The sequence below is a fragment of the Sminthopsis crassicaudata genome, chromosome 4 (genome assembly GCF_048593235.1).
Source record: "Sminthopsis crassicaudata isolate SCR6 chromosome 4, ASM4859323v1, whole genome shotgun sequence".
In the NCBI taxonomy this organism is placed as follows: domain Eukaryota; kingdom Metazoa; phylum Chordata; class Mammalia; order Dasyuromorphia; family Dasyuridae; genus Sminthopsis; species Sminthopsis crassicaudata.
The window spans coordinates 186,432,277-186,576,455 of NC_133620.1; the positions used below are offsets into that span (position 1 = coordinate 186,432,277).

General features: G+C 33.3%; 1 protein-coding gene and 1 pseudogene across 1 annotated transcript; one reads left to right on the forward strand and one right to left on the reverse strand.

Annotated features, from left to right (window-relative positions):
* The first annotated feature begins 887 nt into the window (after positions 1-887).
* Positions 888-121,119, forward strand: FRK (fyn related Src family tyrosine kinase). The gene is made up of 8 exons (XM_074310053.1): positions 888-1,798; positions 70,272-70,393; positions 100,841-101,004; positions 102,909-103,077; positions 108,889-109,047; positions 116,983-117,164; positions 119,605-119,770; positions 120,332-121,119. The coding sequence occupies exons 1-8, from the start codon at positions 1,425-1,427 to the stop codon at positions 120,547-120,549; spliced, it is 1,554 nt and encodes a 517-aa protein (XP_074166154.1). The 5' UTR covers positions 888-1,424; the 3' UTR covers positions 120,550-121,119.
* LOC141566048 (phospholipid hydroperoxide glutathione peroxidase pseudogene) lies at positions 44,280-44,938 on the reverse strand (annotated as a pseudogene).
* Positions 121,120-144,179: the final 23,060 nt, after the last annotated feature.

Here is a 144,179-nt window from a genome sequence, read left to right on the forward strand (position 1 = left end):
TCCAGAAGAGAGAAGCATGGACCACAGGCAGTGAACGTGTGCTGAGAAGGGAAATGGAATGCTACATGAATAGCAATAGGCTAGTGGAGCAGGATTGTAAAAGATGTCAAGAGTAAAATGAAATGTGAAAGATGAGGAGTCAAGTCGTGGAGAACTTTAAATGCCAAATGCAGAATTTCATATTTGCTCTTAGAAGTAATAGGCGATTCCTGGAGTTTGCTGAGAAGGTGTGTGTGTGAGAAAGATGATTAGACTCACAGAAATGGTCTTTGTGAGCTGCAGAAATGATGCTTGGAGGTAGGAAATAAAATACCTCTGGATGGATATATTTCTGCTTCAACATCTGTAAATGGGGAAGTTGAGTTGAACTAGATGATTTTATAATTTTACAATTCATCGAAAGAGGTAGCAGCCCTTCAGTTTCAGAATGATACTATGCTGTTCCAGGTGGAGATTTTTATTTTCAGACACTGAAAAGAAGAAGAGGTTAAAGTACTTCCTTCCCATTTTGCCTTTTTCTCCAGGAATAAATGTCAAATCAATTTTAAATCTCTAGTTTTCCTCTGTGACAGATACCATTGTCTCTGACTTTTTTTGGTGGGGTGGGGGTTGGGGGAGAAACATCATGGCACTCAGCAGAGTTTCCATACTGGCATCCAAGGTGGCGAAGTAGAAATCATGTACGGCTGGGAATGAAGTGAGATTACTCTTTGGCCGGAACAGCCCGAGCAGGTCAACTCCCTGGTGAGGACTGGGAGAAGGGAGGGCTGAAGAGAATGGGAAACCCTTTCAGGAGGAAGACAAAAGCAAACCAGGAAGTAAAGAGAAATTATTTCAGTCTGTACATAGCTCAGGATGTTAAAGGCAACCAGCTCAGAAGGCTGGTTATTCATTAGCAAAGAGGAAGAAGCTGCGGGGGGTCAGGGCTGGTCAAGCTCCAGAAGCCGACTTGAAACTTAGGGAGGAGATTCTGGCTATACCAGGGCCCTAAGAAGACCTAGGAAGATTTACCTGGAGTTGCCTTTCCCGCTGCTTAACTTTTCTTTAGGATGAAAGCAAGATGACTCTCTTCAGATGCTGGCATTTGCCTAACTAAGATCTTATTGCCTTCCTGGACCCAGAAGAAAAAAGCCATTCCCTCAGGGAGGAGAGAGGGATTGCCCGTCTCTTGCTTCCCATACTGGGGTAGCCAGCAGCTGCTATTACAGAAAAGCAGAGTTTCTCTGGGGAAAGTTTCTACCGGCCAGCCAGAAGTTGTGTTAGGGAAACCTAACCAAGCATGGAAAGCTGGTGTTGATTTTCACTGTGCCTGGCGTGGGCAGGGAAAGTGGATCAGAGAGATTTGAGAGGGGGAGGAAAATCTCTCCCCCCTGGCCCTTATCCCCAGTGGGGGAACAAAAAAGCAAGGCAACAGGTTCCAAATCATGGGGAATTTATGTCTGAAATACTGCACTTATTTGGAGCCCTGCCTTCCCTGTTTATTCCAGGAAGTGGATAAACCTGTTGTGATTGAAAATCCACATGCCGTCTCCTCATCCACCCCTCCATGCCAGAGACAGACCCCCGAGTCAGAAAGGGGTCATGGCCGCTATTTTGTGGCCCTGTTTGATTATCAGGCTCGGACTGCAGAAGATCTGAGCTTCCGAGCTGGAGACAAACTTCAGGTCCTGGATTCTTCTCACGAGGGCTGGTGGTTTGCCAGGCATTTGGAGAAGAGGGTAGATGGCCCTGGGCAGCAACTCCAGGGTTATATTCCTTCCAACTATGTGGCTGAGGATCAGAGCATCCAGGCTGAGCCGTAAGTAGCACAAAACTTCATCTAGTTTCTCCACACTTTTCTCCTACCTCCTTTTCTGCTCTCTCTCTCCATTCACCCCCCTCCCCTTTTCCCCCAATCACCTGCTTAGAAAGTATGAGGAAGTGCAGGCAGGACTGGAATAACTGAAAGCCACAATCCTCCCCCAGCAAAACCATCATAAGAGTGAAACCGGTCAATTATTTATTTTGAAATGTGTTCAATTTTGGGGTTCATTTTTTTTTTACTAAGGAATAGCCCAAGACTGTTGTGAAATAGCTTTTATTTCAGTTGTGAAATAACTTTTATTTAGTTTATGTGAGCACCAATCTGTTGCAGGGAAAAGAGTGCTAGATCTGGAGTCAGAGCACCCAGGTTCCAAATTTGGTGCTTACTTACTGCCTGCATGACTTTGGACAAATCAATTAACTTTTCTAGGCCTCCATCTTCTCATCTCTAAAATGAAGATTGCATGGTAACCTTTAGAGTTCTTTACAACTTTAAATGCTTGTATGTAGGACATTACCATTAATATATTACATATTACATAATAATTATGTTAATAAATAATTACATAATAATTTAGGATTTGCAAAGCAACTTTTAATACATTATTTCATTTAATTCTTACAACACATGATACAACCGTATTATGATCTCCATTATATAGATGAAGAAACTCAGACTCAGTGAGGTCAATTGACTTGTTCATTCATGGTCATACAGCTACTAAATATTAAGGCCAGGATTTAATAGTAGGTCTTTCTCATTAATCCTTTATGGACATTCTTCCTACCATGCCCAGCCTCCTTTTAAAAGTTGTAGGTAGGATTGATCTTTGCATGTTATCTTACAGGATTCTGTTGCTAGAACTTCCTAGAACCCTCATAAATCCCAGCTTCAATGTCAATGATTTTAATAGATCTCTCACAGTCTTTCTGGGTAAATAAACAAATCCCAAATCTGACAATCACTTTCTGCAGTGTTAGGCCAGGCAATTGTAGAAAATTACATTTGGGGGAGGTGTGTAGGATTCATATTTTTGGGGGAAATTACTAGATTCAGTCAAAAAAAAGTTTCAGGAACTTAGTTACTTAGTATTGTATTTTTCTGTACTTTTATTATCCTCTTTGAAAACCAGCCTTTAGTTACGATAGTGGGTTTCCAACAAACAGATTCACTACTTCCCTAAAGGAAAAAAGAAGCTGGATGGGGCTCCCCATGAAACCACTGAGTTTTGTTTAGAAGAGAAAGAGACAGTGGCACTGGGAGGGAAATGGAATACAAGGAGGGCAGTGCACTATTCTTTCCAATGTAGCTGCTCTGCTCTCTATTCACAGCAGCTTATGAGTTGAAGCCTATTGCTTAGGGCCCACTAACTACATAGATTCATACAAAATGTCAATTTAGTAGAAGTCATGGGGGTCTATTTATGTTATGAAGAAAATTGTGTAGCTGTAGTAAGAAAGCAACATCATCTTTCTATTGGGAAACTGGAATAAGATAAAGAAGAGCAAAGGGTGAGACTTGCACTTTCTTGACTGACTAATTTAAATTTGGATTTGACTTACATGATTTTTAAGGTCCTTTGCATCTTTAAGAATACATAATTTAAATTAGTTTTATTTCTGTACCAAAATGAAATTAAGTGAGTGAATATAATTAGTTATTTTTCAAAGTAGAAATTCAGCTATTAGATTTTAGAACAAAGGATGGAAGAAACTGCATTTATGTGTAGGGAAGAATTGAAGTTAATCAGCAAGCCAGTCATCATCACCTTAGATATTGGGGAATATAAAGGAAAAGGGCAAAATTGAATGTCTACCTTCAAGGAGCTTATGTTTTATCAGCAAAGACAGATACATATAAGTATTTTCAAAAGATATGCATAATAAATACCAGGTAATGGATGAGGGAACTGGTAAGTGTCAGGAAAGGCCTAGGGGGTGGAACTTTAACAAAAATTTGAAGGAAGCTAGGGTTCTTGAGAAATGGAATTGAGAAGATTTTGAGAGAGGAGATAATATTTGATCCAAGAGTAAAATGGAACCATTGGAGTTTGATGAGCAAGGATAAGATATGCTCAGTCTTATTTATTTATTTATTTATTTATTTTTAGGAAAATCATTCTGGCAGCTGTTTGTAAAACAGACTGGAGGGGAGAGAACAATTAGGAAGCAATTGCAATAGTCTAGGTGAGATGTGATAAGAACCAAGGGGGTGACTGTATGAACAAACAAAAAAGGCATTAATGAGAGATGTGGAGGTGGAATTAACCAGGTTTGGCAAATGATTGGATATGCCAGGTGAGGAACAGCAAGAAGTCAGAGATAACTGTGTTTTGTGAGCCTACCTATTGAGAAAGATGGTGGCACTCTTGACTGAATTAGGAAGGAGGTTTCTGGAGTAAGATAATGAATTCTGTTTGGATGGGGGGAATTTGAGATACTTTTGAGAAATCCAGTTTGAAATATCCAATAAGCAATTAGTGATAAAGGATTAGAACACAGGAGAATTGGGGTAGGTATACACACATTTATCTAGTGTTGTTTGAGCTTTGCTTTGTTTTTTTTTTTTATTATTATAGATTTTTATTTACAAGACATATGCATGGGGAATTTTACAGCACTGACAATTGCAAAACCTTTTGTTCCAATTTTTCCCCTCATTCTCTCCACCCCCCCTCCCCCAGGTGGCAGGTAGACCAATACATGTTAAATATGTTAAAGTATATGTTAAATACAATATATGTATACATATCCACAGTTATTTTTTTGAGCTTTGTTTTTGAAGAGGACTAATGACATCATATTTTCTCAATAGTATTCTATTTTTCAATATACATGCAAAGATAGTTTTCGATATTTATTTATTTTTTAAGGTTAAGGTTTTATGTTCCAAATTTTTCCTCTCTTCTTCCTGTACCTCTCCCCTTCCAAGACAGTAAGCAATCTGATATAGATGATAAATGTACAATACTTTTAAACATATCTCCATATTTGTCATATTATGCAAGAAAAATCAGACCAAAAAAAGAAGAAAAAAAAACATCAGAAAGAAAAAGCAAACATAGAAACAAACAAGAAGGTGAAAATACTGTGCTTTGATCCACATTCAGTTATTATAGTTCTCTTCCTGGATGTGGATGGTATTTTCCATCCCAAGTTTATTGGAATAATGATATCATGTTGTGATGTCTTGATGAATTGGATTTCAGTAACACAGAGTTACATAAAGTCTTCAGCTCCACTCTTTATGTGTCATCAAAATCCAGTGGCAAGACAAAAGTTTGGAGGGCTGATGATGGTCTAAGATATGGTAGATGATGGTGTCTTTGATGTCTGACCAAGCTCTAAGCTCTCCATTGTACCTGCTTCAGCTGCCTTTGGAGCTATTGGAGTAAATTGTTCTCCAGGGGAAATCTTCACATTTAGGGTAGACATCCCTATAACTCATTGATGGACTTGAAGCCTGTTGGTTATCCTTAATCTGGTGTAACTCATCTAATGAAAAGGTTTAACAGTGTGTGGCTGCTACACATGCTACAGTTTCTTAGAACCCCGGGGGAAAGTTAAGAGACAAGTAGACACCAAAGGTAGATGAACAATTCTGAAAAGGATAAAGCAAGCCCTCACACCAGAGGTGCTAGTCCTCCCTGAATACCACATACACCTCCACTTCTCCTTTTAAGTGCAGTAAAACTCAAAGACAAATGTTAATGGAATCAGGTGATGGAAACAAGATTCAATCCAGAAAGAGTAATAATATGTAAGGTAAAATACCCAGTAGGAATGACTTTTAGCCTGGTGATTCAGACTCTATTTGCAACTAAAAAATGAAATTGAGGATATGAATGCATCTGTAGTTATTTTTTGATTCTCAGGAGGCCTCTGTAGTCCAGAAAGTTTATTTTCCATCTGTCTATCGCTATTGACCTTTCCTCTCTGAACTAATTCTTGATAAAATTCCCATGCCTTTTGATCACTAGTCTGGATTGTTCAAGTATGCTCCCTTTAGGATTTTTCCTGAAAACCTATTGGTAACTAACAACTTAAAAAAATATAAAATGATTGGGTTTTTTGGTTGTTTTTGTTTTACATGAGCTACTTGTTTTCTTCTAACATACTGTCTTCATCTTTGAGCATGAACTCAGATTAGCTTTCTCATAAGTACTAAATTAAGAATATTTTATTTTCCATAAAAGGCTCCATATCATAGAAATTCTTTTAGTTTTGAGCTGATATAATTTTATTTTGTTAGCCTTTAGGTTTCCCAAAAGTCATTCATGACTGACTAAGAAACTAATCAACCACTCATTTTAATATTTATTTTTATAAGATTTAAATTTGAGGTATCTCATAGTGATCTGGAGAAAGTTAATACTGATAAAAGACACTAAATTCAGATTATTGCTAATATTAACTTACATGGGATAATGACCAAAACAACTTTTGACTCTTCAAGTGAATGAACATTGAGTCCTAATAGGGCCACTCTTTTTTAATTAAAAAAGGAAATTATTTTATATCATTTAAAATTGATAACTAAGAAATTATAAATTAAACACATTTCTTAAACAAACATTGTACTAAAGACATTTATGATAATGGCTGGCATAATTTCAACAACTCATTTTAAATTTCTTTGTATTTTGGGATTAAAGATATTTTGAATTTCCTTCTTTCCTACATAACAGACTCCAAAAATTCTTGTAGTATTTTATTCCCCTCAACTTTCTCATTTATTTTATTTTGTTTTTATATGTCACTTTTCCTTGGTTAAGGTTGTTTTAACAGAAAATCACCAAAATGTCACCAAGATACTAATCCTTTTCTATGTGTGTGAAATGTTCATTTTCAGTTTAATAGAATACAAGGAGATTAGTACCATTTCTTTGGCTAAGACTATTTCAATTGGAGGATTAAAATACATATTTTCAATGACACAATCTGTAATATCACTAATAATCCTGCTAAACTTTCTAGTGTAGAGGATTCAGATGTAATACCTTTGAAGTGTTTCTGGAATGTGAGATGGTACTTTTGCTAAGCTAACAAATATACATTTTATGTTCATCAATTTCATCTTACTTTATTTTCATACATTTACTGTAATTCCTTCCTATGTTGCTATTGGGTATATATTTGTCAAATTTGACTAAAGAATAGCACCTGTTTCATTAGTCATTAGCATGTTACCATGTATTAAATTACAATGTGCCATTCATTTTGGATTTAAGGACACACATAAATAAAAAATCAAATAGTTCTTGTTCTTAAGGAGCATAAAATTCTAGATATACCTTCTGTTGTTGGATACAGTATGCATAGATGGAAGAACATTAATTTTACAAATAAAATTTACAAAAGCAAGTATGAGCTAATTTTGGAGGTAAGGCAGTAATAGCTTACAGTTGAACTTAGAATGAAGCTAGGGAATTTCAGGAGTGGTAGAAAGGGAACAAATTATTCTGAGGGATAACTTGTACAAATGAATAAAGATGAAAGATTCTATGTGAGGAACAGCAAGAAGGATAATTTGGTTGACTTAAAAAGGGAATGAAAGAGAATAATGTATTATAAAGACTGAAATATAGCTTGAAGATAGATTATAAAAGTTGTAAATGCTAAATAGAGAAGTTTGTATTTGATCCTAGAGGCATTAAGAAGCTAATGAAGCTTCTTGAATGCTATGGAAATATCACTGACAATATTATAGAGAAACTGGATGAAGGGAGATCAGTTAGGGAATTATTGTAAAAGTGTAGGGAAGTGGACTTACATGAACTAATACAACGTGAAATGAGAAGAACTAGTAGAACATTGTATACAGTGACAACAATTTTGTATAATGAACAACTGTGAATCATTTAACTATTCTCAGAAATATAGTGATCTAAGATGATCTCAAAGGGTTCAAGATGAAAAAATGCTAAGTGTCTGATAAAAGAAACTGATGTTGGAATACATACTGAAAGATTATTTTCACCCTTCCCCTCCACCCTGTCTCTTCCTCTCTCTCCTTCCTTCCTTCCTTCCTTCATTTTGTTTGAAATTTTTTGTATAAAGTAACTAATATGGAAATGTTATACTTGATTGTGCATATATATCCTATATCAGATTGCTTACCATTTCAGGGATAGGAGGTGAAAAGGAGAGATGAAATTTAAAGTTGAAAACTTAAAAAAAAAACAAATAATAAAAATATTTTAAAATGTTATTGGGGAAAAATAAAATATTATTTTAAAAGCAGATTCAACAATTAAACAACAATTAACAATTAAAAAAAGACAAGAGGTCGTGAGAGTTTGAACTGGAGTGCTGGGTATGTGAATGGAGAGAAGGAGATGTATGGATAAGGCCTGACAATGATTTAGTTAAGTGAAGTGAGAAAGAGTGAAAAGTCAAGGATAATTGTAAAGTCAAAAATGGGTGACTGTAAAGATGGAGAGATCATTTTAAAAGTAACTTACTTTCAGTTTTATTCATCTTGCATCAAAATTATTTTTTTTTCTTGGCCATTATGTCTATTTTTGAGCAAATAATGCTTTTTAGTGATTGTTCAAGGTTTTAGCTTCTTTTAAATTAACAGTATAATCTGGGGCTCAAACTCTTTTGCATATAACTCTCCTATTGGTAGAGAATGATTATGCTTTCTATTTGTATAATCAGGAATAAGTTGGTAAGAACTAAAAAGAAAGGTATATATACATATATATATATATACATATATATTTTTTACATATATATATATATATATATATATATATATTTTTTTTTTTTTTTTTCTTTTGGCTTTCAATTTGGAAAATTGACTTCAGGAAGTGGTCCCTGGAGGGAGAGAGAGACTTTGGAAAGAAAACCTTTCTAGAGGTTCTGATTCTTCTACATATTGTCTTCTTTCCAACTTTTTCCCTCCCTCTAGAAATCTTTCCTGAAAATAGACTGTTACTTTTGAGTATCTACTCTCAAAGCTGGAAGCTAGAAGACCATAAGTATCTAGCCTCTCCCAAATTCCCACATATGAGGTTAGAGTTATGCATATGAGGTTGAGTCCAGGGTTACAATAGAAGAATCATGAATATAAATTTTGACTTATAAATTTATACCAATTTTATGAATCTTTCCAGTCCCTTTAAACTACTTTTCTTTTTCTGAACAACTCTCATCAAAAAATCTAACAAAATAGATTTGAAGTCAGAAGATTTGGATTCATATAGTGATTCTATAGTTTGTTGGTTGTGTGACCTTGGTTCCTCATCTATAGAACAATATATTAACATTTGTACTATCCACTTCATAAGCTTGTCATGAAGAAAACATTCTGTAAATTATAAAATATTATATACCACTTTTGTGAATAATAATAATAATAATGAGGATAAGGATAAATTTATTTAGCATATATCAGGAGCAGTTATCCATTTACTATTCCATGCTTGAAAAAAATACATGTATGGAGTTTTTAATTATTATTCTTCCTCTTTCAAGTATAGTATTGCTTATTGCTTAAATTTAGATTTATTGCTTCATTTTTTTTAACTTTATAAAATAATCCCCCCTTTTCCCATCCTCAGCACTCTTAGCCCATCCTGACTTTCCCCACTCTATCTTCTAGTTTCATCAAATCTGAAAGGTTCATTGCCAAGATTTGGCTAGGCAATATACATCAAACTTTCATTCTTAGTATTGTTAGGGTGTGGTCAAAGGTTACAAATCTAGTAATAGGACCCAGTAATTACAAATCAAGAACCAAGAATAATGATCTTTAGTCTTTTGCTTTTATTAAAAGCAAATTCAAGTAACAGCTAGCCTGTCATAAATCAATATGAACATTAATAGTGTCATATAAGCAGAGCACTTCTTGGCTGAGAAATTAGAAAAAAAAATCAAGTAATCTATTGTCAAGTCATATCCCTTTTTATACAGATATTGAGATTGAATCTATATGTATCTATATGATAGAAGGAGAATCATAACAGAAATAAAAAGCTTGTTGAGTCCAGTGCCTAGGTTTTGGGTGCCTATGATTGTGATGGTATCAATATTTGCCTTACCATTCATTGCAGAAGCCATGGAGATCTGTACTTGGAGTTGACCCAAATAGATTATAACTCCTGGAAGGAAGGAACTTTTCCCCCTTTTTGTTCTTTGTATCCTCAGGGTTTAGTCTGGTGCCTGAGGAGCTCACTAAATGCTTGTTAATTGACTGTCCTCATAATCCAGTCAACCTATTTTGTCTGTTCACTTTCTGTGGAATCTCATTAATGCTCTTATGAAACACACTTGCTTACCTGAAGATAAGATATCTTCAGGTTCTACCTATTTATTCCAAGACATACATTTAGATGCCATAAAAATTCCAGTGTCAAGAATTATCCTACAGTAAACTTTGTATTTGATTATTTTTATGAGCTTTATGAGATTATTTTATGAGCTTAACTCCTCTGAGTCATGAACAACATTTGATTTGCATATGTTCTTACTTTTAAATCAATAAAAAAGAACATATTACGTGCCCACTCTGTGTTCAGAATTATACCTAGTGAATGTCTTCCAGACATCAAAACAAGGAAATGAGAGTAGGTTTGGTTTTTTATACATAAAGAAGTCACTCATTTCCTCATTTACCTTATATTTTTGCATTTTATACTTAGAGCAAAGAATTCATCTTCTGAAGTAAAGGAGTCCAATTAAAGCTCATTGTCTGAGCTTCAGAGCTCATTCACTTCTGTATCTAAAGAGAGAAAAAAGATAAGCTACTTTTACTTAGGAACCAAGACTTCTTTGTGTCTTTTGTTGGGAATGTAGTGGGAGAAGTCAAATTGTGGGAAGGTTTTCTGTTTTTTTAGCAGTTTTTCTGTCCTTCGTTTTTTCATTTTTCCTTCTATTCTAGTTATGTTTTAAGCTAAATACTGATAAATCCTAAATCAGAGTTAAAAATAAAGATTTTTCACCTGTACACGTTTATGGTTCAGACTCTTACTATGATTTATTTATATAATTTTTAAACTATACTTCCATTTACCCTTTCAATATTGGATTTTGTGAAAAAACAAATGTCTTAGAACTATATTTTTTTTCACAGTGTACACAATTTTCCCAAATTTCCTATTTATGATAGCCAGAAAAATCCAGTATATATTTTCTATTTCAACTAAAAACAAAACAAAAGATATAGGCTCTAGGAATTCATCTAATTTAAGTCCTGAAACAAGGGTAGTCACTGATCCTGAATGAAGTTCCTTTTAAAACCAGTGTTATATTTGGATTTAAAAAGTAAACAAAATAAAGAGTAGCATTGAGGTTTCATTAGTTGATAATTCTTCCCACCATTTGTGAATTTAATATTCATCAGGAAGTAGCCATGCCCAATGTGTCTAGCTTTTTTCATTGATGTTATCAGTACATTCCTTTCTCAATATATTCAATTTCCCCAAAGTACTTTTGGACTTAGAGTGATTCTCATTAAAAGAGTGGAGTTGTAAACATAGGAGTCAGGACATTGGGGGTAAATAAGATAAGTTATTTCAAATCAGATTTTATCACCTTGTAAACAACTTGAGATCACTAAGAAATTACCTCTGGTTGTTACTGACATATTTGTTATGGATTCATATCTCTTTAGACCTGACCTTTGTACTAGTTTTCAAAGAATACTAAGTGAATCTAAATTCAAAGCAAAACCAAAGACCAAATAAGCCTTTAAAATATGGGAGGATCACATTCATAAAATAGCTCAATGCTAAATGAAAATACTTTTTAAATATTTTTTTTCTGAATATAATTTAAATTCTTGTGGACTAAATCCAAGAATTTGAATTTGTAGACTAAAAGAAAAATGCAAATCAGCTGAAAACATCTAGATTCCAGGACATTAACTACTTATATTTATTATTTAAATTACTTAAAGAACAATGAAATATTACTATAAACATGTACTGCTTATTATTACTATGTGTTATTTAGCCTGAAATGAAAGTGATAATTGTTACAAATGCCTGAAGTGATTCTGAAAGAATGATCTTATCAAAAAAGCCTGTCCTCACAATGAATTATGCCATAGTGATAGAACCATATAGCTTTTGTACCCTGTATCTCTCAGCTTTTGACATTAAATTTAGTAAAGTGAAATTACTGTTAAGACTTGTTGTCATCATTTATTAAGCAATAATTATAATTAACTGCCTAATGGATAAGAGCACTGAAATTAAGTTTTATTAAAATAATGACAAGTTATAAAAATGATGAGTGGAGGGGCTATTTGAAACTTATTTAAAAGATACAGATGCAAAAGTTCAGAGTTTAATTAAAGGTAGTTTAATAATTGTTTAAAATTTGATTGTCTATATCTCAAATCATGAACCATCCCAACACACAACCTGAAATGAAACCATGTAATACAAAGTAATTACACGTGATCATTTTTAACCCATTCCAGGAACAAGTTTTTATATATAAAAACTTTATATATTTATATTTATATATATATATATATATTTATATATAAGTTTTTAGGTATTACTGATAATGGTTAAATTACAGTGTAGCATATTCTCTCCAGCAAGGGCTACAGTATTGATCAATTTCTTTCTGTCAAGTGATCATCAAAAGTGAGCAAAGAAGGGGAAATCACTTTCCTTCAAAATCAACCAAAATAGAGCATAAGAACAGATTAATTTATAAGAAGGTTATATACTTTGTCAAAGTAGTTGATTCAGCCAATGAATCTCCTGATTGTCAGATAATGGTCTGAGTTTTATTTTCCTTTCTACATGAAGGTTGTTTTTAAAAATGTCAACATGACCCAAATTGACAATTGAATAGTGAAAACTAGTCATGCAAATTATTTAAAGGTATGTAACCCAAAGAGGCTCAATATGACTAAGTTCATCCTTTCCTCCCTTAATTTTTACTGATGTCAGGTTGGTTTGTCTGAACGGATCTGTTATGCAACAGAACTGACCAAATTAATTGGTATTGTAATAATTGAGAAGGGATAAGTATTATTTTGATTAAAAGTGAGTACATCTTAAAATGTCCCAGAAGAGACAATTCACCAATTTGAAGAACAAAAGAAGATGCAGGTCTTTATATCAAATTCTAATTTTTGTCATTCTTGCAATATATACATATGCATATATATGCTTACTTTCATAAATACTTGCATATGTCTATATTATATATTTGTTCTCCACTCCTTTATACTATTAAAATTATTAAGGACCCCAAGAGCTTTTGTTTATGTGAGTTTTATTTATTGATATTTAGTTATATTAGAAATCATAATGGATAAATTTTGAAATATTAGTTCATTTAAATAATAATAAACCTATTACATGTTAACATAAAAAATATATTTTGATGGAAGATAACTATATTTCCAAGAAAAAACTTAGCAAAAAGAATGGTATTATTTTTCACAGTTTTGCAAATCTTTTTAATGAGTGCCTTAATATAAAAAAACTGAATTCTAATAACTGCTTCTCTATTTAGGCTGTTACAATATGTTGTTTTGGTTGAAAAACAAACCCAAAACATCTGGCCTCACACAGGTATACAGTTGGAAAAGCAAAGAGATTTTAATAAACAAAGTGTGTCATAGTATTATTTTGAAAATAATTTTGATCTTTTGGACCTCCTGAAAGGAAATGGGGAAATCCTGGGGTGCGGCACTTTTCAGAACCATTGATCTAATTCAGCTCTTCCTTGAATAGTAATGCTTCTTGTTTTGAAATAAAATTTATTTTTAATTTTTAATTCTAAATTCTCTCTCCCATATATTGAGAAGATGACATTTTTAAAAAGCAAGAAAATGAAAAAAGGAAAAATAATTTCTTAATACTGAGTCCATCAGCTCTCTTCCTGGAGGTAGATAACACATTTTATGTCATAAGTCCTTTTGAGTTGTGGTAGATCATTGTACTTATCAGTGTACTATATGCTTGAGGGCAGCTTGGTGGCACAGTGAATACCTAGGCTAGGATTCAGGAAGACTGCTCTTCCTGATTTCAAATCTGGCCTCAGATATTTACTAGCTATGGGACTGCAGACAAGTCAAGTCACTTAACCCTTTTGGTCTCAGTTTCTCATCTGTAAAATGAGCTGGAGAAGGTAATGGCAAACCTTTCCACTCTTCTTGTCCAGAAAATCCCAAATGGACTCACAGAAACTTGGACAAGAATTAAAAATAATTAAACAACAACAATAAAGCTTTCTAACATTTTTCTAAAATGCCATAATACTAGTGTGGTCTGGCCAGGGCAGGATTATCTCCTTTCTTATTTTAGACACAATGCCTTTTTTGACATGTTCTAGGATTGTATTATTTTTTTTTTTTTTGTCTTCCAAGCAACAATATTGATTCATACTGAGTTTTTAGTCCATTAAAATGATTTTCGGTCATGATTCCCACCCATCAAGTTTCATTATTTTCTTTAAGGTCAAATTTTCCTGGCTCATGGAAAAAAAATCACAGAATTTTGCAGCTGAAACCAAACATCTAAAGATTTCATATTCAAAAATGTCCCCCATCAATCATTCCATGAATAAGCAAATGTTAAGTGCTTTTTCTGTACCATGCACCATGCTAGGTACTAAGGATACAAGACTAAAAGCAAGACAGAATTTATATCTTGTTGGGAAGATCACATTTTATAAGATATCCAGCAAATGGCACCTCCAATCTTTCCTCTGAGACCTCCAGTGAAGGAGATCACATGTGGTGGAAGCCCCATTTCATTTACAGATAGATATAAATCATAATTAAGTTTTTCAGAAAACAGTCTAAATATATCTCTTTGCAGTTTTTATCCATCTTTCCTGTTATGGGGCTTTTTTTAAGGGTCAAACAGAGCCTCTGTTCTTATGATAGCACTGCAAAAAACCTGAATACATCTCTCATATCTCCCCCTGAGACTTTTCTTCTTTCTGCTATACATCTTCATTCTTCACTTGATCCTCATATGATATGGATTTGTACAATCTTAAAGTTAGACCTGGAAGGGACCTTAAGGATCATCAAGTTTGACTCCCTCATTTTACAGCTGAGGAAAACTGAAGCACAGAGAGGATACCCAGAGTCACAAACTATTGAGTGTCTGAAGTAGAATTTAAATCTAGGCCTTTTGACTTCAAAGGACCTTCTGGAAGGGTAAACATTTTCCTTTCTCTGAACCATCTCTACCTTGTCAATGTTCTTTCTAAATACTGTAATGATCAAAATTGAAAACAGTGCTCCAAATTTGATCTGAGTGCAGAGAAACTAGCACCTCCTTTATTCTTGGAAGTGTGAGCTTCTCAACACAGGTCAAGATTGTATTTACTTTTATTTTAGCTGTGATATAATACTTCTGACCCATTCTCTTCATTATTTTTTCTTTTTGTGCCCAAATATCTGAGGCTGGAGGTTTATTGTTTGCTTGCTTTGTGAACTATTATCTCCTATGAATTACTGGTCTTTTCTTTTACTTTTCTTTGGATATACTCATATTTTTCTGAGTGGTTTGGGTACTTGATGTGGAGAAATTTTTTTCCCTTCTCCCTTTTCAGTTTTAAGCATTATATTTTATTTGGTAACACACTGGATAAAATTCAGGTTCTGGAGTCAGAGGACCTGAGTTCAAATTCAAATTCAGACACAGTATCTGTGAGATGCTGGGCAAGTCACAATGCTGATTGCCTCAAAAAATGTAACTGGAAAGGATGACAACTTTTTTAAAAGTGGGATTTCATGATGATCAATTGATAAGGTAATTAACAAACATTAAAAACCCATTCTATGCTGCTTATTGTCCTAGGCTGGATATAACAAAGACAAATATAAAATAATTCTTGCATTCAAGATAGACCTGTCTATCTGTCTGTGTGTCTGTCTGTCTATCTATCTCTATCCACCAACCCACATATATATCCATATGTGTACACATACATATATCTGTATATATATACATACATATATAAATATATCTAAAACATATAGAAATGAATATAAGGTAATGGGCACAAAGGAAATCATAAATAACTGGGGAGGTATTAGGAAAGGTTTAAAGAAGAGTTGAAGGGAATGAGATTCTAAGAGGTAGAGATAGTAAAGAATGTATTCCAGGCGTGAAGAACAATTTTAACAAAGGGATAGGGTTGTGAGATAAGAGTATTGTTTGTAAGGAAGAAGTAGGCTGTATGAAAAAATATGTGAGGAGCAATAATACATAAGAAAGGTAGTTTGGTGACAAGTTGTAAAATATGAATATTATCTAATTGTTATGGGGTCATTTACCATGTCACTGATTACATCTTGTATACTGAGATAATGTTGTCAGGGCAGCACACCATTAAATGTGCTTAGAAACTGATTAAAATGGATATGATGAACTGCTAAAAATGAGGAAGAGAAACTCCAAAAAAGCATAATTATGCTTGTCAGATCAGAAGGCCTATTTCACCTTTTTAACCCATGGGTTGTTTGGGAGGTCAGTGGCTGATTGTTTGCCAGTAAACTTTAGTTTTAGTTTAGCTTTTTAAAGCACCAGTGAGAGAGTCACCTTCTACCTTTTAATCCTTTCATTCATGGCCTGATATGCAGGGCTAGATAGGAGAGTTGTTCCAAATTGCAGCCATTGAGTGCATTTGCAAACTTAGGACCATCTTGATGTTTAGTTAGACAGGTAAACATTGTAGCAATTGGCAGGTACCCAGAAAACTGTTCTGAGCTATCTCCCACACCTTAAGAAAATAATGAAGGTTTGGTTGGAAGATTTTGTCTTTAAAAAATTGCTGATATCACCAGCAATTTGTTTGTTATTACATTGCCTTAAATTTCCTCCATATTTCTCTCCCTTTCTCATTCCAGATTACCCTACAATGTAAGGTTTTTTTAAAAGAAAGTAAAAAGAGGAAGAAACTAAGCAAATCTGATCAAAACTGTATAAGAATATGTGCAATATTTTGCCCCTGTGGACTTCCAGCTTGTAAAAGAGTAAGGGATTGTGTATCTTTTTATCTTAGCCAAACTTTATCTTAACTTTATTTTAACCTCAGCACTTCATCTAGAATGCTGCACCTAGCAGATGTTTAATAAATATTTGTTGAATTTGTTGAAAGCTATAGCACAGAACAATCCCAGCATTTTCCTTGTAAAGCAAAATGGGACTGGAATCTCATATCCAGGTGCAAATTCTAAAATGCATTTAAAATGCTTTATGTATGTCACTTTTAAAAATCACATGGAAGCTTCCCAAAGCATGGTAATTACCAGTCTGAAGTAAAAGAATTATCAGCCTGAGCTTTTAAAGTGACAGCAAAACAAAGTGCAATCTATAAAATTCATTTTATAGAATCAGTTCCCAACTGGCAGTTTTTAATACCTTAATTTAAATCTTAGGACTCTCCATAGATGGTTTCAACTTCTTCTGAGAGTAAATGTTTTTCAACTTATTCACTTTGAAAGCTAGGATCTTTACTGAATGCAAATTATTATTTTCTATATTGAGATTTAGAAAAAATTACCAAGCAAATAATTGTTTACTTGATTAGAACTGTTACGAGTTGTCTGTTAATGTCTCTGAGGTGTACTTTTATTCCCATTTGTTAATAGTTCTCTGCTATCTACTAGAATCACTTAAGTCAATTCCCTTGTGGAAAGCAATTCTGTAGATTAATAGAGATCTTCCTCTTAATTTCAGGGGACAGCTAGCTGAATCCTATACTTTTAGCTCTTAGTTTACCCAAAGGTTCCTCATCATTGTCTGTACCCTATCACCATTGTGTCACCTTTCTACTAGGAGGATATATTGGAATGAGGGATGAATTTGAAATCACGAAATATGAATTAGAATTCCAGTTCTATCACTTGAAGAATGGGCTTAAGTCACTTGACTTCTTCACAATTCATTTTTTCTCATCTGTAAAAAATAGTTGTTGGACTAGAATATTTCATGCCCTTTTTAACTCTAAATTACTATTCTGATTCTATGACTTACTCTTCTTGATCTGTTAACCTCTTGATTTAAGCTTTACCCCTTTACCTCCTTAAATATATCACACTTACTCCCTGTTTCCCTCAACTTATTGACTTTTATGCTTCCTTGGGAACCTTTGGGTTTTCAGGAGATTTCCAGGAATACATACAAATAATTTCTGTATTAATTCTAGGGGTATATGAGATAAATAGCCACATAGAATATCATGAAATGCAATGGAATACACTTTTTAAAATGGCTTTTTTGTATATTTATATAGTTTAAATTCTAGAAAATTCCTTCCTCCACAGTATGTTTATATTGTAGTAGTTATCATGTTAATAGAACATGAGGCCTCCAATGAAAAATAAACTCACCAAGACACTCTTTTCAAATCTTGCTTAGGGCATTCAAGATATTGTCTTAACTTTATCCTTTCATTTTCATATGAGAAATGCTTATTACTCATTTAATTCCTTTGAGTTTGGATTTCTTTACCTTGCGTAGGTGCAGTGACCACTTACAGACCTGTTCCTATCATTGATCCTCTAGGGGTAGTTTTGACCTGATCCATTTCAGACCTCTTTGGTTGGCAATCATTAATATCTTTAGTCATTTCTAGATTTTGTGGGATAGTTCATTATTCCAGTACATCCACAGACTCCTCCAAGTTGGCATGTAGATGGTAAACAACTAGGAAAAAATAAAAATTTATATTTGGAAAAGACCTTATAGTCCATCTAATTCAAACTCTTCATTTTATAAATCAGGACACTGAGGCCTAGACACTTGAAGTCATATAGATGGTAAATAATTAGAGCAAGATTTGAACATAGACTTTCAGGTTCCTAATAATGCTTCCTTTTCATTATATTATCTTCCTAAGGAGACAGATGGATAGACACTTTAATGAGAATTAAAAAGAATATACAGCAGAGAACAAAAGAAAACCCACAAGGAAGCAAAGAAAAGATGGACAGTTATGGACATAATGTCTTTTATATGCTTTCTAGAAATGCAAATTTATTGTTAATATTTTGAATCCTCTTTCATATTTTGCTGGGCACATGATGATTTTTTCTGCTTTTCTTTTTCTTATTTTGCATTTAAATTTTAAAAATGGATTTATTTACTTAAAACTTAAATGTGAAATAAGAAAAAAAACAAAATGAAAAAGAAAAAAGAAATTAATTGTTATTTCTGTATTGTTTAAATTAACAAATACATTTAAAAAATTAAGAGAAGAATCCACAAAAAGTTTAAATATGAACAATTAGGAAAAATTAGAGAAGGGATCAGTTTAGGATTAGCTTCAGAGAATGAGAAAGTTTTGTGAGAAAAGGGAAGAATGATATCTAAGAAAAAATGATGGAAAATTAGCTATAGTAGGTAAGGAGTTAAACTGAATATATGAGAGGTAACAAGTTGCAAGGAAATAAACTGATTATAAATCATGAAGAATATGTGTGAGTTTGTAATTAATAGAGATTAGTGAATTGCCTTCTTTAGTGAATCACCATTGTTTTCTGAACAAAGTTCAGAGTCCTTTCCCTGGTCTTCAAGGTCATCCATAGCAACTGTATTTCAGATTATACCCCTCCACACTTTAAACTCCATTTAAATTACTCTGTTCTTCAAGCATGCCATGTGCTTTATCATCTGTATTTCCTTTGCTCAGGTTGATTCTTCTAATTGAGAAGGCCTTCCTTCCCCCCCTTTGCCTTTTGAGTGCCTTTGTATGATTTAAAGCTTGTTCAAAATCCACTTTTACTATGAGCTTTTCCTTGATGGCACCATCCTCACTGATACACTTAACATATTATGTGGGTCATAGCTATTTACCTCTGTTCTCTTGCTTCTCCATTAGGAATGAGACCCAATTCTTATCTCAATTTTGTATTACCCAAACAAGAATTAAGTGCTTTGCACACTACTTGTTCCTAAATAACTGAAGTCATAGGTGAAAGGACAGGGTGAAGAGATGGTGAGTAGGGAAATAAGAAAAGATGAGTGGTGAGAAAAGATGGGTTCTGGAATGAGAAAATGTTTTTATTTATATTGTTAAGTCTTGTGCTTGATGTTATATTTGACTTTTAAATTCATTTTCTAGTGTTGTCTTTAATGATTATTAACATTAATATCTTGCCATCTCCCTTCTTGCACAAAATACCCATTGATAGGCTCAACCCTCCCATTGATCCCATGGGTACTTTGACCTGTTCCATTTCTGCTTTGGACCAATTATTTTTCTTCTAACACAGCCTAGTGGCATAATTTGAGTATTTTTTCATGAGTGAAAGATAACAATACAATTTTATAATATAATATTACATTTAAGGACAATACCAACCAACCATACCATGTTGATTCCCCATAAATTCATAGATTTAGAATGCAAAGTCTTTTATTGTTTAAAGAGGGCAATAGAGTCCAACTCTTCTCCCCCATTATATAGATGAGAAGGCTGAAGATTGAAGTGTAAAGTTATTAGCCCAAAGACATATAGGTAGTCTTAGGAGAATTGGGATTTTAATAAAGACTTCTGGTACCACAATTCAAAAAAGATTCTATTTGTTCTAAGATTTCAGATAAATCATTAACACTTTTGGGTATAACCAACTCATTTTATGAGGATAAGTTTGAAATGATTTAATGATTAAAGAAATGTGATTTTCATTGTAAATATAAAGCCCACATACCCATAATAGCCCTCAAAAGGAGTTAAAAAGTTAAATAGAAGATCTAGATGCTAAGAGAGAAAAACAGAGAAATAAGCTTCTGCATATTTCAAATGCTGAATTTTCATTGAAAGGACAAGGCATACTAATTTGAAGAATTTATCTGTGAATCTTAATTTCTAGTTAGACAATTTGATATTTATCTCACAAAGCCATCTCTTACTTAACTGATGATAAAAAGACTGTCTTGCTTTCTCCTAAGAATATTATCTTCTTATTAGCTTATTTATAAGCTTATTGCTTTATTAGCAAATAAATCTATTTGACAGAAGTTAATTCATTAATATAAAGAAAACATTTCTCCCCCACTTTGGTCACAGATTTACCTCCCAGCAGATTTTTAATCCAACCAACATTGATAGAAAAGACAAATAGTAATCAAATTATAGTATTGAAGGTAAGGAGTTTGTGTATGGGGGTGGAGTGAGGGAAAAATCCAATTCATAAAGGATGTGTATACGAGTGAGTGTGTGGTGTGTGTGTGTGTGTGTGTGTGTGTGTGTGTGTGTGTGTGTGCGCGCCCGAGCATGCACGCATGAGTATGGGCTAGAGCTTCCAGGAGATGAGGTGGGAGTCCATATCCAAAAGTTATGTCCTTTTGATCAAAAAAAAAAAAAATCTACATTATATTAAAGTTCATTTCAAAGAGTGTGTACATAGACAAAATAGACAAAACTTGTGTCATACATAAAAGAGTTTGTTGTCCTCAGGATTAAGTATATCATCACAATTTATTTGAAAGGATAGATATTGTGGTATATTATATAAAGAGCCTTCTTACTGCCCATGATAAATTTAGTTTTAAGTTCATTCCTGAAATATTCTGGACACATGATCTTATGGAAATGAATTAATCTCTTAGTGTCCCTGGAAAATTTCGAAGATTTACAAATTGTAAAGCAGGTGCCTGAATTCAAATTCAGCTTTTGATGTTTGCTAGTTGTTATGAACAAGTAATTTAACCTCTGCCTCTTTTTTCCTCAATCACAAAATGAAAATAATAATAGCATCTACCTCACAGGGTGGTTGTAAAATTAATAGTGCCTGAAAAAATGGAGACACTTAATAAATACTTGTTTCTTCCCCTCCAAATTTATCTTTGTTATAAAGGTAAAAGCATCTCCCTGAGAATTCCTCATGGAAACAAAATCACAGGTCACTCCCTCATCCCCCACCCAATTATGCCATTAGTTAACTGACTCTTGTTAATATCTATAACTCTAGGAAATAAATGCTTTTGGCTTAGAAATTAAGACTGACATCTAAAAACATAAACCAGTTTTAACAACAATATTGAAAGCAACTGTAAACGCCCTAATTAATTCAGGAAGAAGTTAAGAATGTGTACTGATTAACTGGATTCCTTTTGCTTACTTTACCTAAATTACATTCCCAGGTCAGGGAGGGAGAGAGAGAGACAGACATTCTGGCAGATTCTACACAGATGGGGGTGGGGTGGAGGGGTGAGGTGTGTGAGGGGGTGGGAGAGGGAGAAGGAAAAGGGGGAAAAGAGAGAAAGGGAGAGAGACAGAAATACAGAGAGTCAGAGAGGAAGTGAAAGAGGAGATTGAGATAAAAAGTCAGAGAGGAAGTGAGAGAGAAAGGGAGGGAGGAAAGAAAGAAGAGAGAGAGAGAGAGAGAGAGAGAGAGAGAGAGAGAGAGAGAGAGAGAGAGAGAGAGAGAGAGAGAGAGAGAGAGACAAAGACAGAGACAGACAGAAACAGAGAGCTAGAGCCAGTCAAAGAAATAGAGAGAGAACTAAACTGTGTAAGCAAAATCCTTTGCTTTTTTCTCCTGGATTTTTGATCTATTAAGAAAAAACATTTATTCATATAACCCATATTAAACAATATCCACAAATTTTTTCTACTTATTTGCCTTAACACTTTTGCTAGAAGGGCAAACTGAAACAGAATCATATTCATTAAAAATGTTGAGGTTAAAGGAAAGGCATAGAGTGGATGATGGGGTGCTGGGGTAAAGATAAGAAAATAAACCTGGATTCACACATTTCTAAGAAAATTTATTATTAAGAGATCCTTGTTGACTAGTATTTTATACTTTAAACACAAACCATAAAAAGGCAAATTCACTTGCTTTATATTTATTTTTCACTAGTTGTTAGAATATAAAAATTGAGGGACCAGTTAGCTAAGTTGAAAGACATTACAGAATGACCCAAAAATGACTTGATAACAAACTTGGTAAAAAGGTTGAATTGAAAAGTCACCATTAAAAAACAAAAAACAAAAAAAAAACATTTGTTTATGAGCTACATGATGTCCTTCTCTACCTTTGCCTTTTTAGATTTGGAATTTATTGCATTTTGTTCAGAATTTGATAGCAATTAATTATGGTATAATAGAGGGAGCAAAGGGTTCTTCTTTGTTGTTGTTTCAATCTCGTCAGACTCTTTATGATCCTATTTGGAATTTCTTGGCAAAGATACTGAAATGGCTTGCCATTTCCTTCTCCATTTTATTTTGCAGATAAGAAACTGAAGCAAACAGGGTAAAGTGACTTGCCCAGGATTACCTAGTTAATTTGTTTGAGGCCAGATTTGAATGTAGGAAGATAGGAGAGAAGTGGGGAGAGGGGAGAGAAAGAGAGAGAGAGAGAAAGAGAGAGACAGAGAGAGAGACAGAGAGAGACAGAGAGAGAGACAGACACAGAGACAGAGATAGAGACAGACAGACCAAGACAGAGGATAGGGGAGGGGGGAGCGTGGTACTCTATCCACCCTATGACTTACTTGTGCCAAAGGATCCTTTGGTAGTTAATAATTTATAACATTTAAAGAGTATTTGTAATTGATATTATTATGTAATTTGATTTCTAAAACCACATTTTGCATAGATAATTTATGTTTCTTGGTAGGTAGAAGTAGAGAGCAGTTACAGCTATTATTATAGTTATTATTATTAAAATAGAAAAAAAAGACAAGTCTTAAATTTTTTAACATAAGGAGTGAACTGAACTTGAATCTATTAGAATTACATTTTGAACAAAAGAGAATGAATAGATCCTTTAGTATTTCCTACTTAGCAACATTTTAACTACTTGTTGCTGAGAAACAGTTTAAAAAATTTCAAAATTTATACCGTCAAAGGTAAATAGAGTAAGCTCACTTGTCAAACAGCAGCCAGATTACATAATTAATAAAACAAACAAAAAATCTTAACTACAAACCACTATATGTTATTTTAGTACTTCTAGTATGTAAGCAAAGAAAGAGGGATATTATTTAAGGTTTATTCAGAACATTCTAATTGGTTAGGTTAAATTGCTTCGACTCCCCACAGTGAAATCACAGTGATTAGAGCATAAAGCTTAGAGCTAGGAGGTCTCATGCTCACTTCCCATTTCTAACACATGCTGGATATTGTGACTTTGGGCAAGTGACTTAACCTTTTAATGCTTTAGATATCATTCTAAGATTCTAAGATGTAAGAGCTATATTTATAGGGAGCTCCCTATACTAATGAAGTCATTGATCAAGAGCATATTAATTTTTTTTGGTGGCAGAAAGAATCTGTATGTGTGCATGTATAATATAGCTATATATATGAACATATGTGTATATATATATATAGGTACATATGCATATATATAAGATGTCATCATTATCATTGTCATATGCATATATGTGATATAGAAAGGCATGCTATAAGTTGTGTTATGTATATGCATGTACACATAAACACAGGTATTTGTGCAATATGTGTATTATAATCATCTATCTATCCATTGAGAATTTTCCAAAAGTTTTACTAGCTTTAGGCTTTAAAGCTTAAAAGTACAAATAGCTTAAGCTTAGATAGCTTTAAACTTTTAAAATATTAAAGTATTACTTGAATCATGTTGCTTGATTAGGAAATATCATTTTTGATTAGTGGCTTCTTCTTACCTCTTTAATTGAGGGTTTCTAGTAAGCATTAATAGCTTAAAAGTATACTAACTCTTTTGGATTACTCTGCATATAATCTCTCTATAAATATATTTTATGAGTGGTCATTGAAAATAGCAAATTTTACAATGTCAATTTTTTTGGGAAGAATTATTCTTGCCAGTTGGGTATCTAGATTAAAATATATATATATATATATATATATATATATATATATATATATATATATATATATATATATATATATATATATATATATATATATATATATATATATATAACTTAATTAGCTTCTGCTGATTCTTTTTTTTGGGGGGGTGGTGGTCCAGAATTATGAGCTAATTCATTAATGAGATACCTCATATATTTATGTTTTGAGTTTTGAGTTTTAAGGTGTGATAAGGTCTTGTATAGGAATTTGGAGGGTTGAAAAAGAAACCAAATCTTTTTTGATTACATTGACATTTCTTTTTGGTTTGATCATAGGATTATTCTCTTCTGCAGGAACAACTAGCCCTAAACTAAATCAGACTAATATAGTCTCTTAAATCTAGATTTCCTATAGATTAAGTGAGCAGGTAGATTGAGAAGACTTTAAACTTAATAGATAATTTAGGAGAATAACATAATTATAAGATCATAAAGTTTTTCAAAAGTCTGAATCCCCCTTTCTAGCTGAAAGGGGAGGTTGATGAAAGGCTAAGTAGAAAGCAAGATTGACCAGAGGCTAAATTCCCTTTTCTGCCATCTGGAAAAAGATTAGTCAGAGGTTAAATTAAGTCCCTTTTCTTTTTCTTTAACTAGAGTCTAAATTGAATAATGGCCTCTACAAAGGGAAGATGAGGGTTGACTGGTAACCACTGATTATAAATTTTTTTCCCAATGCACTTTCTGGTTATGAAAAGTATTATCTGAAGAAAGGAAATCTGTCATAAGATTAAAAACAAAAAACAAAAAACAAAAACGTTTGGGAGAAGCTAACTAGTCAGGTTACTTGTCTTATCCAATTGAATTATGTTGAAAACAAATTTCTATAATTTTGCCAGTTTCTCTTTTTTCGTTATAAAAATCATCTTTGTAAAACACTCCTGGTTTCTGATCTGATACAAAATGCAAATGCTAGCTAACTTTGCAGATTAAATCCTAGATAGCATAGCAGTTTTGGCCTCAGTTTCCTTTTTGTTTCAGATAATGCATTTTAATAGAGTTCAACTGGGGAAGACTGTACTAGTTCAATATATTTTTGGCATATTCCACAAAAAATGGTCATCAGGTTTCTAGCATATTTTCTTGTGATTCTTCACAAATCACAGGGAATGGAAATCTAAAAAGTGATCATTCTGCATTTTTATCTGTCAGGTTCTTTTTTTTTTTTTTTTCTGGCATGATTAGCCAAGCAGTTAATGTCATATTTTGTAAAGCAATGTATTAAAAAAGAATAGCTAAATACCTACCAATAATATGCAAATTAAAAGACTGCCTTAAACCTAAAAATGGGTAATAGCAGTTTTCTATACATGTCCAACAGCTTCTCTGAAAAAAAAATTACTTCCCTCCTTGTAGTTTTATTTCTATGCCCAGAAGAAATTGAATTCTACATCAACAGCAAATGACTGTATGGTTGATATATTTGTTGTTTGACATTTTAGATGTAATTAACAGGACTCATAACCGACAACATTAATTAATGCTTATATAATGCTTCGAACATGCATTGCAATGGATATGCTAAGTATTATTATACATATCAATTATAGCAGCTTATCATTATGTTTTTTTACCCATCAAATGCTTTACTACATTTTTAAGGTTCCTATTTTATTTGATTTAAAAATTTAACATTCAATTAAAAAAAATTGATTTCTAAATCTTCTCCCTCCGAGGACCTCTTTTATTATTAAGAAGTCAAGTAATTAAGAAGGCAAAACATACTTCTATAATAATCATGTTGCAGAAAAATGAAGTTTAAAATGCTTTAATTTGACATCAGAATCTATCAGTTCTCTCTCAGAATTCACTTTGAGGCGGATAAGTCTTTTAGTATTATTCTAGATTATTGATTTGATCAGAGTAGCTATCTTTATAATGATAATCAATTACAATATTGCTTTTACTATGTCCAATGTTCTCCATCAATTCATTTAAATCTTTCCAAGTTTTTCCTGAAACCAGTGCCTTCATTGATAGGACATTAATGCTCCATCACATTCATACATAGCTTGTTCAGCCCTTCCTCAATTGATGGGCATCTCATCAATTTCCAATTCTTTGCCAATACAAAAAGAGCTGTTATAAATATTTTTGTACACCTGGGTCCTTGTCCTTTGTCTTTGATCTCTTTGTGATATAGACCCGGTACTGTTATTGATGGATCAAAAGATATGCAGTTTCATAGCCTTTGAATATAAAAGGTGAATCATCATTGAGAATATGATGATATTTATTTTTCCATTGTCCTTTGAGTTACATTGAATAATGTTCCATGGATGACAGCCATCTTGACAATAATAATATAACAGCTCCTATTTATATAGCATTTTAAGTTTACAAAATGCTTTACAAATATCTCATTTAGTCCTTTAAACAAACCTGGGAAAGAGGATTCTGGGAAGATGGTAGAGTAGCTTAGAAAGTTTCAAGCTATCCAGATTTCCCCCATAAAAGAGACAAACTGGAATTACCTTAAAGCAGTAGAAATAAACAAGAGTTGGGGCAGAACAGTGCTCCTCTTGGGACAATTATTGAAGACATGAAGACAAACAGAGGTTTGGCCTATGTGAAATGTAAAACACTTGCAGCCTAGTTCTATTGATAAAGAAAGTAGATAATCTTGGAACAAGCTGGGTTGGAACTACCCCCAGCCTTAGCCTCAGGAATTTTCATCTAGCAGACAGTGTGAATAGTCAGATGAAGAGTTGGGAAAGATTGAGAGAACCTTTGCTGATTAGGGACCTCAGGCCCTTGAGAAAGAACCAGCACAGGCTGAATGAATGTAGAAGCAGTGGAGATAGGGATGTTGCTGACTGTGAGCACTTACAGGAGAGCAGAATTCTTAGTTGTGGTGCCAGGTCAGAGGGGAAAACTGAAGGAGTACCTGATTCTGGAGGCACCATACTGTATACCCTAGAACTAGAGTTGATTATATTAAAAAAAAACAAAAAAAAAAAAAAAAAAAACTGCTACCAATTTAAAAAAAAATGAACAAAAGAAAAAGAAGCTGAAAGTTACAATTGAAATAGAGAAGATTGAGACTCAGAGGAGAATACTGAAGCAAAATAAAGCCTTTTTTACACAAAGAGTAATGTCAAATGGTCACTTGCCTCAAAATAATTCATAGAAGAACTCAAAAGAGAGTTTAAAAATCAAATGAGAGAGATTGAAGGGAAAAATAATCCAAGAAGAATAAGAAGATTATGAAAAGAAAGTCAACCAACTAGAAAAGAAGAACCAGAATCTTAAGGAAAGAAAATGACTCCTTGAAAACTAGAATTGAGTAAGGGGAAACCAGGAAAATTTTAAGAGACCAAGAAATAAAACTTATTATAAAGAATGAAAAATTATAAAAGTATATGAAACATTAAGAAAAATAAGAGATCTAGAGAACAGATCAAGAACAAAAACCATAAAGATAGTTGGGCTTACTGAAAGCTACAATATAAAAAAGAATTTTGATACATCAATATAAGAAATTATTAAAATTGTTCCAAAGTATTAGAAGAAGAGAGGAAAGCAGAAATAGAAAAAACCCACCAATCACTACCTGAAAGAGATATTATGAAGAAAACCTACAGGAACATCTTAGTCAAATTCTTAAATTCTTAGGTCAAGGAGAAAATATTATGAGCAACAAGGAAAAAAAAAAACAACAATTCAAATATGTTGGAACAAAATGTGCAAAAATTGGAGTTGCAGCTGAAAAGATCATACCTATCAAAGTTAAGCATAATCCTGAATGATGAAAAAATGGATATTCAATGAATCACCAGAATTTTGTTGCAGAAAGACCTGAACTTTATAGAAAAATTGTCATGCAATATCCAAAGAAATATAGGATAAACATCAAAGATTAATTTCAAGGAATTCAATAGTGACAAACAGTTTATGTTTTATAGGTGGAAATGTAAAACGCTTATCTAAAATTATCATTACTAATTGAGTAGTTCAAAAGAAAGATTTGAATACATCTGAGTATGAGTATATTCTAAAAAGCAAAATCACGTAGGAAAGGTAAAAAAAATAAGTAAGTTTATGAATGAGTGTGTGTATCTATTTAGAAGAATATAAAAGTATTCTAAATTTATAAAGAAATAAGAGAGTGAAGGAATAGGATAAGAGGGGCAGTAGATTAATAGGAATGGGATAAGGTAAATATATTGAATAGAAAGTAACAAAGAGGGAGAGAAAAAGCGGAAGAAAAGGATGAGGGAGGGATGTTTGTTGGGTAGGTTAGGCTAAATAATTACAAGGCAATATAGGAGGAAGAAGTAATATAGAGGGATCAGGAGGTATAGGAAATAGATACACACATACATGATAAAAAAGATCCTGAGTAGAATTTATTAGGTTAAAAAAAAAGGAGGGGTAGTACTTATTGATCTCACAAAAAGTTAAAGCTAAAATAGATTTAATCAAAAGAGAAAGAAACAAACTGCACTATATGTCAGCCAATTAATTAATATTGTTTTAGATTTTTAAAAATAACTAGACAGTATAAGGTTGGAATATTACTATGGAGTAGGAAATGCTGAACTTATTTGGATTTAGATTTAGAAAAATATAGAAAGACTTGGATTCATGAAGGAAGATATGATCCACTTTCAGAGGAACTGGAACAAGGATGCATAGTACAGTCTTACTTAGATGTGCATGACATATATGTGTGTATGATTATAGATATCTATCTTTATATGTTCATATATATACATATATATGCAAATATCACCATGCTTAATTATAGTTTACATATATGTATACACACACACACACACACACATATATATATATATATATATATATAGTCTATAATATATAGTCTATAGTGGAGGAATGCATAAAAGGGGAAAAATAAAGTAAAAAGTACACAGTAGAGAACAAAAGAAAACTTACAAGGAAGTAAAGAAAAGATGATCATCTCTAAATACAATGTATATATTTATTATATAGACTTTCTTGAAATGGAAATTTATTGTTCTGTATTTTGAATCCTCTCTTATGTTCTGCTGTGAACATGACCATTTTTTTCCTTTTAAATTTTGAATAAATAAAAAACAAACAAACGATTTTAGTGATGAGAATATGGAAGCAAATAGAGTTCAAGTTTAAAGATCATTAAGGATTTAAAGTGCCAGTCTTTCTGGCTCTTGTTCAACTCTATCCACTGTACCACTTAGTTTCTTCACTATGATTATTATGAGAATTATTTTGGTATTTGAAAAGATGAGTTTTTGCAGTAAGGAGCAGCTTTTGGGATCATCAAAAGCACCATGTATTTTACTAAATGTAATATATCATAGCTTCTTCTGTACACTTCTAGATATAATTGTCAGTATGTGATATTTAACTCATGCTTATTCTCTATCTGTCTCTTTCTCTCCTCCTCCCTCAGTCTCTCTTTCTGTCTGTCTCTGTGTTTCTCTCTCATCTACTGATTGTTGTATTGACCCAAAAGGTTGCTCATCCATCTGCATGTCATATTCTGGGCAATAATCCTTTTCCTTCACATAATTTTTTTTTCTGTGTACTTTGGCAGGATAATATTCTTTTCTGTGGCTATAGTTATACCTGTGACATTGTAGGTCTTTATGTATTTAACATTGTGTTAACCCCAACAGAGAAATCTTTTGAATATAAGCATATATGAATAATACTTCTATTTAACTTATGCAATGATATGGTGTAGTAGAAAGCATAATGGACTTATTTGTATTCTACTTTAGCATTTTTTTCTAGCTGAATAACCTCAGGCAAGTAACTCAATTCCTCAAGTCATTTAACCTCTTCTGTGGCCTTGGAATCCTCATTTAGACAATGTTCACACTGGACCATGTGATCCCCAAATTCCTTTCCAGCTTTAAAATTTATAATTTTAAAATCCAAAAGTACATTGCTACCCACCTATAGGTGCTGTGCACAATACAATGCACACATGCATATGTGCATATATATATATATATACACATACATATATCTATATTTACATACACTTATGTATACATCTATATATAAGTAGAGAGAAACAGATGATGGAGAGAGTTGGGGAGGGAGGAAGGTCATAAACTTAAAGATACAGTGAATGTAGGTACACATCACAGAAGGAAATGCTATTGTCTGAGGCTTTTGTCTTTTAGGTCTCCTTTATTGGTTTAGTAGGAGACATCTATTTCCCAAATACTTTTTGGAAGCAGACATGACAATCTTTCAGGACTTTATGATGGAATCCTGTTGCTAGCATACTCTATAGAATGAATTTTGGGTAGAAAGAGGGAATATCTTCTCCCCTCCCCAGTTAAAATACATCATTTTGGTGGAATGTTGGAAACCATTGATTTATAGAGTTTGACAAAATGGAAAAATTACTGAACACAGAGTGGATTTAATACCTGACAATATTTGCTAATTGAATGGCCTTATATAATTCCAGTAGTTATTATTATTGTTAAGCAAAACTGATAACTTGTAATATGTTTCTACCACATAGATGCTATATGGTCAAATAAAAAATGTGTCAATTCTCACTAGATTCACTAACCAATAAAATTATTGTTCTCCACAAAAGATTTCTCCCTGCTATGAATTCTCTTAGGCTCAATAAGGTCTTGAAGTCAGGATTGCCCATGTTCAAATAAGTTTTACTGAAGTAGAAATTATTTTATGTATGCAGTGAGGTGTATACTTCAGTAAAGGAGCCCTTTAACTCCTGGAATCTTAGTTTCCTCATTTATAAAATGAAAATAACAATATTTCTATAATTTACCTCATGTGATTAATGTGAGGAGCAAATTAGATTCTTTATGTAAAATACTTTGCAAACCTTTAATTGTTGTATGTAAAATATTAAAGACAATGTATAACATTTTGCTTGTTTTAGCTTAACAAAACAGCATTAAATATATTGCAAATTACTATTATTACTAATTACCTTCATCACTCTTATACCAGAGTTATAGACACTTTTTAGCTGTGTATATCAAATAACATAAGATGCAGTCTTATTTTATAATCTAGTAGTTCAAATTAAAGGTCTTATGAATCCATTTCATGACAAAAAAAATCCCTTGTCACTCCTCTTTTTGGCATGAGTGAGACTCTTGCTTCTTGAAAGCTAGGGATTACAAACCCTGGCAGTCCCACCAAGCTGGCAAGCTCTTGACCAGATGATGATTTGAATTCATGTGCAAAGACCAGTCTAGTTAATTTCAGTTCGTCACCATTTTGGTCTCAAAATGAAGACTTTTTTTTCCTGCAGCAATTTTTAAAGACCTAATGTTTGTTTTGAACCTGTATTCATGGAAAGGATTCACATTACTGAAGCCATTGATTCTTAAAGAATTAATAAAATTCAGGTTTTCAAAATAGACACTTAGTTGAGGACATCCATTAATTAACATCAAAAGGAAAGCTGCATCAATTGATGAAATTATTTCATTGTTATTTTATTTTGAAATAAAATGATTTGTACTTATTATAATTTCCTTTAACAAAGCAAACTGTAGTGCATCAATTGATGTACCTTGGCTCTTTAAGTTATTCTTAAATTTTAGCTCTCTTCAACAGATTCTTGTTGAGTATCTTGATATTTTTGTACTTCTTTTATGCATGTATCATGCTTTCTTTTGTATTATAGTTACTTTGGCATCTTTCATCTTCTATTAGGCAATGAGTTTTTTGAGGCCAAGAAACCATATGGCTGCATTCATTTCTGAATTATTTTCAACTACCGCTTATTAAGTAATTAATGTGCAAGGCATAGTGCTCCATGCTGTTATTTAATCTTTTCCAATCATGCCTGAATTTTTGTGACTTTATTTGAGGTTTTCTTCACAAAGACACTGGAGTGGTTGGCCATTTCTTTCTCTAATCCATTTTACAGATGAGAAAATTGATGCAAATAGGGCTAGGTGACATACCTGGGATGGCAAAGCTAGTAAATGTCTCTGACCTGATTTGAACTGAAGAAGATGAGGTTTTCTGGCTCCAAACCTGGATTTCTTATCCCTTATGCCACTTAGCTCCTCCTGCTGTGTACTAAGGTTGAAGAAATAAAACCTAAAAAGTCTCTGCCATTTGATATCTGTTTCAGGATGTTGGAAGTCAATCAACAATTATTGTGCCAGTCACTCTCCTATAGGGAAAGGCAAAAACATGGCCCCTACTCCCAAGGAACTCATAGTCTATTGGGTGGAAATAACATGGAAAAATTTCCCACATAAGATACAAAAGGTGTTTGCAAAAGGAAGGGACTGGGGAGGGGAGGGGCTCATAGATTATCATTTTAGAGCATAGGAGTGCAGAAACCTTGGGAGTACTTGAGTCTCAGGGACCTAAACTATGACAAAGAATAGAAAGAGGAGATAGCCCAGAGAAGTCAGTGTGGTACAGTGGAAAAGGGTAGCTAGAGGCAGCTGATGGGCACAGTGGTTAGAACATTGCACTTGCAATTTAAAATGTTGAGAGAATTTGGAGCACAGGTTATTATTTTGTTATCAGATTATTTATGGAAAAAAGATGACAAAAGATTAAGGGAAATTAACTTTCTGGGCAATGACATGACAAAGTTTGCATTCCCAAGACATAATCATATTACCTTGGGTAAAAGGTGTACATTGGTCTTTCATCACTCTGAACTTTTAGATATTTTAAACCACATATCCATAACTTCAAAGTCTTGTTTTGAAAGAGGGCTTTTTGTGTTCAAACTTATGATCCTTACATATAGATTGGTGGTGATTTCTTTGGGAAGCAAGTTAAGGAGGTTACTAAATGGTTTAGTTTCTTTCAACCAAAATTCGTGAAACATTGCCTGCTATGTACAAGAAACTGGGGTTACAATGATATAAATAATGTAGTCTAAGTGAGAGTTAATGAGGGCCTGATCTAGAGTATAAACATAAGGGATATTCCAAAATTGCAATCTTGAAGACTTTCTTGCCTTTAGGTATATTATTTATTATATGATATATATATCACATTATAAATATAACATATATACTACCGTGTTTCCCCGATAATAAGACCTATCCTGAAAATAAGACACCCACATACTCTTTAATATTCCGCTAAAATAAGCCCTCCCCCGAAAATAAGCCCTATCGAACTTACTATGAAAACGGTCATCATGGTGATCCCCTGCGCTATATGCTGCGTAGCGGTACCTTCAGTAAGCAGCGCCGCCCTCCCCTCCCGGGTGAAACGCACGTCGCGCTCCGAGCTGCATCCAATCAGAGCTGCAGCAGTGAGCGCGTCATCCTCTTCTTCCCTGGTGATTTGCTTGCTGGCGCTACTGAGAGCAGCGCGGAGTAGAGCTGAGACAGGACCATCTAAAAACTCGGTAAGTTCAGTAAGCGATGGAGAATAAAATAAGCACTCAGGGGGCATGATGGAGGCTAAAAGGGGCATGATGGAGGCTAAAATGGGCATGATGGAGGATAAAAGGGGCATGATGGAGGATAAAATAAGCCCTCCCCTGAAAATAAGCCCTCTGGTGTTTTTTAGTCCCAAAAAAATAATAAGACAGTGTCTTATTATCGGGGAAACACGGTATATGTGTGTATGTAGGAGGGGGAGAAAAGGGGAGAGAGATAGAGATAGAGAAAGAGACAGAGAGAGACACACAGCGAGAGAAAGAGACAGAGAAAGACAGACAGGAAGAGAGAGAAAGATAGACAGACAGAGAAGAGAGACAGATGGAGAGATAGAGAGAAGAGAGACAGAGAGACAGTCATAGAGATAGAGACAGAGAGACAAGAGAGAAACAGAAACAGAGATAGAGTGACAGAGGGAGAAAAAGAGTGAGCACATATGACTTAACTCTAATGTTAGCATTCTTATAATTCAGGTTTGATTTTGGGCTGAAATAAACTTCAAATCATTGAACATTTAATGGGAAGAGGGTGATTATTGTATTTTAACACAGCAAGAATAAGCAACAAGAATATAGTGGAAATTAGCTTCTCTAGATATAGCTCCATTTGTCTCCATATGGAAACCCATTAGGTCATTGGATTATAATGGCTGGAAAGGTCTTAGGCATCCAACAAGTTTGAGAGGTACAGATTCTACCTGCTGGGACTTTTTATACCCCTAGAGGACCAGGAAGCTTTTGTCAAGGAGACTGGGGCCAATCAGGTCCTAGGGGTACCTTTGTTTGGGGCCTACCCTATCTATTGTTGTTTTGTGTGTGTGCAGGGGAAGGAAGTGGAAACTGAATCAGGAAAGCTGAGACCAGTGTGAGGGAAAGGATAACTTTGTCATTTTAAAATAAAACTACTGTATTAAGTTGGGCAAAAGGAAAAAAAAGTTGCATTAGGGAATAGCATAGCAAGCATATTTATTCACTAAAAGGATCAAAGATTTAGAGCTAGAAAGAAATTTCTTAAATTTTTTGTTCTTGGAACCCCTTTATACACAAAAATTATTGAGAAGTTTCCTCAAAGAGCTTTTCTTTATGTGGATGATGAGGATCTATTAATATTTAATATATTGGAAATTTTAATGTCAATATTATTACTAAATAATTTTGACCTCTTAGATCCACAAACTATACTTTCAGTGTAGTACTGATCTCATCTAACTCCTTCACTTTAGCAGATAAAGAAATCTAGTCTTATAGCTAGGGATTATATGACCTGGAGCTAGAAGGGACCCTTGGAGTCATCAGGTCCAATACTGATATTATATAGAGAAGGATACTGAGAAATTATAATTCTTGATCTAAGTCACACAGGCTGAGTACCAGAGAGGACGTTCAAACACAGTTCCTTTGACTACTTTCTCATTATACCATGCTGCCTCTCCCTTTAACAGTATCCTTTCCTCTCCTACCCCATGTCATATCCTTCCAGTATCTCTCATCAAAACAAACATTAAGCACCCCCATAAGTAAAATATTACATTGTGATCTTAGAATTCTTTCAGTATCCTCTCTATAATATCTGGCATATAGTAGGCATTTAATAAATGCTTATTGTTCCTACCCTTCTTAACAGCATATACTAAGCGTGGTGTAGAATAAAACATAATAAATGCATGAGAGATATATAATACTACATACAGTAATAGGAATGAAAGATATTATTCAACTAGGGCTAATTAGTGGAGGCTTCCAGGATGAGCTGACATTTTTTTTTGATAAGGCAGCTGGGGTAAGTGACTTATCCAAGGTCACACAGCTAATACGTACTAAGTGTCTGAGGCTGGATTTGAACTCAGGTCCTCCTAGATTCAGGACCAGTGCTCTATCCACTACACCATCTAGCTGCCCCATGATCTAGCATTTTTACTAGTTTCTTTAAGGATAATTAACATTTCAGAAATTGAAAATATGAAAGGGACATTCTATGAATTAAAAGTGGTCTAAAATGAACATAATAATAATAACACTAGCATGATATGACACTTTAAGCTTTGGGAAGCATTTTACAAATATCTCATTTTATGTTCTCAGTAATTCTAAAAATTAAATACTACTATTGTTCCCATTTTACATAAAAAGAAACAAATTCAATAGTTTAAGTAAATTGTCCAGGTTCATAGAACTAGTAATTGAGGAAAGATTTGAACTCATGTTTTCATGACCTCTGGCAAGGTCATTTAGTGGATAAAGTATTAGTCCTGGAGTTAGAAAGATTCCTCTTCCCGATTTAAAATCTGGTCTCAGATATTTAGCAGTTATGGGAAGCTGTGTGAATTGCTTTATCCGTTTTTACCTCATTTTCCTCATCTGTAGAACAAGCTGGAGAAGGTCATGGAAAGCCACTCTTTGCCAAGAAAAGCTCAAATGGGGTCATGAAGAGTTGGACATGACTTGAAAATAACTGAAAAATAATAAATTACTATATCACCTAGTTGCTTTTCTCACACAAATGCATTCACAGGCCCATGATTAATAAGGGAAATTTTGTATTTTGTATAATTTCCAAGTCTTAATGTTTTCTTTATGAACAATAGCACTTCAAAAACATTGTGAAATAGCATTGTGAAATTCTGAGTTAAGGTATGCTTTTGGCAAGGTCAGGAGGAGAAATATTACCAAGTTAACTCTTCTTCAATAAGTAAATGCTTCATATAGAATGTTTCCTGAAGTTGATGTTCTTTTATTTGGTCTCAGACTAAAGTAGAAGCATGTTTATAAATAGATTGCTTGGATCTAGTATTGAATTTATTCTCCTGTATGTCTATACTTTCTTTTTCTGTTGTTGTTCTCTGGGGATTTTGAATATGCACATAGGTTAAGTTGGCAGCGTTCTACGTGTTGCAATTCATAGGGTTCCAAATGTATCTACTAGTCTCAAAATTCAACACCCAGTGGTCTACCATGGGATGTGAAAAGAATTCATTTAGAGATTTGGAATCGGAAAACCTGAATTTGATTGTCTGCTCTATTATTTACTAGCTGTGTGACTTGCATAAGTCACAGTTTCTTTGAAACTTAGTTTTATCTTTTGTGAAATGAGGAGATCAGGCTAGATCGTAAGTAGGAATTGGTTTGTAGATAAACTTCAAGACTTTGGAAGGGAAAAAATTTCATTTTTATTTTCACTTACATTCACCTGAAATTTGCTTTTCTTTGATTATGAAAATGGACCATTTGGATCCCTTTCAGTTCTAAATTTGTTAACCTTTTGAAGTTACAACTAATAGATTTTTTGGTGTAGGGATAAAAGGTTTGTGAGGGAGGTGGTAAATGCATTATCTCTAGAAGATTACTTTAATACATAAATCTATTCTTCTGAAAGAGCAACACATTCACATGCCTAAAGAGTTATAAATCAGTGCAGATTAATTTATCAGTTTACTATCAGAGAGTAAGTTCCCAATGGGAACTTTATAAGGTTAGGATGAAGAAAAAAAATTGGGGCACAAGACACTTGGAACTTGGGATGTCTAGAAATTAGAGGCAGGGGGAGATAGGCTAAGGCAAACAGATGTTCTGATGATCAATCCTGATTAGGATTTCTGAATCCTGTAAAGAAAACTTGAGTGATCATACTGATTGGCATTATGTAGTTGAAAAAAAATAGACACTTTAAATAAAGGCCACTGCTTAATAAATTAACATTGAGCATATTCTGACAACCCATTTATTCTATATCAACAAGGGATTTGCTAAGTGACATGTACAGTGCTGCAGATTCAATTTCAGTTGATTGCATGTGCTGGGTATGAAGATTATAAAATGTATATAGAAATTATGAAGAAGAAAAATCTCCACATTTGTCAAACCAACCTTCTATAAATAAAACTTTTAACTACCTTTTTTAAAAATAGAAATAATAGTAACAAATTTCAGAGAATTACAACCAATGAAGACCTTTCTTTCTAGAAACTCTGCCATACATTGTACCATAAGAGCTGAATTTTGCTGCAGACTTGGGAGTTATACATAAACACAATATAAAAAATATTGACCAATTACAAAATATTTTCTAATGATCCATTTAAAAATAATTCTCCATTTGACCCAGAAATGAATATTTGGGTGATCAAATTTCTGGTTTAGAAAACAACAACTTGTAGCATGTTTTCCTGAAATGAAACGAAAATTTTTTTAATAGCTTTTTTTTTTTTTTTTTACCAGATATATGCATAGGGAATTTTACAGCACTGACAATTGCCAAACCCCTGTCCCATATGGTAGGTTGACCAATACATGTTATATATGTTAAAGTATAAATTAAATACAATATATATATATATATATATATATATATATATATATATATATACATGTCCAAACAGTTATTTTGTTGTACAAAAAGAATTGGACTTTGAAATAGTGTACAATTAGCCTGTGAAGGAAATAAAAAATGCAGGTGAACAAAAATAGAGGGATTGGGAATTCTATGTAGTGGTTCATCATCATCTCCCAGAGTTCTTTTGCTGGGCATAACTAATTCAGTTCATTACTGCTCTATTGGAACTGATTTGGTTCATCTCATTGTTGAAGAGGGTCAGATTCATCAGAATTGATCATCATATAGTGTTGTTGTTGAAGTATATAATGATCTCCTGGTCCTGCTCATTTTACTCAGCATCAGTTCATGTAAGTCTCTCCAGGCCTTTCTGAAATCATCCTGCTGGTCATTTCTTACAGAACAATAATGTTCCATAACATTCATATACCACAATTTATTCAGCTATCCTCCAATTGATGGGCATCCACTCAGTTTCCAGTTTCTAGCCACTACAAAGAGGGCTGCCACAAACATTCTTTCTTGCACATACAGGTTCCTTTCCCTTCTTTAAGATCTCTAGGATATAAGTAACACTGCTGGGTCAAAGGGTATGCACAGTTGGATAACTTTTTGAGCATAGTTTCAAATTGCTTTCCAGAATGGCTGGATGTATTCACAATTCCACCAACAATGTATCAGTGTCCCAGTTTTCCCACATCCCCTGCAACATTCTGTATTATCTTTCCCTATCATTCTAGCCAATCTTTCAGGTGTGTAGTGGTATTTCAGAGTTGTCTTAATTTGCATTTCTCTGATTAATAATGACTTGGAACATCTTTTCATATGGCTAGACATAGTTTCAATTTCTTCATCTGAGAATTGTCTGTTCATATCCTTTGACCATTTATCAATTGGAGAATGGTTTGATTTCTTATAGAGTCAATTCTCTCTATATTTTGGAAATGAGGCCTTTATCAAAACCTTTGACTGTAAAAATGTTTCCCAATTTGTTACTTCCCTTCTAATCTTATCTGCATTAGTTTTGTTTGTACAAAACCTTTTCAATTTGATGTAATCAAAATTTTCTATTTTGTGATCAATAATGATCTCTAGTTCTTCTTTGGACATAAATTCATTCCTTTTCCACATGATCTTTCTATTTTTAACATTTTGCCCTGGTTTTAATTCTAAGGAAGAATTAATTTCTAAGTAGCCATCGATGCTATAATGAAATCATTGAAATGTTATTAGTATTTTTATTCAGTCCAATTCTCTAATCTGAATACTGAAAGTTATACTATCATATCCTCATGGTTGCAGGCCAAGGTAATGGGAAATCCACCTCAAGAAATCCTCTATTACATTCAAAGATAAGAACAAATGTCACTTTCTACAAAGAGATTTTTCTTGATACCCTGATCCTCCAGTAATTAGCACTTTATCCTTCAATTACTTTGCATTTTTTGATCAGTGGTTTCAATCATGCGAGATTCTCTGCAATGTCTTTATGTCTTTTGGGTTTGGGTTTGAGTTTTCTTTTCTTTTCTTTTTCTTTCTTTCTTTTTTTTTTGTTGTTGTTGAGGGCAAAGATACAGGAACACTTTGCCATTTATTTCTTCAGCTCATTTTGCAGATAAGGAAATTAGAGCACATAGGATAAAATGACTTGCTTAGAGTCACATTAAGTGTCTAAAGCAGGACTTGAACTCAGGAAGATGAGTTTTCCTGATTCCAGGCCCATTTTGTATCTACTGTGCCACCTAGTTGCCCAGTATGTATTTTCTTGGTATGTATTGTGCATTTACTGCTCTCCTTTTGTGGGGTTTTCTCCTGTAGAATACTACATTAAGTTCCTTAAGAGGAAGGATTATTTTGTTCTTTTTTCTTTGTTTTCTCTATGCCTGGTCTCCAGTGCTTGTTGAATTGAATTGAATTATATGTATCTATCTATCTATCTATCTATCTATCTATCTATCTATCTATCTATTCATCTATCTATATCTATATATACATGGATAGATATATATTCCCCCTCTATTTTAACAGAATTGAAAAGGGAGAGAACACTCAAACTAATTTAATCTAACTAGCAATTGATTAACTGGTGAGTCTATTAAATGCCCATTTTACACCCCTTTCACTAGTCTTATTAAGTCATGGTGTGAAAGTGACTGACTTTCTGAAGACTATCTGAGTTGCACAGTCTTTCTTAATGTCAAATTCAAAAATATCAGCCTGGATATCCTCAAGGATAGTAAACTCACTATTAAGAGTTTTGCCTGCAAGTAGCCTACTTCCTTATTTATCATGGACTTTTCTTCCATTAGTTTATCTAAATATTTACTGAACCCATTTCTGATTTTAGTCTATATAGCATTTCAGCACTCTCCAATTTTCTCCCTATTCTATAAATTAGGGTTTTCTTTTTAAAATTTATTCAGATTTACCTCTTTCAAGTTCGAGGGAATGTTGCCTACATCTAATATATCTGAATTTATTGAGCAAAAGTCTATATTTACTCTTTCCCTTCATTGATTTCAAGGCTTTAATCATATATTTCAGTTTGAACTGAGAAGTCTTACTTTGTGTGCGTGTGTGCACGTGTGTGTATGTTCATGTGTATGTGTGTTTCCAACCTATGCAACCATGAAGAAATCACTTCATCTTGTCTCAGTTTCTCCCTTTCTAAAATGAATGGAGTTGGACTAAATGATTTCTGAGGTTCCTTCCAGTTCTAAATCTGTGATCTTAATAATTCTCATAAGACAGATTTTTATGCCTTTGAATATTTTAGCAGTAGCTCTTTAAACCTCTTGCTTTATGTTTCACACTACTCTAGTTCCTACAAGTATAGCTTAGTTTATTTCTTCCTTAGTAGACTATCTTACTCTTTCCCAACAATATTCTAGTATCTCAGAGTTTTAGTGTCAGGTACAAATTTGGAACAAAACCTCATAAATCATACTCTCTGTAGGTGGAACAGTGGATAGATTCAGGTCCTACAGTCAGGAAGACCTGAATTCAAAATTGGCCTCAGACTCTTTCTAGCTGTGTGACCCTGGGCAAGTAACTTCCTCCTGTTTGTCTCAGTTTCCTTATCTGTAAAATGAGTTGGAGAAGAAAATGGCAAAGTACTCTGGGATCTTTGCCAAGAAAACCCCAAATAGAGTCACAAAGTACCACACAAATGAGTTGAATGAACAACAAGAGCAACAACATTCAAAATTTGGAATTAGACAACAGTGTTTCTTAGCAAACTCTTTTTTCTTCAACTATATATATATATATATATATATGTATATATATATATATATGTATGTATAAATACAAATCTGATCCAAGTTGAGGGGGGATGAATTGGATGAAGTAGAGAGGAAAACAAACCCTGATTATCACCAATTTACTTTGAGCTATCTCTTCTTTCTGCAAGTATTTTCTTCATGTCCAAAAGAAGGGGAGGAAAAGACTATTAACTTGATTTCCAAATAGTTTGTCCTGACAGAAGCATTCACATTTTTAAAAAGTTTAGTGGAACCTTTGTAGCAAAATACTGAAAAAATATTTTAATATCTCCAGGTAATGATGCCAAAGGATCCAGGGAATATTTTGGACAATTTTATCTTTTCATATCATTGTTATTGTATACTTAACATCACAAATACATTTTTAGTGAGAAAGATGTGATTATTTGCTATTAGTAGCTGTTTTAGTTTGGAGCAATCTTTGTTATTGTAATTTATAAGTGAATTATAAATAGTATTTTTCAACAGTGGCATGTAGGAGATAAAAAGGCTGAATGGAATATTAAAAGACATATAGTATCCACAAAGAGACACAGAATAGCCCCACTGAACTCTGCCTTAGTCAAGTCAAGACATTTATAAAGTGCTTACTTGAGTGTCAGGAAGCATGAAATGTACTGAGAAAACAAATAAAAGCAAAAATCAGTCTAATTCCTGTTCTCAAGGAGTTTATATTCAAATTGAGGAAGCATTGCATAAAATAAAACTCAAAAGATAGGAGTTGGTGGGGAAAGAAGATACTTACACCTTAACCACTACGGTACTTCATTACCAAGTGATAGTGAAATTTAGGAAATCACGAACAGATTTAGGAGAAGAGTGAAGGAAAGCATGTTTTTGCCTTAACAATAACATCTTAACAATTAACAAAGACATCTAGAATAATATATTCATTTCTAGGCATCATATTTAAAGAACATTGATAAATATTTTTTCTCTTCTCAACAGCATTTTACTTTTTCCAATTATTTGTAAAGATAGTTTTCAACAATCATTTTTGTAAGATTTTGAGTTCCAAATTTTTTCTCCCTCCCTTAACTCTCCCTTTCCTACAGGTTATAAATGTACATTCATTTAAAATATATTTCCATATTAGTCATATTGTGAAAGAAAAATCAGAAAAAAGGGAAAAAGATGAGAAAGAAAAAGTAAATAAAAATGTGAAAATTGTATGTTTTAATCTGCATTCAGTCTTCGTAGTTCTTTCTCTGGATGTGGACATATTTTTCATACAAAGTACATTGGAATTGTCTTGGCTCACTTTATTGCTGAGAAGAGCTCAATCTATTATAATTGGTCATCACACAATCTTGCAATTACTGTGTACAATATTTTTCTGGTTCTGCTCACTTTACTCAGCATCAGTTCATGTAAGTCTTTCTAGCTTTTTTTGAAATCAGCTTGCTCATAATTTCTTATATAACAATAATATTTCATTACATTCATATACCATAACTTATTCAGCCATTCCCTAGTTGATGGGCATCAACTCAGTTTTCAATTACTCACCCCCACAAAAAGAAATACTAAAAACACTTTTGCATATGTGGATCCTTTTCCATCTTTTATGATCTCTTTGGGAGACGGATCCAGAAGTGACATAGTTCCAAATTTCTTTCCAGAATAGCTGCATCAGTTCACAAAACCACCAATAATGCAGTAGTTTCCCAGCTTTTCTACATCCCTTTCAGCATTTATCATTATCTTTTCCTACCTTTTTTAACCAATCTGATAGGTATGAAGAGGTACCTTCGATAAAAAACAACTTTTCAATCATATGACTTGTTAAATGAATCTATGGTATTTTCCACTGGCTCAATATGAACATTGTATATGATTGATAGGTACTAACACAAAAGAATTTATTGTAGGGATCTCTTCTCTTACAATTTTATTTCTTTGTAAAATCCTCTGAACTCTCTTTGTGAGATTCAGTATTCATGGAAAAGTTTATTTCCCCCAGTTCCATGGAAACCCTCTCCCCTAAACTAGAAGCATAGTGCCTGACACATAGGAAATTTGACAAATTCTTATTGATCAAGTATCTAGAACAATGTTTCTCAGCAGGTTCTTTTAGAGATTCCATGAGTTTATAACTATTATCATAATAAAACTAAGATTTTTAATTTCTAATAGTTAATCAATAGATGTAGCCTGTATAAACAAAATCTCTTTTGGAAGTTAACATTAATTGTTGAGTATTTCAGAATTGCTGATCTAGAAGATCTCTTCTAGATTTCATATTCTATGATTCAAGTAAGCTTTTCAGGCATCCTAAAGCTCCTTAAATTATCAGTTTACTTCTAAATGACATGTTAATGACAATTGATTAGACCTGGCCCTCTCCTCCTCCCCCATTCTGTGTCTCTCTCCCCAAATCCTACCCTATATTGGAAATAACAATAAGATTGACTGCTAGCAGACCTGATCATTTTTTTGCCAGCAGGATTCAGACCTGGGCTGGGTTTGCCCCTCATTATGTTGCCCAGCACTTCTTCCTACTTCCCCATTTTCCACATGAATGCTCTAATTTTTGTACACTAATCAGCTTTAACTCTAAAGCAGTTCAGAATTTTTTTTTTAAGTTTTATTTTTAACTTTTTACTTTTTATTTCACTAAATGAGCCAGGGGCTCAAGGCTGCAGGCTGCCCCCATGGGTCCCCCAGGTCTTCCTCCTGCTGAGATGCATGCCAGGTTGTCAGGTCTACCTCACCAGGGAACTGGTTTGAAGGCAGACCATCATTGATGCCGGGTGAAAGACTGAGGGTCACGGGGAGACAGGTGCAGGAAGGGAAGGGGAACTAGAGATAGCAGGGCAGGTCCTTCTCAATCATCAGGGGCTCTTCCATAGGATCTCTTCACCACCCAGCTGTCTTTGTCAATAAGGAACTTGGTGAAGTTCCATTTTATTGCATTGCCCAAGATGCCCTTCCCTCTGGGTTGGATTTTCATCCACTTCCACAGGGGGTGAGCATCATCACCATTGACACATATTTTGCTGTATACATCAAACTTGACATTGTAGCCAGCAGTGAATCTCGGATTTCTGCATTACTCCCTGGCTCCTGCCTCCCAAATTGGTTGCAGGGGAAAGCTAAAATCCATAAACCAAGCTCAGCATATCTGAAGTGCCGGTTGACAAGCTGAGTGTAGTTTACATCTGTCTTATCTCATTGTGAGGCTACATTGGTGACGATGCAAACACAGCCCCTGTATTTATCCAGGGACACCATGAGACCATCAATGTCCTTAGCACAGAAATCGTGCATCGACCTGGCACATCTCCAGTCGTCCCGGGAAGCGCACATACTGTTGGAAAGGCCCGGGCCCCGCTAGCACTGCGCAGAGTAGAGCAGGTTTCACCTGCAGTTCAGAATTCTTGAGCTCAAATGATCAGCTAGTAGCCTCAGTCTCCCCCCATCTCTGCTTTCTCATGTTTATCCTCACATCTCCTGTAAGAATCCTGTATTTTTAAAGACTAGACTTAAGAGCACAGACTCTGGTAAAGTAGTAGATTAGGAAAAAATAATGGATTTTGAGTTTTAGAACCTGACTTCACCATCTGGCTTAGTACCTGGTTAGCTTTGTACTGGTCAATCACTTAAACTTTTCTAGGCCATAGTCTTTCATCTAAAAAAGAAGGGTTTGAGCTAGAAGACTTGTAAGGTTCTAAATCTCTGATCCTCTGAGCCTATGATGATGATATTTGATAAAGTTAGAAATGCTTTGATTGCAGACTCAACAACAGGCTATATAGGTGGCATCTAAGGACTGATCCAAGTTCAGAGAGGCTTTTCAGTAGAAGACTAGCTTCTAGGAGGCTATTTTTTTTTAACTACAGCAACATATGAAGACTGTTTATTAAAGCAGAGAGCAGTTATAACCTGAATTAATGGAGGGAACACTACTGGAATTAAGGATCTTTTGACTTTCTGGTATAATAATGAAAACAAATTTTATTGAAAGAGTCTGACCAAACCATCAAGTTATAGAACAACATTTTCTTTCTTTCTTTTTTTTTTGTTTAAATTTTATTTATTTATAAAATTTTTTGACATTATATATGCATGAGTAATTTTTTTTATAACATTATCACTTGTATTCATTTTTCCAAATTATCCCCTCCCTCCCTCCACCCCCTCCCCCTGATGACAGGCAATCCCATAAATTTTACATGTGTTACAATATAACCTAGATACAATACATGTGTGTAAATACCATTTTCTTGTTGCACATTAAATATTAGATTCCGAAGGTATAAGTAACCTGGGTAGATAGACAGTAGTTCTGACAGTTTACATTCACTTCCCAGTGTTCCTTCTCTGGGTGTAGTTGTCTCTGATGGAACAACATTTTCTCAAAAACATTCTAAAATTAGAGATATGGACCAGGCATGCAATTTTAGTTGCAAAGAATTCACAAGTAGAGAAACACTTTTTTTTTTTTTTTTTAATGTAGATGCGAATGTAATTTGAAACAGATTAAAAAGTAATTGGGCAATATTAAACAAAATTAGTAAAATTACAATAAGACAAACTAATGTTAATGTGTGTTTTTCTGAGTCAAGCAGTCCACAGGGATCTGCATGCATGGCTTAGTAGCCCTATTTGTATTTGAATTTGACACCACTGACCCAGAACATTGAGAAGTTGTGACTCGTCCAGGGTCACACAGCCAGTTTATGCCAGAAGCAGAATCAGTCCAGGACTTCCTGGAATATAGAGTGACTCTCTGCTCATGACACTACTCTTTTTTTTTTTTTCTCTCTTAGATTGAGTTTTTTTCCTCCCTTTAATCTTGAAGGATCCTTCACTAATTATCAAGAATTGGTGAAATTTTGCCGCATATATATTATATTTTTCTCATGTCTCTTAGAAGCAAAAGAAAAAAGAAAAAACAAATTTGTAAGGCTAAAAAAAAAGTCCTAGTAGAGCTTGTTTCTTGTTTCCTGACAAATAGCATGTTATCACTGAAAACAAAAGGTGTGCTTTCTGTCACTACTTGCATGCTGAATGCTGGCATTAGATTAATGCCTTTGATCCCTAAGATAGGGCTAAACAATTGCATGGAATCATTCTCTGCTTCTAAGCAAAATTCAATTATTGTAAATAAGATTATCTGATTAATTAATCTTGATAAAACAATTATATTAATTGTCCTGGTGTATACAATACTGTAGGAAGCAAAATGCTGAGGGGAAAAAACCTTATCCTTATCCTTTATGGACTATGCAGTCTCTGTCCATGTTTATCTGACCACTACAAATGGTCTCTGAGACTATAAAATTTAATCTGCTTAAATCACCCAAGGTAAATAAATTTTGTAGGACTAAATAAGACTGAACATATTTTATGGTTCTCATTCATTTTGCTGTAGCTATACAAACAAGACAAGTCAATTAATAATAGGAAATTCAGACTTTTAAAAATTATTTTATTTTCAATTCATGGTACAAAACAAGCATTTCCATAACAGCACAATAAAAATGATTGCATATGAAACTGCAAATGTATCATTGCAACTTGCTGTTCTCTCCAAATATACAACAAAGTTACTAAGTAAATTTCTTTTTTTTCTCCCCTCCCCACTACCTGAGAATTGACTATCATTAGATATAAAAGTGCATAGTGTGTCTGTCTATATGTATATGTACACACATATATATGTAAAATTATTCTATATGTATTTCTATTTATCAGTTATTATTTTTGGATGCAGATAGTTTCTTCCTTCATATGTCCTTTGTAGTTAATTTTTTTTTAAATTTATAATAGTTAAAATGACTTAATTGCTTAAAGCCATTCTTAAAACAATATTGCTGTTATTGTGTACAATATTCTTGGTTCTGCTCACTTTGTTCCTCATCATTTTGCATAAGTCTTTCCATGCCTTTTTAAGATCATTGAGATCATCATTTCTTATATCATAGTAGTATTCCATCACAACCATACATCACAATTTATTTAGCCATTCACCAGTTGATGGGACCTCTTAAATTTCCAGTTTCTTGCCACCACAAAAAGCACTCTATAAACATCCCATTCATGTTCAAAATTAAAATGACCATTTGTAAATTTTTCTCCATTTATTTTTATCCACTCTTTAATTTAAAAGTCCCTATTTTCCCACCTATTGTCCAGTTTCTCATCTCTCTACTATTCAGGTTTATTTTCTTCCTTAAGATTTTCCAATTGATTAACTTTCTTTTCATAATTTTCTTGGATTAGTTTTATTTTTTTTCCTTTTTTCATAGTGGAGAACGGACCCATTTGCCTCATTAACAACCAGTAATAGCTGCTGAACAACTGCTATAAATAGGCCTATAGATACAGGAATTCTGGGAGTGTCAGTACCCCCAGAACCACTGGTCCTGCTTCTAGCTCAGTTTTTATGGTAATCATTTAGAGAAATGGCTCTTGAAGAGAAGGGGTCAGTCATTCCCAAATGCCAACTAACTACTACATATATGGTGGCAACTTAGCCAAATCATCACAACTACTTTGCTCCACCTTTCCCCTGAGACCCTAATGGAGACAGATCAGGAACCTGAAATTGAGAACTTTTAAAACAGCAATGCTTCAAGCCCAGGATCTACAGCTTTCATCCTGGGAAGCATCTCTGAGAAGATGCAACTTTGCAGCTGTTCATATAGATGGTGTTATGATATTCTTATTGTTTCCTTATGGAAGAGGACCATGACATCAAGGAATTGATGCCATGCCACGCAAGTGAGTTGTATTTAAGTGAAAGTGGGCTGTGCAAAATCACCATCCTTTTTCTGTCCTCCCGAGACATCTAGTTCCAGTGACAAAATAGCTCAGGACTGAAACTGGCCTTGAATGCAATGAGAGACATTGGTCCTTTTAAGCTAAAGTCTTTAACAGCTCTCAGTTTGACAGAACCAATGCCCATTCAGTTATTTAGGGTAGGTAAGAATTTAGCCAAAGAATGACTTCCTTTACCTAGTCTTAAAAACAAAAAAAATCCTATCTGGCTTGCAAAGATCCTTATGATTTCTGATAAACAGAAATAACTGCTATTTACATTCACTCTGGAGCAAAAAATGAACAGTTGGGCTTGGCCTGGGACCTATTGTTGGGTAATCAATGAAAGCTAGAATGATTTGGGTTTAAGGTTTGGGTCTTAAGAAAGAAATATAACTTGTATACCCCAAGATATCCTGGGAAGTTTCAGTGATCAAAAAAAAATTACATTCCTTTGGGCAGAGCACCCAGAGGTAAGGGTATGATACTCTACAAAGAAAGAAAAGAAAGAAAGAAAAGAACAGCTCACCTGTGCAGTTGAGTGACCAGTGAGGTAACTCTACTCACAGAGGCTGTTATTTGTCCTTCATTCTCATAGAGGACTATATGTCCATGACATGTAGGTGAGTTGGATTTAAGGAGGGTAAGAAGTATAACAGATGGTATAGCATTATCTTTTGAAGATTTCCCAAAAGAAAGTTCTTGTTACCAAAGTCCTTGGCACTTTCAAATTGTTCAAGTCAGAATTGATATGATTTTATCAATGATAATGACATTAAACAATAAGAATTACCATTTGTTTTCTCCCCTATTTAAATTTAAGTTCCTTGAAAGGAGAAATTTTTACTTTTTTGTTTGTATTCATAGAACTTAGTATGTTTTACATGTAGTAAGCTTTTGATAAATTCTTTATCTGTTCATTCATCTACATAGCTAATTGTTCATCCATTCATTCATCCATACATTCTATTCAACTAATTTATTCATTTATGTGTTGAGCAATAGGTTAACATGGAAAATTCTTGACTGGAGGAGTGACAGGATCATCTCAATGTATAAAGAAGATTTATCTTACTTTAGCATGAAGAATACATTAGATTGAGAAAATGAAGAGAGGCAGACCTATTATTAGGTGTTTTGCACCTTTTGCAGGTTGCAGAAGGGTGGTCATGACAGCCATTATAATGAGGAAAAGAAGAAGGGCTGAGTATCAAAAACTTAGATTCCATCAACAACATTGGATAACTAGTTAGATATGAGAGGTGAGAAAGAGTTTCAATTTTGTCATCTGGATCATGGAAATAATAGTATTTGTCCACCCTACCTCAACAGAAGGTCAGAGATAAAAAAGCAGTCAGTGTATATGAGGAGTATAGTCTTCTGGTGCTTCCTTGGTGAATGCATTTTCCCCAATGATACTGTCAGCTGCATGACCTATTTATTTCTCCTTCTATGGTATTTACTGTTCACAGTTAATACTCAGGGAATACTGATGAGTAATGGCTTCTAAAAATACATAACATTAGAGCTATAGTGTCAAAAAGATTTAGTGAGCATTTTACAATGTGTTCAGCGTTGTGCTAAATTCTAAGAAGAATTCTGAAATGTGAAGCATGATCCTTTGATTCCAAGGCATTTGAAGTATCATTGAATAGGAAAGATAGGTGAACAATGAGGAGAAGGAGCAATGTGGTATCATTAAATATTTACATGAATGGTTCAAGCAATAAAATGTATATAACCCCCCCAAAACAAAACAAAACAAAACAAACTTCCTTCTTCTGGAAAATCAGATAGAAGATAAAAGATATACATTTTTATAGGTATAAATATAATAATCACTCTTAGGATACAAGATTAAAATAATTATAAAAACTTTTTTTTTCTGTATTCCCCAGCATGTAGCATAATGCCCTAGCACAGTAGATACTAAATAGAAGTATTGGTTTATTGATTGACAGTCATTATGTACAGAGTGATTTAGTCTAGTTTTAACCTTTGGTAGCTTAAGTCAGTGGAGTTTTAAGCTCTAGTAGCTCCATTAGCTTCAGTTGCTCAAAACAACTTTGGAATACTTTGTATATTGTTTTCCTGGTTCTGTTTCTTTTCCTCTACATCAGTTCATTCAAATCTTCTCATGGTTCTCTAAATTCATATGGTGCAGTGATATTTAATCGCATTAACATGACATAATTTCTTCAGTACCTTCCCATCAATTGTTTTGGCATCTTACCTGAAAAGGAACTACTATGAATAATATTTTTGCAGATATGAAGCATTTTATTCAATCTTTGATCTTCTGGTTACATACTAGAGATATAACTAATGGGTTATCAGGTATGAATATTTTTGTTTCCCTTAATTAAAATTGGTTCCCATCAAAAGATATGAATAACTTTATGAATGAATAACTTTATGAAGAAAACATTGCTTCTATTTTCTCATAGTCCCTTCAGTGTTCATTATTTAACATATTTTAGCATCTTTGCCAATTTGCCAGGAATGAGAAGCAACTTTAAGGTCATTTTTTGGTTTATATTTTTCTTATTTTAATTTCTTGAAGCATATTCTATGTGGTTATTGATGCCTGAATTTTTTTATTTCCTTTTTTGGGAAAACTTTTTATATTATTTGATCAATTGAGGAATGATTCACTATATCTAAGAAATTAATTTTACTCCATGATATTTTTACAAAGATTTTTTCACATCATAGTATTTTTTATTAGAGTTGCATTGATTTTTTCACAGTTAAAAGCTTTTACATTTTTAGTAGTCATATTGTCTATATTATCTTTTTGTGAATTTTCTCTACTTTTTAAATTTATAATTTCTCATTGTAACTATCTTTCTTAAAGGCACCACTTTCTGTTTTCTATTTTTTAAAAATGATGTAATGTTTTATGTTTAAGTCACATAAATTCAGAGCTTATTATAATACGTGTTAAAAGTGCTAGTCTAAACCTATTTTCTGCTAAATTGCTTTCCAGTTTTCTTGGTAGTTCTTGTTGAATGCATTAAATAAGGAATTAATCCCTCCTTCACCAGTAATGATAGTTTGTTTTATACCAGGCTTCTGAGTCTTACTTATATAGTCTGTTTCACTTACATTTTTTTCTACTTTTTAACTAGTGCTAAATAAGTTACGTGATTGTTTTTAAGAGGGTTAGGTGGTGTGGAATCCATTTCTGTGATTTTAAGAGTACAGGGAATTCACTATGAAAACTCCTTCCATTAATGGAGATCAGTAATTTATCTACTATTTTCCCAGAAACCTCTACTTTATAGATGAATGTTTCTTTACTTTTGTTCTTGTAAAGTAATTGTAGATTCTCTATTTATTATCCCATTTCTTTTTCCTTTGAAGTGTTGAGGGTGAGAATTAGAATGAGAGGCAATTTATTTTACCATCTTGCCAGAATTCTGCCATTATTTCTTAAAATTAAAGAACAGACACTATTATTCATATTTTTAAGATGACTCAAATAAAAAATGCATGGAACAATTCATTCACCAGAAATATTGGAAATTAACATTATAAAATTAATTGAATTACTAGAATTCATTAGTTGCGTGATCAGGATTAAAATTATATGTGACAGAGGAGATAACAACATTTCCCTTTATATGGGAAACTTTGGTTGTATATCTTAAAAATGCTGAAATTGCTGTTGCAATGATAATGTGCTAAATGTAAAGGAAAAAAAAGTATTAAGCTTCTAAAGTTTAATCACAAAAGGGATTGAAAGGCTTATTTTAAAATATATTGTGATCTAATTTATTTGTACAGGCAGTGTAGGAGTAATTGCATTTTGTTTCTTTGAATGCACCAATGGTAGAAATAAATGTTTTTTTCCTTTAGCTTTTGGGACATACATTTGATACTTGAATCAATCTCATTTTACTAACTCCTTCTATCATTAATGCTTTTTATTAAATTTAGGGAAAGTATGCACAAATGGGGATAATAGTTATTGATTGATTATCCTATATGAATTTTATTTGTAACTATAATAGAAGATTGACTCATTATTATTCAAGTCTTTTCCTCTGTGAGTTTTTTTTTAAACAGTAGAATGTAAGCCCTTAATGTCAGGGATTATTCCATTCTGTCTTTGTATCCATTGTTTTGTGCCATGCATTGCACATGGCAATATGGAAAGAATTTAATAAATATTTGTGGGATTGAGTGAAATTTTAATATTCCACGGTTCCTTAGGCTGTCTGTTTTTTAGTTTCTCATACTATATCACTTATGTTCTTCTTTTCTTTTCATGTATGTTCTTTATATGGATCTAGTAATTTGCTAGTTATGAGAAGAAATCTCATAGTTGTTTTGATATTAGTTTTTTCTTACTTTGATGATTGCACCAATTTTTCTATGTGGTTGTTAATTTATTTTATGGATTCATTGTTTCAGAAAAAATCATATGATTTTATATAATTTTATATAATATAATATTATATAATAATATAATTTATATAATTTGAACATCTTTATATTGGATAATTATCAAATTTATATTTTTATTATTATTATTCTTGCTATTTCTTTGAAGATTGGTAATATGGTATAGCCTATTTATACCCATCACTCAATGTCCTTCCATTGCTTTTTGGATTCTTTTGAAATTATGGTATGTCATCCCATAATTCAAACATACCCACATAATACTACCAGGAAAACTGTGTGTGTGTGTGTGTGTGTGTGTGTGTGTGTGTGTATGTGTGTGTGTGTATGTGTGTGTGTGTGTGTGTTTGTGTGTGTGTGTGTATGTGAATGGGCTTTTATGAGAGCTAGCAACATGGCACTATTGAAAATGCTGCACACTTTATTAGATATAATTTCAACCAGATCTCCTCTTGTACAATTCTTAGCACAGCTTGTTGATCATCTGCCTATTATGGCAGTATTTTTTAAAACATACTGTTATATAGTGTTATTTTTCAGTTGTATCTGACTCTTTGTGACACCATTTAGGGTTTTCATGTCAAAGATACTGGACTGGTTTACCATTTCCTTCTCCAGCTCATTTTATGAATGAGGAAACTGAGGCAAATGGGGTTAAATCATTTGCCCAAGATCACATACAGCATGTAAGGCTGGATTTGAACCTAGACTCTCCTGACTTCAGGCTTATTACTCTTTTCACTGTCCTTATACATACTGATATTAGGACCAATAAATCTTACTGAAATTTCTCATTCAAATGAGGTTATCTGTGGAAAGTACTTTGTAATCCTTAAATGTTCTAGATGATGACAATGATATATTGATATAATTATGACAATGGTGTATTGATATAATTGATTATCCTATGGATTCTTTTTTTACCACTTAAGGATATGTCCAATGTATTGAAAGCTTTTGTGGTTTTTTTTTTTTTTTTTTTTTTTTTTTTTCTGTTAAAGTCTAAATTTAAACTATGAAAGGGTATGGCCTCAGTCATACTGAGACCTGTTGAAAATCTCCATCCAGGGCAACTCCAGATATATATCTGGCCACTAGGCCAACCCAGATGGTTCTGAAAGGAAGGTGAGGCAGGTGACCTTGCACAGATTTTCTTACTTAAATCCAATTCATTGCATGTCAGAGCATCACCTCCCTAATGTAATGGTCCCCTTTGAGAATGAAGGACAAACAACAACCTTGAGTCAGAAAGATCTGAGTTTAAATTTAGCCTGATTTTCTAGCTATGTGATTTTGGTCAAGTACCACCTTTATATGCTTCATTTCTTTAACTGTAAATCAAAAATAATCATGACATCTGTCTCCCAGTGCTGCTGTGAATAATAATTGAGATAATGTTTTAAAATACTATGCAAACCTTAAAATGCTATGTAAGTATTACAAGGCTGGTGCAAATGTATTTTTGTTTTTCTTTCTTTTTCTGTCATAGATGTTCTTTCACTGGGACTTCCCATCAAAATCTTGGCTATATGTGTTTTTACAATTATAGTAGCTGAATCTAAATAGTGATTTTGATTTTTCTTTTTTGCCGAGAACGCTATACTTGTTCCTCACTAGAATCATATGAGGTAGCTTATTCAGGTATATTATTCTCATGTTACAGATGAGAAATGTGAGGCTCAGTGAATTGTCAAAGATACTGGACTGGTTTACCATTTCCTTCTCCAGCTCATTTTATGAATGAGGAAACTGAGGCAAACAGGATTAAATCATTTGCCCAAGATCACATACAGTGTGTAAGACTGGATTTGAACTTAGATTCTCCTGACGTCAGTCATGGACTCAGGTTGTAAGGGTTGGAGGTATGATTAAAACCCTTTCTTATTGTTAAATTATTATTAAATATTGTTAATATTTCATTGAATGTTATTGAAATGTATATAATATAATATTTATTAATATTTTCCCATTGTCTTTTTCATTCACTTGGTTTTTCTTTATGCTTGTCCCTTTTGAATGGCTATAGACATATAGTCACTGTGATTTTTTTTTAAAATTTGAAATAAAAACAAATGTCAATGAGAATTTGAAATTGTGTTTTGTGATTGGGAAAAACCACTAGAAAGGGAAATAATATGATTTGATGAAATGGTGTGTGTCTGACACAACTTCCTTGCCCCAACATAACATTCCCTTACTGTAGGGAGTATTCTTACTAGATAGATATTCATCCTTTCTCTATTGTATTATTTTGTGATTTTATTTGGTCATGCTCTTCACAATTGCTTGCTGTTTCACTGTATCACTGCTGGTATGGAATTGACCACTTTCTATCTCTGTAGATATTGAGTCCTTGGCTTGGTGAGGCAAGCTAGTGAAAGGCCTGTTATCAACTCCAACTCCAGGGAATACAAATTATGTATCTGTTCTTATGCCATCTCCTTGAGCTTCTCATTGTTTTAATCTCTTCTCTTATCTTTTTTTCCCCCTCACTAGCATAGTGACATAAGATTTGTAAGAATTATAATTTACAATTTACTTATGAGAAAAGGGAGCCTCAGAGAGGTTAAGAACTTTGAGTTTTATTTGATAGACAACAGGGAGCCAGTGAAAAGTTTTTAACAGAAGAATGACATGGTCAAACCTATTAATTAAATTTTCATTATCCAGGCAGGTTAATTTTAACTTCTACTGTAATAGCTTTATAAATTAATGGAGACTAGGCCATAAAGGAAAGAATGACTCATTAGTCAACTTGAAACTAATATCTCTAACAGTATAGTTTCTTAGTTATATTTTTGTGAGAAATTATGCATTTAAGGAAGTGAGTTCAGATAAAATTCCAACCTTCACTAATCCTTTTATGAACATGCACTTTCTATGACTGAAGGAAAGATAACAGGTATTTCTTTAGCTTGTATCTAATAAAGTACAAAGTTTACCACTTTTCCTTAGTTATTTTCCTTCTAAGCCAGCTATAAATGATGAAAAGGAAACTTTACTAAATGACCAAACTATATCTCTCCCTGGCTTAGGCATAATATTACTACTTGTTATGTTTTCAACATTGTATAGGATCACTTAATAACGTCACATTATCAAAAACCATCAATAGGTTTCCAGTAATGCTGCTTTTACTTTGAAGTAAGGAAAAGTAAATTTGATTTTTGCCCTCCCTATGCATACGGACACAATCTCATTAGGTATGGAAAGCAATCAAATTGGAGTCTGTTGGTCTAGGCTGAAAATCAATCAATCTATCTTCATCCAGAGAAAGGACTGATAAATAGAATTATGTTTAGAAAAATTTTACACACACACACACACACACACACACACACACACACACACGCACACCCACATACTTATTTGTGTTTAATGGTAATCATCTCTAGGACAATGGCAGGGAAAGAAAGAAGAAAAAAATGAAAAAAAAATTTAACTGATAACATATATTTAAAAAGAAGATCCAATTGTACATAATAGATTTTCAATTTCATGTGCAATCATTTTCATTATATTATGTAATGGAAATACTTATTTTTTCCATTGATTAAAAATAAAATAAATTTTAAAATTCAATAAATTAACAAGTAGTTATAAACTAGAAGAATGAGGTAAATATATTGGCTCAAATTATTACATTTTTAATTTAAAATAAAAACCTTCTTTATATTCATTCATTTTCTTTTTCTTATGAATAAAAAAGGGTACTACATCAAATGACACACCTTGATTCTTCAAGGTATTTCTAAAAAACCTTTTTACTGTTGGTGGCTACTATTTTTCATGTATCATGCTAGGTATTAAAGGCATAAGTACAAAGAATGAAGCATTCTTTACTCTCAAAATGCTAACCAGAGATGCAAAGAGAATAAACAGAGTAAACATAATGGAAATAAATAAAAAATAGTGAAGCACAGTATAGCATTGGGGAAAGCTTTATGGTAGAAGATGGTACCTGAGCTTCATACCAAATAAAGGGATTCTCTGAAGAGAAAGTAAGAGGGAGCAAATTCTAATCATGGGACATGGAACTGAGTATTTGAGGGAGAATAGGAGTTAGGAAGGAGACAAAAATGTAAGCCAAATATCAAACTCATTGAGGGAAGAAGGGAAGTGATCTGGGCATTTCTAGACAACTACTACCAGAATTTTGATTGGGTGATAGATATGAATAGCATGAACCTCAAAGGAAGAGATATTACTGAGTAAAAGAGGAAGGGGAAGAACCTGCAAGTGATAATGGAGAATAAGGAGCATTTTAACTCCTCTGCCTCAATCAGCCTAAGAGAATGAGTGCAAATATAGCTAGTACTTGAAAGGGTAATCAGGGAAACTCACTAGGGGAAAGGCAGTTTTCAATAAGAGCCAGGAGAAAAGAGAGAAGAATAATTCAAAATGAAGGGATATTTATGGGACATAGAATTTAAAATGCCTACTGAATAAGCTTTACAGAGGATACAGTGCAAAGGCTTGGTAGAGTTAAGATAAAACTTTGGAGTGGGGAAACTGGAAGAAAGAAGAAATACATTAGTAGGAGGAGATGTTGAGTGAGATTTTGGGAATTGATGATGATCTACAGAATTCAGAGTCATAGGTATGTAAAGGATAAGACTAGTTGTAAAAATATTCATCATTGAATAAAAGGCATTCCTGCTCAATGCACGAAGGGCAGGAGCAGAAGGAAATGAAAGCGGTTAAATTGAAGGGAGGGTTTTCTTCCTTATAATGGAGATTCTTCATATGCAATTGGGGAGATTGGATTGGAAGCAGGAGTTAGAAAGTTAGAAGTGATGGCTTTGAGGCGGATAGAAAATGCCTGTCTTGGTCCACACCATCTTTCCTTAGGGAATATGCTACACTAAGCAGGAGAAAAAAAAATTCAGGGCACTAGTGCACTAAGTCATAGCTAAGCCTGAGTCACTTTTTTGATTTCTCCACTCTATTGAGTACTATATGAAACATTATAGAACAACCTCCTTGGCAAGAGGGGTCCATATTTATCATTTCCAATTCACAATTAGTTCTTTTTTATTAGATACTCAAATCCATAATAGTATTTTCACTTCCTAAAATATTATTTTTATGACAAATAAAATATTGGTTTTTATTTCCTGTTATATATCTTCCAAATTTAATTTTATTATTCTGTGTCTTCTAGCAAAAATATAAAACAAATGTCAGTATTGTCACCTATATTTTTCCACATTTCTCTTTGTATATAGAATTTCCTTTTGCTTGCCCTGAAGATATTTCCTTGAAGTTACATTAACTGACTTTTCTTCCTCCTATTTCAGTTTAACTATGGGTATTCCCTAAGGCTCATTCCTTAGTCACATGCTCTTCTTTTTCAATATCTTATTACTCATAGATGAAATTATCCACTTTCTTGACCTAAGTATTACCTTTCTATAGATGAAGCCCAAAGTTTTATATCTAGCTTTGATATCTAATAGAGAACTCTACACACACACACACACACACACACACACACACACACACACACATCTTAGCAAGACTTTGAAATACATTTAAAATAGTTTCATGACATTATGGTAGGCAGCTGAATACAGAAAATTGCTGTTTCAAAGAGAGCAAGGGGAATGCTACTCTGGATTTAATTCTAATTATTTAGGTGGATCAACTGATGAATTGGAATGAAGAACATGGTATTTTCTTGCAAGGGCAAGTTATGTTGTTTTCAGGGATGCTAAAGTAGTTACAGAGAAGACCCCTAGAAAAAGATTATATGTAAATTTATGATAACACTTGACCAGCAACTACAGCAGGAATATACCCATTGGAAAGGGAATAGTTTCTTCCTTCCTTCCTTCCTTCCTTCCTTCCTTCCTTCCTTCCTTCCTTCCTTCCTTCCTTCCTTCCTTCCTTCCTTCCTTCCTTCCTTCCTTCCTTCCTTCCTTCCTTCCTTCCTTCCTTCCTTCCTTCCTTCCTTCCTTCCTTCCTTCCTTCCTTCCTTCCTTCCTTCCTTCCTTCCTTCCTTCCTTTTCTCTTTCCTTTTATATTCTGAAACGCATTTTTTAGAGTATGAGTCAGGGACTCTTGGATATCAGAATGTCCATTCAGGGGATCTGTGAAGTCAAAATATTTTCGTAATAATATTAAGATTTTTGCCTTTTAAAGTGTGTCTCCTTTTCCCAATTCCATATCTGTGTAAGACTGGATTTTTCTTTATATGCTCCAATCAAAACAAAATATTTCAGCAGTTTGAATGTAGAAATAGATATAAGAATCCAGTTGTCTACTATTAAATCAGACATCAAGGGGATTTGCAAAAATATATAAAGCAATGTCTTACTTCTCTCAATCTATTTGTTTTGGAAAATATAGTCATTTTTCATAAATATGTTCGCATTTAGTTGGTATATTGTTATTAAAATTAATTAGTATGTAAATATTTAAACACATTTCTAGTTTTGATTTCCAAAATAATAAATATTAATTAATATAACTCACATAAACAAAAAGTTTTTAGGGTCCTCAATAATTTTTTGTGTGTAAAATATTCCTGAGATTAAAAAAATGATCTATATTGCTCAAGAATATTAAACTACTACATGTCTGTAATGTCTTTTAGATCTGCCTGAATTAGAAAGCACAAGGAAATTAAAGGAAATGACACAGATTTTGCGATGTTCATGAGGGGAAATTAAGGTTTTAAAATACATACTGACATAATCAAGTTGGAGAGATTATGTAAGCAGCTATTAAAGGGAAGCTACTGTCACCTAAAGAAAAATAACCAAATGATTTTATTTTGATGTGAAACTGGTGCTATGACTATGCATTAGAAAGCATTTGAATAGTAGACTAGGATTCAAGGTAAATTAGAGAAAAATATTCTGCTCAGGTCTGGGGAATATAATTCACTCTAGAATAGCATTTATAGCTATATGGATTAGTGAGAAAAGTACTCACTGCTTGTATCTTATTATTTATTACTTCAAAATCTTAGTTTATATATTTAATATTTAAATATTATTTACTCATAACTAGCATTATATGGGCTTTAAAAGCACATTAGATATGTTATTTCATTTGATCCTTATCTTTTGATCATTTGAGTTGATAAGTATTGATAAATTTGTTTTATTAAAGAAATTTTTTATGGAAAAAAATACTAACCTCAAACCTCTAGCTTAAGCAATCATGCCTATGGCATAAGCGTCCTTATTCTAATTACATAGCTAAGATCAAAGTACTCATTGCCACCCGAAGAAGCATATTCTGATTGGATTAAAAAAAAAAGTTCTTAAGGTGAGAAAATGCTCTTTTGATGATGGACTTTCAAAAAGAATATATTTTTAGTTCTATGCACATTTCTGCCTGAATATGCACAAATCAAACCACGCTTATCATCTTCCCCCCAAATCATGACAATGGTGCTTGAAAATCTTAGATCATGTTTCATCCTTTTCTCCCTGTCACTACTAAGATCTAATCAGTCACCAAGTTCTGACAATTATTTCTTTGCAATTTATCTTAAAGTATCCCTTTCTTTCAATTCCCACAGCTTCAACTTTAGATCAGATGTTTATTTTCTTATGGCCAGTTCATTGCATCATAACTGATCTTCCTATCCCTAGTCTCTTTTTTAGTCCAACTTCAGTCTACTGTTTCCAGGTCAATCTTTCTTACATAGTGCTTTGACATACCTCTCCCCTGTTTAGATACTTTGACATGTTCCCCATGACTTAGAAAGTAAAGTTCAAATGTTTGTTTCCTGAAAGCCAAACTTTGTCTTTTTAACTTTACCTCTTACTCTTATCTAACACAAACTGTTTACCAAATGGGTCTTGACCATTCCCAGCTTTGTGCTTTTGCTTACACTTTTCCTCACACCTGTAATGTCCTCTGTTCTGCTTTCAGCCTGTCCAATCACAAATATTCAAAAGTTTTAACTCTGGTTTGTTTATGACTATCCAGTGAGGTCCTTATTTTTGTTCCTATTCAGTTGTTTTACAGTCATGTATGACTTTGTGTAACCCTATTAGGAGGTTTTTTTTTTTTTAAACAAAAAGTTTCCTTCTCTAGCTCATTTTTCAGATAAAGAAACTGAGCCAAACAGGGTTTGTTCAGGTCCATGCCACTTATTTTATATTCAATCATATATTTTCCATTGTTACTTAGAGCTGATTTGCCATGGGATGTAATGAAGGTGACAATGGTGGAAGCTTTCCAGGTCCCCAAGCCTTATTTTAGCATCCCCTTTAGACTTTGTCATGATTTTTCTTTTTTGCTCTGGTTTCTCCTTCAGATATCACTTAACTGAATTTAATGCTTTAGGTCTTTCTTTCTATCTTCAACCTTTATAATCCTCATTCCCCAAGTGGGATAGTACCAATCAGTTCATTCATGGAAACCAATCAGCTGTAGCCTTATAAGTTCAAACCATTGACCCATTTGGGGTCAGGACTGAGGGCAATCATATACAACCTTTCTCATATTGTTAATTAACTTTTCATGTGAATGAGTACATATATGAAAAATCTACATATTTATTAACACTTACTATGTGCCAGACACTGTGCCTAGTCACATTTGTACATTTCTTATGATTTCAATTATACTTTTGGATGGAAGGAACCATATCAATGATGTTTTGCTTCCCATGTTGTGAATGTTACTGTGAACATTAGAGTAGTTCAATACATAAATTTTTTAAATGAATGCGACTTCATGGAGTGTTTCTAATGCTTATAATAGTGAAGGGAAAATTTATCATCCATTCCATGCCCTTCTTGATTTTACAGACTTCAGTCATTTCTCCTTTTCACCTTGCTTTTATAGATTCAGATTCTAATTATTTTTGTTTTGTCCTCATAGATTTGCAGAAACTCCATCACTCTAAACATTTTGAAACCTTTGTTTTCTATCATGGCAGTCTCCAATTTACTCCATGCTTTTCTCAAATAACTGTGAGAATTATTTTTATTAAGTATAAATAAAATCATGTCTCTAGTGTGTAGGTAGGTGGCCATGTCATGAAACTGGAAAATTGGTTGATATTTGGGTGACAAATCCCAGTTGCTCTCAGCAGTCTCTTGTCAAATCTAAATTTCTCCTCATGTTTTTTTTTTTTCCAGGCTGGACACTAATAAATCCCCATCACCTCTGCACCCTTGCTTCTAAGTTTAATGTGGTTCATGTTCTTTACATTACAGACATTCAGGCTTGACTACTGCACATAAACAGTATGAGATTGAAGGTAAAGAGAAACTAAGGCAGTTGAGAGATTAGTTTTACATTTGCTTATCAAAACTGGGATAGTTTCTGGAATAAAAAAGGCTTGGCCCACCTGTGAATTAAAGAGGTTGAAATGAAAATAGTTGCAACTTTGTGTATAGCTAAAGTTTCATGTAAAATGACTTTTTAAAACATGTTCATAATGTGGAATATTGTTTTTCTTATTAATTCTTTCAATCACACACCCATAGAATTGCCAGTTAAACACAGTTGCGTCATCTATAAAAGTGAAAAACAGGGATATAATTCTAAAGTACCCATAAAAATATTTGGGACTTTTTTCTTGTTATGTTTCTTCCTGTTGGAAACTTAGTCAAGTGAATTCCAGGTGACAAGTTAACTTATGATACTGTTCAACACTATGACCTTTTCATTAATACTATGGATTAAAAACAGATGAGCCTTTTTTTTAAAAGAAAAGTTGTTAATGTACATAAAGCTGAAGTTAAGACATAGAACAATTATATGTAAGGAAGAGGTAGGTAATTATAGAAGAAAAATTTACGTGAGAAAAGGTCTTTGTTATATAATAAGATTTTCTTATTATCCCATTTTCCTATTATTTCCTTATTATTCCTATTTCCTAGTGCATACATTCATTTTTACAGAATTAGTCCAAATATATGCTACACTCACTTATAATTCCTGCCTCTAAAATGAGAGGTCTTTAAATAGTACTTGTACATTGATTATTATCTTATATTTATTACATATCTTTAAATTTAAATAAAGATTTTTATTACTTTTTTAGTGTTACTGTTGCTATCACCATCATTTTTCATTGTCATTCTCTTAGTAAAAAAGCAATTATAGTCTGTACTTAGATTTCTTAGGAGCTAAATTTGGAGAAAAAAAATGCAACCCATATTTAGATGAGTATTTTACTTGATTTATAATGATTAAACTTATACAAACTCTGTAGTGATCTACTTTGGCTAAAATTGAGTTATACTTTGACATATGCTTTTGAGGCAACTCTTGCTAATATTAAAAAATAGAAATTGCAATTTTTATAAATAAAATTATTACTTTAAATGAATAGGTATTTATTTTTCTGGGCTTTAAAATGGATAATATGCAAATTATTTAATAATCTTTTAGTGGCTTGTGGCAGTGCTGGATATGCATTAGAAAATGACTATAAAATTATTGAATCTTAGAATTAGAAGATATCTAATCCAACCTGTACCTGAACAAATCTCCTTTTTTTTTTTTTTAAACAACATACACACAAGTAGCTAAAAAACCTCTCTTTGAAAACCTCCACTGACAAAGAACTCATGACCTTTACAGTGATCATTTTAATTTTAGATAGCACTATTAGGAAGTATTCATCTCAGTATCTAGAATAAACTAGAGACCAAAGTTAGCAGTCCACAATAAAGACTTATTGCACTGAAGTCTATGAGACAGTGTTTTCCTTAAGGACTAAATTGAGCAAGAGAAGAGAAAAACTATAGAGATTTTCACTTAAACACTGTAACTCACATGTCTCTTCCCTTCCCTCTTCTTCAGCAATATGCATTTTTTTTTTGTAGTGTAAATCCCATGCGTCTTGATCTTTACTTCTTTTTGTTCACCAGTGAAGATGTTAGTAGTCCAAGTTGCAGGAGTTCTGCTTCAGTACTTCTGGTGTTCTTCAGACTGGTCCTTGGTATCTCATGGCTTGGAGGTCACACATAGCTCTTCCCAAGGCAGGATCACATTAAAGAGGCACTGTGCTCTACAAGCAAAGCAAAATTGCAGTACTTCTAAAGAAATTTAAAATGTACAAATTTAGAGACATCCTTCTCCAAATGTTCATATAGACTCCCTCTATTAGTCTTCCAAGCTCATATTAGTCTAATCATTCACAATTGGACAGTGTATCTTGACCCCCAACATACTGATATCATTTTGGTTCTCTTTGAGGAAAATGGACTACAACCAATTAACCAACCAATATGTGGTCAACTGTAGATATTCTTTCTTGAAGACATTCTTTAATTAGGTTTTATGGTATAGTGACTGAAGTCTTGAATTTAGAGTCAAGGAAACCTGCGTAAAAATTCCACTTCTTATACTAAACAACACTAACAATTAGCATTTATGTAGTGTTTTAAGGTTTGCAAAGTGCTTACATTAAAAAAATTCATCCACACAACAACTCCGAGATATAGATGCTATAGAAGGAAACTCAGGTAGACAAATGATTTGCCCAGTATTACACAGCTCACCAGTCACTGAACTCATCTTCCTGATTACCGGTCCAGCAGTATAGCCACTGAACTGTAGGATAGACGACAGAGTGGTACTCAGTCAAGAAAACCTGCACTTGAATTTCTGAAGGAGATTGACTATGTGATTGAATACTCTCAACCTCTTGATATCTCTAGGAAACTGTAAGATAATAGAAGCATACCTTACCCTACATTGCCCCTTTGCTCCAAATTAAAAATATCCATATATTTAGGTTGGAGAGTAGAGTGGGGCATGATAACTATTATCTTCAGATATGTGAAGGGCCATCATGAGGAAGAAGGATTAGTTTTGTTCTTCTTGGGCCAAGTGGCCAAAAGAATAGGAACAAGTTAGAGAGAGGCACATTTACAGAATCACTGAGTGTCAAAGATAAAAGGAGTCTCAGAAATCATTTAGTACAATTCCAGTATGAATAAGAATTTTCTATATTACAAATTCCATGAGTTACCTATAGTCCTTTCTTGAAGATTTCCATTTAGGGAGAATCTACCACTCTCATGGCATTCCATCTTCCTTTTAGATAACTTTAGTTGTTAGGAAGATTTTTCCTCACTTTACTGAAATTCTACAAAACATATGATCCTACCCATGCCCTTCAATGATACATATTGCAGTCCATCCATGCCTGCTATCTTCTGTGACTCTTGAAGATGTAGTCCCATAAATTTGATTTATTGGTCCAACTCAATTTGCCGGGGTCTTTTTTGTTTTGTTTGATATCTCAAGAATATGAATATAACACTTAGGACATCAATTGGTTATTCCTTGGTCAACATTACCATAGTTAGTCTATCTTATTTCATTCCTACATTTCTTTGCATTGTCCCTCTCTGTGTTTCTTTCATAATTTCTCATTTGCAATATTTACTGATTGATTGTGAGCCCATTCACACCTACTTCATATCTCTTCATAATTCTTTAGGTGGTTCTCAATTATAATTCTTTTAAGATTAGTATTCCATGAATCTTAGTCTTATGAAAATATTAGAAGAATTTTCTTTATATCAAACCTTAATCTGTCTTTCTAAAACTTCTAGCCATTTCTTCAAGCAAACAGATCTATTCCTGTTTCCAAGCCACCACTCTTAAATTAAGAAAGCTTCCATAAACCTTCCTCCCTCCCCCTGCAAGTCTTTTCTTTCCCAGATTAAATATTCTAGTTCTTGTACCTTATCTTCATATAATAAAGGCTCTTGAAGTCCTAATTCTGTGTACCCTCCACCTTCATGTTGTCTTTCTTTAAACATAGTGCCAAGAATGTAATACAGGACTGTAGATGTGGTTTCAACAGGTCAAAGTACAGCAGTTTTCTCACTTCCTTAATGCATTAGTCTAGGTTACCATATCTTACTGTTGACTCATATAAAATTTTCAGATTTTTATTTTATTTTATTAATTTAATAATTATACATTTTTTGACAGTATATATGCATGAGTAATGTTTTTATAACATTATCCCTTGTATTCATTTTTCCAGATTTTCCCCTCCCTACCTCTACTCCCTCCCCTAGATGACAGGCAATCTCATACATTTTACATGTGTTACAGTATAACCTAGATACAATATATGTGTGTAAATCCAATTTTCTTGTTGCACGTTAAGTATTGGATTCTGAAGGTATAAGTAACCTGGGTAGATAGACAGTAGTGATAATATTTTACATTCACTTCCCAGTGTTCCTTCTCTAGGTGTAGTTGTTTCTGTCCATCAATGATCAGCTGGAAGTGAGTTGGATCTTCTTTATGTTGAAGATATCCACTTCCATCAGAATACATCTTCATACAGTATTGTTGTTGAAGTGTATAGTGATCTTCTGGTTCTGCTCATTTCACTCAGCATCAGTTCATGCAAGTCTCGGCAAGCCTTTCTGAATTCATCCTGCTGGTCATTTCTTACAGAGCAATAATATTCCATAACCTTCATATACCACAATTTACCCAACCATTCTCCAACTGATGGACATCCATTCATCTTCCAGTTTCTAGCCATTAGAAAAATAGCTGGCACAAACATTTTGGCACATACAGGTCCCTTTCCCCTCCATAGTATTTCTTTGGGGTATAAGCCCACCAGTAGCACTGTTGTATGCACAGTTTGATAACTTTTTGCTCTCCAAAATGGCCAGATTCTTTCACAACTCCACCAACAATGTATTAATGTCCCAGTTTTCCCACATCCTCTCCAACATTCATCATCATTTGTTCCTGTCATCTTAGCCAATCTGACAGGTGTGTAGTGGTATCTCAGAATTGTCTTAATTTGCATTTCTCTGATCAGTAGTGATTTGGAACCCTCTTTCATATGAGTGGATATAGTTTCAATTTCATTATCACATTTTTTTTAAGGGTCACAGTTTTCTAGCTACAAAAATCCTTAAGTCAGTCAACAAACATTTGTTTACGCATGTTTTCTCTGCCCTTTTCTTGTAAAATTGCTTTTTTAAAAAAGAGAAATATGACTTTGCATTTGTCATAATTAAATTTCACTCACTGATTTGCTCCAGTGACATAGCCCTTCAAGTCATTATTGAACTCTATATCTGCCTTTTTGTTAGCTAGTCCTCTCAGATTTTTGTCGTTTGTAAATTTGACAAGTATGTCCTTAGCATATCTAAATCATGATTAAATTTTAATTTAATATTAATACAGGGCCAAATACAGATCCCTGAGACTTTTCACTGGGGAATCCTTTCCAAGTTCACCTTGAACCATTAGGGATTGACTATTTTTTGGGTCTAGTCATCTGACCAATTCTGAACTCTTTTAATTATCTTTTATTCTAGCCTATATTGAAATTTTTTCCATAAGAATAGCATAAAAGACTTTACCAGATGCTTTGCTTCAGCTTTCTCTTAATCTACTAATTTAACAATCCTTTCAAAAAAGGAAATAACATTAATCTGGTATGACCTATTCTTTTAAAATTATTTTTTAAATTATCATGTATTTTTAAATTTTAAGCTTAAAAGTTCTCTCCCTTCCACAAGTCTGTCCCTTGCCGCGTGAGATAGTATTGATCTGTTCTTGAAGAACTTTTAATGGCACATTGTGAACAGTGCTTCCCTTTTCAGATATTCATTAACTATTCCTTTGATAATATGCCCTTGAATTCAAGAATTAAAAAAAAAATGCTCATTGCCTTTAGTTTGAGGATTCCCTTTCCTTTCTTGTTTTAAAAACTGGAGCATTTGCCCTTCTTCAATTCTGTCTCTTAGTCTCTTGTACTCTCCACTCAAAGACTGCTGTTATTTAGTCTTATCAGTCATGCCCAAATCTTTGTGATGCCTTTGGAGTTTTGGCAAAAGATAATGCAGTGGTTTGCCATTTCCTTCTCCAGCTCATTTTACATGAGAAAACAGAGGCAAATAGAGATAAGTGACTTGCCCAGGGTCACACAGCTGGTAATCATTTAATCCTGAATTAAACTCAGGAAAAGGAGTCTTCCCAACTCCAAGTCTTGCATGTACTCATTGCATTCATCATCTGGTTATTCAGAGATTGATGCTAGTAGTTCAATGATCACATCTCTTTCAAAGACTGAAACATAATGCACTTGTGGCTCAAATTTAAAAGTCTTTGATTACATCTGCAAACATACTTTTTTTTTTTTAACTTGGATTATCAATTCTTTATACAGTGAAAAAAGATTCTGGCTTTGGAATCAAAGAACCTGAGTTCAAATCCTGCTACTTTCTACTTACGTGAACTCAGCAAGTCACTGTGTTCTCTAAACTAAGATTTCCTTATCAGTAAAGCCAAGAGGTTGAACTAAATGCCCTCTAGCTTCTCTTCCTATTTCCAAATCTATAATCCCAATATATAAATCTATAATAGTTCCCTGCTCCTAAGAGATCTGACAATAGCAGAGTCATCAATGTCACTGCCCCACTTCTAGCCTAAGCTCCATAGGCATTACTGAGGAGACCTGGGAAAAAAGTATCCACATTCCTTAATCACCCTTTTCCCATGTCAAATTTTAATTAATAGTTGTAGATGACAGGTGGACTACAGATCATTAATCCTGCTTCCAACCCAGTCCTTGAAACCATCATCTTGGGAAATAACCCTTGTGGAAATGTAGCCTGGCAATTATGTCAGCATGTATTAACCATAATTACTAGATACCTGGAACTTCTTTGGATCAAAGTCCTTAGCATTATCAAGTGGTTCAACGTCATAAATGTAAATTATTTTATTTGTAGCAATGATATTGCCTTGTAGCTTGCAGTTAAAGCCTATATTTGTCATTTTCTTTGTTAGAATGTGAGCTTCTTGAAACCCAGGAACTATTTTATTTATCTATTTGTTGTCTGCTGTGCTTTTCATAATACTTTGCAAATATTAAGAGCTTAATAATGCCTTTTCATTAATTTATCTCAAGCTCTAGGTCTCAGTTCCCTCATTTAGAAAAAAAAATAGATTTCTAAGTTCTCTTAAATTTAACATGGCTGACTAGACAAAATTATAAAACCAGTTTCTTTGAAAATTTTGACATTGTTATTATAAATTATGCCAGAAACTAAGAAAGTCAAGAAAAATGTATTATTAAACAATACATAATTCTATACTATACAATATAAAGTAAAACACAGTATCCAACTAAACTTTTAATCTATTACATAAAATATATCAATAGAATATTGAACGTAGTTGATGTATTTTATTATTGCTTCATAATTAAAGTGATGAAAGCATGCACAAGAGATATTTTATAACAAGACCAAGGTAAGGAAAATACAAATCTTAACTGATTGATATGTGTCCTTTTTTTTTTCTTCATAATCACTTTCAGCCTTTCTACAAAAAAATTATGATAGGTACATATACTGATGCATACATTGATAGGTATGCAACTTTTAATGCTTGGCATGTTTCTTGGCACATTATTTATTACAATAGTAATAATAGTTATAGTAATACAATTATAATAGTAATAGTAATACAATCACAATAGTAATAAGAGGAGAGCTATCAAAATGTGGGCCACAGTACTTCTGAGTAGAACCTGAACTAGATTATAATGTAATTGGGAAATATTTAAAAAAAATAAGCAAACATACAATACAACACAGTTGTTATCAATATGTGGCTTTCTTTCTAAGTCAACTTATGCCTTTAAGGATACTTATATTTAGTGGTCATCATTGCAATTTAAGTTTGACACTATTGGCTTAATGCATGCAAATGGGACCAGAATGGCTCACTTATTAAATAATTTTTTCTGCTATGTTCATCAGTTAGATATTCCTTGGAAGGGAAACTTTAGAAAATATAAAAATAATTTTTTTAAATATAAAACTCACCTGGATTTCCTATTCATACTTTAGTGTAAATGATTTTGTCTTATTTTCCTAAAAGATTACTTCTACAAAATGTGAACTTTAATTGTAAGGAGATCATAGGATTAAGGAATAATTGGGAAAATAGTGTGATTAAGTGGAAAGAGCTTTGACTCAGGAATTATGATACTTGCATACAAATTCCATCTCTGATACTATCTCTGTGTCCTTAGGCAAGTAACTTAAACTCTCTGGGTTCCAGTTTCTTCATATTTAAAATTAAGGGGTTGGTTCTCTTCCAACTCTAGTTCTAAGATCCTTTGAATTTTGGAGCACTTTGATGAGGGGCTACATTTAGGGAATGAAAGAGCCACATCAAAACACTAGAAGAGAGAAAGAAATAAGGCAGTGTTTTAATTTGGGGTGGATCCAGAGAGGGAGGAGAGGGAGCACTGACAGAAAGCTTCCCTTACTTTGCCATTCAACCCAGAATCTCAATAACAACTCTACCTCTTGTTTTCAATTTCCCAAATTTATTTTGACATCTATGTGCCTATGTGCTAAGTTACCAAAATGCATTTTAGGCATACTTTATAAAATCACAGAAAACACAAAGCACAATTAAACTTCAAGACTCATTCTTACTAAATATCTTGTTCTTTCTTGAAAGGCAGAGCATTACTGGATAATTAAAATATATATATTTTTTTGTTATAGGTGGTTCTTTGGTTCAATCAAGCGAGTAGATGCAGAAAAACAACTTCTGTACCCAGGAAACCAGAATGGTGCCTTCCTAATTAGAGAAAGTGAAACTCAGAAAGGAGACTTCTCCCTTTCAGGTATGGAGTTTTCAACAGGAAATAAAGAAGGAGGGATTTATTAATTAACTATAGGTTTTTGGGGCAGCTAGGTGGTGTGGTGATAGAGCACCAGCCCTGAAGTCAGAAGGGACTTGAGTTCAAATGTGACCTCAGACACTTAACATGTCCTAGCTGGTGGGCAAATCACTTAACCCCAATTGCTTCAGTAAAAAATACCCCCCCCAAAACGACAGTTTTCAGGGTGGCTAGGTGGTATGGAGTCTGGAACTTTAGACCTGGAGTCAGGAAGATTCTTTTTCCTGAGTTGAAATCTGGTCTCAGACACTTACTAGACTAGTTTTGTGATCCTGAACAAGTCACTTAACTTTGCCTCAGTTTTCCCATATGTAAAATGAGCTGAAGAAGGAAATGGTGAATCTGTTTGGTATTGTTTCCAAGAAACCCCAAATTGGGTCATGAAGAGTCAGACACAATTGTAAAATGATTGAACAACATTCCAAAAATCCTTAGCTGTTAAAGCTTAAAACTACAGTAAGACTTTTAGACCCCCTTGTATGGCTTAGGAGCTTCATTTGCCCTAAATCTATTTTATGGAAGTGTTCATTTAAACTCTGATCTTTTCATTACTCATGTAAAAGCAATGAACTTAAATATATTATAATAATTCTTGGGGGTAATGGCATAAGTAGTAAAGAATTTCAATCTATAGCTAAGAATAAATAATTTCAAAACATCACTCTACATAAGTTCTATGCAGTCAAAATACAAATATAAAAAATAAATGTATTCAGTTTACATCTACCCATCTCTGCCTTTGAGAAGGAAAAGATGTGAAAGAGTCAGATATTACACAATTATCAAATTGGTATAGCTACAATTTAGATTAACTTTGCTTACTTGCTGTTGAACAGTAAATAGAACACTAATTTGAATGCTGTCGTTGAATATTTTTAAGTAATCTCATTACCTGTGGGAAATTAATTATTACATAGCTTCTCATACTTACAACTTTTTGTTAACTTAGTTACATATATAGCTACAGTGCTCAAAAAACAGAAGGAACCCCCATTCTCCTTTTTGTTGTATTTATATGATTTTTGTTTACAAAATTATATGTTTTTTAGAAATGTTTTGCATTAGTGTGGAATATCCTTTCTTGAAATAAACTGTTCCAGGATGGAAAATCTACTGAATTTGAAGCCAAGGGATCTGTATTTGAATCTTACCTATGCTACTTATTTCTCATGTGACCTCAGCCAAATTTTCTGTTTGTAGGTTTCAGGTTTTTATTTGTAAAAGATAATTTACTTATAATATATTCCCTGAAAGATAGAATGGATAAAATGACTACATGAGACAGAAAGAAAAATTAAAATGAAGAGATTAAATGAGAGGACCTCTGAGGTTAATACTAGACTTGATTTTATGATTTTGTGATTCTAAGGATGAGGTCAAGTCTCATTCATCTCTTTTACAATATCTTCCCTTCTCTCTGTGATCATTTTTTTCCTTTCAAATTTTAGAGAAATTACTCTGCCCATCAGCTTTTTCTGAAGTAATTTAGCCATGGAATACTATTGCACTTAAAATATCTTGTCAAAACTTGTAAATGATACTTCAATCTTGGGATTAATTTGGAGTTACATAATAGTCGTGTGTTAGATAAAGTTTGGAAAATTTAGGATATGGAGAAAATTAAGATTATTTTCAAGTGGAAAAATTATTATATATAATATGCAATACCATACTTAGCCTTTTAGAGGAAAACTTGCTGGCATTTAAATTTTTAAATGGATTCTCTATTCACATTATTATAAAACATAGATGGAGAGAGAGAGAGAGGTTGGTCTATCCTAATCTAATCTAACAAGGAATCCATTAAGCACCTAGTCTCTGAAGATATTGTTTTTATGTTTTGGGAACAAAAATATTAAAGAAAAAATAATCTTTGCATTCAAAGAGCATACCTTATACTGAGCAGATTCAATTCTAGATAGCACATATATCCTTGTATTATGCATACTAGATTATATGAGGAGACAGAAATCCTACAAAATACAGTTTGGTAACCCAAAAACTTAGCATATTGGGTAAACACAGAAGTATTCAGTGGATAAAAATAAAATTGCCTTCTGGAATTGCTAGGTCCCTATCTTTATGTCTATAATTTTTCCTAGATGGTTCATTCAAGCAAGGGGAAGAGATCAAGAAATTATGGTCTATTTGCTCAGTGCCAATACAAATATTGCCCTAAGTTTTGGAAAATTATTTCTGCTTTGAGTCATTAGTTAGATATTCCAAAAACATACTTACTTGTTATCTGGACCCATTGTGCCCAATTATGCCTTGTTGTACAACTTCTCCTTTTTTTTTTTTTTTTTTATTCATTTTTCCAAATTATTCCCTCCCTCCCTGCACTCCCTCCCCCCGATGGCAGGTAATCCCATACATTTTACATGTGTTACAATATAACCTAGATACAATATATGTGTGTAAATACCTTTTTCTTGTTGCACATTAATTATTAGCTTCCGAAGGTATAAGTAACCTGGGTAAATAGACAGTAGTGCTAACAATTTACATTCGCTTCCCAGTGTTCCTTCTCTGGGTATAGTTATTTCTGTCCATCATTGATCAACTGGAAGTGAGTTGGATCTTCTTTAGGTTGAAGATTTCCACTTCCATCAGAATACATCCTCATACAGTATTGTTGTTGAAGTGTATAGTGATCTTCTGGTTCTGCTCATTTCACTCAGCAACAGTTGATTTAAGTCTCTCCAAGCCTCTCTGTATTCCTCCAGCTGGTCATTTCTTACAGAGCAATAATATTCCATAACCTTCATATACCACAATTTACCCAACCATTCTCCAATTGATGGACATCCATTCAACTTCCAGTTTCTAGCTACAACAAAAAGAGCTGCCACAAACATTTTGGCACATACAGGTCCCTTTCCACTCTTTAGTATTTCTTTGGGATATAATCCCAATAACAGCAATGCTGGGTCAAAGGGTATGCACAGTTTGACAACTTTTTGGGCATAGTTCCAAATTGCTCTCCAGAATGGCTGGATTCTTTCACAACTCCACCAACAATGTATCAGTGTCCCAGTTTTCCCACATCCCCTCCAACATTCATCATTATTTGTTCCTGTCATTTTAGCCAATCTGACAGGTGTGTAGTAGTATCTCAGAGTTATCTTAATTTGCATTTCTCTGATCAGTAGTGATTTGGAACACTTTTTCATATGAGTGGAAATAGTTTCAATTTCATCATCTGAGAATTGTCTGTTCATATTCCTTGACCATTTATCAATTCGAGAATGGTTTGGTTTCCTATAAATCAGGGTCAGTTCTCTATATATTTTGGAAATGAGACCTTTGTCAGAACCTTTACTTTTAAAAATATTTTCCCAATTTGTTACTTCCCTTCTAATCTTGTTTGCATTAGTATTGTTTGTACAGAAACTTTTTAGTTTGATGTAATCAAAATCTTCTATTTTGTGATCAATAATGATCTCTAATTCTCCTCTGGTCATAAATTCCTTCCTCCTCCACAGGTCTGAGAGGTAGACTATTCTCTGTTCCTCTAATCTATTTATGATCTCATTCTTTATGCCTAAATCATGGACCAATTTTGATCTTATCTTGGTATATGGTGTTAAGTGTGGGTCCATATCTAATTTCTGCCATACTAATTTCCAGTTTTCCCAACAGTTTCTTCCGAATAATGAATTTTTGTCCCTAATGTTGATATCTTTGGGTTTGTCAAAGATTAGATTGCTATAGATGTACCCTTTTTTGTCCTTTGTATCTAATCTGTTCCACTGATCTACCGTTCTATTTCTTAGTCAGTACCAAATAGTTTTGGTGACTGCTGCTATATAATATAGCTTTAGATCAGGTACACTTAGACCACCTTCCTCTGACTTTTTTTTCATTAGTTCCCTTGCAATTCTCGACCTTTTATTCTTCCATATGAATTTTGTTGTTATTTTTTCTAGGTCATTGAAATAGTTTCTTGGGAGTCTGATTGGTATAGCACTAAATAAATAGATTAGTTTGGGGAGTATTGTCATCTTTATTATATTCGCTCGGCCTATCCAAGAGCACTGAATGTCTTTCCAATTATTTAAATCTGACTTTATTTTTGTGGCAAGTGTTTTGTAATTTTTCTCATATAATTCCTGACTATTCTTTGGTAGATGGATTCCTAAATACTTTATACTCTCAACATTTGTTTGGAATGGAATTTTTCTTTGTATCTCTTGCTGTTGCATTTTGTTGGTGATATATAAGAATGCTGAGGATTTATGTGGATTTATTTTGTATCCTGCCACTTTGCTAAAATTCTGAATTATTTCTAATAGCTTTTTAGCAGAGTCTTTGGGGTTCTCTAAGTATACCATCATGTCATCTGCAAAGAGTGATAGTTTGATTTCCTCATTTCCTACTCTAATTCCTTGAATCTCTTTCTCGGCTCTTATTGCCGAGGCTAGCGTTTCTAGTACTATATTGAATAGTAATGGTGATAGTGGGCAACCTTGTTTCACTCCTGATCTTACTGGGAAAGGTTGCAGTTTATTTCTATTGCATATTATGCTTACTGAAGGTCTTAAATATATGCTCCTGATTATTCTAAGGAATAATCCATTTATTCCTATACTCTCAAGAGTTTTTAGTAGGAATGGATGTTGGATTTTGTCAAATGCTTTTTCTGCATCTATTGAGATGATCATATGGTTTTTATTAATTTGATTATTAATATGGTCAATTAAACTAATAGTTTTCCTAATATTAAACCAGCCCTGCATTCCTGGTATGAATCCTACTTGATCATAGTGTATTATCCTGGGGATGATTTTCTGAAGTCTTTTTGCTAATATCTTATTTAAGATTTTAGCATCAATATTCATTAAGGAAATTGGTCTATAATTTTCTTTCTCAGTTTTCAATCGACCTGGTTTAGGTATCAGTACCATGTCTGTGTCATAAAAGGAGTTTGGTAGGACTCCTTCATTCCCTATTTTTTCAAATAGTTTATATAGCATTGGGGCTAATTGTTCTTTAAATGTTTGGTAGAATTCACATGTAAATCCATCTGGTCCAGGGGATTTTTTCCTGGGGAGTTGATTAATAGCTTGTTCTATTTCTTTTTCTGAAATGGGACTATTTAAGCAATTTATTTCCTCCTCTGTTAATCTAGGAAGCCTATATTTTTGGAGGAAGTCATCCATTTCACTTAAGTTATCAAATTTATTGGCATAAAGTTGGGCAAAGTAACTCATTATTTCTCTAATTTCCTCTTCATTGGTGGAAAGATCCCCCTTTTCATTTGTAAGACTAACAATTTGATTTTCCTCTTTCTTTTTTCTGATCAGATTTACCAAAGGTTTATCTATTTTATTGGCTTTTTCATAAAACCAACTCTTGGTTTTATTTATTAATTCAATAGTTTGTACAACTTCTCCTTGAAGGGAATATTCCATGTTCCTGGTTACCATCTTTAGTGTTCACAGAATTCTCCGTTTATCTACTTCTGCCTTTCTGAGTTAGAAAAATGACTCACTACAATTTTTTTCCTTGGATTTCCTGATATTGACTCGATGTCATGCATTTTTTAGAGAACTGATGGGAATTGTTGTGGGGGGTGGTGTGTATGTATGTGTATGTGTGTGTGTGTGTGTGTGTGTGTGTGTGTGTGTGTGTGTGTGAAGATCAACTGTACTTCTTGTTACTCTATGGCTCATGGCTCTACTCTAGTAACTATTTGAAGTTGAAAGATTTGTAGAATTTGAGAACTAAAAGGGAACTTTTCAGAAATAATCTATGAAAAAAGTCATAGTAATTTTTTTCTTCCTAGGAGGTATAAATTGATATCCAGAGAATTCTTTGTACACTAGGTATGATGGTAGAAACAGGAATAATCATATGGAACATTCTGCAGGGAGAAGTGCAGCAAGGCAAGAGGTTCCAAATCCCACAAGGAGGGAGCCAGTTTTGTTCAGGATACAGAAATATATATTACTTGGTAGTTTTCTTGCTTGCTACCCAGTTCTGGGTCACAGATCCAAGGCTGATTGAAGAAGGGAACTTTGTCTAAAGCTGGTGTTTCAGGAGGAATTCTTATGAGTTTTTGATTGCATACTTAGAAAGGAGCCTGGTTCTGACTTAGGACATAAGAATGGTCTCAGTTTCAGCTTCCAATCCAGTCTGAAGTGAATTGAAATAACCAGAAGAGAGATAATCACACCAAAGGCGAACTTATAGTTCTTTCACTCTGAACCAATACAATTTTCTAATGGACTGATAATGGCTGAGTCTAGCAGCAGTCTTTTGGAAATCCAACCAGAAGCACACCATAGATGTGCTGCTCAGACTCAAAACCAGATAAAGAACTTGCAGAACTCAGATGAGGGCTGCCTTTTCCCTGGATTAGACTTCTTGGAAGCATTAAAAGTTTGCCAGTCTCCAGTCTGAACTATTCATAAGAGGTTGGAATAACACAACACTCAGTACCTCAAGAAAGCAGTGACAGAAACAGCTTAGATATTCCCTCCAGAAGTATGAAGAACCTACTTAACATAATTTTGAAGTCAGGAAGTAGCCTGGAAAAATGAGCAAACAAAAAAAAAGAGAATTCTAATAAGTAAAAAATTATAATGCTGACAAGGATGCTCAGGATACATAGAAGAAGAGAATCATTTCCAAACATCTACAAGTAAAGCATCAAAAGAAAACATAACTAGAGCACAAACTCTACTAAAATTGTTGAAAGAAATGAAGAAGGTCTCAAAAAAAGGAAGATAAAACTGATTTTCAAAACTAAATGAGAGCAGAAGAGGAAAAAATATGGAAAGAGCATTAACAACTTACTTCCTGAAAATTAGAATGGATGAAATAGAAACTGACTTCATACTGACATCTAAAAATATTAAAAACAAAGTCAAATGACTGAAAACAATTGGATGGTATCTCATAATAAGAACTGACTTCTAACACAGATTAAAGAGAAAAAAAATTAAGACTCAATGAACTACTTGAGAATCATGACTAAAAAGAAGCTTAGATCTCAATAAATTATTAAAGAAAATAAACCAGACCTCCTAGAACCAGGTACAAAGTAGAAACAGAAAGACTTCACTGCTTAACTCTTGAAAGAAACCCCATGATGGAAATTTCCAGGAATATTTTAGCCAAATCTAGAGCTTCCAGTTCCAGATAAATACTATAAGTAGCCAGAAAGTAAACATTCAAATATTGAGTTAGTTAGTATGATGATTTAATTGTTTCAACTTTAAAAGAATGAAGAATTTGGAATAAGATATAACCAAAGGATATATAGGATTATAGTTAAGAATAATTTATTCATTAAAACTAAGTATAATCTTACAGGGAGTAGGACATGGATCTTTAATGAAATAGAGGACTTAGAAGCATTTCTGATGAAAAGATCATAGTTGTGTAGAAACTTTAAAGCACAGGAGTAGAGTAAATCATAGTAAGGAACTAAATGTGGATTAATTTTTTTTAATGTTCTAATACAGGAAAATGAACTCTATTATCATTAGAGTGATAGAGGAAATCTAATTAGACAGAGGAACTAGAAGTGGTTCTGTTATGCTTTTATGATCTTAAAGAAAGACAGGGAGGAGAGGAGGAATATCTTGGATCTTCCAGAAGAGTGAAGAGCAGGAAAGTGACGTACATAATCAAGTTGCATAAATAAAAATCTATGCAAGCAAGAACAAAAGAGGGGCACAGTTGATACTTGAACTTCACTCTTATCTGAACTGGTCAAAAGTAGGAAAAAAAATTATAGTCACACCTACCTACCCATTAATACCCACATCCCTTCTCCCTGCCACATGCATATACTCTTAGATATATAAACATTGTTGCTGTTCAGTCACTCAGTTGTAACTAACTCTTTTTTAACTCCATGGACCACAACACACTAGGCCCTGTTATTATCCATATTACTTGTGTCTGTCTTGTCAAAGAACTTTGCCATTTCATTCTCTAATGGATCACTTTTTTGTCAAAAATCTCCACTAAGATCTATTTGTTTTGAGAACTCTACATGTCATAGCTTATAGTTTCATTACAATGCAATGATTCAGGAGGGGTATATATAAACATACATATCCCTTAACAGGGAAATTGGGGAGAAGAAAGAGAAGAGACATGTACGAATGAGAAGGAAGGTAAATTAAGGAAGGGATTACTCTAAAGTAAAACAAACTTAAAGGATGTGGATTTATACTATGCATATGTATAGCATTTTTCAAGGGCAAAGAAATGGAAACCAAGGGAATTGTCCGCCTAGTATGATCTAAATAAATTATGATATATGAATATAATGGAATACCTTTTGTCATAAGAAATGATAAAAAGAAACTCGGGAAAGCTTTTATGAACTGATGAAGAATCAGGAGAATAGGAAAAAGGGAGTGGTTCATAATAGTGACAATATTGTAAAGACAAACAATTTTGAAAAACTTGGACACTCTGATCAAAGACCAATATGGATTACAGAGAACTTATATGATGAAACATACTATCCACTTCCTCATAACAAGGTAATAGACTCAGAGTGAAGATTGAGACATTTTTTGAGTGACATAATCAATGACGGAATTTGTTTTGTATTATTGTACATGTTTATGATAGGGATTTTGTTTTTTATGCTTTCTTAATTGGAGGCAGAAGGATTGTTAAAGTCATTTTTTGTTTATTACAAAAATTAAATTAAAAAACTCCCAAACATCCTCAAAAAGGGCATTGCTACTATAAAGGCTCTTTTAGAGGAACTCAAACTTTGACTTCACCAATTCTTTCTCTGTGAAGGAACAAGAATTATGGGGTTCTGTGGTTCACTTCCATCTCAACTTCATAGCAAAATATATTAAAGAGCGAAAGAAACTGTGATACTATCTAAATTCATCTCCCTTGCTTTGCAGATGAGGATATTCATGTGCCCCCAAAGTACAGTGATTTACTCCAAAGGAATAGAACTAATTTATGGCAAAGTCAGGTCTAGAACGAAAGTGTCTAGATTGTTAGTTCACTGCTCTTTCCACTAAATCACATACTAATTCAGAAAACACAGTTTCAGGGGATGTATATGAAACAAACTGATTTATGTGATAGTATTCACTCTTCTCATTTTGTTTACACTTACATTAACATGAGGCAGATGCTCTGTTTAGAGGATAAAAAATTACTGGCCAATCTCTATGCCTCAATGATACCAACATATTACTCACACAGAAGTGCTTATTTAAGTGCAGCTATGTTTGTATTTCTGTCTTGTGCCAGCACACACAGAACAAATCATAGCCAAATGTCAGATTAAAAGTTTTGAGTTAGGTTGAAAAAAGGAATGGATTATATTTCCTGGATAGATGCCAAGTGAAAGTAGCAGTCATGAAATGATTACTGTTATCTGTGCCAGGGCTTCAGTGGGTAGTTTAAATACCCTCTAAGAAGATTGTGGAACAAAAAAAACCAAAAACAAAACAAAATTAAAAACCAACAGCACTATAAGACTTAGGGCAAAGAATTCAATTATTAGAATACTGGCAGTGGAGTACTATTAGTCTGTGATAATACTGTAGAGTACACTTATGGATTTAGAAAGCTTATACAGACTTTGTGTAAAGACCAGCATATCATTTTGAAAGCCTTTTCAATTAATGCAGACCATTTAGAGTCTTTTAAACAAATGATCTGAATGCTTTGTATTCACCAGGAGCCAGAGTATATATCATTCAGTATTCTGGAATGGCATATTTCCTTTTTGGACATAAGGATGTGTCAAAGAGAGAGCAAAAGAGACTTTGTATAAAAATTTATCTATTATGCATATATGTAAGTGTGTATTATGAATCTATAATGACTGCTTATTATCATTAAAACTCTTCAGATTACCTCTTATGGATTCATTCGTTGGTGTTATGGATATCCTCTTAATCAGTCAGAATTGATGATTTTCAATTTTGCTGACAACTGTATTGATAAAAGAACCTAATCTCACACTTTCTCTATTTCTCTGACTCTTCCCCATTACTTTTCCTTAGAAGTATTGTCTTCTTTCTTTGAGAGTCTATGGTAGGTTGGCTGTCATGGAAAAGCTTTATGAGGGAGCATGATTTATTGATGCCTGATTTGACATGGAGAGGTGGGAGTCTGAGGTTGGGGTCAGTGCTAATTGGGTGATTGTGATTTTGCATGGCTGTTGACAATTGTGCATTTTTTAGTAGATCCACAGAAAAAGATTGGATAGTGACAGTTTTCAGAACTGCAAGACACCAATTATCTGTAAATTACCATGGATCTTTTTGGCTAATACATATTACTTATGATAGCCAGAGAATCGATCTTCATTAGGAGTGTGACAGGTAGTGCCAGTGTTCCTACTGTTATTTGTCACTAGCAGTAAATTGTATTTCTAAAGTAAAGCATAAAATTCTTACCATGTGTCAGTTGTTTGAGATATTGAATTGTCTCAATCACGGCATTAAAAGAAAATTGTTATCATTATAGCTAATAATTTTGTGTTTGGCTTTCAGTGGGTGTTTATTATTGTATGAAATGTGCCCTGACTAAGATGAGCACTGAGGGCTAGAGTTTATCCCTATAGGAGCTTTCCTGAAAAGATACCAAAGTCCAAATTATATCTCTTCTGACAGTGTAATAGTTCTATAAGTAAAAACATAATAAGCCACAAAATCATAGAGGATGTAACAGAGGTAGCATTAGAATTCAAGTATAGTTGCCAAATGGCCAGAATCTTATTCAACAAACCTATTGTATGTTTTTTGCCATATTTTGGGGTCTGGACTGCTGATTTTGTTGATTTGGATAATTCTTGGTTTGAAAATTCATTTTATTGCTGCAATTCTGCAACTTTCATTTAACTTTTAGATTCAGAGATTTGCATGAGGGATCTGAAAGTGTGACTTACCCATATTTATTTATCTAATATGTTTCATGGATAGGGCTTGAATCCAGATCTTTCTGACTCCAGACTAGTCCATTAGTTAGCATTCCACATTACCTTTCTGTCATATTTATGATCATATAATGTTTTGACTTTGATGTTATGTTGATGATGATATTTGACTTAGATATAATGTTTTTGACTTTGATTTCAAAGTACCATTCTCTTCACTAGTTATTAGAGAAAAAATTTTAAATGGTTAATTAATAAAGAAATGACAGAATTAAAAACAAGAGAGAGTTTTTCTAATTTAGTCTCTCACTCTATATACTTTTATTCTCTAATAAGATGAAATAATCTCTGTAAGGCAGTTTATAAACCTTAAAGCACTACATAAATATGTGCTGTTATTACTAGTAATTCTCTATTCCCATAATATATCTATTTATTTATTATTGTCTTGTTTATAGTCTCATATATGTATGTCTTTTCTCAACCCTAGATTAACTCCCCTGAAATTGAAAATATGTCACATTTTTATTTTAGGCTTTTCTTATTTATCATGCACTTAGCAATTATCAGCAAATGCAAATAATTTCCTAATGAATGAACTTTGTTAATTTTTCAAGAGAAGTGTATATAGATTTATTATTATAATTTATTATTAAATAATATTATTATAAATTAATAAATTTATATTATAATATATATCATTATATACAATGTTATATATTATAAATTTATACAAATATTAAATTTTGTTTAATATATCTATTTACATAAAATGTATTAAATTACGTTTAAAAAGACAGTGACAAAATTACCATATCCTAAGTTTTGCTTTCTTCTGCCTATTTAAAAATATTTTATTAATGCTTCTTTTGGCCTTTTTAAATACTCATTACCCTCTTCTCCTTGACTAGCCTTTCTTTGTAACAAAAATGCTTTAGATCACTTATAATAAGAGAAATGCAAATCAAACTAACTGTGAGATTTTGCCTCACACCCATCAGATTGTCTTGTACTCCTTATGTTTCATTCCTAGTACTTGTCATGGTGCCAGATGCTTAATAGTTGCTCCAGGCTTTGATGACTGATCAAGGGAGATGTGTTTTTAATCAAGTGATTGACTTCTGGAAGAGGACAAGTTTCAGAGCCCTCTTTTCCTTGCACACAACAGTCCTATTAATAGTTTTTAAATTATAGGATATATAACTTTGTTCATTTCCTCTGTACTTACCATACTTTTGTTGGTCAATTGTTTTCTATATTATCTGATTCTTGTTTCCTTCTCCAGATTATTTTACAGATGAGGAAATTGAGGCAAATAGCTAAGTGACATATTGCACAGTTAATAAGTATCTGAAGTTGAGTTTGAATATTAGTCTTCCTTACTCCAGCCTGGTACTCTAACTACTGTACTGCCTAGCCACCTCAATCATGCTCTAGTTTGTATGATAATTATTTTATACATTTTATATGCCCTAATAAATTGTAAGCTTCATGAAGATGGAGACTGTGTCTTTTAAAATCACATCTTCTTCAGTGTTTAGCACAATACGCTATACAAGGTAAAATTATTTTTTATTGACTTGATAGGATATATGTGTAGAGTGGATAGATTGAGGAGGAGAAGACATCTAAAGGGGGAACAGTCTGCATCTTCATCACAACTTGGGTATTCTATCTAGTACATGATGTTTTGTGCTTTGTAATAGTGATAAATATGTCTATTGTACCAAATTCAGTTACCCATAAAATGTTCTGTTCTGGGTTCTGGAGTTACAAAGATGAAAAAAATAATCACAATTCCTTTCCTAAAAGAATTTAGTCTTTTAGGGTGAATATGGAATTTGCACAAGGCAGATAGAAAACAAGCTGTAGAGTTGTACTTCTGTAGAGAATGTACCTTGTTATTTTTTAAACTTTTATATAAGAGGGGTGAGACTCCTTCCTCTAGTTCCAGAGAGATCAGGTGGCTCTATAAATACTTTGTTAGATTCTACAGGTAGAGAATGCCCGAATGCTGGCAGATTCAGCACTGGTCATTCAAATAGAATTCAACCATCAAGAAGTGAAAAGAAACAGGAGCTCATGATTTTTTTTTACACCTCTTTGCATCTAAGTCTGTGGAAGACCATAAAAAATTCTTCCATCTGCTCAGATTCAGGCTCATTTTTGGACAGCCCATCTTTCTGCCTGACAGTTGTTTCTAGGTAATCAACTTCTTGTTCAAAAGACAACTGGAAAAGGTTATCAAGTGTAGTAGTACATTCTATCCATTCACCAGAGACGGGAGCAGGACCAACAAGTCACTTCACAGAGGTCACTGAGCCTCTGTCTTTCTTTAGCAACATTTCAAGAAATGTTGATTTGATCTATATGGTAATCTGTGCACGGTGCAAAAGGTTTTATATTTAATTTCTAGGCTCCTGAATTCTCCAGTTACTTTTTATGTAATATGCATCCTGAGTTTATTCCTATTAACTACGAATGTAAACAAAATTCCTTATTCACAAATAGATGCAAGTTAATGTCTGATTGGAAGGGAAATTACTATTTGAATTATTGCTACAGTGAGAACTTGTGGAATCTGGGACACTTCTTGAAATGGGTTAAAGATGTTTGCTATTTTCAAAAAGTGCACATGTTGCAGAAAGAGATTTTCCTGTTAATGATCCCAGCATCTAGCAAAAAAAATATTAAATTTTAAACATGTTGGTGCCATCTCAGAAAATGCCTTTTAATTAAAGTCATAATTTAGTTGTGTTCAGCTTAATTGAGAATGTCATTGCTTATAATAACGAGGGACATTTTAAAAAATAATCTAGCAGGCCTAGTTTTTCATAATGAAACTGATAAGGATACATTATAATTCAAGTGTTTTAAGTAAGTATTTCATAACACTAGATTACCATTTTATTTTATAACATATATATATGTCTGTGTATTTACATACACATGCATAAATACATGAATATGTATGCACAAATGTACAAAAAAAAAAAAAAAGAATGAGATTTAGGGCCAGCATACTGGATAGAAAGCCAGGATTGAAGTCAAGAAGAACTGAGTTTGAATGTCATATCAGCACTTAGTAGTTGTGTGGCAATGGACAAGTCACTTAACCTCATTTATAGAATTGAAATAATAGCTGCATTCTAGACAAATTTATAGAGAAACCCATAGAGTCACCAAAATCTCAGAATATTAAGGCATTTTTAAAGGAAGCTTGATTTTTATTATGGAAAGTCTCATTAGCAGTAGTTAGATCAATAGGTAATTAATTAAAACAAAAAAAACCCCAAAATAATTTAATATTCCATGTGATCCTCTTTTATTTCTTAAGTGATACCAATGAATTGCCAAAGAGAGCAGACTATACTATCTATAAACATGTATTGTAATTGTTGTTATATTTGTTGTGAATTACTTTTGTCCAGTAACCAAGAAATCTAACAACCTCACTATCTCTGGGAGATTCCTCTGTTATTGGAACTTTGTGCAGAACATCACCATCATAGAAAGCATATTTCCTTGTTTTATCCCTTGCATGGGAGAGGATAACTGAGCAAAATTATGTCTTTTACTTACTCTTATCAAGGAGTAGCCTATGGTCTTAAGTTAGAGGATATTTAGTTGAAAAAAATCCTTAAGGCTTCATTTGCTTTACAAAGTCAAAAAAACATTCCCTCAACCTCTAATAAGCAAAATAGCAAACACAATCGGACTGGGGATTCAAAAGCTTCTATTGAGGCACACATCATTCTGATATAGAACCCCTTCAGTATTCCTAAATGAAAGAGGTCTATCAATATTCATGGACAAAACCAAGTGAATGCAAGAATGAACATTGCCCAGATTATAACATATAGTTACAAGCCATATTGAATTAGTCTTTCATTCAATAACTCTTGGAACGAAGATGGATATTGATCTTGACTCAGAATTGTATAGGAGGGAAATATGTTGGATTAGGGGGAAGGTAGTTGATGCAGTGGATAATGTGCTGGGACTGGATATAGGAAGATCTGAGTTCAAATTCAGTTAATGTGATCACTTAATTCTGTTTGTTTTAGTTTCCTTATCTACAACATGGGTTGGAGAATGAAATGACAAATCATTCTGGTTTTTCTTGCTAAGAAAACTTGATTGGGGTGATGAAGAGTCAGATACAATTGAAGTGACTGAACAAGAAAAAGACTAGATTATACTTTGGAAACTCTTCAGCACTTTCAATAACTTCAATTCTTCCTTGTCCTTAAAATCCATCTTTTTAAAACACTTTCCATATTCTTCAGTGATGCTACATAGCTATAAATCATGAATCTTTTTAATCTCAAAAAAATAAAATTGCAATTGGTCCAAATGGCAATAGAAAGATGATGGCATATATATATATGTGTGTATATATATATATACACACATATATATATATATACATACATATATATGTGTGTGTTATGTATGTATGTATGTATATATATATATTTATCTATCTGTATACGTATATAAATATGTATATAGGATGTGACATGGTACCAATGATATCCTATATACTAGGAGCAGTATCAAAGATACCATTGGGCACAGTGTGACAGAAAAAGGAAGTTGGGCAATAGTATAGTAATAAGAGATAATACATAGATAGTCCCAAGCATTATGATTGTGTAAATAAAATATTAAAAACTCAATATTTTATCTCCAATGCATTGGGTAGACTGTCTATGGAAAACTAATAGAGGAATAAGGAGTGGATGAAAGACAATAGTACAAATGGATGGAGGGTTGACTATGGAGTAATTTTTTTTACTCTAGGAAAACAAGGATTGATTTTCAATCCTGCCACACATACTAATTTTGTGTCCATAGGCAAGACTTTTATGCTTTTGGTGCCCTGGACAACTTTTTAAGATTGCAATGTTGTGGATAATAGATACTGGTAAAAGAAATCACAAGTTCAGATAAAAAACATCATTTAAAAAGAAATAGAGAAGTTGCAATCTTCACTATTAGAGGAAGTGCCCATAGAAAGAGATCATGCGTCTATCTGTCATAGAAATCATAAATCAAGAGCTACCTGAGATGTCAGGATCCATCTACTTTACTCCTTTCATTTTACAATGAGGACATTAAGTCCTATAAAAGTTAAATGATTTTTCTTATGCCTGCACATCTAGCAAGTGCATAACTTGAGTCTGTCTTCCTAACTCCAAGTCGAGCATTCTGACCATTATGCCATGACACATCATAACAAGTAGAATATCATATGATAATAGATTTAGAACTGGAAGGCACTTCAAAGACTATTTAGTTCAACTCTTTTTTTTTTTAAAACAGATGAGGTCCACCAAACACAAATGACTTACCTTAAATCAGACAAGGATCATAGTAAATTGGCAGAGCTAGGATTTGAACACAAATCCTATAACTCAGAATCCTGTCCTTTTTTCTTGCATTGTATCATAACTTTTAATTCTAATGCCTTCCCTATCTTAATACTTTCCTGTTTATCCTATATGAGGCTTGTGTGTACATATTTGCTTATTTTCTTCCCAAGGTGTGTGAACTCCTCAAGGGAAGGGACTGTTTTTGCCTCTTTTTGTATCCCCAGTGCTTAACACAGTCTGGCAATATAAACTCCTTTATAAATGTTTGATTGATCTTTTATATTTCAATTGGCATATAGTAAATTATAGGATTATTACTTTTTTCTGGTTTACATCCTGTGAACTTTTTTCCTGGTTTCTTTAAAATGTTGTTAATCTTTGTAATAGGACTAGTGCATGAGTTACAGAGCTATTTCAGGAGTTTTTTTTTTTCAGGATGGAAATAAAAATCATTTATTTCACTTATTCTACCACCTCCACATTTGAATAAATAACGATGATAACAGACCAAGCATTAAAGTAAATACAATATAATAGATTGTTACACACACACACACACACATACACACACACACACACACACAATGACACATATTCACAGAGATACAAAGTCTTGCTGAGATGGTTTCATTTTTAGAAATATTTGCTGTGGATTGAATGAAGTTAGGCAATGCTCCCTATTTTGTCATCATTTGTTTACATATAGCACAATAGTTAATGCCCCTGAATTAAAGCAGTAGATAAGCATTCTTCTCTTGATGCCTTACCTATCATTGACTTTCTGTGTAATTTTCCATAAGTCAGATATCTCTATTTTAGGGTTTCCATCCTTGAAACAGTAACCATCTTTGCAATCATGTAATATAGAATAAGAAAACACAAGGTGCTATACAAAATAAAATCTGATTCTTGTAAATTAGGAAGAAAAAGCAGGAATAATGAAAGACAAGCAAAAAGATCAAGTGAGGGAAGGGAAGCCCAGAGATTATAATAGTATATAAATGTAAGAGGGATGAGACTGAGGCAGGATGGGATGAGACGGGATATATTTTGAATGAGAAGGTAAAATTGAACAGTTCCCAAATCAAGGAGAAAAAAGATTTCCATGAGGTCTATCATTGTTTACCTCTTGATTTCCAACTGGAATAAAATGACAAAAACCAAAACATGTCAGGCCTTTTGTACCTCACAAATAAATTGTCTAAACAATTTTTAAACTTCTATTAATGAGAATAATATAATATTGAAAGAGATGCTGAACCATTAAACTTGAATAATTTGCTTTTGATATTGAAAAGAGACCTAGGGTTCCTTCAAAATGCTGAATGTAATGTGTCACTTCTCTTTTTTTCTATTTTTTCATAAGCCAAAAGAAAAATTTGATCTTTCAAAACTCAGATACATTTCAATCATACCAAGGCTCCCTCCTGTGGCTTTTCTGGGAAAATTACATGCCATTCTGGCAAGTAAGTTTTACTTTTTAGTCTCAAGGACACTTTACATTCTTAAAAATTTTTGAGGACCCCTAAGAATTTTTGTTTATGTGATCAAGAGTGCACACACATATACACATATACACACACACACAAATAGTGGGCTAACAAATACTTAATAATAGGCTTTCTGGAAAAAATGTATGCTTCGTACTCTTTTAAGATTGATTTGCGTTCTTAATATTTCCCCCCTAACTTTCTTAAATTTAAGCAGTAAACAAAATAGGAAATTAACTGGTTTGCAACTTTGCTGATTTTTGAATTACAAATGCTCTTACTGAAAATTTAATAGTAGGCTTTTGCAGGTTCTGTTAACTAGACCAAGATGGCTTTAGCATACTCCTATTTACAACTATTGATATTTATAACATTTAGAAATGAAAATTTCTATAGTAAAAATGTTTATTTATTAATTCATTTAAAACAATGTCATTTAAATAATATATGAAAACAATTAGCATTTAATGAAAGATTTCACGAAACAGAGGGGAAATGACATTTTATATACCTTTGCAAATATTTTTAATAATTGATTAATAGGAAGACAATTAGATTCCCACATCTGCTTCTACATTAAATTTCTTGGGAATTGTTGTTTTAGTTGAAACAAATGGAGAAAATCTGACATCGTACAGATATGTAGTTAAAAAGGAAGGAATGTTTTAATAGACAAATAGCATCTTAGTAATGTTATAAAAATTTTAAACTTTTGCATGTCCTGGATAGGTCTTGGAGAACCATGGGAATCCTAAGACTCCATTTTATGAATCATTTTCCTCTAGAAATTATGATTGTGATTTGCATGATGGAAAGAAGCTATCCAATTTAAGCCAAATTTAAGTTTTTATGTAAAAAAAAAGTTGGATCCCATGCTGAGGCCATGCAGAAATACATACAAGAAACATAAAGCATGAGACTGCAGGAATGGTTTTATCTGTACCCTGGGAGGAAATATCCATGTTGATTAGACTTAAGATTGAATGAAGGAAAAAATAGAATCTTTAATAACTAGGCAAACGTTACTTAAAGACATTGAATCAAGACACACTTAGGTTATGCCTATAAAATTCCTGTGCATGGACAACTTGTTTACAAAAATTATTGACAGAATCCAGAATAATAATGAATAATCATTGACATTTATTTATATAACTTCTTGCATACATTATCTCATTTGTTCTTCATAACAACCTTGAAGCCGGTGTGATAATTCCCCTTTTATATTTGAGGAAATTGAAGTTCAGGGAACTTAAATGACTTCCAAATAATTATATAGTTAGAATGTATTAGAAACAGAATCAGAATCCAGATTTTCCTGAGTTCAAGAAATTGTTTTGAAATTAGATAATTTTCTTTGTAGTCACTATCATGCTGCAAATAATGTATATTCATAATATATTTAATGAATTAAGTAAACACAAATTCCAATTTGATAAATTAATAATGATAATTTTATAAAGGCATTAAAATAATGTATTTATCCTATTAGTTACTATGTAATTCATTGTTGACATTTCTTCCATCAAATATTTGTTCTTAATGCATTTAAAAAAAAGTGCTTTGTAATACATTATTAGAGATTCTGGCACAGGCAGCAGGATCTGAGAAATACTTCTGTTGTCTTAAAAGCTCACACATGGCAGGTACTGGATTTATTTTTCTATTTGTTTCAGTAATGCAGGAGCTCTATGTAAATCTCTCTGTCCAGTAGCTAGAATTGTATAGCATGCAAATAGATATTTAAAAAGTGCTTTGGTAGGAGGAGGATATGGAAAAGGAAGAGTTATCAAGAAAAAAGAAAACAGAAAAAGGGAAAGAAGAATTATGTTCTTATTTTTCTGAATTAGATAAGTAGCAAGTGACATTTGCTGATCCTTTGTATAGTGTGTAGCATCATACAAAACTCTTTGGGGATTTGCACAAGAAATGAAAGATATGGCCATTCTCAAAGAACAGACGCAAATGTTATGAGAAACATTTAAGAATGTTAATAAAATACAACAATATAGATACTTAGATTTCAGAGTCATTTTACTATTTGGAGGAGAGTAATTTTATGGGTAGAAAGTATTTAAAAAGATGATTTTTCATAACCTAGATTGAAAAATTTGATTGGGTCAGAAATTGGAAATTTAAAGAAATCTTGAATCAGACATTTTATATTAAAATAACCTTAGTTGAAGAGATCAGGATAAGGGACACTCAATTTACTTCATGTATTCCCAGAATTGGAAGGGAGTACACAGATCATATTCAAATAGGAATCCTCTCTGAAACATCCACAAGTGGCTTTTGATCAAAGAGTTCTAGTGATGGACAAAATACTGGTTTCCTAGGTAGTCCATTTAATTTTTATGGTAAATTTTGATTATCACAAGCTTATAACTGTTTTTCCTTCAGCTTTCAATCCTAGTTCTGTCCTCTAGGGTAAAAGTAAACATATCTAATTCCTTTTCTATATAATAATACCTTAAATTCTTGAAGATTATTATATCTTACTCCCTTTCCCCAAAAGTAGCTAGGGTGGCATAGTGAGCAGGACCCTGGGCCTGGTCAGGAAGACCTGAACTTAAATCCAGTTTTAGACACCAGCTATTTGGTACTGGACAAATCACTTAACTTGTATGTAGCAGTTTCTCCAACTATAAAATAAGAATCCTAATAGCATCTAACACTCATATTTGTTGTGAGGATTAAATAAGATAATATTTGTAAAGTGCTTAGCATAGTACCTGACACAAAGTAGGAGCTTGATAAATATTTGTTTCCTCCCCTAAGTTTTTTATTCACTAGACTGGACATCCTTAATTCTATCAACCGATCCAATGATAGTAATTGAATGCTGAGAGGTAAGCTTGTGTGTTTATTTTTATTTTTAAAGTGAGCCTCAGAGTCAAGAAAACATAGATTCAATTCTTGCCTCTGACATATTCTGATTTTGTGAATTTGGGCAAACACTTAATCTCTCAATGCCTAGGCAGATTTCAGTTTATGGAATGTTGCTGACCTGAAATTTAAGGAGCTCATAGTCTAATGATGATGATGAGGAAGGACACATGCAAATAGGTCGGTACAAACAAAATAAATTAGAGATAATCTCAGAGAGACAAACATAAGATTAAGAAAGACTGCAAAAGTCTTCTTGCATTGATATATGATGTTCCTTCACCCAGGAATTCTTTACAGCAGGGAAATGACAGGTCTAGTCTCTGTTCCTTATTCCCTCTGTTTTCCATCTATTCTATCCTCATGTATTTTTTCTTTTATGGAAACATTCCAGTTAATCAATGTGTTTTTTTAAACTGAAATGTCTAAAACGAGATATAATATCCCAAATATTGACCTGTCAGGGTAGAATATCTAATTCAGGTATTATTAATACCTGAATTAGATCTTCTCATTAGCCTTGAAAATTTAATCAAAGGACATCTAGTGAGTGCTAGTCCTGAGGTTAGTAATATTGCTAGTTGATGTGAGGATATACAAATTAGTATAGATATGACTTATGGCCATGTAAAAATTAGTCAGAATATTAGGTGGGAGACAGATAATATTAGTTTTGTTCCTTTCTCCACACCAATTTTATTAGATAACATTAATTGTGTTTATTTGTTAAATTAGGAAGGGGGAAAATGGAAAGGGCAGAATGGGTGAGTTTAATGGAATCAATTACAAAGATTATCTTAAAAAAAAAATCACCAAAAGTCTATTCTTTCCCAGTAGCACTTTTCACCTACTGTGCATATTTAGATGTGACTGCATCTATACAATATAAGTTCATCTGGAAGAAATACAATTTGGGGGCACCTTAAAGGTCATTTAGGTCAATCACTTGGTGTTATGGAGGAAACCTTTCTCATACTGACTATCCAGCTTCTGGGTAAATGATGCTCACTAACTTCTAGGGAAATTCTATCACACGTTTTTGAACTTTTATTTTTTTTTATTTTATTTTTTTTGCTGAATCAAGGGACATTTATTAAACACCTTCTATGTATTGTACTAGGGACAGCTAAATGACAATGGAGTGCCAAACCTAGATGTAGGAAAACTCCTCTCCCTGAAATAATCTGGCTTGAGATGCTTACTAGCTGTGTGACCCTGGGGGAGTCACTTAATCCCATTTGCCTCAGTTTCCTCATTTGGAAAATGAGCTGAAGGAAATGCCAAACCAGTATCCTTGTCAAGAAAACCCACAAAGGGGTCATGAACATGAAAAATGACTGGACAATAACAACAACGGTGTGTTGTGCTATGTCTGGGGATACAGAGAAAGGCAAAAAAACAAAAACAAAAAAAAAACAAAAACAAAAAAGCAAAAAGAAAAACAAACAAGAGTTTACAATCTAATGGATAAAGCATTATGCAAACAACTAGGTTGTCAGTGATAACCTCAGAATGAGGACAAAATGATTAAGGAGCAAGGCAAAAGGGCCTCTTGCAGAAAGTGGGATTTAGGTTAAATTTGAAGGAAGCCAGGAAAGCTAGGAAGCAGAAATGAGGAGAGATGAAATCTGATCTTTTTTGGTAACTTTTCATCCATTGGTCATAGATTCTGAGTGGTGATTCTCAACTTTTTTATTCTCAAGACATTTTTGTAATCTTAAAAATTATTGAGGGGGCAGCTAGTTGGTACAGTGAATAGAGCACCAACCCTGAATATATATATATATATACACACACACACACACACACACACACACACACACACACACACACATATATATATATATATATATATATATATATATATATATATATATATATGTTGAACTTCTTCAAGAATTTTTGTTTTATATAGGCTATATCTATATTTAGCTTATGTAGGAAACTGAATTAGTTTAGTTTTGTTATAAAAATAGTTTTTACCGTATGGATACTCTGAAAGGGTTTTGGAGACTCCCAGGGGTCCTCACTTTGTGAAATATTGGCCAAGAACAACACAGTTTACTCCCATTCTTTTGTAACAGCCCTTTAGATATTTAAAGGTAGCTGTCATGTTTCTCCTAATAAGCTAATTACTTTCAAACCTTGCTGTTACAGCACCATTCATTATTTGCTATCAAGCTATCAAACAAAATTCAGATCATGATGTGACTATGTCTTGGATTTGATCCGAGAAGGATTTTGTTGCTGTAGCACCAATAAAACTCATTTTTAATGGAAAGTTACAAATATGGTGAGATGCTATGGAACCTGCGAATGTCTATTAGTGTGGACAAGGATTTCATAGTAGTAAAATTCCAGTATCTTCCTTATAATAGTCCTATAATTTAGGTGAGACTGAAGCTTTATGGAGAATTAATCAAAATGATAAGGGAGTTTACCAATTGCATGAGGGAGGTCTGTCCCAAAGCAATAGGAATCATTTCTTAGCTTCAGATTTGTGATAATGATCAAGTCAAAGTATTGTTATCATGCAAATCACTGAGAATACAGATTTGTAAAAGCTCTTCCATTATCAACGCAGTTTTTGATGAGGCTGATTTGGCAAACACTGTACCATATAGTTTCAGTGGGAAATCTACAACACTTTTTGAATGACAACACTCAAAATATCCCTGCGAGGGTAGACTGATAGTCTCATTATTCTCATTTTCTAGATAAGAAAACTGAGATGAAATTCTCTGTCTTAGGTCAAAGAACAAATCATGGGCAGAATAAGATTAGAGTATGAATTCTTGATTTTCATTCCTGTGCTCAGTCAACTAAGTCACTGTTTTATACTGTGTGGAAATGGATTATTCTCAGGCACTAACAATGACACTACAGCAACCAGCTGAAAAATGAAAATTAGTTAAGTTACAGCAGCAGTCCTTATGAGCTTTCTTCACAATAAACTTTAAAGATAGGTAATCCAAGTATTATTATACTTGTTTTATATATGAAGAAACTGAGACTTGGAGATGTTAATAGGATCATAATTTCTCATTGAAACAGATCATTTATTCAAATTTCACATTTTAAAATTGAGGAAGCTGATGTTCAGAAGGTTTGTAACGTCCAAATTCACAATGATTGGCAGAGCTTAGATTGGAAATTAGGAGCTTTGACCGGATGTCCAGTATACTTATCATGTACCTTCTTGCAAGTTAAATTATTTGTAGATAAGCAACTAGTAAATTGGAGAAAGATTATGTCTCAAAATCCAGGTTTTTTGTTTTTAGATTAAGTTTCTTTACCTATCTTCCCAGTTGCGTGTTTTTTTGTTGATGGCACCAAGATGCTCACAGGCACATAAGTTAGAAATCTTGGAATCCTTTTTGACTCTTGCCTCCTCCTTTTTACTTCTCTCCTCACTCCTAAGCCCTGTATCCAATTAGTTGTTGACATGTTCATTTTGCCTTTGTACTATCTCCTATATCCACTCTGTCATTTCACTCACCTTGCAATCACCCCACTTCACTTTCTTATCACCTCTTGTCTGGATTATTGTCATGGCCTACTTACTTATCCTTCTGTCTCTGGTCTCTCCCCTCACCAATACATCTTTTCTACAATTACGAAAATCATTTTTTGAAGGCAAAAATCTGACCATATAACTCCTCTATTCAAACCCTTAAGTAGCCCACTAGGTTCTCCACAATTGTTCCCAATTTACCTTTTCAATCTCGGCTCACATCATTCTTTCTTGCATTCTGTTTTCCAGCCTACTACTACTAGCTGTTTCCCAAATTTGATTTGGTGTTTCTTATCTGCGTTCATTTGAGCAAGCTCCCCTTCACATTAGTAATGCCATCAAAATTTAAACATGTCTCATTATTATAGTTTTCCTTCCTCTTTCTTCCACCCCTCTATGTTTCCCTCCCTCCCTTCCTCTCTCTCTCTGTCTGTCTCTGTCACAATCTTTCTCTGTCTCTCTATCTCTCTGTCTCTCTATCTCTATCTCTCTGTCTCTGTCTCTTTGTCTCTCTTGTCTTTTTAAAAGGTTTAACTCTTCCTCAAAGTTTTCTCTCTTCCCTCTACCTGAGTGTCCTTTCTTTTCCAATTTTCCTAAACATTTTGCCCAGATCTCTTCTTTGGTGCTACTTTGTATTATATTTATCTGTTTTTGTATGTATGTTCTAATCTTCAACCACCCGCAGTGGAATATAAATTCTTTGAGTCCTGAGATTATGTAATTTTTCTTATCCTTAGAATCTCCCCCAGTATTTAGCACAATTCCTTACATATAGAAGATGATTAATATTTGTCGGATGAACCAATCAATATACTTTCTTTCAACTCAGTGATGTATCTTATCTTAATTATGTCAACAGTTGGACTGATATTTTTCATTACATTGACCAAATATTTTGCTATCAGGCAGACATAAACCAATAATTTGCTTTTACTCTATATAGTTTTTGAATCTTCACCCTTGAATCATATACATTAAATGGCTTCCTAGCAGACTAGCACTATACTTTTTAAGCCAAGTGTCAATGTCTTGTTAAACACAGATTACCACAGAAACACTACCTGAGCTTAAGTCTTTCATATGGTGCTTTCCTCATAACAAATTTATATGTATGTGTGTTCCAAGTATTAAAATATTAATTTTCCATGTGAGGAAAGGGTCTTATATCTTAGATTTCTACATAGATGAAATTTGTCAATCATTTGGACTGTATTTTACTAAATTGATCAACTGCTTTTTACATCATGCTGACATAATATAAAGCATTTATTAAGTGTTTATTATATGCAAGGTACTATACTAAGCACTGGGAATAAAAATATAAGTAAAAAGAAAGAAAGTTCCTGTTTCTAAAGAGGTTACATTCTAACATTGGTATTCATTCATTTAAATTCATATCTGTCCGTAATCTCATTTGGGGTTTTCTTGGTAAAGATCCTTTTCCAGACCATTTTATAGATGAGGAAACAGAGGCAAATAGGATTAAGTGACTTGCTCAAAGTCACACAGCTAATAAGAGTTTGAGGCCGGATTTGAACTCAGGAAAATGAGCCTTCCTGACTCTAAATCTGACACCTATCCACTACACTATCTAGTTTCCCTACAGCCTAAGAAGAAAAGACATTATATAAAAGAATATTGAAAAGGAGTAAGGAAAAGGATATGGGTTGCATAATGGAGAATTCCTAAAGAGTGCAGCTTGGTGGGAAATGAAAATATGGCTGGTCTGGTTGCTTTCCTCAAAGGGTTATTCTGGGAAGAAGAGGAATAAGCTCCAGACTCATAAGATACTTTGGAAGTGTGAATTCTAAAGCTGAAATGACCTGACATGAAGACTGGAATAGTATGAAGAAATCTAGGTAGTAAAGCCCAATAATTTGTTTTTATGATGTGCATGTGTATGTATACATATATACATATCAAAGTATATGTTTTATTCATTTGTTATTGTCTTAACAAGTTAGTCATGTTCCAGGAGAGACCTGATCTCCCAAATTTACTATTAGCTTAATAGAAATGAATTTAGGTCAATCTAGTATGACTGAAATAACAACAATACATCAGAACTCTATAAATACAACTGGTGAATTGGTGATGTCAATTCATTCAGCTTGTTTAAAAAACACTTTTCTTGGGCTTTTATCTAGTTTAATGGTTTTATATAGTCCTGGCTTTCCTCATACCTTTTGTTTATCATGTGTCCTTATTTTTCAACCATTGTTTTGGTAGATTCATCACTTGACAAGGAGAAATATATTTCTTTTGGTCAAGAAGCATAAATGAGAAGTCTGGATCAAAGCTCAGAATTCATGGCCTAGGAGTTCAATCCATTCAGCTAAGTTGCTGCCTTGAATTGATGGATAGCTTGTTCAATTATTCTTTAGAGTTAGCATTTTAAAAAATCTTATTATCTCAAAGTACTTAACCAATATGAATTCACAGCAGTCCCTAGCAACCTGAAAAGAATGGAGCAAACATTATTATCCTTTGACAGTTGGAAAAGAATGGATAGGCTTTGCTGTTGTAATAAAGATCAGAATAAAGCAGAATAAAGAAGAGAGAGTTTCTTTTCCTCTGGCACCTGCTTTACACTCCTGACTTCACTCTTAATGAGCACCTCCTTGCTGGATGTGGTGTTCATTCACCAATAAAAATTTCAAAATATAAAGCATCATGTGTGCTAGAGGTATTGTTACTGAGGCATTTGACAGATATTAAAATGTTTTTATCATGTACATAAGGCTATTGCATTTTCCCATAGTGTCAAAATTCTATCTCCTCTCTCTCTCTCTCTCTCTCTCTCTCTCTCTCTCTCTCTCCCTCTCTCTCTCTCTCTCTTTCTCTTTCTGTCTCTGTCTCTCTCTGTCTCTCTGTCTCTGTCTCTCTCTGTCTCTCTGTCTCTCTCTCTCTCTCTCTCTCTCTCTCTCTCTCTCTCTCTCTCTCTCTCTCTCTCTGTCTTTCTATCTGTCTCTCTCTCTGTCTCTCATAAAAGTTTGGGTCTTATTTGGATTGACTGTTTTAATGAACCATATAAATGCCCATGATGCCAGTTACAAATGAAAGAGTCAATGCTGATACAAGGTTTAGTAAATCAAGAAATAAGAAATGGTCTTTATGAGATACCATCCTATAACAGTATTTATATCTTGGGACTAATTTTTCCCATTTCACATACTCTAAGGGCAGTTCCAAGAGAAGCTTGTTAGCCCTGGAAGCAAGTTACTAATAATGAACTACCAATTATTTGCCTTTGGAGCAATGATTTTAGAAGTTGATATTCATCTCAAACTTCTGTTGCTGGGGAATGACATTTGCCATTTGTTGATGAGCTCAAAGAATGTTTCTGAGATATGAAATTTAAAATCATGTCAGAATTGAAGTGAAAGAAGAAAAAAACAAGCATCATTTATCAGTGACATAATCATTGGTTATATCCTAAGACATATTCTAAGGGGGCTTGATCTGGGTGATACTCACAACAATGAATTTAATCAAGTGAAATTCAAAAAAAGAAGTGTTAAGTCCTATACTCATCTGTGCCTGAAAAGTCAACTTCATATATACAGGATGAGGAAGGTTCATGTAAAAAGACCTAAGGATTTTAGTGGGCTTCAATGCCAATATGAATCAAAAGTGTGACATTGAATCTTCCCGGCAAAGCTAAGAAAGTTATGGAATGCAAGCTTCTTGAAGACGGAGACTATTTCACTTTTGTCTTTTTACCCTTAAGAGCTAGTACAGAGTCTGGCATGTAGAAGGCATTTAATAAGCTGCTATTAATTGAATGTTGATCTTGATTGTTTTAATAGAATCATAGTCTCCAAAATATGGGGGTGGATAGTGTTGATATAAAATGAGCTGATAAGATATTATCTGAACATGGGATTAATTTTCTAACTCCCCATTTTAGGAAAGATTTTGATATATAAAGGGGGTACATTCAAAAAAAGGGTGACCAATATTGGGAAAGTTCAGAAAGCCATGACTTATAAAGATCATCTTATGGAATTAGAGAAGATTTAATAGGGATATTACTTAAAGAATCTATAAATATTTGACTAATTGTCATGGAGAAGACCTTTGGACTTTGACACCAAAAGATGGAAGATTAAGAGAGAAAAATATCAGTGTGAATGCTTAAAGCTATCTCAAAGTAGAATGATCTGTTTCAGAAGGGAAGTAGATTTCCCTCCCTGGGGATCTTCAAGACTAGTTTGAATGATCCTTTCAGGGGACATAATTTAGATTAAATGACCAAAAGGTCACTTCAAATACTCAGATTATGTAAATTTATAGATTCTTGAAACAAGTGAAATATCTTGCAAACTGGGAGGTTTAGAACTCAATTAATCACAATTTTTTTTTTTTTAGAATTGGATGGTATTTCAGAATTTTAAATTTTGAACTTTCTAGTTTATAGATAAGGGTGATGATGATGATGATGATGATGATGATGATGATGATGATGGCTAAAATTTACATATAGTACTTTTTTTCCCACTGAAGCAATTGGGGGTTAAGTGACTTGCCCAGGGTCACACAGCTAGGAAGTATTAAGTGTCTGAGATCAGCTTTGAACTCAGGTCCTCCTGAATTCAGGGCTGGTACTCTATCCATTGGATAGAGTAGTTTGCTATTTTCTTCTCTAGCTCATTTTCCAAATGAGGAAACTGAGGCTAATAGGGGTGAGGAACTTGTGGAGGGTCATGCAACTAATAATAAGAAGCCAGATTTGAACTCAGATTTTTCATTTTTTCCCATTTTATTTTATTTTATTATTATAGCTTTTTATTTACAAGATATATGCATAGGTAATTTTTCAGCATTGACAATGGCAAAACCTTTTGCTCCAACTTTTTCCCTCCTTCCCCCCACCCCTTTTCCCAGATGGCAGGTTGACCAAAACATGTTAAATATGTTAAAGTACATGTTAAATACAATATATGTATACATGACCAAACAGTTGTTTTGCTGAACAAAAAGAATTGGACTTTGAAATAGTGTACATTTAGCCTGTGAAGGAAATCAAAAATGCAGGTGAACAAAAATAGAGGGATTGGGAATTCTATGTAGTGGTTCATAGTCATCTCCCAGAGTTTTTTCTCTGGGTGTAGCTGATTCAATTCATTACTGCTCCAATTGGAATTGGAATTTGGCTCATCTCATTGTTGAAGAGGGCCATGTCCATCAGAATTGATCATCATATAGTATTGTTGTTGAAGTATATAGTAATCTCCTGGTCCTGCTCATTTCACTCAGCATCAGTTCATGTAAGTCTCTCCAGGCCTTTCTGAAATCATCCTGCTAGTCATTTCTTACAGAACAATAATATTCCATAATATTCATATACCACGATTTATTCAGCCATTCTCCAATTGATGGGCATCCACTCAGTTTCCAGTTTCTGGCCACTACAAAGAGGGCTGCCACAAATATTCTTGCATATACAGGTCCCTTTCCCTTCTTTAAAAACTTTTTTGGAATATAAACCCAGTAATAACACTATTAGATCAAAGGGTATGAACAGTTTGATAACTTTTTGAGCATAGTTCCAAATCTCCAGAATGGCTGGATGTATTCACAACTCTACCAACAATGTATCAGTGTACACGTTTTCCCACATTCCCTCCAACATTCCTCATTATCTTTCCCTGTCATTCTAGCCAATCTGACAGCTGATACTATATCTCAGAGTTGTCTTAATTTGCATTTCTCTGATTAATAATGACTTGGAGTTTCTTTTCATATGGCTAGAAATAGTTTCAATTTCTTTGTCTGAGAATTGTCTGTTCATATTCTTTGACCATTTATCAATTGGAGAATCTATATATAGATAGACTATGATTTATAAAGATTAAATTTTTCCTAATCTCAATCAAATTTTCTTAGGTTCAAATCATTCTAGGTCTAGTATCTCATATCAGTGTAATTTTGGGTAAGAAGCATAATGATTCCATATGTAGTGTTTGATGACATGTTAGGTTTTGTCAGAAAGTGCTGGCAAATTATGTCTTGTTTCTGAAACTTATTGGCTGTGTGATCTGGAACAAGTTATTTACTTTTTCTATGGTGCAACAACTCTCTAAAATTCATCTACTAGGTTTCTATATTTTGCTGATGGAAGAAGTTCTTAAAGCCAAGAAATCACTAATCTTTATATTGAATTTATTTCTACATCTGTTTTGTTTGTGCAAGAAATTTACTAATGAAATCTTTTGGGGTTGGTGGTGTTTACAGTTTTAGATAACAAAATTGTGAAGCATTACCGAGTGAGAAGACTTGATGAGGGAGGCTTTTTCCTTACAAGGAGAAGAACTTTTGATACCTTGAATGCTTTTGTGGACTACTACACCAAGACAAGTGATGGCCTCTGTGTCAAACTTGGAAAACCATGCTTAAAGGTAGAGTCAATGAATCAATACTTAATTTAAATTAAATTACTGTTTTTGTGACTTCTCCTACCCTTTACATATATCAGAAGAAGTACATCTGATAATTTATGGCAAATATTAAAAGTAACACTTCTTTGGTCCTTTGAACTAAAGCATTGATAAAGTGCCATCCATGAAGGACCTAAAGGAGACCAGAGATTCAGATTATGGTCTGCCATGAGTCTGTATATCAGATTATTAAACAAGTTGGCATTTTATATTTCCCTGAATTTATACAGGCATAATTTTATTGGTTTTGACCATAAGGTGTTTGAAATTTTTTTTTCTTTTTTTTGATTGAGGAGGGGGTGGTATTTAGAAGTATTTCAATATCTTTTTATTCTGTTGTTCACGTTTCCTTTATAAAATATTTGCAATTATGTAGGATTTGTAAATATGGGGTTAGATCCAGTTCACTGCATTATAAGGCACTTCACTTTTTTCTGATGAGTAAAAACAAGCCCTCAGGTTTACAAAGTTTGGAAAATGAAGTGGCATTACAGGTACCTCCTCTTCTCCAAAATGATCTTTTAAGTATGGGCCCTTCTGAGGGTGGAGAATTGATCAGCTTGAGATCTAACAAGGACTTTGGAAACACTGTCACACCAACATTCTAAAAAGTTTAGGTTGCAGACACTTAGTGAATAATTATTGAATTGAATTGAATTGAATTTCAAGCTTCTTCATTTATGCTTTCATACTACAAAGAATTTGCTTTGCTTCCTCATTTCAGATTGAATTTCTCTGTCTACTTTTAAGGCTCAGCTCAGTTTCATCTTCTGCTGGATGTTTTGGCCATTTTTTCAAGTCCATTCCCTTTGTTAATATCCTCCATTTATTTTAATATCTTATGGTTACATGGTTATTTATGTTTTTTTCCCCTCCCATTAGAATTTGAGCTTTTTGAGGGCAGGAGTTTTGTTCTTGTCCCATTCCCATCCATTTTCCAAGTAAGCATCATCAACCCTCTCCTTAAATTAAGCACCTTCAATTTCTTGTACTATTTTAGCTTACACACACACACACACACACACACACACACACACACACACACACACGCACGTGCGCGTGTGCTTGTGTGTGTTTGTGTTTTGTCTGTTTGTGCATCTATATAACTTCAGGGAGCTATCTTATATTTTAAAAAATCTTACCTTTATTATGATATCACCCTCAAGCTTTTATACTAATTTACTTCTCTCCTTAATTGTCAAAATTCAAAAAAAGAATAGTTTACTCTTACTTAGATTTCCTTACCACCTATTTGACTCTGCTTGAAATAGTTATTTTTAAAGTTGTTTAATAAATCTTTATTTAAAAGTGCAAATGACTTCTTTCTCAACCTTTATGTTCTGTTTAAAACTTTCTTACATTTTTCCTTTGTCTCCTCTCTCTTCCCTGGCTTTCTGTGATATAGTACAGCCAGTTTTCTGTAGTCTTTTCTGCTCTCTCATTCTCTCTTTTGGCTAGCCCCTTATGTTTTCCCTGCCTTTAAGTGTATTGTCCCCAAAGTTCTGCTGTTGGACTTTTTTTTTTCTTTTCTCTCTCCACTACTTCTCTCGATGATATCGACTAGTTATATGGCTTCCACTATCACCTCTCTGTTCATGACTCCAATATCTTTATCTCCCATCTTAATAACTCTCTTAGAGCTTTAGTCCCAAATTTCTTGTTGTATATTGGCTAACTCAGACTGGATATCCAACCAACATCACAAACTCAATATTTCTAAAAATGAATTTGTCTCCCCCAAATCTTCACTTCTCTAACTTTCTCCATTATTTCAACTATCTATCTATCTATCTATCTATCTATCTATCTATCTATCAATTAGTTAAAAATGTAAATTTTGTTCTTTCATATATTCTTCATAACAGAAAGAAGTCCCAACTACTTTTGATTTGTCATATAAGACTGTGGACCAATGGGAAATAGATCGAAACTCTCTGCAACTTCTGAAAATATTAGGATCTGGCCAGTTTGGTGAGGTGTGGGAAGGTTTATGGAATAATACCACTCCAGTAGCAGTCAAAACATTAAAACCAGGTATGATACTATCACAATTTAAATGATAGACTTGTTGATTATAATTATTACTCTTTGAGGATCTTACAGAATAAGATATCAGAATCAGTATTTTATATATATTATTCTAAGAAGTCCACAAAATCTTACTCCCTTCCTTCCAGTGGCAAAGAATCAAATACCAAGAACATATGGATCATATAGTATTGCCTAAAATAAAAAGATTCAGAATACAAAGATAAGGACATTCCCTTGCAGTTAGAAGACTATGAGGTATTCAAGATTTTAAAAATAAAACGTTTGAGATGCTAATATCTAATCAATATCTATTTTTATAGGTACTAATAAAAATAGAAAAAAACATTGATTTTGGAGAAAGTAGAATTTTTAAGTGTATAAAGAATAATGTTTTAACCAAATTTATGTGTTTGGGGTAGTAAAGAGAATGTAGGCAGGAGGCTACAGTGGGTTTTCCAGTAATTTTCTTATTTGGAAATATAAGAAATTCCTTTTTTTTTTTTTTCATCTTGCTTTGCCTATTTACAGAAAAATTAAAGTGATCAGAAATCAGCATGGATAGCAATTTTTCTAAGGAGACTGGTAGAGGAGACCAAGTAGACTGTTATTATGCTAAAATTAATTCTACTTCTTACAATAGCTAACTATTACATAGCACTTTATGATTCTTCTCTCAATGGCCCTATGTAGTAGTAGTACAAAGAATTCCTTTTGCTTCTAGGAAGGTTTCAATTTTGATTTGCCAAATGAAGTAAAATTCTACAGAATAATAACAGTAGAAGTTTAGTTATCTTTTAAATACAGAGTATGGAAAAATGTAGTTTTGAGCTATTAAATTTAAATAACTTTTAAATTTTTTAAATTAAGCTTTAATATCTTAAAGTTGAATTAAGACGGGAAATATCCTGGATATCTATGTTAATATGATAAAATATATAAGTAAAATATGAATATCAAAAAGTATAAGGAGCATTTCAGAATGTTAGAACTAGAACATTTCATCATTACTAGCTGTATGCATATAGGCAATTCTCATATCTTTCATGATGCTCCTTTTATGATGTCCCATCATAGCTTGGTGGTAGTCTTGTGTTCATAAAGGTTATTCCAGCAAAGCACAAATTATGGCAAATTCTGCCAAAGCTGGAAAGCTTTTGAGTTTGTGTCTAGTGATACGGAAAGACTCATTCTGATTGGCTTCAGGAGAATGCGTTTGAGTCAGAGCAAATCTTGTTATATTATATTAGGGTTGTAATATGTTTTGGAGAATAGAATATTCATCTTGACAAAACTGAACTTACTAAAATACTCCTCAGGTCATAGGGGATGATAAAGAACTGACATGACTCAGAATTATTGATTGTTTAAACAAAATAATTCACTCAAAGCAGGCATAGCTAATTTGATGAAGTCAGTAGAATATTGTATAATAAAAAGTCACTTGATTGTAGCAAGTTATTAAAAAATGTGACTGGGCTATGAAGACATGCTTTATCTGAGCTATTGTTGGTGATTTATTAATTTTTCCCATTTGATCCCTGCTAAGATCTTTGAAACAAAATATTCCTTAATTCCTTATTAGTCTCAAACTAGATAACATTTCAGATTTTTTTATCTTTATACATAGTAAAAGTCAGAGTATGACTTACTATCCTTGGCAAGACATATAACCTTAATAGACCTTAGTTTCCTTGAGTAAAATAAAGGGGTTGAACTAGATGACTTCTTAGTTCCCTTCCAATTGTTCATACCTACTGGTCTCACCTCACTCTGGCAAAACCATCTCAGCAGATGGGCTAGACCAGATTGAGGATAACCAACAATGCTCAGAATCATTGGTATATAATGGGGACCATCTACTCCAACCATGTGAATACTTCCCCCAATGGAATGAGTGAATGATAACAGTTTGTTCCAACAACCGTGGAGCTGGTAAAATCTTGTGCTGAGGAGAACTTAAGAGGTTAGCCAGACACTGAAGATGCCAAGGCCATTCTCTGCATCCCCAGCCATTGTCAGTTACTCTGCCTTTTTTCTTGCCATTGAACTTGATAACTTTGGAAGAGTGAGGCTGGTATCTGTATGCAACTCTGCCTCTCTTAAAATTGGTTCTCATACAAGTCAAAATATCATCCCATGATGTTACTGGTCCTCTTCAAAAGAAGTATGGACAACCATTATCTGTACTAACAGCTTAATACTTATTTAACTCTTCAAAGCATCTTTTCCCCCAAATCCTATGAAGTAGATAGTATAATTATTATTAATTCCCATTTTGTAGATTTAGAACCTGGAACTCAAAGAAATTAAGTGGCTTATCTAAGGCCACATATTCAGTATCAGCATGATTAAACCTAGAGTTGATTAATTTAAATTCAGAGCTCTTTTTCTAGACTATCTCTTTCTCTCTCTCTCTCTTTCTTTCTCTCTCTCTCTTTCTCTCTCTCTTTCTCTGTCTCTCTCTTTCTTTCTCTCTCTCTTTCTTTCTCTCTCTCTCTCTCTCTCTCTCTCTCTCTCTCTCTCTCTCTCTCTCTCTCTCTCACACACACACACACAGATACCTCATACACACAATTATGTAAATACTGCCAAAGGAAAGACCCTCTGTAATTTTAGAAAACACCAAGAAGAATAATTCTTGTAATTCTGCCCATAACAAAACAAAAAATTAAATAGTTTTCTCTCCAATCAGAATCATAGTTATTGATTTATGGTATAATAACAGTAAATAGTTTTGGTGATTGATTAAATGCTTTCACTTCTTTTGGGCCATTGATCAATTTCAGTAACTGTTTATTGCTTAGCAGATGACCAAGCAATAAAGATGACCCTTGGAATAAACCCTTGCAGTAGCTCTGATGCATAAAAATGAAAATTTAATGTCATGTTACTAGATAAGTGAATATTGAATATTTTTATTTCTGTTGCTAGTTAGCCTCTGCCAAATTGATCAAGTTGGAGGAAGAAAAGGAGCAATCAGTCCCACAATGTCATTAATTCATCTTGATTATAACTAATTAGAACATTTTGATGCAGGAATCAGTTTTCCAGGATTTCTTGGCCATGATTTTAACCTCAGGCACTATAATGGGATACTTGTTTACATTTGAATTTGTTTGACTAGAAGCAATAATGCTATTATCATTGGAAGCTACATGGATCAATGCTCCATGAATTAAGACACCATTGGTCTCACCAATAACTAAATGACTCATTAACCTTCAAAGAACGAATGATGTTTTCTGCCAAGATACAGAATCATAAACCAATAGCTTGTATCAGCTAACTATGGCTGCCCACTTGTTAGTACTCTGGGGTTCATATCCAATGTCCTGATTTCACTTACTATTCTGAGAACTTCACTAATTGCTTTCAAAGGTTCTCTGAATATAGACACCATGATGGCCTTCCCAGCAGAATTGTTCCTTGCTATGATAATGCTACGATTAGAGACAGTGGGAATCAACCACATAGCTGAACCACAAGATGCTATGAATGTTCTTTCTAAAATATGGTCCCAAGAATTAAAAGTGATCTAACTCAGATATGATCTAACTAGGACAGACTATAGAAGCACCTCATTTCCCTTATGCTGACTGTCATTTCTCTCTTAATGACACCCATGTTTGCCTTAATTTTCTCAATTATGGTAGGATTGTAGATACATTCTGAACCTACAATTATTTAACATATCTAGTTCTTTTTTTCAGAGACAAAACCATGTAAACATATTTCTCTTTCTCCTACTTCTGATGTAGAATTTTTTTTCAACAAAAATATGATATTTGCCACTTATTTTTATCTACTTTCATTTTCTTATAATTCATGAAACTTTCTAATATGAAAGATTTTTATGGATCACAATTCTTTTTTCCTCAACCTGTTAGCAATTCCTCCCAGCTTTGTAAATGGCAATTAACCAATCTGAGTGTCACTATCAGATAAGGAGAACTCTTAACTGAGATTTGTAGTTCCTTTGAAATTTTAGGTGAAACTATGTTATTAAATTTACCTTCACATGGTATAACAATGATGAAAGTAGAATCAAAATAGGAAGAAGGGGTTATGGAGAAATAGATGGAGAATGGGTGTAGAGCCATTGTCTCAGCAGATTGGGTTTATTATAGCCATGAAAATAGGGATCTGACCATTAGAATTTGTGGGTTCAAGAGATCATCAGAACTATATTCTCTGACAAGATTTTAATTAGAATAATTTGGGGTCAAATCATATCAGCAGATATCCTTCCTAACCTGATGAGTTCAGGCCAGTCCCTCAACTTCTTCCAGTAATGCATTGATAAGTAAAGACTAATGAGATCCTGTTCAAACCCTCTATGCTCTGAGAAACCCAAGGACAAAAAAAATTTCCCCATTATGCCATTATTTTTCCCACATGATGACAACATAGCTACTATGCTTCCAAAAAGTTTTCTTTTGAATCATTGTTATTAAAAAGAGAGTAATTATTTATCAGGTAAAACAAAATTATGGAAATATCAATCACCTTACTCAGACAACATCAACTTTGTCCATAGTGATCCTTACAAACATCAAGATCAAAGATGAGGACTAGTTTTCCAAGTTATTCAGTTATATATTGTTACTCATGTCAGAACAAACAATAAAAGAATTAACTGACTTCTTTTAAATTAGGTTTGAAAAATAAAATGCAAATTAACTAACAATAATACTGTTTAAAAATAAAATAAATTTTATTTTCAGAAAGATCTGTCTTCTTCTCCCACTTCTTGCTCTGAGAAAATAGGAAAAATGAACCTTTTTAGAAACTTTTATATTCAAGCAAACAAATTTCTTCTTTGGCCATGTCAAAAAAAAAATCTCAATCTGCCCTCTGAGTTAATTGCCTCTTTCTTAGGAGGTGAGTAATAATGCTTGTTTTTGTGGAGAGAAAGGAAAGGATTTTTGCTTAACTAAAGAAATTCATGTTAGAATTCTTTCCCATCCATGTTTTTATTTGACTTTAACTATATGCCATCTTCCATGGAGAATCACAGTGGGGTCATCTAAGGACAATTTAATTGTGGAGTAGGCTTAAAAATAGCCTAGGATATATCTCCATTATCACTTGGTCAACTTATTAGCACTCTGACAACTTTAACAAGATGATAAGATCGGTATCTCAGGAGAAAGCATTCAGAGTTCCTCTCTTCTATGTTGTATAAAATTGCTGTGGCTGCTTGAATACCAAAAATGTTTGGGGGATGGACTTGAAAAATTCTTTCTACCTGACATGAATACAATGCCTTTTCAAATTGATAAAATAAATATAGCAAGCGTGACCCTGCTCAAGATTGTCAGCCAGATGTTTCCACAGAATGGGTGCAAAGGATATTACTGCTTGTGTCTATGGTTCTGATGCAATAGGCAGTCTTCCTCTGCCTTTGGATATAAAAGGTTTTGTTGCAGTAATTAAATATTCAGTGTTTTTCCCTTCTGCACATTAACATGAATGTTTCTTTCAGTGCTTATGTGAGCCTGTGCCACATTTTATCAATTAGACTGCCTGTCTTCTTTTTCTTTTCTCTTTTTCATATGGACCCAAGTAACCTTTGTTCACCTATGGGTCATAACCCATAAACACCATAACCCTGATGCATTGACACATTCCTGTTATTAGGTTTCCTCTTCAGAACTGATTCTCTCCTTTGATAACTCTTAAGATTTGTGACCCTGCTGTTCTTATTTTACAAAGAGGCAGAAAGCAATCTTGGTGATTCCCACAAGGTTGCTGTGCAGATACGAATGCCCTTAATAATGACAAGTGATTTTCTCCCTCTTCTTTTTATTTCAGGTTCAATGGATCCAAAGGACTTCCTAAGGGAGGCACAGATAATGAAGAACCTGAGACATCCCAAGCTTATCCAGCTTTATGCTGTTTGCACTTTAGAGGATCCAATTTATATTATTACAGAACTGATGAGACATGGAAGTCTGCAAGTCTATCTCCAAAGTAAGCTAAAGACTTTATAAAAACAGGAAGAAAAAAGGAACTTGTTTTAGGTAGTGCCATAAATGCCAGTTTAGCAGGTCTTTTAAAACCCAAAGGAAATTTACTATCTACACATATGTGACGATGGATGTCTTAACACTGAGTGGTTCAATTACTCTGTGAGACGATGGATACTTTGTGCTCAAAGGGAGGAGAAAAAATATTTATACTGTTTTAAAAAAAACCCATATAGTTCACAATAGGCACATCAGAGTACTTAAATATAATGGGATATTAAAGAACAGGAGCTCAGAGCCATGAACTATTTAACACTACTGAGAAATATTAGAATATATAAATTGATATATGTTACTAATGGGAAATAAGGAACTTTGAAGAATTCAGTCATGAGTAGATAGGAGCCCATTCATACATTATAGTTCATGCTCATGTTAAATATTCAAATTCAAAAACTGGTATTTACTAAATAAAGGAACTAAGGGATATTAAATACTGGGTAACAGTGAGATGTAATTTCTTATTTTTTGGTTGTTGTTTGATTTGTGCTATAGTTCACTGTATTACATGCCTGTTAATTTTTCTACTTCAGCTATTGTCAGAAAACATCTGAAAGTTCAGAGCAAAAAAATCAGATATTGTGCCACTATTTGATTCCTAACATCTGTTCTCCATATTCATATACTAAAAATTATTAAAGGGATTGCTCAACTTTAGGGCACATGTACAAACAAATGATTTAATAAACTGAGCTATGTAGAAGACAAGATAATAGGAATTCTTAGAGGGTATAATAGCCAAAGGCTTGGCAATCTCATCATATATCTGGAGAAGATAATTTTTGATCATTTTCTTTTTTCAAAATTCAACATAGGACAATAAAGAATTCAGGAAGGAAGAAAGACAATATATCAAGCTTCAGAGCCAAGATCTCCAAGGAGAAGGACCATTTTTCTGGTATTAGCATGATCTAGGGAAGCAGCATGATTAAGCTACAAAAATAAAGGAGGAGAACATAAGTTGTGATGAGGTTAACTCACGAGAGAATAATATATGTCCTAACAAATGTTGTTGACTTAATGACTATAAATGCACAAAAATACCATCTGGCTTCCCTGCATGGAACTACCAAAATTGAATAGAACCAGAACCCAATTATCTGCCAAGTGAAAAATGTCCCAGGGATATTGCCCCAACAAATGATAGAAACCCTACTCTAAGAAGTTAAAATTTTGGGGGAAAATGTAGGGCAAAGACTAGAGATATACCAGAATGAATAGAGAACATTCCCTTTTGGAATATTGATGAGAAGTTTGAGTTATTCTTGAACAATTAACAAATATTTATTAGGCACCTACTATGTACAAGCATTATGATAAGTGCTAAGGATACAAAGAAAAGCCAAATATAGTCCTTACCAAATCTCAGAGCAGGAAGGTATCTCAGAGGTTATGTTCTTCTATTATGACCTGTCCTCTCAAAATTGAAGTAGATTCTGGGGTGTAATTAACTCTTAGACTCTTGGGGCTATTCCAAAGTAGACTCAACACAACAGAATAGTCAGAATACCTTTGGAAATAAAAAATCACTTTTTTAAGATGGTGCCTCAGAGGAAGGTTCTAAAATGATGACAACTTGTGATGATTTTGGTAGGATCTATTAGACATTTAGCCTTCCCAATTGAGTAATTAAAGTATACTTTGTGCAGGTGCTGAGCCTGATCTGGAATTCACCTATCAGGACAAGTCTTAAACAGATGTTGAACACAAAAAAATCCCTTTTCAATCAAGGAATTTTAAATTCAACAAAGCTAGCTTAAAATGAATCTGCCACTTGATTGGGTTGTCCATGAGGAGATATATTATTAAACTGACACATTCTTGAGTAATGGAGCATAACTGAAAATATTTTCCTGCTGCAGATGTAAATTGTCACCAATTTGTGGACATTTATATCAGTTTTGATATATGGTTCTTGTAGTGGGAGCTTGTGCTGAGGTTTATTTAGATTATTCTTGGGTTATGGCAGTCTCTAGAAACGGAAATGTTTATTACTGAGTTTCCTGAAGGTATTATAGTTGTCAGTGAAAATCTTTTCATATCCACCATTCCTTAAATTATCTTTTATATTTGATAGGTAAAAGAACATTCATATGTTTTTAAAAACTCAAAATCAAAATATCTTTGTAAAATCCCTGAGCTTTGGTTTAATATTTCTTTGGATAAAATTTCCCACAATAGCAGAAATTTCATTTAAAAATATTTAACAATGTATCAGATAAGAGGGAGCATGCCATAGCAGATAAAATCAGGGAGATTTGAGTTCAAGGTTTATTTCTGAAACGTGGTTGGTTTCATGATGCTGGGCAAATCACTTAATCTCGTGAGGCCTTAGGTAATATTCCAAGACCATAAGATAAAGATAAATTGCTGGTTTGTATCAATGGAGGAGTTTTTGTTACTCTAATGATTATCACAAGTCCAATCTCCCCTCCTGCCAAGCAAAGCCCTATAGCAAATGTCCTCCTCCTGTAGCAAATATTCAATTTATTATACTCCAAAATATAGAGGATAAATACAAAAATCTTGCTTTTGTTTTTCTACTTTTTAGTTAAGTAGTAGAACTATTCTTTAGAGAATAGCAGATATTTCCTTTTCTATAAAATATGTCATTGTCCAGGTTTCCCAACAAACTCATTCTCTTGTGAAATTCACAGACAGATAGATGCTCAAGTAAACCTAGACATGACAGAACATAAGGATTTTTTTTTCTTTTAAAAGATTCTAAACATTTTTGCTGTTTGAAAATCTGGGGAGGTTTGAAACATTGACAGCAGCATGGCTCAGTAGAAACAATGTTGGATTAACAACAAACCCAGTTTTCAATCCCATTTAGTATTTTGGCAACAGCACAAATCATAAAAGCTCTCTAAACTTCATTTTTCTTATCTATATAATGAAGGGTTTGAACTAGATTCTTTCTGAAGTACCTTCTAGATCAAAATCTGTAATCTCATGGTCCCACTGGCCCATGATTTTCTGGGTCTCAAAAGTTACTTGCTACGGCACTCTTTTTATGTAGCCAAAGTATTTTCTTCCAGAAGTTCAAAACATCCCCGACTCCTTTAATGTTGGTCTCTCCAGACTAGGGTACCACTGGGGAAATGGATTAATACTTCCATATGAATTAACCTAAGAATTATTTTCTTAGCATTGATTCAAGGATTTTGCTTCCATTTACTTGTTTAGTGGATTGGATAGCATAAAGTATAAGTAATTGTTAATCAGAATGATACTATTCTGTCTTGGTGATGATGGACAGGCACCATAGAATTATTAATTTAATTTTTACCATCTACATCAGAGATGTGAAATACACTGTCTGCAAATTAAAATGGAATTAGGAAATACTTTATTTTTTATAATTTTTAAAATTAATTTTATAATTATAAAAATTTTTGACAGTACATATGCATGAGTAATTTTTTAAATAACATTATCCCTTGTATTCATTTTTCTGAATTTTCCCCTCTCTCCCTCTACTCTCTCCCCTAGATAACAGGCAATCCCAACAGTTTACATTCAGGAATTAGGAAATACTTAACAAAATAAATAAAAATACAATAGAACATAAATATGTTATTGTGATTTTCTAAATAAATATGCAGCCTATAGGGATCCTTATGTAAGGTTTAGTTTCTTTAATTCTATTTGAGTTTGACATTATTAAGCTTCATAATCCCTTTTAAAATATGCTAGTTTTCACCAATAAATGAAGTAATAATAATAATAGCTAACAATAACTTTTCTATTTAGAAAGGAATTCTTCACAAAACCTTTGTGATTTAGATATCCTTTTCCTCATCACACAACTGAGGCTTAGAGAAATTGACTGATTTTTCCCATGGTCACACAGCTGATAAGTCTCAGAACCAGCTCTTCTGAGTCTGATTTCAGGACTCTTTTAACCTTATCACAATGAGGAAGCTTGTAATAGAAATAATATTAGTAAGAGTGCTTTATTTCCATTGCAGTTATAGTCATTTACCTAAGTGAACTGACTTCCTGTTCTTCAAAGCTATGTTAGTGAAATGGCACTAACTAATAAACTAGCAACATTTTAACAACAAACCTAGTGACAAATTCTATTCGTGTTGGGAATGGGTTAGCCAAGCCCAAAACAGATAGACTGATCCCCAGAAATATGGTCACCATGTGATGATGCTTTGGTTGCAGTTTAGAATCTGTCACTCAATGACTTGCTTTGAGATCTTGAATTAGTCTCTCAACCATTTGTTTGTCTCATTTTACTTATATATTATATAATAGTAATTGAATTAATAAAAATAGCAATATATATTGAATTAATGTTACATAATACATAATTACATAATATATTATCACCTATTGAATTAATAAAATATATAATATGATATATATGAACATATCTATTTCTAGAGGATATCTATATCAATTTTAAGTAGAACACACACACACACCTATATATGTATACATATACTTGTGTGTGCATAAGTGAATTGGATTTAAGTAAAAGATGGTTATGCAAGGTCACCTGCCTACTTTTTCTTCCAGTGCCATCTGGGTCCAGAGGCCAGCGATAGATCAGGACAACTGTAGATGATCCTTCATACATTGGGAGATTTTTGGCCCTTTTAAGTTAAGGACTTTTAACAGGTCCCAGGTTAAGGCTAAGTAGCAGTTGAAGCAAAGAATGGTCTCTTTCACCTAGTCAAAATAAAACAAAATACTAAAACAAACATGAATAAAAACATTTTATTTGATTTATTAATTTTATTTTATTTATTAATTTTATTTGAATAAAAAGATAAACCTTTGAGGGGAAGATACTCAGGCTTTCTGGCCAAAACAAAAATGCTTGTTTTTTACATTCATTCTGAATCTATCAGTATCACCTTCCTGATATCTTGGTCCTCTTCAAGAAGGAACGACAAACAACAATGTATGTGTAGAATAAAAGCAAAATAATTAAAGATAGTTTAATGAGAGGGGGCATTAGCTTTTGAAACAATCAGGAGGAAAAGCTTCTTGCTTCACATGACTAGTCAATGTCAGTGCTATGTTTAAAATTTAATTTTTAAGACTTGTAGTCCATGTGTACATATATTGTATTTAACTTATACTTTAACATACCTGCCTTGTGGGGGAAGGGGTGGGAGGAAGGAGGGGAAAAGTTGGAACAAAAGGTTTTGCAATTGTCAATGCTGAAAAATTACTTATGTACATATTTTGTAAATAAAAAGCTACAATAAAAAATGCAAATCCCAAGATATAAAAATTAAAAAAAAGACTTGTAGTCCAGTGCTCTTCTCACTAACTTGCAATACTTCACATTCAGTGAATAGTTTGACTAGTCACAGAATCCTCACACCATAATGAAATTCATAAAAATGAACAAGCATATGTTGAATTTTATTTTTTATGTCTCAAGAGTTAATAGGGTTTTTTTTAATCTTATAAAAGTAGTGGAGAAGAGGAATATCCTGTAACTATTTGTGAAGCTAATGTTCCCATCTAATAACTTTTTGGTAACTAAACTTCATTTCAGGGGATAAACAACTTCATTTAACAAAGTCACAGAAAGTTACACACTATTCCTTATGCCTTTGTACCAATCTGTTCTTGTTAAAATACAAAACAAAACAAAACCAAAAAACTCGGCACTTTGTTCTATCTTTAGGCACTACTAATAGGTAGCTGTAGAATGTATATTTGTTATTAGAAATGACATATGCTGAAGGCATTGCAGGCCCTTAAGAGTATACACAGTCTACTAAAAAACATATCAAGTTTAATAAAGGAATATCTGTAAACCCATTAGACATCCAAGCTTACACATAGAATAAATATATCCTTGAGACCTTAGGATTCCCATGCTATAGCTCAGACAGCTCCATTGCTTTTCATAGTTAATTTCTAAGGAAGGAATAAGAGCATTTTCTGTAACTCAGAATGTAGAAAGGTCAATATCTGAACAACTACAGGCAATTACAGATAAGGTTAAATCAGATGATGCCTTAGATTCTATCCCCCATGTGTACCACCAAGAGCTCTGACTTCTTGCAGGGAAGAGATTAAATTTACTCTCATTTCATTCAACAAACATTTATTTAGCACCTGTTACCTAAGAGACATAGTGCTAGGCACTAGGGATGCAAAGAAGAAATAAGATACAAGCACATCCTCTATCCCCAAGGAACAGTATAGTTTGAAGGATAAGAACAGTACACAAATAGCTATTTGGAATTGGAATATTCTTTATTCATAAATCAAACAGATATCATAAATTTGAGGGAGAGATAATTTTAATGACCTCAACCCATATTAGTGAACTCCAGATTTTCAAAACAGAGTATATTTTCTTTCTCCTCAAACTCTTCCCTTTATACAACTTCTTTGTTTCTGTCAATGACATCCCTGCTTTTCCATTCTCTCTGGTTTTTTACCTCTATTATTTTATCCTAATTTTCTCTTACTTCACATATGCAATCATTTGCCAGATCTTGTCATTTCTGCACTTACAACATTTTCCTGCATTTTCCATCTTCTCTCTACCCACACAGCCATCACTCTAATTCAAACTCTTATTATCTCTTGCCTGGATAATCACAATCTCCTCCTAATTGATTTCTCTGCTCATCTTTCTCTACTCCAATTCATTAAGTTAAGCGATGTTCCTTAATGGCAGATCTAACCATGTTAATTTCTTACACGATAAACTCCAGTGGCTCCCTATTGCCTCTGGGATAAAATGCAAATCTTTTTTGTTTGAATTTTATAGGACTTCACAACTTGGCCTCAAAATACTTTTTCAACCTCTTTATGTACTATTCCCCTTCCTATTTTCTATAGTCAAGCCAAACTCATTTTCTCTCTTTCCCTCACATATCTCCCATTCCTATAATCTTGGTGCTGGGCATCTCCCCTCCTGGAATCTATTTCTTCTTCAATCTTCCTCACAAATCCATCATTTTCTTCAAGGTGAAGCTTACACATCATCTACATAAAGCCTTTTCTCATCTCTCTCCAATTATTAGAATTTTCCCTCTAAAACTACTTTGTAAAATTACTTTTTATTTATTCTACATCTACTTGTATGTGTATGTTGTTTCCTCTAAGAAAATATAAATACTCTGAAACGAAGGATGGTTTTATTTTTTTACTTTGTGTCTCTAATAGTTACCACATTGCCTGAAACACAGAAGACACTTAATATATGCTTGTTGATTGATTTTTTTTCTAACTAGGAAGTGGGACCTAGAATCTCCCTTAATATACAGTGAGTCTGTTCTTTATCAGAGTCTAGATGTATGCAGCATTAGGGAAGTAGATGGAATCTCCTCATTTGAGAAAGATGGCAGCATTTATTTCATCTTAGTTTCCAGTTTCTAGAAATGTAGATTGGAAGATGATTGGATGGCAAAATAGAGAGGTGTGAGAGGATTTTGCATGAAGCACTCAGTGAGGAAGTGAAATAAAAAGAGGTAGAAAAGTGAGGACCCAGAACCAAAGTTCCTCCAGTACATAGTCTCTAAGTCAAAATTAGAATAATAGTTGATTTTTAAAAAGAAGTTTATAATTATGATGGCAGTAAAGGAAAAGAAGTCTGTGAGCTAGGATTAGAAGGTGGGAATGTATTCTTAAGAACAGTAGAAGACAAGATATAAAGGTAAGAAAACAACTACTAAATGTATGCTTATGCTTATTAGGGTGTTTATCTTCTTATTTTTTGAGATTTCAGTTGCTGAACTGGCCTTTATTTACTAACTCTTGAATTAATCCTATATGTTAATCCCCATTAATGACACCATAGACATAAAAATACCAAGAATTTGATGGAACAGTGTAATTATTTGACATATTGTTATAGCTTTCCCCTTCCCCCTTCTCTCTTGTCTAGATGATGCTGGGTCCAAAATCCATCTGCCTCAACAGCTAGACATGGCAGCCCAAGTTGCCTCAGGAATGGCTTATCTAGAATCACAGAATTACATCCACAGAGATCTAGCTGCCAGAAATGTCCTTGTTGGTGAACATAATGTTTACAAAGTTGCAGATTTTGGACTTGCAAGAGTGTTTAAGGTAAATTTGGATATTAAATCTTTACATTGGCAAATTGCTTTTTGATTTTCTTTTGGAATTTAAAGACACTATCAGTTACTGAAACAATATTTCTCATACTCTTGGTACCTGCCTCATTTCATTAGGTACAAATGACACTACAGAGCAACTCTACCCCTATTGTGCCCAAGATAAAAATGAATTCATGAAAATCATTTAAACTGATACTGACTTTGTTCTTGAGTGATTTAATTTATCCTGAGAATGAAAATTACACATCCTTTTTAACAAATTTTAATTACAAAAGAGAATAGCTTATAGTGAACACTGGGGCTATAAGTTGAGAATGATGGCTTTATGGAGTCATGCAAAACTGCTGATAATTTTGAGAACCAGGTCTTGTTTAGAGAATAAAGTTTTAGAGGCAACTGGATGAAACAGTGGATAAAATATTTGACTTAGGGTCAAGACCTGCATTCAAATCCTGTCTCAGGCATTTAGCTGTATGACTTTTGGCAAATCACTTGACCTTTTTCCATTGAAGTTGCTCTATCTGCAAAATAGGGATGATAATGGCCTCTCCCTCATAGGGCTACTGTGAGGATCAAGAAAAAATAATATTTGGAAAGTATTTTGAAAATCTTAAAGAGATATGTAAATGCTAGCTTTTGATATTTTATAGCATTTTTATATTAAGTTAATTAGCCAACCTTGCTAGAAGCCTGCATAGCCACATAGCTATCTAATAATATGATGACATGTTGTACTTCCTATGGACTTGCTTATTAGAAAGGTACTTGACCTGAAGGCCAACTTCTGTCAGAATAATAGATCTTCAGAAAGGGAACAGTGGGAAAAGGGATACTTTATAGGCAAGGCAATTATACTGAGAAGATACCTATTTAGTCAAAGAAAACGAAAGAGTTTTTCTCTGGTTTTACTTTAGCACCCCAAATTAAACTGGTAACAATGAGATCTAGGATAACTTGAAAGGCAGAAGCTGCTATTTTGTTTCCAACTTGAGCTGAGCTTAGAAGGAACAGGCTAGAGGGAATTTTGAGAAGATGATTTTTTTTCTTGTAATATAAAGACTAGAAAACAGTTTAGTTTAGAAAACTAAAAAAAAATGACTTTATAATAAACTTTAGATACTATGGAACCATGTCTTGATAGATCATAAATCGTAAAGAAAAGTATAGGATTTTTTATGACCTACTGCTGCCTAACTGGCCTAGTTACTAAAATAGTCCACTTTGCTGCTCTCTCAGTTTCCACTCACTTTTAGAATGGATATTTTTCCCTACATAATTTCTTTTGATTTTCTCTTTGACCTTTTTTTTTCCTTTATTTTCCAGATGTGTTGTGTGGTCACATATATTTCAACTTCATACACTCCCACATCATCATTCATAAACAGACAGCACTGTCAAGTTAAGTTAGCAAGCATTTATTAAATATCAACTGTGTTCTAGGCATTGTTTTAAATACGGGGCATTCAGGAAAGGCAAAAATGGTTTGTGCTTTCGAGAAGCTTACAATCTAATGGCATAGTAGAAAAATTATTGGTTCTTCAGTCATGCATATATGTATACAAATACAGAGACAGTCACATTTGCTTAGATGTACAAGGAGGAGATACATTTGTCATTGAATCTTTGGTTGAAACTTACAGCATCAATTACTAAATGTAGGATTGTCTCTTATGTTCTTACAAGTGTGTGCCATTGCTCTTTGAAGCAAGTGACCCTCTCTTTAATGCCATTTTGTCAGTTTTTTCTTTTGGTTCTTCATATTTCCTATATTAGTTGATGTTGTGTTTCAGTATGACTGAAATAATAGAATACCATACTAGACAATCCCACTTTTTCTTCAAATGTAATTTCATGACTTTCAACATGTTTCCTTACTCTATAGACTTGCAGTATGGGTAGCTCATCTATAAGTAAATAACTGCTTTAATTCTCACAAATCTATCATGCTCTCTTTAATTAAATTAATTAGAACCACAATGAGAAGACACATGCATTTAAATCATTTGGAGTCTGTTTTCTAGTTTTAGAAAGTGGTTAAGTGATAATTATCAAAATCAATGGTCCTTCAATACCATCAGTAAATCAGAATACAGAAAACAGTTCTTGCTGTCATTTGTTCTATTTATTGAAGACCAGATGTGAAGTCAGCCTTGCCATGTGGCCCTCTGTACCATCAGGATTCCTTTTATCAGTCCTTGGATGTTGACTTACACTTAGTAGGTGTTCACTTACCAATGGCAAATTGCTTTTGATGACTCCTGATGGATTTTTGCAGCAATGTATTTTACATCTGCCACCATGAGATAAACAGCATGCAGACTCTTATTTCCATTTTGTTTTACAATAAGATACTTTATAGAGGAAAAAAGATGGTAAGGGGAAAAAGAGGAATGCTTTAGCTTGAATTATCTTTATCAATGTTTTAACAGGTAGAAAATGAAGACATCTATGAATCAAAACCAGAAATAAAACTTCCAGTGAAATGGACAGCACCTGAAGCCATTCGGTCCCACAAATTCAGCATTAAGTCTGATGTATGGTCTTTTGGGATACTTCTTTATGAAATTATTACTTATGGCAAGATGCCTTATCCAGGTGAGTAGTTTATTCAAAAGCTTGCCTTTCTGCTGAAGATCACATGTTTAATATTAATGGGATGCTTTGTAAAGCCATAGAAGGGAGTAGAGTATGAGATTTTATATATATATATATATATATATATATATATATATATATATATATATATATATATATATATATATATATATATATACATATATATATATATACACATATGTATATACACATATATATAGATGAATATATATATATATATATATACATCTATATGTATATGTATATATTATATGCAAGGAAAAATTTTGGTTTAATTGCTATGGTTTGGGAGGAAGATCATGTCACTGGGGATTTGTTCAATGTTCCACTTAAAGGTGAAACTTGGACACAGTCTTCCTGACTCTAAGGCCAAGTTTCTATTCATTATGCCATAGAATAAAAGTACCCAAAAACAATTTTAAAAATGTTTTTAACTATTTGGTTTACATTTATCTTTCTCTTTCCCTCCCTCCCTCTTCCTCCCTCCCTCTTCCTCTCTTCCTCTCTCCCTCTTTTCCTCTCTCTCTCTCTCTCTCATAGGCATGACTGGGATGCAGGTAATCCAGAAGTTGGATCAAAACTATAGACTTCCTCGACCAGATAACTGTCCATTGGAACTCTACAACATCATGTTGCAATGCTGGAATGTGGAACCCAAAGATCGGCCAACATTTGAATCACTGCACTTGAGTCTTGAGGATTATTATTATGAATTAGATTCTTCCTCTTACTTGGATACAAATAATTTTGTTAGATGAAATTGGAGATGGGGCAATGGATGTTCATGAAAGAATAAAAAAAATGACTGGTTCAGAAACACAACTTAGCTATCAACTGCGAAATCATCTTAGTTTTGAAATCTGGAAGGAAAAAGATTCCAATTTGGGATACTTTGACTGTGTACTATAGAAATTATTATATTTACATTTACTTGTTTGGACAACACTGAAGGACAGTGCAAAAAGAATACTCCCACCAGCTACCTACCTGGCAAGAATAAATAAACTGAAAACAAGCTCTTTCCTTCTTCCCCTTCTCATTTTGAAGCTATTTCTATTTATTGGTTGAAATACTGATCATAAGAATCAACAGATGATGGTCGATTTTTACTCTCTTATCTGTAGCAGCATTTTCCTGTTTGCTGATTAGTGTGGTTATTCATTATTCCTCAGTTCGCTGAATCTCATCCGGCTGTTATTATGAAGGAATATGATTGCTTTGCTGCACAGCAGGACCTGTGCTTTGAGATTTCCCCCCTCTTCTCTTTTAAAATATCCTGTAACTACAATGATGGTAAAGCCATATTAAATGTCTTGATTGTACTGGGAGTAATTGCACTTTTTTTGCACTATGCAGAAAAATGAAGCAGCTGTTGAGGAAAAGAATTTAAATCTCTCTCATTTTGTAAAAGGAAATGGGGAGATTTCTATATACCTATAGTATGTGTCATATGAGAATAATCAACATTAAATTTCTTAATGTGCAGAATCATACTGCAAAGTTGATGAGTTATTCTACCCTGGTGTATGTATAAGAAACAACTGTAACTCAGGAGGTTTGAGAAATAGGTATCAAACTAATTTAGGAAAAAGAGATCATCTGAGCAAGGTAAAGAATTCCCAGAGTTCTTGGGAATTCTATTGTTTTCATGAAATATGTTCTTATATTTGAAGGGAAAAAAATGAAATTACCACCAATTGGCAGTGAGGATATGTTTGTCTCTAGGTCTCTCTTACTAACCTTTTTGCCTTAAATTATTTTGTAGCTTTGCAAAACTTTTCTGGTAAGAAAAAGTAGGGAGTTTTCAGTCATTAGCCTGAATAATTTCTTTTAGAAAAGGCATGCATTTTATGAACTATCCCACACAGATATTCATTTTTGGTCATCTTTGCCAATGTATTAGTTGTAAGGTGAGACCACACGGTTACTTTCATATTTATTTCTTTTATTGATTTGGAAAAATCTTTCATATAATTTTTAATAACTTGTAATTCTTTTTGTTATACTCATACCAGTTTATTTCCAATAGTTGGGCATCTGATTTATTCTCAATTTTATCTTTGCTATCCACAACAAGTAGAGAGCCAAGTTTCAAAGAGAGCCTTGCATGACAAATCCACTATTCTTTATTATATATTTAAAAATAAATTTGATTAAATTTCCATATAAATTTGAGAAATGAAGCCTTCATCAAAGAAACTTACTTCAGACTTCTTTTCAAAATTACTCTTGCTAACTATATTTCCCATCTGTTTGTTCTATTCTCTCTTTCCTTTTACCCTGTCCCTCGTCAAAAGTTTAACTTCTGACCAGGTTCTACCTTAATGTGTTCTCTCTTCTATCACCCTCCCCTTTTTCTTATCCCCTTCTCTTCCTACTTTCCTGGAGGGTATGATAGACTTCTATACACATATAGAGTGTGTACTATTTCGTATCTGAGCCACTTCTGATGAGTAAGATTCACTCACTCCCCTTCCCTTCTCCTTCTTGATTGTACTGGGAGTAATTGCACTTTTTTTGCACTATGCAGAAAAATGAATATATTAATTAATTAATTAATATAGCATTAATATAGCTTTTTCATGCCTCTTTTATGGCAGATAATTTACACCATTCCATTTACCTTTTGCTTTCTCCTAGTATATACCTCTCTCACCCTTTGGTTTTATTTTTTATATATTATCCCTTCATATTTAACTTATACCTGTGCCTTCTGTCTATATATACTCTTTCTGCAATAATAGCGAGGAAGTTCTTATGAATTGCAAGTATCTTCCCCTTTAGGAATGTAAACAGATAAATCTTATAAGTTCCTTATGATTTCCCTTTCCTGAATACCTCCTTATGGTTTTCTTGAGTCCTGTATTTGAAAATCAAATTTTCTACTCATCTCTGGTCTTTTCATCACAAAAATTTGAAAGTCCTCTCTTTCACTGAATGTCCATATTTCCTGCTCAAGAATTATACTCAGTTTTGCTGCATAAGTGATTCTTATTTGCTATCCTACCTCCATTGCACTCTGGAATATCATATTCCTAATTCCCTAATTCTTTAATGTATATACTGCTAAATCTTGTATTATCCTGGTTGTAGTTTGATTATGTTTGAATTGTTTTTGTATACTTGCAATATTTTCTCCTTGACCTGTAACCTACTCATCCTGGATCTTTTTTCTTGGTCAGTTATTTTTCTAATGAGATATTTCATATTGCTTTCTATTTTTTTTCATTTTTTTGTGATTTGTTTTATTGTATCTTGATTTCTCATTAGCTTCAATTTGCTTACTTCTAATTTTAAGGAATTATTCTCCTCAGTAAGTTTCTGTATCTCCTTTCCCAATTGGCCAGTTTTTCTTCTCCTAGTTGGCTTTTTTATTTCCTTTTATTTTTAAAATTTTTTTATATATTTTTTTCCTTTTGTATTACTCCCATTTCTTTTCTTTATTTTTCCTCTACCTCTCTTACTTGATTCTCAAAATTTCTTCCAATTTCTTGCCTGGCATGAGACCAATTTTTTTTCTTAAAAGCTTTAGATATAGGAGCTTTGACTTTCTTATCATATTCTGAGTATGTATTTGATCTTCCTTTTCACCACAATAACTTTCTATGGTCAGAATCTTTTTCTGTGTTTTACTTATTTCCACAGTCTATTATTTGACTTTTAACTCTTTGTTAAAGTAGGGCTTTCTTTCCAGGGTGGAGGGTGCATTGTTCCAAACTTCAGTTTTTTTATAGCTATTTTCTTATTTGTTTCCAGCAACTTGTACTGTGAACCAGCATTGCTACACAGATCTGAGCTAGGGCAAAGCAAAAGCATCCTGATCCAGTGCCAGCAAAGAGGCCCTTGCAATGACCTTCTGACCAGATGCTTGCCTCCCCATCTATGGGCTGAAATCTCTGGAGGCCAGCTCTGTCACTGCCATGGTCACTGTCATGGTTGTTGCTTTTACCCAAGTGCTGCTGCCATCATTGTTTATTCAGTGGCTCCCAAAGCTGGATTCTGATCTGGGGATTTCCTTATACCCCAGTACACCTTTTTAATGAGTTGTCCTTGGGCTGAGAAGTCCCAAGATTGCTGGAATTTTCCTGAGTCCAGACTGTGCTGGCATAGCCTATGTTGGAACTGTGTTCCAGACTCACCCAGATACAACAGACGGCTCCTACTGACCTTCCAATATGCCTTTGGTTGGAAAATTGTTCCACTCAATGTCTTTGTGGGTTTTGACCCTCTAAAATTTATTTAGAATCATTATTTAATGGTATTTGAAGAGGTGCAGGGAAAACTAAAGTGAGTCCCTATCTTCACTTTGCCATCTTGGCTCCACTTCATAATTGTAATTCTTTTGACAATTGTTTGTTTATATACTTCAATCTCCCCTGGGTAATAATTTAGGTTTCCCTACCTGATGGATCAAATAAAATCTTCTGGTTTATAAAACCTTTCTACCTGGTCTTTTGTACCTTTCCAGTTTATTTATGCTTTACTTACTCCACAATTCAGTATACTAACCTCCTTACTGTTCCTTGTACAAGACATTCCATCTTGTGACTTCAGATATTTTTCAATGTTATATTCTCTATGCCTGGAATTCTTTCCCTCTTCTCTCCTTCCTCATCTCTGCCTCTTGTATTTCCTGGCATTTTTCAAATTTCAACATTTCTACAGTGAGACTTTACCAACTTTCCTTTATCTTGTGCTTCATTCTATTGATTATTTCTAATTTACCTTGTATATATCTTATTTGTGTATAGTTGTATGAATGTTGCCTCCCTCATTACAGTGTAAGCTCCTTGAGAGCAGGGACTTCCTTTTGCCTTTCTTTTTATACCCAGGGCTTAGCATAGTGCCTGACACTTAGAAAATGATTAATAAATACTTGTGGAATTGCTCTCTTATATGTGTGTGAATTCAATCACACAAATAGAAAATATTGGTTAAGTATTTAAATTTGTCAGATGCATGAGCCAAATTTTTTTTTCTTAGCAGACTACTTCTTTTCTAATTTTTGTTTGCCCAGAAACTTTTCAATCTTTTTTTTAATTAAAACTTTTTATTTACAAAACATATGCATGGGTAATTTTTTAACATTGGCCCTTGCAAAACCCTCCTTCTCCCCCCCATCTTCTTTCCCACCTGGCAGGTAGTCCAATACATGTTAGATATATTAAAATATATGTTAAATCCAATATGCATATACATATTTATACAATTATCTTGATGTACAAGAAAAAATTGATCAAGAAGGAAAAAACTCAGAAAGGAAACAAAATGCAAGCAAACTACAATAAAGAAAGTGAGAATGCTATGTTGTAGTCCACATTCAGTTCCCATAGTCCTCTCTCTGGGTGTAATGGCTCTCTTCATTGCTGAACAAGTGGAACTAGTTTGAATCATCTTATTGTTGAAAAGAGCCATGTCCATCAGAATTGATCATCATATAGTCTTGTTGTTGAAGTATACAATGATCTCCTAGTCCTGCTCATTTCACTTAGCATCAGTTCATGTAAGTCTCTCCAGGCTTTTCTAAAATCATCTTGGTGGTCATTTCTTATAGAAAATAATATTCTGTAACATTCATATACCATAACTTATTCAGCCATTCTCCAATTGATGGTTATCCACTCAGTTTCCAGTTTCTTGCCATACAAAAAGGGCTGCCACAATTTTTTTGCACATGTAGGTCCCTTTCCCTCTTTTAAAATTTCTTTGGGATATAAGCCCAATAGAAACACTGCTGGGTTAAAAGGGTACGCACAGTTTAATAACTTTTTGAGCATAGTTTCAAATTGCTCTCCAGAATGGCTGGATCCTTTCACAGTTCCACCAACAATGTATCAGTGTCCCAGTTTTCCCACATCCTTGTAAAGGGCTGAAACTATGAAAAAGTATAATTGAATCAGACAACAGAGCACTTAAGGCTAATTACCTTTTCAATGAGACAATGACTCTATTAGCACATGCTTTGGATAGATGGCTCTTCTCACTGTTTTGATGCTTACTTTGATGTTAGGCAAGGATTAGAGGGATTAGAGGGTGGGGTGACAGAGGCAGGACTAGGAGAAGAAAGGTGGAGATTCTGGACTCCAGAATTGAGAAGAGATCTTTGGCAAAACTAGCGGTTGTCTGGTTATTTCACTTCTCCCTCTAAAGACCACCAAGGACTTTTACGTATTCTGATTCTGGCTGATCCTGAGGCCTCCAGGGAGCTAGCCTGGACTTAACATATCCCCTCCAACATTGATCATTATCTTTTCCTGTCATCTTAGCCAATCTGACATGTGTGTAGTGATGTCTCATTGTTGTCTTAATTTGCATTTCTTTGAACAAAAATGACTTGGAGCATCTTTTCATATGGCTAGAAATAGTTTTAAATTCTTCATCTGAGAATTGTTCATATCCTTTGACCATTTATCAATTGGAGAATGGCTTAATTTCTTATAAATTTGAGTCAATTATCTATATATTTTGGAAATCAGACCTTATCAGTGCCTTTGACTGTAAAAATGTTTTCCCAATTTATTGGTTTCCTTCTAATCTTGTCTGCTTGTTTGTTTATACAAAAAATTTTAAACTTGATATAATCAAAATTATCTATTTTGTGATCAATAATGATCTCTAGTTCTTCTTTGGTCACAAATTCCTTCCTCCTCTACAGATCTGAGAGGTAAATATCCTATTTTCTTCTAATTTGTTTATAATATCATTCTTTATGTCTAGATCATGAACCCATTTTGACCTTATCTTGATATAAGGTGTTAGGTGTGGGTCAATGCCTAGTTTCTGCCATAGTAGTTTCCAATTTTCCCAGCAGTTTTTGTCAAATAGTGAATTCTTATCCCCAAAGTCTTTGAGTTTATCAAATACTAGATTGCTGTAGTCATGAATTATTTTGTTCTATGAATCTGCTCTAAATCTTAGCCAGTATCAAATGGTTTTGGTGACTGTTGTTTTATAATATAGTTTTAGATCAGGTAGAGCGAAGCCACCTTCATTTAATTTTTTTTTCAGTACTTCCCTTGAAATTCTCAACCTTTTTTTGTTCCATATGAATTCTGTTGTTAGTTTTTCTAGGTTAGTAAAATAGTTTCTGAAACTTTTCAATCTTATGCTATCAGAGTTATATATTTTCTTTTGTAATATTCTCTATTCTTTGTTTAATTTGGTTTGTGGAGGATATTCCTCTCAGTCATAGGTATGAAAGTTACCTCATTAGGTTCCTATTTTCATTTATGGTGTAACTTTCAATATTCAGATTTTTAAAAAATTATTATTTCTCTAGAGATGAGTTCTCTCAATGAGAACTCTGTAAAAGCAGGACATAGTGAAAAGCACTGTAAGTAAATGAAAAAGAAATTGTGAACATGGTCTTTGTTCCCTCCCTAGGGGAAAATAAGGGCTGACCTCCAAGGGTTTATATCAAAGTGAGTGTGTGGCGCCACAAAATAGTCAACTACAAGAGCACAAGATCACACAGGTAAGTCATATGATGAAACTGCATTTTACACAGGAAGAAACAGAAGAGTCAGGATTTTTACTCATATCTCCTGCCTTAAAAATCTAGCAGTCTTTTCACTGGGCCATATTGTGGTTTCTCAACACCACAAGCAATGATCAAATTTAACTTAAGAACAGTTAGTCAGACAATAAAAATTAATGAAGTACTTATTAGGTGCCTGATATTGTGCTAAATGCAAAAGATACAAAGGCAAAAGAAGTCCTGTCCTCAAGGAGATTGCAGTCTAATAGGGAGACAACATATGAACAACTGCATACAAGCTAAGTATAAGATAAATGAAGTTTGTTGTTCATCCTTTGTATTTCTAAGAGGACCAATGGCATCATGATGTTGAGGTCAAGGTGCAGTGTATGTGGCTGTGGCTAAGCAATCAAATAAGCAGAAAGTCCTGCAATCAACAGAATGAAGGTGCTAGCATTACGGGAGACTGGGAAAAGTTAATTGTGGAAGGCAAGGTTTCAGCTGACATTTGAGGGAAGTTGTGGAAGTCAGGAGGCAGAAATGAGGAAGGAGGTCATTCAAGGCATGAGGTACAGCCAGTGAATGGGGAAATAGAGTACATCATGTAAGAAATAACAAGAAGGTCAGTGTCACTGAATCATAGAGTACATTGTTGAGAGAGTGAGGTGGAATGGTAGATAGCTTCACAAGGTCAGCTTCAGTACTTTGCTAATAACCTTCTCATCTATCACATTTGAAGGACCTAATAAATACTCTCTGGCAGAAAAAAGGTTAAAATTTTACTGTGGTGACCAAGGGAAACAAAATGATCTACATTGCAGACAGAGTTAGAGTATAAATTTATATGATTTTCTATAGGCACAAACTGAAATAATCTATATGTTCAAATTCAACTAATATATAATTTGTCCTTTAGTAACAGCTAACAATTATGAACTTTTCTTTAAAACCTGATTTCAAAATGGAAAAGCAAGGCTATCGTTTTCAATTATAGTATACACTAAAATGGGTTTAACTTATTGCATCTGATTCTTGGGAACTTTTATGTTCAAGGCTCTGCCAAAGCAATCTATTATTCTTGTTTTTACCTGATGGATCATGGAGAAAAATAATGGATTCAGTTATGAGAAACAGTAATAGATTTTTTTAAACTGACATAAATTTCTCTCTTTCTAGGGAATAAAAGGATCAGGAAAAGATAAGTTGAATTTTTTTACAATGAGCTAGCTCTTGTGAAATTCACTCCTCATAAATTGTACCAAAGCACTTTTTACATAATGTTTTATTTATGTAATTCGGTTATTTGAGGGTTGGGGAGGGTGAAATGGAGGAGTAAATCATTTTGTGTGATTTTTCGAAAGCACTTTGGACACAAACTAGGAATTTTTAGTAAGACAAGAAAGATTATGAGTTCCACTAAGTTCTCCTTTAGGGGGAGAAAAGAAAATTGTGCTGACAGTATATGGAGTCTGAAGAGGTTTTGAATCAGAATTTCTAAAAGCTGTAGGAGTTTAATGTCTTGAAATCCAACTGAAAAGGCAAAGTAACTAATGAACTGTGTACTTGGCCATGGATATGGCCAGATTTAAAGGGCACTAAAGAGCAGGGAGGACACGTGCACCATAAGGCTAGTGGGAAATACCATGCTGTGCCCATTCACAATTTCCAATGATAAAAGAATGTCTGCCCAATAACATAATGGCTCAGGAAATACATAACGGGACCCAAACTCTTCAGATTTCATGATGACCCAAAGGGAGTTGTAGGAGGATGCAATGCTGTTTCCAAGCTGCAGCTGTCTAGAGGAAACAAGACCCATCTGTGTCCTGGGGCTTGCAGAACATATGCCATACCATGATAATGTTTTCCATAGTTTAACATATGGCTTTTAGAAAAGCAGCCTTGTTATCTTGTATTATGTGGCTACTTATTGCTGCTTTAGATAAAACAAAAAGTAAACCTGGAGAAATGGAATGACTTCACATTGGGTTATTTCTTTAAAAATATATAGTACATATAATACATACATACATATATTAAGGATTAATTAAATTGGATGATTGGATGATCTTAAAGTCTTTGGTATCACCACATACTTACATTTTACTTTCATTACTTTTCAAACAACATATGGATTCTTAGCATTTCATTTATTTCCTTAAATAAAAATAAAGAAGATATTTGCTTGATAAATGTATTTTTAAATGCAGAGAATTTCATGTCATGGCTTCATGGTCTTTTTCATCCTAAAATCTTCCTGATCATTCTAATTTGGAGAAAAGGAGAATAAGCCACAGATTTTTAACTTACATATTTAGCCCCATATTAACAAGAAAACCATGAATTGAAAGCCACATGTGTATAGAGCTGAGATACCTGCTCAAGGTTAGCTCCAGTATTAATTTAGATGATACTACTTACAGATAGGCTACAGACTTAGATCAAGAGGAGAAAGTCATGGAATCTTGGAGTTTCATTTTCTTCTCTTAGCTAATTTGCCATCCTTTTGATCTTTGAACAAAAAGCCTCACTGGAGCAGATTTCTGTCCTTTAATAAGGAAAATCACTTTCTAGACAGAGGAGGGCAGTAGAGGCAATTAAGTCAACCAAATATTGTCTGAGCCCAGCTGTGTGTAAAAACAAAATATATACCCTTAAATGCAGTGAATTCAAGGCACTTCACATAATAAATACCTTACCATCACTGACTGCATATATGTACACTGATTTACATAATGACATATTTTTCAGTTCTTATAAAATAGGAATAAAACCTATTTCCCACTCTTCACCCCTTAGCAAATACCATATCACTTGTCAAGGGAAAATTATATTAGGTCAGACATATAATGCTTACTTCCAATGACAGCTAGTGCAAGTATGGTTACCTCTTTCTTCCAAACAGTAATATTGACTTGCTCAGTCAGTGCTTGGACCAAGCAGATGAAAAATCTAGGGTTCTAACCATGTGTCTCTGCTATTTTCTTCATTTCTTAAAGTTGTGGAGAAAAAAATTACTATATATATTACTAATCTACTCAATTCTTGCCTTTTATTCCTCTCATTTAATGATTGGGAAGTAGAAACATTGCAACCTTTAGTTTAATGAATTGAAATAAATTGAAAAATAAAAATGCTTTGTCAGAAAAGGACAGTGATATTAAAAAAAAACAAAAATTATTATGGAAAGCAAAGTGTATATATCTCGACATGTATATTTCTTCAATTATAAGTCAGGACAAGGAAGGAAGTTGACTACAGTATAATACCCAGGGCATAAAATGTGGGACTTTTAAAAATATTGCTTTTTATATAAAATAGTATTTACCTAATTGTTACATGTAGGCTGCCTACATTGAAGGGTGATACACAAGAGATATAATTTGCATACCCTCTATAATACACTTATTTCTCAGCTTCAATGACATAGCTGGTTATTACATACACATCCACTTTAAATGCATGTTAAAACAACATGGCTCCATATATGTTTTGTTTGATTATCATTTTAAACTTGATATTTTTCTTCTTCTCTCTCTTGACTATCTTAATGGCCAAACTGATTTGAAGTAACACTTAAGCCTTTGATGTGCAGTAATTAATAATAAGTAAAATGTTTCATCAGGCAGTTAAGATAAAACATTCTTTATGAAACCAGAAAAAATGAACAATGTGATTTTATATTAAATTGTGCCATTGCTGCAAGCCCATATTAACTATTTTGATTTGTTTTTGTTTGGTACGTTTGATAAGATAATTGGGTCAGGAGTGAGATATAGAATTAATGAAGTCTTTTTGACTACTTTTAGGTGAACACATTTAGCCCATATGAGAAGCTTTTTTTTTTTCAAAATACATGCAAAGATAGTTTTCAACAGCCATCCTTGCAAAATCTTGTTTTCCAAATTTTTCTCCCTCTCTCCCCAACTCATCACTCTTCTAGGTGGCAAGTAATCCCATATAGATTAAATATGTGCAATTCTTCTAAACATATTTCCACACTTATCAGAAGCATTTGTTATAGTATATGAAGAATGATGGAGTCAAGAAGACTTGTGTTTGAATATTGATTTTTAAACTTACAACCAATAATAAGAAATCACTTATCTTTGAAAGGACCTTCTCTAAGACTATCGTCTCTAAGATTGTGAAAAATGAGGAGCTTGGTTTAATATTCTTTCCAACTCTAAATCTGTGTATCTATATTTATGAAAATTAAAAAAGACTCACTGATAGAGGGAGTTTCCAAATGAGCAGTTCTTCATACCAATTAAATCATAAGTTTGGATTTCCTCCAAATATTTGCTTTTCTTACAAAAAGTCACTATTGCTATTTTTTTCTTCTTTTTTCTCACTTCCTCACTTCTTCCCTTCCTTCCTTCCTTCCTTCTTCCTTCCTTGCTTTTTAGAAAACTTATTAGCTCTGATCCTTGAATGTTTATAATCTTTACACTTAAAAAACCCCAAAACACTTATAACATTTTCTTACGATAAACAACATGGTCTGAAATAATGTAGTATGACTGTATAGAATGTTTTCAGAATTGTTCACTTCACAGGTGTTAAAAAAAAAGGGACCACAGGTGCAAACACCTGCAAATCTCCAGAATAAAGCATGAATCAGATTAAAATATAATTGGATTATGTTTAACAAAAAAAATAAGAGTACAATACAACATAGATAATGTTAATAGATATCCATTTTCATTTGAATTTTACTTCACTGAATGTGATTTCAATTCACAGAATCATAAAATTATAGAGGAAGACTCTCCTAAATCATATGTCCAATCCTTATTTATTTATTAATATTTATTAATTAAAACATATTTATTAATTAAAAAAGAATATATAAAGAGGGAACAGCATTTAATTAACCTTTACCAGAAGAACTTCAGTGAAGAAAACTCATTACTTCTAAGGCAACAAGTTCTATTTTTGATCAGAAGTTTTTTTTTTTTCTATTTTTGTTAGAAGTTTTTCCCCAGGGGGCAGCTAGGTGGTACAGTGGATAGAGCACCAGCCTTGAATTCAGGAGGACCGGAGTTCAAATCTGGTCTCAGACACTTAACACTTCCTAGTTGTGTGACCCTGGGCAAGTCACTTAACCCCAGCCTCAGGGGAAAAAAAAAAAAAGTTTTTCCCAATTTGATGGAAGCTTCTATTCAATTTTCAATGTGCTGCCTTCTGGATCCAGGTAAAACAAGTAAAGTACTTTCTTCTATATACCAGACTTTGCCCTTTAATTTTTTAAAATAGCTATTATGTCACCCCAAAGTCTTATTTTCTCCAGGATAAACATCTCCAATTTATTTAATGGATCCCATTTCCTTAGTTCTGTGGTTGTCCTTTTTTTGTTGTCCTAGAAGTTAGTTAGGTGGTCTGGTAGATAGTGCTAGGCCTTGAGTCAGAAAAACCCATATTTCTGAGTTCAAGTCTAGTTTCAGGCACTTACCAGCTGTGTGATCCTGATAAAGTCACTTAAACTTGTTTGCCTCATGTTCCTCATTTATAAAATGATCTGGAGAAGAAAATAGCAAACTATTCCAGTTTCTTTACCAAGAAAACCCCAAAAGGGGTCACAAAATGTCAGACATGATTGAAATGACACATTTTCCCTAAAATATGGTACCTAGAATTAGACACAATACTGTGGGATTATATGTGATCTAAGCATGAAAAATATTCTAGGATTTATTACCTCCCTCCCTTTGAACATCCATTTATAGCTGCAAAGACCCCATTAGACTTTTAAGCAGCCACATTTCATTGCTATTTTATATTGAGAATATAGCCCAGTAAAATCCAAGATTTTTTTTTTTTTTTGCAGCGATTGTTTTCTATCCAGGTTTCCTCATGTTATACTAGAAGAACAGATATTTTGAACACAAGTAAGGACTTTACATTTAGCTCTACTTACTCTCATTTTAGCTTCATCCCAGAATCCTACATTATTTAGATTTTTTGGGCTCTTGATTCTGTTCTAAAAAAATTAGTTTGTTTAAAGGGAATTTTCTTCACTGTCTCTAAAGGTAACTATTTTTTTTATTAGTTTATGGAATTAGCTTAGGCAAAAAATTTATAGAAGCCCTGCATTAGGGTAGAAAACAGCATTGCAAATAATTCAGAGAATTTCTTTTTTATTACTGCAGGAACATAGACATCAAGTATTAAGGTTCACAATGAAATAATATAACTAATTGCAAATGAGTTATGAAAACTAGGTACATTTTTAAAATGGCATCAGAAAAGAATAGAAAGTCTTGAGTTTGAATTTTTCAGGCATAAGGTATTTGACCCATCTACAGTATTCTAATTGTAACAAAGAAAAGAAGGAATAAATGGAATACTGCAGACAGAAAAACAGAGCTATATTAAGAAAATAAGATGAAAACATTAGGAGAAATGGTTCTTCGATTATCTGGTTATTCCATTTATGAATAATGCAAAAAGTTTCTCATTTGGCTTTAAAATATTCTAAATTCAAACCTTTAGTTTTAGGACTTGAGTCAGACAAAAGTGATTTTTCAATAAAATCTAGCATGTGCACTCGTACTTCAACAACCCATTTTCTCCCCCTTCTTTTGTAATGCAAAATGGGAAGTAAAAAATAAAAAAGTAAAGGAGGTTGAGTCAATTCAAAAGTCATTTTTTATCCACCTGAACATGCTTTCTTGGCTCTTGCCAAATCTCTTTAGAGTTCCTGCCAATCTTAAAGAAATGATGAAATATAAATAAGAATGTCTTTAATTAAATTGCCAATGAATTTCTTCTAATTTCAGAGGAAGGTTGGCCATTCAATTAGAAGAAGGTAAAATCAAAGTTATGCTTTGTGGTCCAATATTTAGAAATACTACCACAGAGTCTTGATTATTCATAAGTTTATATGCATGGAAAGAGGTGCATCTATTAAATTTCAAGGCATGTCAAAACAATCTATAGTATATAAGAACTATGTTTTATTTGATCCTTTTTTCAAGGCTTTCAGCAGATTGCTACCAAAGATCTACGGATTAGTATAGTTTAGTGGAAAGAGCATTTTCACATTCAGACCCAGATAACATGGATTTGAATCTTCACTGTGGGTACAGCTACTACTACCTTTGGGCCATGGACAAGTCATTTTCTCTTTCTAGTTTGCTTTTCTGGAAAATAAGGGATGTAGATGAGGTGCTCTTGAAAATATGTTACTTGGAAGCAGAGGCTATTTCATTTTTGTCATGGTATACTCAGTGATTAAGAAGGTGCTTCCACACAGTTAGCATTAAGTAAATGATTTTAAAAGCCTCTTCCATATCTAAATTGGAGAAAAAAAGATTAGGTATAATTAAACTCCTATATCTAGGTCATAAAGTGAGTGTCAGCTCACATGGTCTCAAAATTTTGTGCTTGGAAATATTATTAGATTATATTAGAGATGTTGATAGTGGAATAAAATCTTAAACCAGACTTTAGCAATGTCAGGCAGACAAGTAATAAACACTTATAAGTGTCTACTATGTTCCAGGAATGGTGCTATGTTCATGGGATGTAAAGAGAAGCAAAAATAGTCACAGTTCTAAAGGTGGGAAAATAATGGTGAAAATAACGTAAATAATCATGTATAAATAAGTTATAGATACAATAAATTGAAAACAATTAACATAGCAATGACATTCAAAGATACTCAGGAATGTGTAGAAAAGCTACATTCTTATCAAATTCTATTTTTTTTTTTAACAACTAAAGGATTATTTAAAAATGACTACCTTGAATACTTCTAAATTTTAAGTATTCTCTAATTCATCAGGGTGGATACTCTCTCTACATCTGCAAATGATATCTCCTTGCCTCAGGAGAGTATCTTCATGAATTGTTGAAACCACAACAATATATTAATTAATTAATTTTCTTTTTTTTTCCTTCCTTTTTTTTTTTGTCACAGCAATGTATTACTTTGGATTCAAATCTCTATTAAAATCTCTCTCTTAACTTACCTACACTGGTCCATAGATGAAACAAAGATTACCAGGAAACTTGTACTGAAAGCATTTCTGGCTTTATAATAGTTCATTATCATAGCTTTTGAGAATGAATGATGACATTCACATCATAATGAAATATGTATTCAAAGCTTTAGTGAAAATAGCTTCTTCCATCAATAGAAGTCATCAAGCAGAGGATAGACATGACTTAGGGAAGATTCTTTTTTAGAATATGGCCTGAATTAGGTGACTGGTGAGGCTACTTTCAATTCCAAAATTACATGGTTCTGTGATTTTTGGAGGACTTCCCTCTGTAAATACATATACATTTTTTTAAAATGAGAAATTTATCCAAATGTAACACTCTCTTCTAACAGATTTATACTTTACTAATTGGATGCATTCAGAATATTTTCCCACATGCTCAATTATATTTCATAGAACACTAAAATATTTTTCCCATAACTGTACTTACTCTCTTTTGTTCATGTGCTCTTTTCCTCAAAGAAGCATGAATAGCCTTCTGTAAATTAGTTTTAAAAATTTAAGGGGTCTTGCAGAGGAATTAGTAATGCAAGCCAAACCACAGTCAATTTCAGCCCTCAAAAGTGACAACTAATCATAATTCTCTTCTTTGAACACAGTAGAATTAAATTATAAATCTCATAGAAAAATTATACAATTCTATTCACACTAAGTTTCAAAACTTTAGTACAGGAAATAGGGTGAAAATGATATGTTGTCTGTGGTGCTGACTATACTTAATTTGGAGGCTTAGAATAATTTTATTTTCTTCCATTACATCCTTAATGCATTTTACAACCATATAATTTAAATATATTAAAAGTGTCAAATATTGATTTTGTGTTAACTTTTAAATGATATCTAAATCACATGGATACTTTTTGTTGAATCCTAGACATGGTTGATCTGTACTTTATTATCTGCTTGATTTTATGGGTATAAATTAATTTGCTGTCCAAGAAGAATTATATGCTAAAGGTTCAGACTGTCAGTATAAATAGATTTCTAATGATGTGAAGAGACCTAAAGATAAAAAGACACACCTCTCAAATGATTCAGGTAAATTTTTCCTTTTTTTCCCAATCTTAACATTATTTGGTTAAATCATGACAACTGCCCCATCTGCATATAGTTGATGTATTGGCACCAAGAGTTTTAAGAATATAAAGCTCATTTCTTGGAAATGGAAAAATGCCAATGGCCAAGATGCTTTTAGCCAGTCTAAATTATTTTGTTTTGAGGCTAAAATGAATGAAGAAGTAAGAAGTAGTAGAATACTGATATGATTCTGATAGACCATTGTCTACAAGAAAATTAAGCCTTCAAGAAAAATTCATCCATCTTTAATTATAAACTTTTAGAGCTAGAAGGAATCTTGGGAATAATTTAATATACTTTAGGTCCCTCCTTTAAAAGCTGATGAATAAATTGAAGTCCACCTAGGAAGTATGACTTGCTCAAGGTCACTCAATAAATTAATAGTAGAGCTCAAACTAGAAATAATATCCTTTGACTTAGAAGCTTAAGGGTCTTTTCATTATATTACGTTGTATCCTAATAACAAGAGAGAATCATTGATAATCCTATAAGATAATTCAAGTTGAGTTCTCTATATATTATTTCATTGTGTCTTCCATTAGAATGAAATAATTAGCATAACCTGACTCAGTTGCCTATAGAACAAATTTTTTGGAATGTCAGTATTATCCTCAATCCCTCACTTTTCCTCACCCAAATATGCAGTCAGTTGCCAGATTCTCTTATTTCTAACTCCATAGACCTCGTATCTATCCTTTTTTCCCTGCTCAGATGAATATTATTATTAATAATTAGCAATTATATGGTACTTTAAGATTTAAAAGTGCTTTACAAATGTGTAATTTTATCCCAACAAAAACCCTGAGAGGTAGATACTATTTTTATACCCATTTAGATGGGAAATTTGAGAGACAGCTTCAGTGATTTGCCCAGGTCTCAAAGCTAAAGTGTCTAAAGCTGTATTTGACCACTTATCTCCTTGACTAGAAGTCTAGCTGTCTGTCAACTGCCTCAGTTCCTCATTACTGCTTGCCTAGACTATTGCACTGACTTCCTAATAGATCTCTCTTCTTAAAGTATCTCCTCAATCTGTTCCATATTGTAGCTACCGAAGTGATTCTCCTTAGATTGTGTTAAATGATTCCTGCAAATCATGGAATACTATAACCTTTAGAGCAGTGAGGTTGAGAATCACCCAAACAGTAGAAAAGAGGTACATCAAGGGTATGAACAATTGGCTACACTTTACAAAGAGGGAATAACAGAAGAAGTGTAAACAATTTCATCAGGAATTGATAAATGATAAAGGATATGAACAGACAATTTTCAGAGGAAGAAATTGAAAACATTTCTAGTCATATGAGAAGGTGCTCTAACTCACTGTTGGTCAGAGAAATGTAAATTAAAGCAACTCTGAGATACCACTACATACCTGTCAGATTGTCTAAAATAAGAGGAAAAGATAATGATGAATGTTGGAGAGGATGTGGGAAAATTGGGACACTGTTACATTGTTAGTGGAATTGTGAATGTATCCAGCTATTCTGGAGAGCAATTTGGAACTATGCTTAAAAGGTTATAAAACTTATGCACCCTTTGATCAAGCAGTGTTACTAGTGGGCTTATATCCCAAAGAAATATTAAAGAAGGGAAAGGGACCTGTATGTGCAAAAATGTTTGTGGCAGCCCTCTTTGTAGTGGCAATAAACTGGAAACTGAGTGGATGCCCAACAATTGGAGAATGGCTGAATAAGTTATCGTATATGAATGTTATGGAATATTATTGTTCTGTAAAAAACGACCAGCAGGATGGTTTCAGAGAGACCTGGAAAGACTTACATGAACTGATGCTAAGTGAAATGAGCAGAAACCAGGATTTCATTACATACAGCAATAGCAAGATTATATAATGATCAATGTTGACGGATGTGACTCTTCTCAACAATGAGATGATTCAGGCTAAATCCAATAATTTTGTGATGAAGAAAGCTACCTACATCTAGAGAGATGACTGTGGGGACTGAGTGGGGACCACCACATAACATTTTCACTTCTTTTGTTGTTTGCTTGAATTTTATTTTCTTTCTCATTTTTTCCCTTTTGATCTGATTCTTCTTGTGCAGCAAGGTAATTTATAAATATGTATGCTTATATTAGATTTTGATATATTTTACCATGTTTATCACACATTGGATTACTTGCTATCCAGGAAAAGGGGTGGGAGGAAGGGGGGAATTGGAATGCAAGGTTTTGCAAGGGTCAGTGCTGAAAAATTATTCTTGTATATGTTTTGAAAATAAAAAAGTTTCAATAAAAATTTTTCATCAGGAAAAAATGGCTTAATGATATAGCAAAAGTTAGTGAAAACTAATGGCCATTCCCTATCTTCCTTTGATATTCATGCAATGTCAGGAGATAACAAAACTAGAAAGATATGCTGCTCCTTGCAATGAATTTATGGAGAAGAGTCACAGATATGGGTAGGCATAGATGGATTGCAAACTGCATCATTGGAGTACTTATGAGCTCACAGATATGTTTGTTTATTGTTCTATTGCTTTCCATTAAAATACAACATTACTCATTTTAATGAATTACTCCTTTTTTCACAGGGATTTTGATCTCCCTGGCAAATCTAAGATATGGAGGCTATTTCCAGCTTTATTTCACCAAATTTAGCTATTTTCCTTGGTGACAAAAATTGGAATTTTAGTTTCTATAGCACACACAAAGTCATATAACATAATAAGAAAATCATTGGACCTGAAATCCAGAGAGATCTGGATTCTAATATTAGTCAGTCATTTGCTAGTTGTTCACAAATTACTTAATTTCTCTAAACCTTAGTTTCCACATCTGTAAAAGTTTTAACTTATATTACAGGACTGTTGTATAGAAACTTTTTTTTTTTTTAGTTTTTCAAACTACCATTTATTATTTTCCCTTTTTCCCTTCCAAAGAGTATAAGTTTATTTTTGCAATCCAGAGTACTTATTTCATCTTGCTTTCTCTAGTAATTTGCAAAATTAATTTGGACATATAGATTTCAGGATCCATTTAATTTCATTCTAGGCAGTTGATTTATTTTATGTAATTTTGCATTATTATTTTACTATCCTCTACATACTACAATTTTCTTTGAGATTTTGAATATTTAGACATCAGCAAAATCATCTAAGAATACTGTTAGGTGCAATGTAATTAGGAGTATCATATGGGTTCAGATGAAAAAAACACTGGGTTCCCTTCCAAATCTGACAAGCTGTGATTCTGTGATTTTAGGCAGCTTTTTACCAAGGGAACAGTATCAAAAACTCATAATTACTATAGTAATATATATATATGTATATATATATATATATATATATATATATATATATATATATATATATATATATATATATATATATATATATATACACACACATATTACTATAAGGGGGATGGAGAGGAGTTTGCTTCCATAATAGGAAATCTTTTATTCTAGTTACAAAATTTGAAACTATGGAATTTAACTTTCTTTTAAGCTGCATTTAATTAATTCATTATTTTATTGTGCCATTTTTCTTTTTCACAAAGACACTTCCCAATAAATATCTATATTTACTGCTTCCAACAAAGTACAATCTCTGTAAACAATTAAGCAAAGTCATGTAACTTCGATTCATTTGTGCTGATTTCATGTAGCACTTTCCATGTTTATAGTTTATTGATTTTTAACAGAAAGTTTAATGCAAATTTAAGTTCTTTTAACCTGCACTGACTTCTCTAAATCCAAAATGGTTTACCATCTAGTATCTATTGATAAAATCTAGCATTGTTTTAATTCTAGGAAGGTGCTTTTTAAAGAAAAAAAGTTAAAAAATTAATTCATGTGCTTGACTCTGTAAGTCAGAAATATGTCCTATTTCTCTTGATGATCCTTTGCTTTCACCTCTATTTCCCAATTCTTCAAATACTTGAAGGCAGCGCGCATGCTTACTGAATTTGATAGTATCCATACTAAACAAACTGAATTCCTTAAATCAACCCACATGTCACATATACTCAAATCCCTTTATCATTCTGTTTGCTCACCTCTGGACACTTTTCTACATTCAGCTAAATCATGTGATGATTCTTGGTTCTCTTCTCAACACCTTCATATAGATGTTCCTCAAGGATCATATTCAAATCTATTTCCCTTTTTGTCTCTTTCTTTGTCAATCTTTAGATCCAATTAACAGCAATTTGTGGTTTACTACAAAATTCTGACATTGCTTCTGATCTTGAGAAGCTTCATTTTCACCTGTCTAGAAGACAATGGGAGTAAATCACAAAGTCTTAACCTGAAATTTAAGATGGTGTATGAATTCACATGGGAAAAATGACATCTCTACTTTTCATTAACATTTGGCTTCCTTTGTAATTTTGTAGTTTTGTTTTATGCATTGTAAATTGTTATTCAGGGAAGGGTCATTAGGTTTCACCAGATTGCCAAAAGGGAATATTTTGCAAAAAATGAATAAATAAAAGGACTTGATGGTTTCTGAGGACCTTTTTAACTCTGATATTCTGCAATTCTGTTATCTCTACCTGTTCATCTCTTTGGAAGCTCAAACTCAACAAAACCAAAACTAAGGTTATTTTTTTTTTCTCCAAAGTGGTTCCTCCTTCTGACGACTGCCATTAATCTCCAGTCCTCCCCTATTTAAAACCATTGGGTTATTTTGAATTCTTTCATTTTCACATTCCCTATTTAGTAAAGACTTGTTTTCCTTAACCCTGCAATAGATCATACACCCATGCTCTTTTCTCAATTCCAGTTCCTACATCTTTCTTTCAGCCTTCCTTACTTCCTTTTGGATCATAAGCAATAGTCTTCTTCCTGTTGTTTCATAATCTTTGGGGAGTGTGCCTGTTTCTCTTTTTTAATAAGTATAGTCATCCTTTACACTTGCATGTTTAACTCTTGTGATTTCAAGAAGTTTTGTAATTTTATGAATGACCTCATTTTCAATTTTGTGAAATTCTGCCCATTGGTGGCTATAAACAGTATAGAAAAAAAGAGAGCTGCAATATGGCAAGTTTATAAAGGAGGAAAGTATTCATAAAAGTATTCATGAATCTAGTCCAGAAAGTATTAAAATATCTTCTCAAGTATGTGATGAAGGAGTTGAAAGAAAATGGAAATGTGGCTGTTACCTTCCCTCTTACAGTATTCCCTTGGCAAAATGAGTATCCATCTTCTTTCGCTAACATAGTCTGTGGACTCCTGAGCATCCTAGCAGCATCAGGTTGGCCAATACATTCTGAATGGGCGTTCTGAGTTCAGATCAGGCCCTGGAATTTGGCCCTGAAGTTTTCATCAGGGAGAAATTCAACCATAGAGTGAAAGAGAGATTAGAGATTGTAGATTGCCTTTTCCCTTTTTTTCCTGTGAGAGTAGTTCTTTTGACATCGATGCCCCTATCTCTCTTTTCTCCTTCAGTTGGTGGACTATTTCATGTTTTCTGTGTTAGAAAAAGTCATATTATTAGAATCAATGTTTTGTAATAAAAATTATATGAAAAAGTATATTTTCATCAATCTCTAGTGAAAGTTTGTAATTTTTTGTGGTTGCAGAAACCTCTATTTCTCATAGGTTCAATATGTCAACATTTTTTTTTTTAAATTTTCATCCATTTTCTAGGAATGCTCTTGTTGTTCATTTGTGATCCCATTTATGGTTTTCTTGACAAAGATACTAGATTTGGTTTGCCTTTTACTTCTCCAGATCATTTTATACTTGGGGAAACTGAGGCAAATAGGGTCAAATGACTTGTTTAGGGTCACACAGATACATAAGTGTCTGCAAGGCCAGATTTGAATTCAGAAAGATTCTGTTCCTGACTCTAGGCCCTGCTCTCTATCCATTGAGCCATATCGTTGTCTTCTAGGAATGTAACACAGCCCATTCTGTACTCTGGAATAGTTGGGAATTGGCTTGTTTAATTTTCTTTTGTAGCATACTACTTGTTCACGATGCTTGGCCTCTTCATTATTTAATAATTCTTTTTCTGTTTCTGTCATCCTCTCCATTGATCTGTCTTTTTGTGAGCTAGGTTTTGTTTAGTATTTTTCTCTTTAACTTTTGGTCTTTCAGTTGTCATATTCTTACTGTTCATTTCAGATTTTCTTCCTCACTTTGTAGACTTTCTCCTTTCTAGTGTTGCAAGAGTCCCTAAGTCTAGTTTTATTGGGTGGCTTGGACCTCCTTATTGATGGATGGGGAGAGCTTGACCTAACCTGATTCCCTGCCTTGATTAATCTCTGAAAAAGAATTATAAAACTGGCTTCAGCTTTCTCTCTAGATTATTTCCCCTAAAATTGTGCTTATTCTTTATAGATAAAATAATCCTCATATAACATTACCTTCATTGTGTATGTGGATCAAGATAGGGATACAATGGAGATATTTTCATTTTTTTTAGTGCATAAAAAGCAAAAGGATATTTTCTGGAATTCTGGCCCCCAAATTTGTAATTACAGTATCTTTCTTATGCTTATTTGAAGATGTTAGGGGTGAGAAACAGGGTTCATCACATGTTACTTTGCTTTTGGCCAATATACTAGGTACATACTACTGAGGTATTCTTTCAAGATAGAAAATAACTTTATTTCCTAAACATAAAATAAAACCCAAAACAAAGCAAAGCAAAAAAAAATCCCTGCCATGCTGCTAATTAAATAATAAACAGATGTAATTTTTTCAAAGGATACTTTACTGCTATCATAAATAACAATTTCTTTCCCTTTATTTAGTAACATTTCTGCTAGCCTGAATCTTTTCTAAAAGACCTACAAAGAAAACATTGGAGACATTTTCATGCATTCAACAAATAATTTTTAGATGCCTATAATGTTTGAGGCACTATGGAGGAAAGCAGAACACAGTCCCTGCTATTAGAGGGCTTATAATTTAGGAAAGGGGAAGTTTTATAATCCTTTTAAATTTCAAGATATAATGAGTGTATATATATCTATATATCTATATATATATATATATACACACTCATTATTTCTGTATATATATATATATATATATATATATATACACATATATACATGCACACACATATATGTACACATATATAGATACACCCATACCTATATTTGTGTGTAGAAGTCAGTCTTTGCAGTTCTTGTATTTAAATTACGCCAGCCTCCTAATGGATAAAGCATTCTTTCCTCCCTAAAGCAATTTACACTTAGTACTTTATCTTCACTTGGGCCTTAAAACATTAAAAAGCAGTCAATATTTGTCTAAAATTAAGAATGGTGAAATCAATGTTTTAAAAAGTGCACACTAACTAATCTCCCAAGATTTTTGCTCACTTACAGACTTTGCCCCTGTTTAAATCAATGTAAACTTCTCTTGTATTCATTCTATTACAAATTCTATTTTCCATTATAGTATTCTCTCTGGCCATTTGAATGGAATATTCCCAGGGACTTTTGAGGTGGTGACCACTTATTATGAGTGACTTTTTTTTTATTCCTGAGTGGCTATGAAATTCTAAGATTTATACCATTCAGTTTTCTCTTCAATCTTCATACCACCTTATCTCTTATGCCTTAATAAAAATTATATATGATAGGCTGAACCTGTCAAGTTAGAGAGAGAGGAAAAGGAAGAAACAGACAGACAGACAGAGAGACAAAGAGACAGAGAGAGACACAGAGAGAGAGAGAGACAGAGACAGAGACAGAGAAGCTTTTAGCATAAAAGGGAAGAGTCCATAAAATAGACTTGTGTCTTTCAGTCCTGGAACTACTTCTGGACTAATTCCTCAGGTTACCTTATACATCCTGGAAAAAAGTGTCATGGGTATAGTAGAGAGTGAAAAATTTGGAATCAAGATTC

Coding starts and splice junctions, on each gene's coding strand:
- FRK (XM_074310053.1), top strand. CDS start 1,425: ATGGGGAATTTATGTCTGAAATACTGCACTTATTTGGAGCCCTGCCTT. Junction 109,048..116,982: donor TCTGCAAGTCTATCTCCAAA/GTAAGCTAAAGA, acceptor TCTCTTGTCTAG/ATGATGCTGGGTCCAAAATC. Junction 117,165..119,604: donor GACTTGCAAGAGTGTTTAAG/GTAAATTTGGAT, acceptor ATGTTTTAACAG/GTAGAAAATGAAGACATCTA.